Genomic DNA, 144,179 nt, shown 5'->3' with positions numbered 1-144,179 from the left:
GGCTATCTGTGATTTTGGACATGTGTGTGTATGGCCCTACAAATGTGTACGGTGAAACGGTACCATATAGTGGGGCAGCATGTAACATCTGATAGACGGGGAGGTAGGACAATGACATCTACCACAGTCTGTACACAGACTAAAGTACATATTAACAATACACACACTGACAACATTTACCATCATTACACAGACCTCAGTACTGCACAAACATCCACAGAATGTCCAGCTTATGTCATGAAATATAACCCCTACTGTACATGACATGTTTAGCACTCTGATATATCACTGGCTTGTTAGCAGATATGATGACACTATTTATGGCATGCAGTACATATGCACCACTTCATGCACGCCATATGTACAAACATTGACAGTGGTGTGGCTTACAGCACATACACAAGGCCAGTGTAGACATGTTGTTGTGATAACCTTGTATATTTTCCATTGTAACAGTGTTTGTTGCAACATATGTCCTATGAGAGATATGAAGTCAGTAACTGTCATGGCCTTCACCATCTACAGACTGCAATCCTTACACTACGTCTGCATTCCACAGAGGGATGCACTGTGGATAACACATGAAACCATAGGCACAACACTGTCCAGTCTGCAGATGTCCCTGCAGATGGGGATTCCTCATATACATGGAACTGATATGGCAGGTATTACTACATGTACGACAGGCATATCCAGACAAACACTATTAAACCAACATTACTCCAAATGCAGTATAGCAGCACTTACAGTCTGTAGTCAGGTCAGGCACATCCCCCTCCTGTTTGTTGGCCTGTTTCCACAGTGTATGTTGTTGGAGGTGAATCCACAATCCATCTGGTATGCCATCTGCCAAGCAACAGATCTAGTTCCTGCTCACAGTGACTGAAAAGGCCCAACACCACCATGAGGTTCCTCTGTATTGGAATGTGTTTCCATGCAATTGGCTATGGGATTGTTACCACAGCTGTTCCACATGCAGTCAGCTAGGGGAGGGCTGCAATTCATGCAGAGACCATCAGCTGATCATGAGCATCACATAAAATACAGATGCTGCTGCCTAAGCAAGGCAGGTGAGGGTCCCCAATTCCACCAGAGAGGGAGTGGGGGAGGCAGGGAGAGGCAAATACATGTCAGGGAGGGGTGGGAGTATAAAACTGAAGCAAGTTTGTGACACACACCTACCAGCACAGGGTATCAACCCCCCAACAACTATGTAGTGCTATCATAGTTCTATGCAGTTATTGGATACACCACATGGGTTACCTGATGTGGAGCACTCAGAACATATATCTGAGGGTGAATGACATCTGCAACAGGGATACATTAGCTATACGGTAGGTGTCGTACACGTGCCTGTCTGCATGTACAGGTGCCAGCGTCAACACAGGCACACTCTCACAGGGATGCACACACATTGACACACTTGGAAGGCCCAAGAGTGCAACATGTCACTAGTGGGATTGCCACAACACATCAATGTGCAGGTATCACATGCACCACACGGGTCATACAGAGGCCGTATGGGCAAAGGGTATGAGGAGATGTCACACATCTGACAGCATGCTTCAGTATGCCCTGGGAAGTTGTAGTGAGTGTGGATGTGGACATACGCACCATACAACACACACACACATGAACACACAGGGTGCCAGTTCTGACATGCATGGGTGCATGTCTACATGGGTGTGTGGTGGTCAACTGTGCCAGCAGGCTATACAAGGGTAGATGATGGGTATACTCTGGCATCAGGCCACATGACAATGGTCTGCATTGTGGCTCAGGCCTGTAGTTACTGCTTTTGCTCACACAGGTGGGTATTGCATCCCCATCCAGTCAGCTGGGTGAGTATTGTGTGTGGCCAATGCTGCACACCACATGCCATGTATGTGTTCCTTAGTCCATGACATGGATGGTGTCTGGGATGTGCACACCTCCCACATGCATGTACAGTGACATGTGGAACTGTACCTGGGGTGTCTGGCCTATGTTATAAACACAAATTATCACCAGATGTGCCAGTCTTGCCCACCTTTGGCAGGAACTGGTACTGTGCAGCAGGTTTACCCTTCACCTACATTGATGGCATGCCAACAGTGTGCCCTGATGTCAGTGTCATCTGTCCATACAGGACATGTTGTCAGGCATGGTATGTCCATTGTGAGTCACATGTGAAGGCACCACAGGTGGTGCAGGTGTCCATTGGGGAACATGGTAGAGGTGCACTGTCTGCATGTATTTGCATATTGGACAGATGGACAGGGTGGCATGCCCTCTGTAGCCCATTGCTATCACTGCATAGCTACTATCAGTGGCCAATATGCAGTGCACTACCCACGTATTGCATGCAGCCTATGCATGTGTGTTCATATGACAAATGGGTTGAGTGTGTGCTCTGGGTAATAGTGGGGATGCTAACTTGGATTGTCTGGCCTTAATGTAACATGTATGGGTATGGCTTTGCACCCCAGCCTCCCAGCTAATTTACATCTGTTATCCCTGTATGGTTGACATTGTGATATATAGTAGGGCCACCATAAAATAAATTAGCAAAATCCCCTCCACAATGCCCACAGTTCACACACACACACACACACACACACACACACACACACACACACACACACACACACACACACACACACACACACACACACACACACACACACACACTTGCCAAGTCTGGGGTTAGAATACCTAACTAACTATTTTATCACACTACGGCAGTACGTAGTTACAAGATGTGCTATGGAAATTACTGGGCTATGGTTTCTCCAGAGATGTATTTCTAGGTGCGTGACATCCGCAGCCCTGCCAGTGTTGTGTATATGAACTGTACTGAATGTGAGTAGCCTAGAAAGCATTTCTCTCTACACAGCCAGAGACCAAGACATGCACACATACACACAATCACACAGTTGCTAAGTCTGGGGTTAGGACTATTACCTAACTAGTTTATCAGTACAGCAGTACACAGTTATGGGACGAGCTATGGGGATTACTGGGATACAGCTCCACCAAAGGTGTATTTCACATTGGATGACCTCAGCAGGCTTGTCATGATACTGCTATGGGGAGGGCAGTGTGTCCATGGGCTGTAACACATTCATGTTGGGGTTGACATGCCACATGCGGGCACACACAAGGTCATATGCCACAGGTGCATGTATACAGCTACTAGGTGACATCTTCCTTGTACAGTCATGTTGCACAGCTGGCACGGGCAACATGCCGTCATGCTGACAGATACTGGTGGCTAGTATCTGCAGTGAGTGACACCTGCACCTCATGTGTTTGGGGCCCTTTGGCTGTGTGCTGGGTGGGACAGGCCCAGATGTCTCCTTGTCACCGTCACCCTCTTCAACACATTTATGTCCATCTACCTTTGGCTTATTATAGCGTGTTGTCCTTACATATATGTCTGTATTCCTATCCACTGTGTATGCAAGTCAGGAATCGTGCATACTGACATGGGTCAGCACTGAGAACTGCAACTGCCAGATATGCCTGGTCCACTGTTGTTTGCTGACATGGCCTTCTTGGGTTTAAGTGTGTGAGCATGCCCAGTATGGGCTTTCAGTATGTTGTTGACTGACATTGCCTTCATTCTTCTAAGTGTGTGAGCATGCTCAGTATGGCCATCTATATTGCATGTGTGGATCATATCCAGGTGGTTTGTACTTCGGTGCTGACCTTTGTGCTGTACAGTGACAGGTAGCATGCTGTGTCTGCAAGGTATACATCAGTCATTTGGCATTGACTGCTGCTACATTTCTGCTTAGCGGGGGGGTACACTAAACTGTTTCTACATTTCTACACAGGGGTGAGGGGGCACACCTGACTGTTACCATAAGTGTACATGGGATGGTGGGGCACACCTTACACTTTTACACAGTTGCTAGGACTGTACTGGTATGTCGAGTATACCATTTCAGTCTGTAGTCTTACCTATTGTGCTGGCTTGAAGCATACCAGTGTACTACAGATCGTAGCCTTCACTCCCTACATATTAGTTTCTGATTTCCTAGCCTTCACAACTGACATCCAACTGGCTGGCCTGCTGTAGTCTGTCTGTATAAGGCTGGGGTAGGGGTTAACCGTGGGGCTCATTCAGAAGCCATAGTACACCATTGGTTTGTGTTTGTCTACACCTATCCTGCTGGCTGTGACTGTTGTTGGATATGTGCACTCCCCGACTGGCATGTGTGAGTTACTTACCTTGTGGGTGTCTCAGTATTAAGGGTGGTGATGCAGGGCTGCCTATGTTGGATGCACATAGTACACTCCCTATACATGGTTGAGCACAGGTAGTGTCATGTTTGGCATCCCTTTTACTGTATCTGCGAGTTGGAGAGAGGTGTCATTCCCTGGGGCCCTACTGTGTCAGTACATGTGCTATGCATTGACTCTTGGCCAAGGCCAGGGCCTACTGCGCATGCCTCCTTCTGCCTACTGGAGCAGGGTCAGGTTGTTCCTCCTCCAAGTCACTCTGCGCCTGTGCAGGCCTTGGCACTGGTGGGGGGCTGTGTAGCCATGCCCTGTGCTGTTCCTGCTGCAGCTGTTTCTGCAGGATCATATTGTGTAGCATGGCACATACAAGGACAATTTGGGTACATGTAGTTGGTGAGTACTGCAAAGCTCCACCGGATGTGTCCAGGCACTGGAGCTGTGACTTGAGCATTCCAAACACACACTCTATTATGATTCATGTTTGTGCATCATTATGGAGTTCTTGTTCGGGTGTGTGCATTTCTGATGAGTGTCATCAGCCATGGCTCCAGTACGTATCCAGCATCCTTCACTAGGTGACCATGTGGGATGTCCCTATTGTCAAATCTCTGGTACAGCTGCGTCAGATGCCAGATGTGGGAATCATGGTAGCTTCCAGGGCAGTCAGCACACACATTCATTATTATGCCCTGGGCATCGCACATGACCTGGCAACTGATGGAGGGGAAGCCCTTGCGGTTGATGTAGACCATACCCTGCTCACCTGGTGGTGCTTTAATGCATATGTGCATGCAGTCTATTGCACCCACTACCTCAAGGTATTCTGCTATCTGGTGGAAGAGACACATATTGCTGGCCAACGCCTCACGGGTGATGGAGAAATATACATGCTCATGAACATAGGTTCATAGGTTCGTAGGTAGGTACTAGGCTATTGGCCCTAGGGCCTATATAAGCCTAGCCAAAAAATGTACCCTGGTTTTTGCCACACAAGAAAAGTATTTTCCTGTGCCCCTGTTGAGCAAAGCCACAGAAGTGATCCCTGGGGTGAATTTCCCATTTCCCATTCAATCCTCAAGATTTTTCATGAAGAGTGCTAATGAGGAGCTCTGTTTGACATAGATAGGTAGTCTGTTCCAGAGTATGGGAAGTCTCTGGGACAGGAATCTATCCCTCCAGCATGTTCTGTTTATTGTGGTGACAAGGTTTAGGTCCCTAGAGTGTGTAGCTCGGGGGATTGGGATTTCTTTAAGTGGAGCATGTCCAACAGCTCTGGGTTTGACATAGCTTTGTATGTTAGGCAGAGATCTCCCCTGAGTAGGCGATATGCGATGGAGTAAAGCTGTAGTTTTTTGAAACGGTCTGCATAGGGCATCTGTTTGAGGCCAGTAATCCTCTTTGTGAGGTATTTCTGTGGTCTTTCCAGTTGTTGTAGATGTCTTGTAAGGTATATACCAAAAGGGGCATTGTACTCTATAATGGGTCTAATGAGTGATGAGTAGAGGGAAACAATGACCTATTTTTTTCTGGATGAGAATCCTTTTGTGATGAGATGAGCCACGTAGATGGATTTCCTGACCACTGTGGCGATGTGATTATCAAAGGAGAGACTACTGTCCACCTTTGTCCCAAGGTCTCTTATCACATTTTCGGCATTAAGTAGACTACCAGCTAAGTGGTAGTTCATGGGTACAGAGTTTTTACCAAAGGGGATGACAATACACTTTTTGGCATTGAGCTTCAGGCCATGGCTTTGACACCAGGTATCTGTCTCAGTGAGGCCCTTTTGTAGTTTGTCCACATCATTAGGAGTTTTGATTATGGCTCCTAGTTTGCAGTCATCTGCAAACTTTGTTAGCCAAAGACCTTCTGTGTTAGCCTGCACTTCAGAGAAGTAGATACCAAACAGGAGAGAACCCAGGACTGAACCCTGTGGTACTACACTTGTCACTGGTCTGAAGTCAGATTTGGAATCCGCTATTTCACAGTGTGGGTTCTGTCCATGAGCCAGTTGGCAACCCATCTTGTGACATAGGGATTTATACCTAGTTTAGTGAGCTTATCTATAATTCCAGAGTGGGTGATGGTGTTGAAAGCCTTGGCAAGATCTAGATAAGCTGTGTGAACCATTTTACCCTCATCTATGGCTTTGGTGATTGCTTCAAATAAGTCAATCAGGTTTAGGAGACATGATCTGCCTTTTACAAATCCAAACTGGGTAGGGTCCAGAGTTTGGAGATTACCAATGTCTTTGTTTATGAGTTCCACGATGATATGTTCCATGGCCTTGCAGACCAGGCTCATCAGGCTAATGGGGCGGTAGTTCCCGGGGTCCATTGTGGCTCCCCCTTTGTGGAGTGGGATAACCGTTGTGGTGCGCCATTCAGTGGGTACAAAGCCTGAGGTGAGGCTATGACTGAACATGGTACTTAGGTAGGGTGCCAGTTAATTCTGTAGTTCATGTAGAATGCAGCCTGGGATATTGTCAGGTCCCATGGATGTTGTGTTCTTGGCTTTGGAGAGTGTGTTTTTTACCTGTGCCACCGTGATTATAGGAATTTTGCATTCATCCGGTATAGAGATGGGCCCTCTAGGGGGTGAGTGGGGGGTAAAGTTAGCACTGAACCTATCTGCTAGGATGTTGGCAATATCAGTTGGTTCTGTATGTTTTGCACCATTGTGCTGTAACTCAGAGCAGATCTGAGTGTTCCCACTGAGATTCTTGACATAGCTATAGAATGCTTTGTGGTTGTCTTTAGAGTCAGTGACAATTTTGTTTTCGTAACTAGCTTTGGAGGATTTTATGAGGGATCTCAGCTTCTTACTGAGGTTGACCAGGGAGTTCCTCCAGTCATGGGATTTTACTCTTTTTTGCAACAGTTTCTTTCTTCTGTTGTAGAGTTTGTTTATGGCAGAGGACCACTAGATTGGCTTCCTTTTTTGGAGGATAACATCTTGGTTCTATTAGGGATAGCATGATCAATGCACTCGTGTAAGTGCTTATAAAGTGCATTTGTGTAGGATTCAGCAGTCATACCTCTATTATCCATCTGCATGGGTGTCGTGAAGTTTGCCACTTTTGTCTTAATAAGTGTGAAGTTGGCTTTGGAGAAGTTTTTTCACGATGGTTTCCCTAATTGGGGGTGGGGTGGGATGTGGATGTCTAGGCTGATTAGCTTGTGGTCAGATCTGATCAATGAGGAATTGACTGCTGGTGTGGAACTCCGGTTTCCCATGTTGGTAATGACCAGGTCTAGGATATTGCTGCCCCTGGTGGGGGTGTGAATAAGTTGATCCACGGCATTGGAATTTATGAATTCTAGAAAACCTTAAGCAAAAGAGTTGGTACATGAGTAGTTTTCCCAGTTAATAGTGGAGTAGTTGAAATTGCCCATTATTAGGGTGATGGGTTGTACCCTAATATTTTCCAGTGTATCAAGAAATGAGGAGTGGGAATCCTGGGGCATGGTGGGGGTCTGTAACAAGCTACAATTTGGATTGCGGTCTTGCCCAGAGTTAGTTGCACTTGGATAATCTCGGATGCATTATGCTGTGCAACTAGCCTGGAGGTGTGGATATCCTTAATGAATATGGACACGCCTCCACCTTTAGTGCTTCATTTTGGGTTAGGTGGCCGAAAGGTGTGGCATGAATTGTAGCCTGGTAATGCAGGGGTGCTCTCTGGAGCTTTGAACCAGGTCTCTGTCACTGCACAGATGTCAATGTTCTCCATTTTAAGGAGTGCCTCGAGTGAGTGCATTTTGAGGTTTAGATTTCTAGCATTGAGTAGCATTAGCCTCAGATTTTGCTTGCTTGTACCTGTTATGGTAGTGACTTTGTCATTTGAACCTTGCCTAAAAAAGGCACTATAGGGGTGGCAAGAGCCTTAGCTAGTATCCAGAATCCTAAGGGCGACAGGTGCAGGCCATCTCTGGCAAAGCATCGTGGTCTGTTGATCATGTCATCCCAGGCAGACAAATACTGGATCCCCTTAGAATGACATGTGCTGACATGGCATCCAGGAACTGATGGAGCACCCTGGATGCTGATGCCTGTGAAATCCCCATCATATCCCCAGTTGGTCTTTGGAAGGTACCTGGAGCTAATATTCTTAGACCTACACATACTGTGGCATCCACTGGGATGGGTTCCCCTCTGTTAGTTCTGTGTGTGAGGCGTGGCCGGCACAGCTCAACAATTTGCTGTCGGAGGTCCCTGTTCACCCTATAGCATTCCACTATATCCAGCTCATGTAGCCCTTGGTAGGTTACCCTGGGTCTGTACACTCTTCTCTGTCTCCTCACTGTGGGTTGTTCAGCAGCATTCACATCCTCACCACCCTCAGCCTCTTGCACGTGCTGGTTTATGATAGCAAATGCAGCCCCAAACATTTTTTCTCTTGCTTTTGTTTTGTAAAATTTCCCCATCTGTATACATCAGTGGTGCAGGGTTTTTGGTAAAAACAAGAGGGGAAAGGTGTTTGCATAGTTTATAGTGGTGTGCTGGGCTGGGCTGGTCTGCTGCCTGTGTAATTGGCTGATTCTGATACATTTCACCTTTCAGATAAGCTAGTTCTCCTTGATTACATTCCTAGTGCTGTTTTCCCTTCCCATTGCCTCCATGTTTAAGCCCATGTGCACACCACGCAGAGTGCTCATATGTGCACAGAGCTGCTTTTTCCTGGTTTAACTTCTTTTTTCTTCCTGTAGGACCTGCTGAGTGGCGCACATACACACTTACTCTTTGTAGAGTGTGCTAGGCAGATTTAGACACACCCCTGGCTTAGCTGTGCTAACCTAGGAGCAATCTCAAGCCACAGGTCTCCAATTCGCACACCCCCATGATGTCACCTATATCATAGTCTTGTATCCAGCTATTTACACTCTTACACTCTTGGGACCTGCCTCACACCCTGGGAAAATCTGGGATTCACTAACCTTTCCCTCATTTGCATAGGATTGCCTAATATTGCATAGTTACATGTCCCACACTGAGCTTCCCCCCTTAGCAACCACTACTCACTGGCCAAGTTGTCTTTTGCCTGCCCTTGACTTGCATGGCAGAATACTGATTTTGGTTAGAATGGTCATTTTCAGTTTATTTTATTATTTTCCCCCCGATCCCGTTTGCACGCCGCTGCCCTATGCTTAAACAGCTGAGATCGGCAAAATGAAAATATAAGTTGTTTTATTACATTTTTAAACAGTTTGCAATGCCAATGGACTTTTACTTGGCCATTTGCATGCTTCCTCAATAATATGCAGCCTTTATTTGGAGCTGTCATAGCTCCGTTTTGGAATATGCAGAAATATACTCGGTTAGTAACCGAGTACATTTCTGCAGATTGCACTTGTCTTGCACGGACTATTGCAAGCTTCCTGGATTGCAATATCAGTTAATTTGCATAGATTTCTCCAGCAAATTAGGTGATTTTCATACCAGGGCTTAGTCCATGCAAGATTAGTGCTGGAGCTCTCATGCACACCCCTGCCGGCTGTTCCTGGATCGCATGGCAGACATATTGCCTGCGTGAGCTACTGCACTCATCTTGCACTTCATGCAGGCTTTTGAGAATCCAGGCGTCTATCTCAGAGACAAAAGCGCTGAATAAACACTTGTTGCAGAGTTCTGTTTTTGGCTTCTGTTTCTGAGTTACATCATGACAGTTCATATTCCTAGCATATATTTACTTGCAAACATCTGTATTTTTCTCCATATATCACATTTCCTTAACATGACATTGGAATAGTGCAGCAAGATGTCATTTTAAAAAAAATGCAGTGCCAACAGGACATAGTAAGCCAGCCTTATTCTGGTTAGGTATTCATACTTATTGCACTCTTTCATTGCATATTTATACCTATAACATTCATTTTATTGTACAGAGCAAGACAGATTAATGAGGATTTAAAAATTAAGACTAAAACACTGTGGAGATGTTCCTACATGTCCCACATAACATGTTGCTGCTATTCCAACATCATGGTCCAACATCTGCATCTGTCTCTAACTCTCTCTGTTCACCCCCTTCTTCTTCAATATGTTATCAGCGTGCTTCAGTAGTGTTATATTAATGCTGTGAAGTTGTTATTCCTTTGTGGCATTATGAGACAATGCTCAAATGAGTAGAAAGATTTGCAAATTATTTCAAGGGTTGTAATATAGCCATTAGCTAAATGTTACTGCGTGTTTTTGGTTCACTAATTCATGTGTCCCTGTTGGCTGCATATTGCTATGATCCACCATTTTCCTTTTTCAGTAATAATCTACTTTGTTCCTGCCTCCACCCTGCTGATATATCTTCCTCCTTTTGTATCAATATTATTTGACCAGTGCATTTGTACAGTGTGCGACACCAAGCAACATATGCAAAGAAGGCTGAATGGAAATACACAGCTTATGACAATATCTCTGAATTTGATTGCCTTCATCTGCATTACTGAGTCTCACTTTGCACCACTGTGCTAATCTATGTTTATTCAATTTACTGTAATTTTAAACAAGATGAAGAGTTGGATGTATGGATTGCAGTTGACAATAGGGTAATAAAGATGGTTACATATATTAACATTTCCTGAAATCGCCTGTTAAATATCAACTTTCACAAATATTAATTTATAATTGATGTATTAAGATAATACTCAGATCTAAATGTTTTTCTTGGCATGGTGAACATGTTCAAATGCTTATGGATGACATGTTTCATGATGGTTTGTCTGACTACTGTGTCTGTAAATGCTGGCTAAACCATTACTTAACACATTTTATCTTCCTGCTATACTACTCTACCTGCTACCACTTGTGAAAGCTGTCTTGTAAAGATCTTTGTGTAGAAGTTGGCACACAGCAACATAAGGTACTGATAATTACCATTGTAAGTTCAACACCTCAGGATATGATTCTGCATGTGGTTACATGTTGCCATCAGTAGCACTGAAAGACTACAATTTAAAAAAAGGGAAAAGCCAAGATTTATAGTTTTCTTTTGCATAACCTTTGCATGTCAGTATGACTGTTGTCAAAAGATAATCATTATTTATGAATGATGTTGACTCACTTAATTCAATTCTTTAAAGTAATGTCTGCTATACGGTATTTACACTTGCACTATGTTACCAACCTGGTTAACTTATTCTCACAAAATCCATCCCTGTCATTTTGCAGAGCACTGTTTATGTCTGAATTACATGTTTTTCTTGCCAATCCACATAGGGCAATTATGAGACAATACAAATGTGCAATCACACAAATATGGATTCACAGCAATATTTGATTAATAATCCACTGGTGTGCAACAGTCAATGTTTATGTCAGCCCATTTTGTGGAACATGTCAATGTCCCTCACAGCAACAAAATGTACAGTAAAGACAGTAACTATATTTCATTAAAAAAGCATGTAATTGCATGTGACAATCACAGTAATGTTACATTGTCCTGTGCACTGATATCCATTTGTTGCATGATCTGTGATGCACAGCACCATCTCTTCCATTCATGCTTCTTACAAATATTCCAGTATTCAATTTCATATACATATTGTCCATCGTCTACTGTGGCACTTGCTATTAGTACATTGCTCTCTACATTGTGTAACTTAGATAGGTAGGAGGTTCGATATCCAATATGAAAGACTTGTGTGTGGGTGTGTCTCTGTGTGTACAAGAGACTGTGTGCATCACTTGGTGGTGTAAACACTTCTTCTGAGAATAATACATTTAACTGTTCTCACAGCTCACGTATCCCAATTTTTACAGATACATCTTTCCTGAAACACACTAATGAGGTCATCTTGACAAAAAGAGCAATGTCTCCCCTTAAGCATCAGACTTCCCTTGCAACACATGTGACTGATGCAGTACTCTCTAGATTGCTTAACTTAGATAAGTAGGAGGTTCAATAATCAACAAGGAACATGTGTGCGTGTGTCTCTGTGTGTATGTGAGACTGTGTGTATCACTCGGTGGTATATTCACTTCTCCTGAGAATAATGCATTTAACTGTTCTCAAAGCTCCCTTATACTGAATTTTACACAATTGTAGAAGTGCAATCTCTTCACTCAAAAGCCAGACTCCTCTTGTGGCACTTGCAACTAGTACTGTGCTCTCTTGATTGTATAACTAGATAGGTAAGAGGTTCAATACCCCTTATGGTAGACTTGTTATTTGTGTGTAATGCATGTTGCTGTCTCCATTTCCTCTGAAGAGGATACATTTAAATGTGCATACAGCTTCATTATACCAACTTTTACACAAACATCCTGTATGAAACATACTGTTGAGGTCATCCTGACAAAGTGCAATCTCCTCCCTTAAGAGTCAAACTTCTCCTGTGGCACTTGCAACTAGTGCCATGCTCTCTATATTGTGTAACTAGATAAGTAGGAGGTTCGATTGCATAACTAGCTAGGTAGCAGGTTCAATACTCAATATGGTAGGCTTACATGTGTGTGTGTTGCCGTCTGCATTTACCCTGAAGATGATGCATATAAATGTGGCCACAGCTCCATTATAGCAATGTTTACAGAAACATCTTGCATGAAACATACTAATGAGATCATCCTCACAAAAGTGCACTCTCCTGTTACAAGTCAGACTTCTTCTGTGGCACTTGGTATTAATACAGTGTCCTATAGATTATGTAACTAGATAGGTAGGAGAAACAATACCTGCCATGGTGGACGTGTGTGTGTGTGTGTGTGTGTGTGTGTGTGTGTGTGTGTGTGTGTGTGTGTGTGTGTGTGTGTGTGTGTGTGTGTGTGTGTGTGTGTGTGTGTGTGTGTGTGTGTGTGTGTGTGTGTGTGTGTGTGTGTGTCCCCGCATGCATGTGTGTATAAAATGCATGTTACTGTCTTCATTCTCCCCTGAAGAGGATGTATTCAAATGTACATGAAGCTGCTTTATGCAAACATCCTGCATGAAAGACACTGTTAAGGGCATCTAGACAAAAGTACAATTTCTCCTCTTAAAAGTTAGACTTTTCCTGCAGAACTTGAAGCTAGCACAGTACTTTCTAGATTGTATAACTAGATAGAAAGGAGGTTTAATACCAAATTTCTTCTTATAGGTTCACTCATAGTAGACTTTTATGTTTGTGTGGGAGATTGTTTACAGTTAGGTGTGCATGTGCTCAGTCACCCTGTACTATGGATGAATGTTTTAAAATCATAGATGACTACACCATTCCTTAAGCCCATCTTTCACATCCACAACTTCATTGCTACAGAAGAGTATAGCTAGGCATATTGTTTTTAATGTAATGATTACTATTTTCATGTATTATGTAAATAAAACTTTGCTTTCTTAGGTAATACTATGTCCCAAATTTGTAAATTACTGCTTCAAATAACAGTGTCATGGGCTGAAATATATACATTTAATGTTTTTATAGGGAAAGTGATGCACACATTTCTTAAATGGAGTGGAGGAAGAATGTTTCCATTCTTCAAATGGCAGGGAGTTTTGTGTGGCATCAGTAAGAAGACATGATTACAACATGACATTGTCTGCCTACACCGCTTGTTCAGCACACTGATGAGGTCATTGCTTTGCAAGTGAATTGAAGTTATTTGCATGTCAGATTCTCCTGTGGCTTCTGCATGTCTTACACTGTTCTCTATACTGTGCAACTAGATAGGTAGGTTGATCGAATGCATTAGTGCTTAACATCTACAAGTGTGACTGCCAAAAGAGTCATGATTGTTTTACACACATTTGTAGTGGCAACTTTTACAAGCCCTGATTGGCTGTAAAAATAAAGTTATAGATATATCTCTTTGATAATACTCTGATGACATCATCCCTTTGTAGATGTTGTATGTCTCAATTGTGATTATTATTGCCCTGTGAAGCTGTCTGCTAATAACATGCTGTATAGATGTTGTATGTGGATAGATAGTTGTTTTGATTGCATCACTATTTCAATAGTGTGACAGTTATTATTGTCATATACCACTGGCCACCTCACAACTCCCTTTGTGTATTCTTCTAATTATGAGCTTGAATTACAGTAGCACTCTGTAACACTAGCAAATCCCAGCATCACTAGTGAAAAAAAAACTTTTTGTCCACACAGTGATTACATACAATTAACATACCTGTCAGTATGTCACATTTGGAGTGTGTTTTCTCCTGTGTTGCGTGACTTTGATAGCATGATTTGTACATTGTGTGACTACATGTGTAGGATGTTGGAGTCCAGCTATAAATGTGTCTTTTACCCTCGTACTGTATATACTATTCTGCAAAGACATACATGATGTGTAGCTGTACAGTGTTATTGTGTACATCAGACACTTTCTAGCATAAACACCCAGCTAATAAACAATGCTGACATCACCCCTTTAACTGTGCACTTTCTTAGTTTTACCACAACATGGCCATGTGGCATTTGTGATTCAGGCAATGATGTTTAGCCTGTGATCTTGGGTAGTTATTTGAAATCTATCCATTACTGTTTAGACTATACTGTGTCAGTGTTATTGTGACTGTACATGTCACTAACACTGTTGTCAAGCACATTGGCTTTGTGCACATATAGATGTTGATCCCTATTACTAAAACCTATGACAATTTGTCACACAACAATGATTCAATTCAGATTAATGATGACATTTGTTTCATGTTCCTTACATAACATGTGTAAGAAATATTATCCTGTGGTATAATGGAATGAGACAACATGCTGTCTGTTGTTGACATACTGCAGCAATTGTAGGCACACATATCTCTTCCAGAAATAACATGATGCAATGCCTTCACATAACCACATATCTCACAATTGTTCTGTCATTTGACCCATGGTGCATTCATGTTGTACAGTATCATGTATTGTCTGCTGTTAGATGCACATTCAGTGCCTATTAGCATTGTTGTGCCTTATACTGTAATGCATGAATGACATGTATCACAGTTATAACATGTCTTTTTTACATTGTGAAAATCTGCCACAGTCTATTTCATCTCAGAGATTGTGTACCGCAGATTCATATGATGTAATAAGTTAGGATGCATGAATTGTCATACTACTTGCAAGATTTCTGCCATGATGCTTGTGGTTCATCCAGATATCATTAGTTAGTAGAGTCACATGGCTTTCTGTTCAATTCCTGACAGGGGCAACATATGTGAATGTACTGATGTTACATAAACACCATTCTATCGAGTTGTTCATATCCATTTTTATGTAGTAATGATGTGACCCATATGATCATGAAAGGGTTCGCATCAAGATCTAAGGATGTAATGGTGCCCCTCTACTCTTCCCTCATCAGACCCATTATTGAGTACAATGCACCAATTGGAATGTACCTGGCTAGACATCTCCAGCAGCTGGAGAGACCACAGAGGTACCTAACCAAGAGGATTACTGGCCTCAAACAATTGCCCTATGCAGCACGATTGAAAAAGCTAAGACTGTTCTCTGTTGCATACCGCTTTCTCAGAGGTGATCTCTGTCTAACGTACAGAGCCATGTCCAACCCAGAATTGTTGAACATGCTCCATCTTAGCAAAACCAAATGTACTCGAGCTACATGCTCTAGGGATATAAACCTCAACACAACAATGAATAGAACATGCTGGAGGGATAGATTCCCTTCACAGAGACTTCTCTTACTATGGAACAGGGTCCTGATCTACATAACACAGAGCCCCTCACTATCACTCTTCAAGAGGAACCTTGATGAGTGGATGGGTAACAGAAAGTTCACACCGGGGATCACACCAACAGCACTACTAGATAGAGCCAAGGGTACTAGCTGCTAGTACAAGGGTCTAGGGAACTACTAAAGGGGCAGTGAATACCACACAACATGGCTGGGCTAATATATGCCTTCAGGCAGATAGCCCAGTACCAACCTATGAACCTATGAACCTATATATCATCACAGGTTGTGATTGCATGGCAATGAAATGTTTATTCGGGGCATGTCATGCTGTGAGTTGTCCTGTGATGCATGCATTGAGTATTGGCTTTTATAGTATGTTACACAGACTAGTGTTCACTTCTGAGACAGTATGTGTTCTTCATAACAGAAGCAGCTTCCTTGTCAAAGAACCTGTTATACTGTAACTCTCAGTGTTGTGTGGAGAGTAACATGTTCAGTTTTTTCCTGCATTCTGACTAAATCTGAGTGTTCATATTATATCCATACCTCCTGTGTTAACATGCACATTCAGTTCAATTATTTGTGACAACCGCATTGCTATCTGATGTGGCACATGTTGTCAGTGCAGGGGTCTGGAGAGATCCTTGTATAATAAACAGGGGGTTGATTCAAGTAACATCTGTCTATCAGACAAATGTGTAAGACAACAGTTGCTTACACACACATACTCTAACGACTAGCTTTTTTAGTCATTTTCATATTAGGTAGGTCATCAATACACCTTATTTGGTATGATAGTGCTGTATGCATGAGGGTGCTCTTCCTCATGTGACCTATATGCACACGTCTCTGGTGCCCCTTACTGTTATGCAGCTCTCTGAAATCTGTTCACGTGTGTGTTTTAAAAGGATATGATGTGAATGTTTCTTAGTTCATTCCTTGCTCATATGCATTACATTTTCATGAGATAATTATGCTCAGTATTGGATGTCTTAAGCATGTGCTTAATACTGCAATTGTTTCTATCACAATATACAGCTTAATGGCAGATGATTCTGAAGACAACCACAACGCATTTTATAGCTATGTCAAAAATTGCAATGGCAACACTCAGATCTGCTCTGAGTTACAGCACATTGGCACTAAATATACAGAACCAACTGATATTGCCAACATCCTGGTAGATAGGTTCAGTGCTAACTTTACCCCCTCTCATCCCCTAAAGGGCCCATCTCTATACTGGAAGAATGCAGAGTTCCTGTAATCATGGCTGCACAGGTAAAAACCATACTCTCCAAAGCCAAGAACACAGCATCCACTGTACCCTACAGCATCCCAGGCTGCATTCTACATGACTACAGAATGAACTGACACCCCACCTAAGCACCATGTTCAATCATAGGCTCACCTCAGGCTTTGTGACCACTGAATGTCACACAGTGATGGTTATCCCACTTCACAAAGGGGAGAGCCACCATGGACCCCAGGAACTACCGCCCCATTAGCCTAACGAGCCTGGTCTGCAAGGCCATGGAATGTATCATCATGGAACTTATAAACAAAGACATTGATAATCTCCAAACTCTGGACCCTACCCAGTTCGAGTTTTTAAAAGATCATGCCTCCTAAACTTGATAGAATTCTTTGAAGCAGTCACCAAAGCCATAGACGAGGGTAAGGTGGTTCACACAGCCTATCTAGATCTCACCAAGGCTTTTGACACAATCCCCCACTCTGGAATTATAGATAAACTCACTAAACTAGGTATAAATCCCTATGTCACAAGATGGGTTGCCAACTGGCTCATGGACAGAACCCACACTGTGAAAGTAGCAGACTCCAAATCCGACTTCAGACCAGTGACAAGTGGAGTACCACATGGTTCAGTCCTGGGTCATCTCCTGCTTGGTATCTACTTTTCTGAAGTACAGGCTAACACAGATGGTCTTTGGCTAATGAAGTTCAAAGATGACTACAAACTAGGAGCCATAATCAAAACTCCTAACAATGTGGACATCCTACAAATAGGCCTCACTGAGACAGGTGTCTGGTGTCAAAGCCATGGCCTCAAGCTCAATGCCAAAAAGTGCATTGTCATCCCCTTTGGTAAAAACTCTGTACCCATGAGCTACCACATAGGTGGTAGTCTACTTAACACTGAAAGTATGATAAGAGATCTTGGGACACAGATGGACAGTAATCTCTCCTTTGATAATTACATTGCCACAGTAGTCAGGAAATCCTTCTACATGGCACACCTCATCACAAAAGACTTCTCATCCAGGAAAAAAGAGGTAATTGTTCCCCTCTGCTCATCACTCATTAGACCCATTATAGAGTACAACGTCCCTTTTGGTATGTACCTCACAAGACATCTACAACAACTGGAAAGGCCACAGAAATACCTCACAAAGAGGATTACTGGCCTCAAACAGATGCCCTACACAGACCGTCTCAAAAAACTTCAGCTTTACTCCATTGCATATTGTCTACTCAGAGGCGATCTCTGCCTAACATACAAAGCTATGTCAAACCCAGAGCAGTTGGACTTGCTCCACTTAAAGAAATCCCAGCCCCTCCAAGCTATGCACTCTAGGGACCTAAACCTTTCACCACAATAAACAGAACATGCTGGAGGGATAGATTCCTGTCCCAGATACTTCTCATGCTTTGGAACAAACTACCAATCTATATCAAACAAAGCTCCTCATTAGCACTCTACAAGAAAAATCTTGATGATTGGATGGAAAATAGGAAATTCACCCCAGGGATCACCTCTGTGGCTCTGCTTGACAGGGGCATAGGAAAATAACTTTCTTGGGTGGCGAAAGCCAGGGTACCTTTTTGGCTAGGCTTATATATGCCCTAGGGCCAATAGCCTAGTGCATACCTATGAACCTATGAACCTATGCAATTCCATAAATGTTTCTTACTGAATGGCTTGCATTGAGACCATCAGGAAATGTGATTGGTCCTGTATTACAATACTTTATTTTGTGCTGCTGCAGTTGCTGTTCCTTTACTGTTCCCCGTAACTGTATGTGAACATGCCCAGTATTACTATGTCAGACATGTTTGCAAATCAGCAATAGCAAAACTGAACTGTCATCCTCTCATTCTTGTCACTCGTCATTTATGTGCGTTGTTTGTTATTAGATTGGTATGTAGCATTTGCATAACCATACTGCACTTGATTGCCTGTCACATGCTTGTAAGTGATAACTCCCTTTCATATTGGTGCTACTGTCATTTCTTTGCATAAACATGCCCATGTATGAATTATCTAACATTACAGATGTAAGGTTCTTTTGTTCTTGTGTATACATGGCTAGATGGATAATACAATGGTGCTGTCAGCTTGCATACATCAATTCCTTATATACAATAACTGCATTCTGTGCATTCATCCCATAAAGTATCTTCTGCCCTTGCTGTTATCTCAAGTTAGCATTTAATTAACATGTATATCATATTTTCACTCCCCTTTGTTACATTGCAGCTTTATGTCCCTATCATGTCCTTTATCAGCATGTCCAATATCATTTTTGTGCATATCTGTGGAATCGACATTCACAATAATTATCATTACATCGATACCACAGGTTGCCTCATTAGCATTTAGCATGGCCACACATGGTGCTGCACATCTCTATGATAGGGCTGTCTCTGAATCAAAAAGGGTTACTGTTAGGTATACACCTTGAGAACACCTTGTTGTAACCTTTCTGAACAGACCCATATATATTAACAGACAATCCCCCCACCCCTATTCCACAACCCACTGCAGGACCCATGTTACAGATTGTTTCTGAGTTTCACTAACAGGGGACTAATATTGTTTGTTGACTGGGTGTGAACTGATGCAGTGCACATATGTAGTACATATATGGTATTAGGAGATATTTTGAGTTCAATATTTAATGTTTCAGCATTTTGACCTTTTAGAATATTGCATGCAGTATTAAGACTTTCATTATACCCCTATTCATTAACTTGTCATATGTCAGATGCATGTAAATATATATATATATATATATATATATATATATATATATATATGTATAGTTTCACTTCAGAATCCTGAAATATCACAATCCTGAATTTCAGAAACTTCATAATCTGGCAGCCCAAAATCCTGAACATTCAAAATCCTGAAAACTCAAAATCCTGAATCCCAAAAGACTGAAAACACACAAGATACATATACTGAGTATAGAGAACACAAACCAGATTATATTCCATGAAATATAAGCAGGGGGGCAAGCCTGCTGCATCCCCACACCCCCTGCTACTTAAATATATCAATTCCAAGACTACACTTCACTACACTATCATGAGTTATCTTGTAGTATAACGAGTTAAAAGGGAATGTTACTAAGGTTACAACAGGCAGTCATGAACACATGTGATGGTATGTTTGCCATTTTTTTCTGCTGAGTGTAGTCTTGGAATGTATATATTTAATTAGCAGGGGGTGTGGGGGGGTGCAGTCCCCCACATGAGGGGGGGTGCAGATGGTTTCCCTCTGCTTATACTTGGTGAAAAGTGCTATCATTTGTCTTGCATGTGTCGCTCTGTGTCCTTGTACTGGAATATTGTCATTCTTTGTCCTGTATATTTTTCAGTATTTTGTGATTCAGGATTTTGAGTTTTCAGGATTTTGGGTTCCAGACTATGAAGTTCTGGATTGTGATATTTCAGGATTCTGAAGTAAAACTATATATATATATATATATATATATATATATATATATATATATATATATATATATATATATATATACACACACACACACACACACACACACACACACACACACACACACACACACACACACACACACACACATATTTTATTTATTTATTTACATTTGTTTAGCGAGAAAGTCCACCTGGACACATGTCCTTATTCAGTGGAGGCCCGGGGAGAAACACTGCACATTAGGACTACAAAGTTTACCGATGACAGCAATCACATAGTACAACAAGATTTTAGCATATCAATTATACACAGTGAGAAAAGAAACTTTCAACATTATATTTCACAGCATCTATCTCAATGGTGAGATATATATTTCAGTTATACATTTATACATATACATCATGCAATTACCTATACATTATATCTCAATGGTGTAGCTTTTTTATAGTAAGGCATTTACAACATGAGGTAGCTGAGTAACACCACAGTAGAAATATAGTGAGAAAAGTGAGAGTGTAAAATATTAGGGGGGAGTAGGACAGTTGCACAGCCTAGAGTTAGAAGGGATGATTTAAGTTGTTTTTTGAAGTGATGTTTATGAGTAATTTATTCATTTTATTTTTGTATTTTACATTTGTTAACTGGGGCGTGTCTGAGCCGAAAAGGCACTTTTTCAGCAGAGGCCCAGGGAGAAAAGCTTCACACAGAAAAATAATTACAGATACATTTAGATATTTAGACATGATCAGTATGCACACAAATTACAATACACATGTTTTTACAGTGGTATGCAGCACATCAGCAGTTACAGTGGAGAGAAGAAACAAAAGAACATTAATTTAAAAATAAAAAAGGTAATTAATAGATTTGTGGTGAACAGCTGAAATTTGGAACATAAGTAGAATGCATACATAGTATGTAGGTAGAGTACATACATTGTACATTAGCCAGTGTTTGTGAGTAAGATTAAAAACTATTATCAAGTACTCTAGGTTTAGTATGTGTTCCTTATCCGCTTTCACTAGCCAGGGGAGCAGTCATTGCACTGCCAACTTTGCTTGAGATGTTGCCTGATGAGGTTTTTAAAGGAGGCTTTGGACGATGTGTTTTGTATGGTAGTGGGGAGAGAGTTCCATTTTTTTAGTCACTGAACTACTATATAGTGTGTCTCCAAAGCTATTATAGCTGTTAGTGATTTCTAGTAGTAGTTTGCTTGATGATCTAAGAGGCCTTTTGGCTGAGTGCTATTGTGCTAGGTTTCTGAGGGAAGGACACTTATTGGGGAGGTAATAGATAGAGTGACAGAGGCAGAGCTGATTGTAGGTTAGGAGGTTGGGCAGTTCAAGCCAGTGGAGCTGTCTCAAAGCAGTACAGTGATGAGTTCTATATGAGCAATTTGCAGCAAAGCAGGCAATTCTATTATAACAGGCTTCCATTTTGCTTAGTTCAGTTTTGTTGAGATTAGTCAGAATGGGAGAAGCATAGAGTAGGGTGGATAGAAGCTGGGAGTGAGCAATGGCTGATCTTGTGTTGTTGGTAAGAAACGGTTTGATACAGTAGAGTGATCTCAGTTTGGCATGTACATTTTTAATAGTTAAGTTGAGATGACTATCATATTTTAGGTGGGATTCTATGGCTATTCCCAATAGCTTAGCCTGTACCACTGGAGCGATTGGAGTAGCATTTATGAAGTAGATAGTGAATTGACTGTTATCAGTGTTTTTGTTAGAACTGGTTATAATCTTAAGCTGAGTTTTCTTTGGATTAAGGATAAATTGAGCTTTGGTAAGGTAGTTTTCAATGTCAGAGAATGTTAGATGAGTTGTTTGCAGAATGGTGGGAATATTTTGCACAGCACAGATTAAGGTAGTTTTGTCTGCATACTGAATGATAGATGCATGCTGTGTGGAGGTATAGAGGTCATTTGTGAAGACTGTGAACAGTAGTGGTCCTAAGATAGAATAATGTGGGACACCTATAGTTGTGGGCAGCTAGGTTGATCGTATGTCAGGGTATGTATATATATATATATATATATATATATATATATATATATATATATATATTTCAGAAGCTCAACATTTCAAAACTTTGAACTTCAAACAGCTGAGACCATAAGTTCAAAGTTTTGAAACTTAGAAAACCTAATTAGAATTATTTTTGTTTACATTTTAGCATGGGGGCAAACCCTCCCCTGTGTCCCCAACCCCCCTGCTAAATAAATATACCAACTCCAAGATCATACTACAGTGAGGAAAATGGTAATTATACAACCCCCCCATTAATATTCCAAAACATGCACGCTGATTGGTCAGCATGCCCATTGTAAATCATACTTATACTAATGGAAAAAGGTCCGGTCGCCCGGACATTTTCCATTAGTATAAGTCTTTTTTTTTTTTGTTGTTGAACAGCAACGGAAAACAGAAGAGCTCTGTTGCTGTTATCTCGCTATGTTAAACAAGTTTAACATAGTGAGATATCTTAAAAAAAGCAATGGAGATCTTCCTTTCTCCATTGCTTCCACACACAGCTCTGATGTATTGCGTAACCATACGCATGTGCAGTACATCAGAACTGCCGCAGAATACTGGACAGCTGCAGAAGGGCAGCAAGGAGTCATTATACAATGCCATTATTTAAGAAAAAAAAGTATTTTTTTCTTAAATAATGTCATTGTATAATAGCAATAACCCGCTTCTGGGTGTGGGTAATGCTGGATTTACCCACAGTTGTCTTTGTTTGGCCACTCGGGTTTCATCTTCATGACCAAACCACACCAACTGTGGGTAAATCCAGCATTGCCCACACACCAGGCATGGGTTATTGCTTAAATATCCCATTCCACACTGTACAGTGATCTCCATTCAAAATGTTCAAGGGTTCAAAAGTTCGATCTTATCATCTCAGCCTTTTGAAGTTCGAAGTTTTAAAACTTCCAACTTCTGAAGGGAATTATATATATATATATATATATATATATATATATATATATATATATATATATATATATATATATATTTATTCAAGAAGGTAAAGGATTAAAGGATTTGAATGGAACATTTAATTAAAATGTGCAACCTGTATGCTTGGTTTACAAACTGTGCTGAGATTTTTTTTCTTTTTGTTGACATTTGGCTTCATAGTTTAAATTACATTGCATATAATTATAAGCACTACCTTGCTTCATAAGGTGCTGTATAATTGTCTTATTCCACTGTGCAGCATAGCTGAAAACATAGATCATCAGCAGAATGTCTTCTCTTTACAGTCAGTGGCTCTGAGGGGAATCTGCTTTTGAACCTCTAAATTTTATTTACTTATTTGCTACCCAAGTAATACAACTTACCCTTCTTATCCTTTTCTGGCATGGCTCGGGCACCATTAAGTAGGTTATCAGCCAGCATGTTTTTGGGAAGAAACTGTGAAAAAGCAGTTTTCAAGGACTGACCAGAGGCAATGCCAGACACTGGCAATGTGAAGTCAGATATTTTGATATTACTCAATTTAAATACCCCACAGTATTTTGAAGAGATTTGGGCATGGCTTTAAGTAACTAACAAGAAAAGACGGCCCCCACATCCAACAAGATGGTTGCAGTCCCCATGCACACCTGACACTGTAAATAAAAAAAATCAACACTGATTATCCAAATTTTAAAAGCCTTGTGTTCCTTTGGTGGGTAGGTGCAAGGTGGCACCATCCTCCCGATGGCTGCTATGATTTCTTCTCTCTCTTTACACAAAAGTATTAGAGATTGTGACAGACAAAAGTATGATTACTACTGCACATCCTTTGGGTGTTTAAAGTAAGTTTCACTGACATCTTAAGGAATGAGCCACCATGCTGCTTTTTGTCCTACTCTGTAACTTGAAAGCTGTTCCATCTGCCCTGTTGTCTAAAGTCATAAACATACCATATCAAACTGTAAAAACGTGCATCAGCTGCAGTTTGTCAATGGACAGAAATTCTGCATATTCCTACAAAACTAATGCAGCATTTACGTCCTGTTCCTCTAGTGATGATCATAAAATAATAGGTGGATAATGTACAGCAGCTCTGAAAAGTATAACTCATATTATAGCTATCAAGTCTGCTAATTATCTGTTGTGGCTATCAATGGACCAGATCATGTGTTACAGTTATCACAAGAGTAGGTCAGGTATTACGACAATCAAAGTTGCTGATCATGAATTACTACGTCTAAAACTGTGGCTTTTATCATGGCTTTTAAATTCTACTGAATGTGTACAATGTCCTTTACAGCTGTAACTCATGCAGTATAGCTATTAAAGCTGCTGCTGTCCATGTATGACAGTTGGCAAAGCTGCTGATCACACAACATGGCTATCAAAGGTGAGCAACTAATTGTTCTTACATATGTATCTGCTCATTTGATAGCAGTCCACAATCCCAAACATTGGATGTTCAGCAAATCTACAATCAGGACATTCATTGCCTATTGAAAGCTGCACAGCAGATTTAGATCCCCATTGTTAAAAATTTGGACATGACAAGTAGCAATAAGTCCCCAAACCTGATCCACTTATGAGAAAAAAACAGTAAGCTGTGTAATTAAAAAATGAATATGGTGTGAACAACAGAATGTTGTAGAACATCAGACAATCCTGTAAATCCATTTTGTATGTTATCTTTAATAGCATATTAAATGCTATGAAGCCCTTAGATTCATGGCACAACAAACAGTGACCAACATATATATGTTCACTCCCCCATCCAACACATATGCACACACACACACACACACACACACACACACACACACACACACACACACACACACACACACACACACACACACACACACACACACACACACACACACACGCACACACACACACACAATCAGCGGTGCCACCAACCACCACAGAATGATAGGATGATAGGATCATATGAGGTTACTAGGCTATCGACCCAGAGGTCATTTCAAGCCTAGCCATTTCATCCCAATGTAATACCATAGATACACCACAAACATAGTTGCAATAATGAGCATTGGATAGGCTATCTATAGAAGATCACAGTCACAAAGTGTGCTTGAAATGAAACAACATATCAACTTGTAATCAAAAGAAATGGAAGCTATGCCAATTTTATGTTCATTTTATGTTTGTTTTCAGCAATGAGCTGAACTATGGAATGTGACTTATACAGTGGTCTGTGAGGTTCTCATAGCTAAAACTTTTCTCTGTACTTCTTTCAGTGAGACAGACAGAGAGATCAGTAATTATATAATTTACATTCCAAGCTGCAGATGACTTCTTTTTGATGGCTACTTTTTACTTTTTTAAGATGAATCTGTGTCATATAATCAAATTTGAACCATTGCAGAATAGTCATTTGAGGCTTGATCCTCTATTCTTTCTTGTCAGGCTGCTGTCTACTAGACTGAACTCTTGGTTTTATGTATGCATGGCTGTCTGCTCAACTTATAGTAAACCTAAACATACAAAACACTCTCTTTCACATGGAATCACCAAAACTGAAGGCAGACACGGCTGATAAATGACTGGTCCACTGCACCTTTTTACTCCTTGACAGAAAATCAGGCACAGTCACTCCAAGCAAGGAACACTCTGTCAAAAATTGTTAACTACCTTATGAAGTTAAACAGTATGTCTACACCACATAATGCAATACATATTTGCAAAGGCATTTAACTTGATCTGTTCCCTTTGATGTGGTTTTCTGTTTTTAGATTCTTGCTGTGAGAAAATAATTTCATGGTGATCAGAGAAATTCTAAAGTATCACATTTGGTTTTCTATCATGCCTCCAGCTATGGCATAATAAATGACTTAAAGAACTTGCAAAGTAATGAGCTACGTATCACTTCTAGTACAGGAAGCTGAGTGAAGCAGATGTCAGGCTTCTGTTTCAGAATCAGGCTACACTTACAAAACAGGGAACTTCTTACAATGATAAAACCCTTCATATAGCTCCAAAATTTATTTCTTTAAGATTAAATGTGCTTATTCCTCATCTACTTGCCAAACTATGCAAGTTTCTTACTATTACCATCTTATCAGAATCATCAGTACTGTGTAGGAGGGGGAGGAGTTATAACAAAGACGTTACAACTAGATGAAAAACAGAATTGTATTAAAAATCATTATCATATACAGATAAAACTGATTTGATTATGCAGCTAAAAGTCGACTCTTCTACTGCTACCTTCTCCATAATTGTATTGGCTGTATGGGCTTTTACTTTCACGCCATGTCAAAAGATCTATAGACATAGCATCCCTGAAAAACATATTTTTGGGACACTTAAAGAGCATATCAAAATGCTAATCTTTTCACAGAAGCTAACAGGTAACATATAACCATTATATACAATTTATATTTGCAAATGTATAGATGATGACATTTAGAAAATGCTATTGCTTTGCATTTGCATTTATGGGAAAAGTGTTAAAACATCTTGGCCAGGAATGTGGCTGAAAATCATCCCTGTAGCATTCCAGTATTTTAAGTTAGCAATCCAAACAACTTGCTAACTAGCTAGCTAGTTAAATAAATAAATAATTAAATAAAATCGTATATTTAAGTAATTGTATATACGTCTTAAGGTTTCATGAATATAAGTCCTACTAATAAATGTAACTCAAGAATAAATAAATTTTTTGTCTAATTATGACCAACTGTGTAGTTCCAAAATATTTTTTACTATACTACTCTGTGTTTTGAAGATATTAAAGGGGTATACTGTATTTGATAAGGGTATTTGCAGCTATCACCATTACCCAAGTACCAAATTAGCTAATAGCTGCTGGAGGATTATTAAAAACAGTAACCCTGTGTAATATACATGTAGGTCGTAACATTAACAATATATATTTTTATCACTTGCATGATTGCAGTGTACACATACTACTTTAATTACTGTAAAATATGGAGTAGTGTAGTTTAACATGTTTTGGAATCTCACCACAAATATCTGGACAAGCATGGTTTCTACATCTGCAGGGAACATTTTCATAAATACTGCATCATATGTATTGCAGAAAGGATGGGGTGGATGGAGAAATGCACCATTGAGGTATGCATGACAAAAGCAAGTACTCTAAACATACATGGTTGCTTCCTCAAGTAACTGTCTTACATTGCCAAATGATTAGGCCTTTTGTCATCTTTATTTAATAACAGTAAAAGAACAAACACACTTAAATAATACTTGTAATAAATAAATGATTATTTATTTTACATTTGTTAACCAGGAAAGTCTGACTGGACACAAGTCCTTTTTCAGAGGAGGTTTGGGGAGAAAAGCTCCACATAAAAGTAAGCTAATACAACACAGATACAATTAAAATATAACAAACACAGTAGAACACACTTAAATATACAATGTGAGAAACATGGCATAATTAGGCATAGTACTAGATAACATTTGTGTTTATATGTTTAATTAGTAAGATTGAATCCAATATAATAACAGCATTAGGAACAAGTAGGTTAGTTAGGAGCCATACATGGACATATCCAGTTTTTGGACAGGTGAGTTTTTAGCAAAGGTTTAAATTGAGGTGAGGTTGTGGTGGATATTGTACTGGGAGGTAATGTATTCCAGATTTTAGCTATACAGTTGGAGAAGAGGGATTCCCCAGCCTGATTATTGGCAGTGGACTTTTATCAGGGATTTATTATTGGATCTCAATGTTCTGGTACTGGGGTATGGTTATAGTAGATTTTTCGGGGCAGGTGTGTTTTCTTTCTGATTGAATAATTTGTGGGCCACGGTTAGTTGGGTGTAAAGTAGGAGTTGAGGAAACTTAAGCCAGTTGAGCTGCCTAAGCCTAAGACTCTACAGTGATGAGACCTGGAGTTTGAGTTGGTTGCAAATCTAGCGATTTTATTATAACATGTTTCAAGTTTTGCAAAGTCAGATTTCCTAAGGTTGGTGAGAATAGGTGATGCGTACAATACGGTTGAGATCAAGTGTGTTTAAGCTATTGTGGCTTTTGTGTTGTTTGTGAGGTAAAGTTTATTCCTATACAAAGTAACTATTTTTTTGTGGACTTTTGCATGGTTTGAGATATGTGGAAATCAAATATCATGCTATTATATATTTCAACTCCTAACAGCTTAGTATGGACAGTGGGAGAGATTCTGGTTTTGTTGACAGATTCTATAGTGAATGAAGAGGGGGCTGTTGTGCATATTGCATTTGTTAGGCAACCTAGTGGAACTTCAAGACTCAGTACTGCAAGTTCTGAAACTGCAGAAAACTAATCTTGATCTTCCTAAAATAATAGCAAAGTACAAACTTACCCCCGGATTTACTAATCTTCTGTGCAGGACTAGCTTAGTCCTGCACAGAAGCATCTGTTTAGGAGCAGGACAGCAGCGCGCCATGCATATTAATGAGGCGTGCTGCCTGACCTCCTAATCTTACATGGAGAGTGTAAGAGTGCAGGGGGAGTGTCTGAGAGCAGAGCTCTCAAAATATACACGCCCCCTGCAATGCAGAACAACATAAAGGCCTAAGACATGAGTGAGACCACTCATAGGTGTCTGCATATCCCCACCAACATTCCCTCTCATGTGCAACAGCAAGTAAATACAAATAAAATGAACAAACCCTTTTTTTTTTATTAAAAATCCGATTAAAGCTAACCGTAGGTGCGCGGGTGTGCCCATCGCTTAGCTACGGTTAATGCAGCTAAAATGGTTGAAGAGGATAACAAGGAAGATATATGCAAATGAAGCAGTATAGCAATAGTGTAGTGGGCAAAGCATTAGCCTTACAAGCAGCCATTCCTGGTTCGAGACCCACTTCAGCACATTCCATTTTCCATGTGAAATCAGTTTATGAACATTTGTATGCTGTATAACCTACTAAATAACATTTAAATGTGAACTGGAGTACTGCATTAAATGCACATACGAGGTGTCAGTGTCATAATGTTGCAAAGTCCCCAGATAAGCACATGTGCCCCATACAGTATGTGTACACAGGAAGCATGGATACAAATGGAAGGTAAAATGTGTAATGAATGACAACACCATATAGCTTCCAATTCCCCCACCTTCCCAAGAACCATTACATATAATTATCTAAATCAGTGCAATTGTAAGTGGGAGTAAGCACCAGTAAGCAAGTGTAAGCACCAATAAGCAGTAGTAGGCAGATGTAAGCACTAGTAAGCAGGTTTAAGGCCGTTTGCGTGGGGGTAAGCAATGCGCACACAGGTTAAGCAATACTGTAGCTAACTCTCTGTAAGCATATTTAACCAGAGGTTAGCATAGCTTACCCTCATGCAAACCCATGCAAACCCGCTTACAACTGCTCAAAAGTGCCTTAATCACCCTGTATCCAATGGCCCTTGTTCTGCCCAGCAACAAAATAAGCAGCAGTGCAGTTCTTGAACCCAGGACTCTATACACTATAGTCACAGTAGTAAACCACCAAGCCATCACAACAGTACAGAAGAATGAGGTATCACCAAACAAGTTCTCACTATAGTAAAATCAAACTGAACCTGTGAAAGGAATCACTATACAGTCATATGTTCCATAACTGACTACATAACATAAATATGTGAACTGAAGTACAGCAGTAAGCCCAGAAGTGAGGTGTAATTGTAATAGAGTGTTGAAGTCCCCAATAAAACACAAGGACCCCATACAGTGTACGTATACATGCATCATGGATACCAGGCATACATATAAGATGTAATGAATAAGAATTCAATGCCAAAAAGAAAATATAATGCAAAGTCTAATGTAAGCAATGCTAAGCATTGCACAGGCCAGCTTAGGAGGTGTAAGCAATGTGTAGACCAGCTAACTCAGTGTGCCCAGAAGTATACCCCTTTAAACAATGCCAACCCTAGGTAAGCAGGTTTGCCCATAGCTTAGCCTTTTCAAAACTGGCCAATCACAGAAAAGTGCAGGAAATTGGCCCTACTTAAACCCAAGAGGCAGGAATACATCTCATAACTGGTTGTAGCTTCCCCTTGCAGGCACCCTATCAGGAAGGTGAGAAGGTGTGCGCTTTCGGGCACAGTGCTGGTGCATCCAGGAGCCCAGAGTCATGGCAGGAATCCTTGTCAAAGACCATGATCAGAGACTGCTGCAGGGCCAGTACCAGGGCTTCCAATATAAGGTGGAGGCCCTGGACCATCTCACGTGTGACCTCACCAGTGCCACTGGCATACCCCAAACTGGTGATCAGGTCAGGCATCACTATGCCGACCTGAAGCGGCGTAAGGGGGACCTCTTGGACCAGTGAATCCAAGAGGCTTGACTGTCAAGGGATGTCCCAGCTGTGTGTAAGTATCACCCCACTATGCGTGTAATAATTGCCAGCTCATGTATATCATGGATAGGTATCACTAAATATTCCTCTTATGTCCCCCACAGCTGCAATGGAGTAGGCCACAAACCAGGAGGCCCACGTCAGTCACCTGGTGAGGTTGCGATGCGAGGCAGGTCAGTAATACTCATGCATTTACTGTCATAAGAAATAAAACTAAAAGTATTAGTAAATCAATTGCCTGTATAAAACTTGTATTGTTCAAGGCAAGTACTGCATACACCAGAGAATATGGCAGTAAGAGTCTCATATAGTTTGTATGTAAATAAAGTGTAATAGCCTGACAATAAATTACTAACTGCTGGACTGCATGTGCATACTCTGGTATCATATGGTAATGTAGATTTGCAATCACGTAATAGTACTGTTGTATTAAGCACTTTTACCCACACTGTGCACCATAAATAGAATGTGTAGGAATGCCTGTATATGACTGGTGTAATCCCCAGAGGCCATTTAGAATAACTGAGAGACACATAGACAGGAAACAGGGAAAAGGCAGACAACAAAACCCGAATAACAAATGTAACTGAGATGTGAACTGCTATATATTTAGCACACACAGCCATGGTTCAAATCCTGGCAGTGGGAGTAGTCTGCATAAAGAATCATACCCCACAACTGTACTGATATCTCCAGAATTTACAGTAAATTAGCCCATATCTGGTGCCTATCTATGTGTCCCCTTGTTAAATCAGTGGGATGATCCCAAATGTATAGGCAGCAAACAGGAAATACAACTGATTGACACACATCTATGAGAACAAAGCTGGCACACTAGCAACTCCCCAAAACCTTATGAGAGTAAGAAGCCTCGTATGCCCCATTTACACCCCCATGTTGTCAAGCTGTGGCCAGAGTGTGTACAGTAACAAAGTGAGATGTATGTGCATAATAGTAATGTGTAATCCGGTACTGTGTGTGGCAACATTCAGATAGTGCTAACATACATTTCTCCCACAGGTCTTTCAGATACCAACACTGTGCCCAGAAATACAAGAATGTTACTCTGTACTTGTACTGTTTACATTGGTATTGTATGACATTGTGACTGATGCAGTTGCTCTGAATAATGAGGTAGCATTGTTGCCTCACAGCAAGAGGTTCTCCTGTTTGATTCTGGGCTGGAGTGCCTTCTGTGTGGAGTCGGCATGTCCTCCCCGAGGTCAAGTGGCCTCCGAAAGACATGCGTGAATGGGTGTGCCTTCACTGAAGGTTGGGCACTGGGCTGGCAACTCGGCACCATAAAAATCTACTGCCAATCATTAGCAGACCGGAGTTCTGCTGTGGTGACCCCCTAACCAGGAAAAGCCAAAAAGACAAACAAGTCATCACTGTTGCCCACGCTGTCCTACAAAATATAACTTTCTAGGAAATCTGTATAAGAGTGATGTAATACAAGGTCAGAATGCCAAAGCACAGGAGAATTATAAGACAGAAAGCAGATAGGAGATACACAGCAATATCTATATAGCACACACAACTTTGATGGACAGTCTTTAAGTTGTAGCAGACACAGCCATGGTCTGAATCCTGGGATTGGAAGTAGGCTGCATACAGAATCATACCCCACAACTGTACAGATAAGACCAGGATGTCCAGTATATGGGCCCATATCTGCTGCCTGTCCACCTGGGAAGTCTGTGGGATGATCCCAGATGTTTAGCCAGCAAACAGGGAATACAAGTGATTGTCAAACATCTATGAGAATAAACCTGTCACTGTAGCAACTCCTGAAACTGTAAGGAGAGTAATAAACCAAGCATGTCCAATCTACACCCCCATGTTGTCAAGCTGTGACCAGAGTATGTATAGTAACAGAGTGAGATGTATGTGCATAATACTAATGTGCAATCTGGAACCTTGTGTGGCAACAACCAGGTAGTGCTAAGAATCATTGATCCCACAGGTACGTCAGATAAGAACACTGTGCTGAGAAATAAAAACCTTTGTACCCTGTACTGGTACTGTTTACTCCGGTATTGTAGGGAATAGTGAGTGTTGCAGTTTCTCTGAATAATAATGTATCACTGATCACCATCACCCACACTGTGCTACATAATATAACTGTGTAGGAAAGCATGTATATGTGTGTGTCAAGGCAATAAAGGTTGAAGAGAGCAGTAGTCTAGATATGTCCCGGTACACCTGCATGTGGTCAAGACATGGCCAGAGTCTGTGCAGAAAGAAGTGGATAGCTATGCGCACAACGTCAACCTGGAAACTGGGAGTATGTGTAGAAACAGTTAGTGTTAACAAACATTTTCTCCACAGGTATACCAGGTAAGAAATATATACTGCAGGTAAAACCAGTTCATGTATAACAATGACAACAGCCATAGCACTGTCCAAACTAAGGCTATAGGGCAGTGTAGTAATACTTGTAAGGTACAGATAACAGCACTGACTAGGAATGTAATGTGGACTACAGGAATATACACTAGTTATTAATTGACATCCCCCCCACCATATCTCCAATAAACTACATACCTACCCCAACCGGCATGTAATGTCTCCAATGTTCTGATTATGCCATATTGGTTAATAAATGTTTATATTTGTTTCCATGTATGTGCTATATTGAATTATTCCAACGTTGGTGGCATGGTGCCATCAATGTACCTGCATGCTGTTGTTGTTACCACTGTGGTCCCATATATGCATGTGCTCTGTTTGCTATGCAACTGTCCCATATCTGGTGTCTGGGTAAATGAGAATATCTATGCATGCTGTTATACCTAACCTTGAAATGTGTTGACTATTACTAACCCACATATGAGGATAAAATCTAAACACTATAGCACGTTTGGGAAGGCCGGTCCCAGTGGACCCACCTGTTCCACCTCAGCTGCCTGTGGCACCTGGCACCAGCATGTCTGGGGGCCAACCTGGAACCACCTCATAGGATGGGGCTAGCCTCCTCGGGAGCAGGAGAGGACAGGTACCTGTCACCTGTCACCAGGTCTGAGTCGTGGTGCGTAGAGAGCACAACCAGCAGCTTGGTGATCTTTTATGCCAGCTTGAGGGCCGTGTGTTGCGACTAGAGCATCAGTCTGGCTCTGCAACACAGCCCCCAGCATAGCCACCATCAGGGCTGTGAAGGTGCAGTGGTGACTGCCCATGGGTGGGGACCTCAGTCCCACTGTTTCCACTAGGGGGCTCATGGGCTTCCGATTTTCCAACACCCCTCCCCATCAAGGTGTTTACCCCACATGTGTCATACACCGACCCTGTATGCATCTTGTTTGTCTTGTCTGTTAACCTACCCAACCTACCTCCCCAAATATACCTACCTCCCCTCCACATCACACTCTCACCTTAAAAAAAGGGCAATCTGTTCCCAAAAAAAAAAAATCACGCCCCATACATAGCTGTCCATTTCACACATGTGTCCACTGGATACATGTAATCAGGTCTAATTGGCATCACAACATATTATTGTTGTCCTCACCCCTCTCTCAGGGGTTTGAGTGTCCAAATCTACCTCCAAATTCAGTGTATATGCACAACTGTTGCTGTAGAAGAAATGGGCAGCTATGGACCTTCCCTACACCCTTCCTGCAAATCCCCTAGCTATTTTTCCTACTGTCTTTCCCTCTTTGTGCCCCTTTTTCACCACTTTCCTATCAACCCTTTTTTCTTTTCTTTTAAAGAAATTAGCTTGGGCGTAAGCGGAAGTAAGCACTTTTAAGTAGCAGTAAGCGGATTTAAGCCTGTTTGCATGGCGGTAAGCAATGCCCACACAGGATAAGCAATATGGAAGCTAACTGAGTATAAGAAACTGTAACTGGAAGTTAGCAGTGCTTATCTCCACGCAAACCCACACAAACCCACTTACAACTGCTCAAAAGTGCCTTAATCACTCTGTATCCAATGGCTCTTGTTCTGCCTAGCAACAAAATTAACTGCCTCTGCAAGGCTCAGACCCAGGACCCTGCACACCATAGCCAAAGTGATTTACCACTAAGCTATGTCAGATACACATACGCCTGATGTTTTCACATACATATCCAGCCCAGTCATTCAACAGTACAGGGAATGTATTCCAACATGTAGATGTATTGTGTGTTGTATTGTGTGTGTGTATATATATATATATATTAATATCTAAATAGATAAAACATATCTATACATGTAGATATAGATATAATATAGAAATATATATATATATATATATATATATATATATATATATATATATATATATATATATATAAAAAACTATAAACTTATATACATACAAATGCATACATCTATAGATATATATGTCTACATCTATATGTCTATATATATATATATATATATATATATATATATATATATATATATATATATATATATAGCAAGTTATATATACGTAAGCAAATATATGTCTATATAGTTATCTATGGACATACATCTGTAGATAACAATGGGAACATGACATAAACATATATGTCCACATGTACCGTTACTGGGGTTGAGAGGCCCCAAACAACATATGTCTTCTACGATTAGGTATCCCCCCCTCCCACAGTCAAACACTTCTGCCCTGCAATACACTACCAAATGTTGCAGCTCCAATACCCAGGACCTGACACGACATGGGCACAAGATGTTAACAGTACCCCATCCCACCTGTATGATGTCAGGCTGTTATCAGTAACATATCATGCAGTACAGTCTGGCTCCCATAGGGAATGTACAATGTGGAAGCAATCAACATCCCTAGGATACGTATATGCAGACACATATATACATATATATATATATATATATATATATATATATATATATATATATATATATATATATGTAACTACACACGCACATGCAGAGATATGTATAGTAAGATATATATGTAGAAGGTGCACACAATATGGAACAGCCACTATTCCTATGGTTACCACCTTACCAACTGGAGACTGTATGAGCCACCCATACAAATGATAATCATTGCCTGCAACATATACCCACAGAGAGGTCAAAAGATATAACACCGCACACAGGTTTGGGAAAGTTTTATTTGTGTACTATTACAGTTGTATATGCCATATCATATAGCTGTTTAGACATGGACATCCATAGAAACTGAGTAATGCAACTGTTAAACAGTCATACTAATACAGTAGTCTGGAAAGGTTTACAAATTTTGCTGTCCAGGCCAAGGGTATCGAGTAATGCAATAGTAAAGACAGACTGGACTACAGGATACCAAACAATCAAAAGTAAGTAAGGCATATGAATAGTTCAGCAGCCTCTATCTACACTCTGTAGACAATCCCTAGGCGGTAAAGACCTCAGCTGACACAATGGGATGCAACTGTTACATAACAAGGCATAACTGACACCATCACAAGCACACTGACAAACAGAACAGTCTGTATGGCAGGTGTCAGTAGGCCTGCATTTACCCAAGGTGGATTGTATGGTAATATGTATCCAGATACCTTAAGGCAGCTCACCACGATACCCCCACATGTTGAAACAGCCTAGGTTAGTTATGCTGCACCCCCCAAGACTCAATAATACAGGGCCATATGCCACTGTTACATACACTAGCCTCTGGAGTGCATAAAGACACACATGTATTGTGTAGGGGAAGCCCACACATATATGGCCCTAACCCCACCATATGTGTGGGGGGCACAACAGCAGTGGGCTGATGGCAGGAATGGTAGCATGACATACTCACAGCCCACTACAGAACAACCCTTGACATCATGTCATATGTGCAAAGCCTGGTATGTAGGTGGAGGACAGAGGCTGGAACACAGGCCCACATGTGGAAAACTGTTGTCATAAACTAAGCAAGTCGCTGGTGTTACAGGATAGTCTGCAACATACCTTTAGTCAGGAAGTTGAAGTTAGAAACAGAAATGGATGTAGCCATGTACTGATAGCACTCAACACACACACACACACACACACACACACACACACACACACACACACACACACACACACACACACACACACTGCCAGTGAAATATGTGACAAAAGACCTGTGTGGTGGACAGAAAAAACATAATAGGCACACCTCTGTCCATCAAGAGGATAGGCCCACAGTTGAGAGCTATGCAGACAGACTGCATTCCAAGGTAAAGTAGTATGTACACACACAAACCCTGTAACACCAGTACTATACAATGCATACAACAACTGTCTGTAGTTCTGGAACCCCCTACAAATATGTAGCTGGCCTGAGTGTGCAGGTTTTCCTGTAAGAGGTATTGCTATCTGCTGTCTGTAACACTGATGCCCACACACAAGAAGGATATCCATCACACAGGAAAGGTAAAAGGACCATGTCCACATTATGTAGAGATTTATAGTAGGTGGTTGCAATGACAGTCGTAATTGGAAGTACTATACAGCAAGCTGCATGCAGTTAGCAAGTGGAGGACACTGATTGGTGCAGAGGCCATCACCTGATCATGTGGATCACCTACAAAACCATGCTGCAATGTATTCAAAGCAGCTCAATCCATTTACCGGGGAGAGACCGAGAGAGAGAGAGAGAGAGAAAGAAAGAAAAAGAAAAAAAAAAAACAAGCCTAAGGCAAAGGCAAAGCAAAAGCCAAAGGAAAAGAGCTATAAGAACATCCAGCAAACTATCCAGAACAGACATCATTCCCACAACATGTATGTGAAGTATATATGCATGTAATTTAATGTAGTACCTGGTCCATAATAATGGGATAGATGAGATGGAATGATTTATATGTGCCATCAGGTGTTGTAATGAAGTTCAGCTGAACAACTGCTATAGACAATAGTGTTTGTCCCTGTGGGTAGTGGGCCATAGCCGTCAACTGTGCAGATCAGCACTGACTGACAAGATGTAAGCCATCATAGTGTGTGTTGTGTAATGGGAAGTATGTATATTATGTGCCAAATAGCTGGTGGTGGAAGTAATGCCATTATGATGGACATGTGGGACCTACAGCCCACCCCTTGCAGGATACTCAGGGTAATCTGTATTGTAGTATGCAAGAATGCCATAGGTGTGTAATAGGGTTACCTGCAATCAGGTCCTACATATACCCCCTAATGTCAGGCTGTATTCATATGTGGCACCTGTCTGTGTTGTAGCAAGGCCGAACAGTGCAGGAAGGTGTTGTGAGATTGTGGACCTGATGTCTTAATGTACCCCCACATATAGATATGCATATATATATAATATATATATATATATATATATATATATATATATATATATATATATATATATCAGCATGTATGTCCACAAATATACAGATACCCATGTGTAGACATATATATGAGCACATATATACATCACATGTATCTACACATATATATATATATATATATATATATATATATATATATATATATATATACCTATATGCACATGCCTACCTATATACCAACACAAACATATATGTATGTAAATACATGTCCCTATATTACTACCAAAGCGATGCATGCTATGTGTGAAGCAACAGCACACATAGCAATACATACAGATATCTACAGCTGGCAGTGTGTGCAACATGGACAGGTATGTCACATGTTACTCGCTTGTTGGGACCACATTGCCCTTGTTATGAAGTATGCAATGGAAATATGTGGAAGTATGGCAGGTATAGTTGTAGGGTTGTCAGGGTTGGTAAATATAAAGGACAGTCTACAGGGGTGGTATGTGACACATGTGGTAGGCAAACACCCTGGATGGTGTGTGTGGTCTGTGATGTGGACGCCCCCATGGGCTCCAATATGGGCAAAATGGGAACAAGCCTCCCACCCACTGCTACTCACAACAGCAGTCCATGTCCTGAAGGTGCCTGACCTGGAGGCTGAACAGGAGGAACATGTCGGCCCTGTGAATGTGTACTGGGTGCCTCAGAGTGATGTAGCTCATCCCATATGTGTCTGTGGAGCCCGGTATGGAACAGATCCTGGACCTGACCTCAGGGGACAGGAACATGTCAGTGTGTGCCCCCGGGGGGGACAACATCCTCTGGGTTGGTTCCACCTCATGATATTGCAGGACCAGTACATGAGGAGGCCCCAGGTTGGGACACACATGTGATGTGGCCAGGTAACATGGGCAGATTGGTTTGGAGAGGTGGTTCTGCTGGCCAATAGTACATATACATGTTATTGTGTCACTGTTACAGAACATATGTTGGTAGTAATAGTCGACACATTCCCGGAACATGTCCAACAGCATGCATCGATATCGCCAATAACACATAATGTCAGATGTGTAGCAATCACAAAGCAGCCATACCACAGGCATATATGGAACCATAGTGGCCCTGACAATGGCATGCAGGTGAATCGTTTGTAACAGGCCAGCAATGGTAGTGTCCACACAGGGAACATGGCTACAATCACATAGCAGAATGTGTGGTACAATAAAATATCTGTCCCACTGGTAGGTAAGCTGTAGCCATACCTAATGAGTTGTGTGTACAGTTCGTTGCAGCTGATATGGGGGGGTTGACAGAGATGTGTATTACAAACTGTGGTAACCTTGCTGTATGAGTTGCTCAGACCTGTTTCCGTCTTTATGTCTTACAGCCAAGATGTCACATGCACGCTTGCCTAACTATTCCAAGCTGAGAATGAAGTGCTTATCACACACCTGATCTAGCACTACCCAGTGCTGTTTGGCAGAGCTGCCCATGAACAGCAGGAGCAGACCTCCCTGTGGAATGACCTAGTCCACAGGGTCAATGATGTCGGACTGCACAACTGCAGTTATGAGCAGATCCGGCATCATTGTACTGACCTGCTTCGCAATGCCCATCAGCATGCTGCTGTTGTCCGGGGGGTCACCTCACCATGGGGGGGCCATGCCATCCATACCCCCTGACACATATGGAGGAGCTCCTGGCCAGCCTCATGGCACCTGCCCATCTGGCCAGCCATCAACCACTGGACACCTTTTTGGAGGTGGGTGGCACCCACACACTGGCCAAGGAGCTTGCAGGTAAGGACACTGGGCACATCAGTAGACCACTGTTGCGTATGCATCTGCGTTGGTACAGGTAGATCATGCATATCTGACATGTCATAGATATATTGTATTGCTGCATATTAGTGATAAGCAGATATCCAACTATGGTAGTATTGTGGAAATGTACCGTTGATGTATTGTAATACTGCACCCACCCTGTAGCACTGCCACAGGTGTAGTCACTGGTATTGCATCTGTCACACTCTTATGTAGGTCCCTCGGGGATACCACCAAGGCAGCAGCCTGTAGCTGGTGAGTATGATTTATGTAGATGCTTGCCAACAAACCGGGCATGTAATGGCAATGGTATATTGCATGGACACATGTAACACACATACCCTGAATGCATGCTGTACATGTGCACGTATTGTTGCTGTGAAATGCACGGCATCACAGGGGTGACTATGTTGGGGTATTGGAAGGGTATGTCAGACACCTGCATGATAACTTACACCCTGTCATTGCGGAATGTGCCCACAGGGAGTAACATAATGGTGGAAGACATGGCCTTCAGTAGGAACATGTTCAGAACAACACCCATATACAGTGCAACACCAGTGTATATACCTGCAGGACAATGGCAACTGCTGCAGAGATACACTTTGGCATAAGGCATTACAGTAGTCCACATGATCAGTTGGGACTAGGCTGTAACATGTGGTGTTCAGTGTATGGGACACTGCAAGGTGACACACATGTGTAGGGCTTACTTGTCATGCATCTGCAAAAAGGCTGAAGGGGGTGTCCAGTGCATTGCAGCAGGGATCCTAAGGATGCTAGGAATGGCTCTATCTGCACAGATTCAGGTTCAGGACCTGTGGCAGCCGTAACCCTACCCCCGCAACAATAGTGATGGCAGTGTGTGAACACCATGGGATGTGCACGAGTAGACCTTGCGATCATGCAGAATAAGGGGACATGTGTAAGGCAAACTGAACATACACTGGCAAATGCAAATGCTCCATGCTGGTATTCCCCTGTCAGGAGTAGTGACTGCTGTAGTACACACAACAAGATGTGCGATAAACCATCATGATAAGGGTGTGCACACATATGCCCACACTGTGTGTATGCATCATGGTCAGCAGCCGCACACCTAACACAATCCGTAGACACTGCATGTGAAAGTACAGGACATATGTCACATATCAGGCTCATGTACTGCTAAGATATGTAGTGATGTGGTCCCATGGCAGATCAAGGATGGGTGCGTCAAATCAAGAAAGGTATGTACACCCCCCCCCCATAGCCACGATATGCTCTGATGATTGTCAGTGTATGAGTTTTGGAATGGTCAGACATCGTCCGCTGATGTTGAGAGCTGTGCATCAGACATCAGGCATTCACAAATTACATCTGTCCACATATCATACCAGGTATGTGTTGCTGGAAAACATAGGGGCTGTGAGCATAAAGCTGACATAACCGCCACAGTAGTATACATTCAGCAATGGGCCATACACCTGTGAGGTGTGATGCACAGTACATGGCAGGGTGCAGAACAGGTGCACAGAAATACCATTTTCATGGGTGCAGTGGTATCCAGGGGAAAGGGGCTTCACCTAATGACACAGCACATGCATCATGCAGATGTATACTGTTGCCTGCATGGATTTACTATAGCTGCAATGCATACTGTCGGGTACCATATGTTATGCATGTTGACTGGTCTGCAAGGCTATGGAACGTATCATCATGGAACTTATAAACAATGACATTGGTAATCTCCAAACTCAGGACCACACCCAGTTCGAGTTTGTAAAAGGCAGATCATGTCTCCTAAACCTGATAGACTTCTTTAAAGCAGTCACCAAAGCTGTAAATGAGGGTAAGGTGGTTCACACACCCTATCTAGATCTCCCCAAGGCTTTCAACATCATCCCCCACTCTGGAATTATAGATAAACTCACTAAACTAGGTATAAATCCCTATGTCACATGATGGGTTGCCAACTGGCTCACTGACAGAACCCACACTGAAAGTAGCAGACTCCAAATCCAACTTCAGACCAGTAACAAGTGGAGTACCACAGGGTTCAGTCCTGGGTCCTCTGGTATCTACTTCTCTGAAGTACACGCTAACACAGAAGGTCTTTGGCTAACAAAGTTCGCAGATGACTGCAAACTAGGAGCCATAATCAAAACTCCAAAAGATATGGACATTCTACAAAAGGGCCTCACTGAGACAGATGCCCGGTGTCAAAGCCATGGCCTCAAGCTCAGTGCCAAAAAGTGCATTGTCATCCCTTTTGGTAAAAACTCTGTACCCATGAACTACCACATAGGCGGTAGTCTGCTTAACACCGAAAGTGTGATAAGAGACCTTGGGACACAGGTGGACAGTAGCCTCTCCCTTGATAATCACATCGCCACAGTAGTCAGGAAATCCTTCTACGTGGCACACCTCATCACAAAAGGTCATTGTTACCCTCTACTCGTCACTCATTAGACCCATTATACAGTACAATGCCCCTTTTGGTATGTACCTCACAAGGCATCTACAACAACTGTAAAGGCCACAGAAATACCTCACAAAGAGGATTACTGGCCTCAAACAGATGCCCTATGCAGACCGTCTCAAAAAACTGCAACTTTACTCCGTCGCATATCGCCTACTCAGAGGCAATCTCTGCCTAACACACAAAGCTATGTTAACAGAGCTTTTAGATATGCTCCACTTAAAGAAATCCCAATCCCTACAAGCTACACGCTCTAGGGACCTAAACCTTGTCACCACAATAAACAAAACATGCTGGCAGGATAGATTCCTGTCCCAGAGACTTCCCGTACTCTGGAACAAACTACCTATCTATATCAAACAAAGCTCCTCATTAGCACTCTTCAAGAAAAATCTTGATGATTGGATGGGAGATAGGAAATTCACCCTGGGGATCACTTCTGTGGCTCTGCTCAACATTGGCACAGGAAAATCATTTTCTTGAGTGGTGAAAGCCAGGGTACCTTTTGGCTAGGCTTATATAGGCCCTAGGGCCAATAGCCTAGTACCTACCTATGAACCTATGAACATAGGGCTAATAGGATGACTGTGTGTACTTTCATTGTGCAACCTCACCTGTATGTGTGTGGGCCCTGGTGGATAGTCTGTTTTCTGTAGGGTCACTCTGGTAAAGTGGAGGGAGGTTGATGCATGTAGGATGCTTGTGTGCATGTGTGTGTGTGTTTGTGTGGCTGGCCATGTACGCACATGTGTGATGGTGGGGTGTTCATACAGCAGTACCTCCCTCTGGGATCAGTTCATGTACATGGACTGCCACAGTACCCACCAGGAATACCTGTTATGTGTGTAATCACAGGACACCTGATAGTATAATATGGTCTGAAGCATGAAACAGGCATCCAGAAGAAAGGTAGACACCAGGTACACCCTTAATATCACATTCAGCAGAGAGATCATCCACAACCCACATATGCAGCACTGCAGATGCATTGGGAAAGTACTAGTCAACACCAGGGAGTGTATGCAAATATTACAGCTGTCACATGATAGGCTGAAGGAGCAGCATATCTGGCATGTACTGAGCATTACATGCACATGACACACCAGTGCATGATATTATGGATAGAACATAGTAGCCCACACATATAGGGGCCATGCTCATGATGCCCAGACATACAGAGGGTGCATACCGAATGACAGCAGTGAGGCCATGTAAAACCACTACACACAGGTCAGGCAGGTAAAGTAGCAACAGGCCTTATGTTGTGACCAACGTTGTAGGCATTTAGAGGACTTATATGTTACTGAGTGGTATCAATGTGTGTATGTTAACATGTGTGATGCAGGATGGGGTACCACATGCACATATACGTGGGACTGTTTGTAAAGCCATGAACAGGTAGGTATTATGGAGGTGCGTGCGTGTGTGTGTGTGTGTGTGCGTGTGTGTGTGTGTGTGTGTGTGTGTGTGTGTGTACTCTTAAGCAATGCTGTGCAGGTTTTAAAGTGCATTTATCATTTGAAGTGAGTCAGGGTCCCTCCTGAATGCAATCTGATGTTGGTGTCCATACAGACACCAAAGATGATGATAGTACTGTTAAGGCACAGGTGGGGCTGTCAGAGCCCAACACTGCACCAACATTTGACATCCCACTTTTAGCCACCCCAACCCCGCACACAGTTTTAGTGCCTATACACACCTCATCACCAATGGCCATAGTGGAGGAACAGCTGGTGTTCGGTGGCTGTGCACAGGAAAGTGTGGTAACCATGCCTACTGTGTCTGGTCGCAGCAGGCATAGCCAGATGTCTGGCAGGGCACTACACAACCAGATGTCCCAGGGTGCTCATGGTAGGGCCGCTGGACATCATGCCCCTGGCAGAGGTGACATAGCTGGCACCAGCAGATGCATGATTCAGGCTGTCATGGCAGTGCAGGCACATATAGAAAGTTACCACAGACAGGGCCTGAGGCTGCAGAGGGCTGCTCTCACATCTGCAAATGACAACGCCCGTGAAGTGGCTGGTGCCATCCGTGGATTAACTGAGTTCATGGATAGACTGTCTGGTGAGAGGATGGCCCTCATCGACCGTGGTCAGTCCACGCTTGAACGTGTGATGGGAGTGTGGTGATGGCCATGAGGACTTAAGCCAGCAATGCCAACAGCTGGTAGTCAATGTAGATGTGCTAGGACACCAAGGGGCTTGCATAGTGGCAGTACCAGCCCCAGCACTGCGGGGACCACTGTCCACACCACACCACAGCAGGCCACAAGCATGTGGTCTTGGCCAGTCCCAGGAGGGACCTGGTACCAGCGGACATTTGTCATCATCAGGTGAGAGTGACACATTGAGGCCTGTACCTGAACATGCCCATGGAATCCCTGGCAGGCACATTCCATGTGTAAGTGGCCAGAGGCAGGGAACTGCACACCCTGCCAGGTATGGTCTGCAGCTGTCCATAAACACCTGTGTATTCCAGCCACATGGCAGAACTGTGTGCATGCATACCCACACACTATGCAAACACACCTAGGGCAACCCCATACTTACACACACCACACCACCATGTCCAGCTCACCACAGTACACCCCTCACCCACACACATGCTGTCAAATGTATGGCCCACCCTCAGCATCTGGCAAACCAACATCACACCCTGTGCATATGATGATACCTGTGCCACATCCTTGTCATCCATGCCATCAATGCAGGGACAGGCTGATATGGTTCTGATGCACACAGTGACTATACTACAGTCTACCACAGTACTGCAGTGTAATATGTTGTAGGGAGTAGAGTGTAATGCATATATGGCAGGTAGTGTAGTCATCCAGCAATGATGCCTTATAGCTGTTAGTAACACTGGTTGGTTGTGGTCTCTAAAATGTTATCCAATTGTGTTGTAGGTGTACATGTGTCAGCACAAGGATGCCCTGTGCATATGATGATACCTGTGCCACATCCCTGTCATCCATACAATCAATGCAGGGACAGGCTGATATGGTTCTGGTGCACATGGTGACTGTACTACAGTGTACCACAGTACTGCAGTGTAACATGTTGTAAGGAGTAAAGTGTAATGCATAAATAGCAGGTAGTGTAATTATCCAGCAATGATGCATTATAGCTGTTAGGAACATTGGTTGATTGCAGTCCCTATAATGTTATCCATGTGTGTTGTAGGTGTACATGTGTCGGCACGAGGATGGTCTGCAGTCATATTCCACAATGGGGTATGTCACTGCGGTGACACCATGGCTGTGACATATCTGGGGTACAGTTGAACACATGTCACAGGTTACTAAAATGGGTATTGCCTTTGCCACATGGACAGGTGACCCACTGAGGCATGTATACACTGCAACCTGATGTAGACCCATCCACATACATGCACACTGTTACTTGGCAACACTGGGACTAGACCCCTACCTAGCTATGTAGTGATACTGAAGTGTCTACAGTTACATTCCACATGATGGATCATTACCCAGTAAGAGGTATATACTGTGACACAGCTCAAACACCAGGGATAGAACAGGGAGGCCTCAATGTCCAGCTATACCCGCATGTGTGCCTGTTGTCAGTACTACATTTAGCACTCTGCTCTTGCCTGGGTGAGCACTGTCGACAATAGTACTGCCAAGATACACTACATGCCAGTGTGACAGCACATACCCTGGGCTACTACACCTGTATGTAACACATTCACATGGATAACAGTGCTGTACAGGCTTCATATATGTTTGTGTCCCACACATGACACTCACTTCCCTTGCTACTGTAATGACAGCACATAGGTGCATGTATTGTACATGGCATTACATACACCTATTACAGATGTCATTTCCGTGCTTTGTTATCAGACTGGGTGGTGTGACCTGGTTACCAGGGCTAAGCCCTGCTTAGCATGTATTAACATTGCTGCAATATAACAGCTGAGCTGATTTGCGCACTAGTAAGAGAAGCCTACACTGTGTAAGCACCCTTACGTTTACCCATAGCTTAGCACTGCTTAGCTTCGAGCAAACCCACACAAATGTGCTTAAAGCTGCTCAAAACTGCCTTAACCACTCTGTATCTGACAGCCCTTGTTCTGCCCAGCAACAAAATGAACAACTCTTGAACCCAGGACCCTGTACACTGAAGTCACAGCACTTAACCACTACACCATGACCACTGTTAAGACAGCTGTTGTTTTACCAATATTTGTCAGTAATATGACTGCTGCATCACGTATGTTGTTTTATCATAATGTACACATAGCAGATAAATACGGTGAGATACATCTGGAAGGGTATACACAACCTTGAGGTTTACTCATGACAGGAATTTGATTATATATATATATCTAGATAAATATATATATATATATATATATATATATATATATAGGTCTATATATGTCTACATGTACATACGCATGTATATTTTATTTTATTTTACATTTGTTTACCGGGTTAGTCTAACTAGATACATATCCATTTACAGCAGAGACCCGGGGAGAAAAGCTCCACAAAGAAAACAATACAAAGTTATTACATCAAGGTAAATTCTTAATAACAAAAGATAGAGAGACACAAAATTTGCATACTAATACATTTGTCAGTTCCATGGTATATAAGTAACAGAAATATTTAAGAGGCTTTTTGGATTAGTCAGGGTTTGAACAAGGACATAGCCAATGAGCCTTGAAGAAAAGCTTGAGATTAGTTTTGAAATGACTAGGAGAGGTAATAAGTCTTAGGTTGTTAGGAAGGGAATTCCATAACTTTCCTATGGAGTTGGCATAAAGAGCATCCCCTCCCGAATTGTTAGATTTCGTGGTTTGTACCAGGACACTATTTGAAGATTGAAGGCAGTTGAGATTGGAGTAGGGTGAGAAGAGTTTATTCAGTGAAGGGGTTTTGTCCGGTTCTTTAATTATCTTAAATGCTTCAGTAAGTTGGGTGAGTTTGAGAAGATTAGGCAATTCTAACCAGTCAAGTTTTTTTAGGTTAAGGCAGTGATGAGTACGATAAGGTACTCCTGTTACAAACTTGGCAATATGGTTATAGGCAACAGAGAGTTTCTTTAGCTCAGTTTTATTAAGGAAGGATAGTACCGAGAGGCATACAGTAAAGTGGAGAGAAGGTGTGTTCGTGCAATGGTTAGTTTGGTGTTGGGAGTGAGAAAGTTCTTAATTCTGTACATGGAACCCAATTTCTTGTTTACTGACTTAATGGTTTGACAAATGTGTATATCAAATTTGAGCTTGTGATCAATAGTAACACCTAGAAGTTTGGTGTGAGAGACAGGCTCTATGATGGTGCCATTAGTGGATTGAACGTGAAAGGTCCTATTATTGGAATGTAGAGGGTGTTGCCCTAAGGGAGTAGATAAGGAGGGAAAATTAGTAGTAATTTAGTTTTGTTGGATTTAGGATGAGCTTCCATTCAGAGAACCATTTTTCAACTGCAGCAAAGCAGTTTTGGGTGACTAATTGGAGATTATGGAGAGAGACATCGGAACAAATCAGGGTAGAGTCATCTGCATATTGAATGCAGATGGCTTTGGGGATGACTGAATGGAGATCATTTATGAATACGGAGAAAGAGGGGACCAAGAATTGAGCCTTGTGGGACTCCAATAGTGTTTGGTAGCAAGTGAGATAGCTTGTTTTGCCACTGGACTGCTTGTTGTCTCCCAGAAAGGTAAGCTTTAAACCAGTTTAAGGCTGAGTTATCAAGGCGGTTGCTTTCGAGGGTGTCGAGCAATAGTTGGTGATTGACCATGTCAAAGGCTTTGACAAGTCAAGAAAGAGCTGAAGTAATTAATTTGTTGTTGCGGTTGCTGTTAACAGAGTTAACAAAGGAGAGTAGGGCAGTGGTTGTACTATGATGGGGGCGAAAACCATATTGAGTTTCGGACAAGAGATTGTTTAGGGTGAGATATTGAAGGAGTTGCTTGTGTACACACCTCTCCATGATTTTAGCTATTGGAAAGCTATTGGAGACAATATTGCTATAGGTCTATAGTTCGATGTTTCCGTGGAAGAGCCTCCCTTATGAAGTGGGATGACGTATGATATTTTCCAAATAGAAGGGATAGTTGCCTCTGTTAAAGTTCTGTTAATCAAGATTGAGACCGGATAGGCAATAACATCTGATGCTATTTGTAGATATTCTGCTGGGAGATGATCAGCCAATAGGGTGGATGGTTTAAGTTTCTTCAATAGGGTTCTAATATAGGAGGTAGATATTGGTTGGAGGGTAAAGGTGGGTAGAGATTTACCAGTGGCATTGGTACAGGAGGATGAAGAAGTAGGTAGCTGACTGGCTAGGGACTGAATGGTCTCGGTGAAAAAAGTGTTGAACGTATTAGCTACTTCTTCAGGACTTTTACCAATGAGTTTCTCAGGGGTGGGGGTAGTTGATTTCCCAGGATGAAGGAGGTTATTAAAACCTGCCCAAAACTTCTTTGGGTTATGCTGGTGTTTATCCTGGAGGTGACAGAAATAGTTCTTTTTATCACGGGTAATATCTGTTTTTGTGGAGTTTCTAAGCTGCTGAAATCGGATACGATCTAGAGGTGCTTTAGTGGTTCGCCACTTTTCCCAGGCCTGGTCTCTAAGTTTGATTTTTGATTTGGTTTCTTTGGTAAGCCAAGGTGCTATCCGGACTTTGGATCTAATAAGGCGGTAAGGAGCATGAAAGTCCAGTATTTTTATGAATGTGTCATTAAAGTATGTCACACTATCTTCTAGGGGAAGTGTTTTTAGGATGGACCAGTTACAGGATTTGAGTTCTGCTAGGAATTGTCCTGGGACAAATTTCTTCTTATTTCTAATAAGTCTGTATATGGGAAGGTTTGTACATGTAGATTTATGTTTTATTATATAAGTGACAAGGTGGTCACTGAGATCATTAGGCAGAGTCCCAGTGGTATAATTAAATCTGTCTTTGTTGGTAAGAATCCAGTCGATGGTGCTTTCTTGGTGTGTATTTCCAATTCTTGTTGGGGATATAATGTTTTGGGAGAAGCCATGTAGATTAATGGGCAGGGGATTCATTTGGTCAGAGCACTGGGACCAGTCAATGTTAAAGTCGCCTAGTACAATAGTTTCTTGAGGGTAGTAAGTGGCTAACCAACTTAGAGTTAATTCCAATGTTTCTAAGTTCTTCCCAGGTGGAATATATACTACAATAAGATTTATACTTTTTTGGTTGTTTAGGCATATTTTTAGGGCAATGAGTTCCATGTTGGATACAGGAGTAGGAGGGGTGTGGCGGGCACTCATACATTTGTCTGTATACGCATCTGTATAGTGCTACATATATATATATGGCCATGTGTACATCTTACATCTCTTCATATGTATACACACACACACACACACACACACACACACACACACACACACACACACATATATATATATATATATATATATATATATATATATATATATATATATATATATATATATATATATCTATGTGTATATAGAAGAACTATAGATTCCTGACAACCCAACATCCTAAAGACCAAACTCTTGAAAACCCAAACTCCTGATCACTCTGAATCTTGGAAACCCAAAACCCTGTAAACACACAGGATACCAACACTTACTATATTCTAGCGCAAGTACATAAAGAAACATATTACCCTTCAACTATATGCAGGGGGCAAGCCCCCTGTGCACCCCCATGTGGGGAGCTGTGCCCGCCACACCCCTCCTACTTAAATATTACAACGCCAAGACTGCACTTTAGTACACTAAGTGCAATCTCGGAGTTGATATACTTACATAGTAGGGGGTGGGTGGTGGAGCCCCCCACTTGAGGGTGCAGGGGTGCATGCCCCCTGGTTATCCTTGGAGAAGAGTAATATGGATTGTGTTTTATTTGTTTCTGTATGTACTTGTGCTGGAATATAATACGTGTTGGTATCCTGTGTGTTTTCAGGATGTTGAGTTTTCAGGAGTTTGAGTTGTAAGGACTTTGAACTTTCAGGAGTTTGGTCTCCGGAGTTTGGTCTTCAGGATATTGGGCTTTCAGGAATCTGTAGCGCTCCCATATACATATATGTCTATATAGATATATGTATATATAGATATACGTATATGTATATATGGATATATGTATATATGGATATATGTATATATAGCTATATATGTATGCACATCCTATGTGTACAGATATGCCTAGTTATGTTGGTATACATGTAGATATTAATAACTATATGTGCATACATATCTATCCTGATATACCTACTACTGTCAATATATATGTAGATATCCATACGTATATGTGCATTTGTATGTCTATCTGTATATGTGTAGACATATATTGCTCCATATATGTATATATCTGGGTGTTTATATATATATATATATATATATATATATATATATATATATATATATATATATATATATATATATATATGCACATATACATATCCATCTATGTATGTTGATATGTCTATGTGTATGTATCTATATAGATATCTGGATAATTATATGTGCATATATCCTCACCATATGTCCTGAACACAGAGTGTAGCCCGACCTCAGCTACTATAGTCCCAACTTCGTAGTGCAAGGGGATGTCAGGTATGTTTAGCAGGTATATTTGTAGACTATTGCTACTGTAATAGGGATTGTCTTTACAGGCATGGTGTGTGTGGGAGGTCACATCTGCTTTTAATATGTGCCATTGGCTACTGACAGACATCCTAAGGACATCATAGTACAGTACCACTGCTAGCACATAATACTCCTATGGACTACAGCAGAGATAATGGCCAATATATGTGGACAGTCTGACACACTATGGACAGTCCAGAGGTATGCACATAACCCCTTAATGCAAGACATGTGGACCAAACATGACAGTGTGGATGTTAACAGCCATGTAGATGGGTATAACACATAACTACTGGTATACTTGTGTCCACAGAGGTTATGCATTCACACACCCCTGTCTGTCCTGCCACATAATAACCGCTGGTACAGAGGTGCCATGGCCACATACTAGCCACTAGATATTGACATACATCTGTACAGCATCCCACTGCTCTGTCTGACATACATGACTGTTATGGTGACCTGGCAGCAGTACATCTGGCAAGTATCTGGACATTACATTTCACTGGGTAAGTACACTAAGCTGCTAGGCATGTAACAAAACACTGTGCAGGCTACAGGGAGACGGGTTCAACACTGGCCTACATTTCCTATGGGGGAATGCACATGTACCTGCATATATAGCAGGCTCTACAGGCATGTCATAGCACAGAGTAACATATACATGTGTGAAAGTGCATAACCACAACCAATGTGAACACAGCTACAACCACATATGGTATGCTAGCATAATATTACAGTATATGGACTATCTGTTCAACACCAACTGCATATGTGCCACTCACACACTAACCCTACATATACTGGGCTGCTACACAGTGTGGTCAAATGCCTGTCTGTGGTATGGGACATGTGCATGTATGGCCCTACAAACATGGAAGCCGATAGGGTAACATACAGTGGAGCAGCATGTAACATCAGATAGAACAGGACCAAGAACAATGACATCTGCCACAGTCTGTAAACAGGCCAAGGTACATATTAACAATACACAGTGCCGACAATCACCATAAGTACACAGACCTCAGTACTGTACACACAACCACAGAATGTCCAGGTTATGTCATCAAATATAACCCCTACTATACATAACATATGTATTAGTCTGATATCTCATTGGCTTGTTATCAGATATGATGTCACTAATTATGGTGTACAGCACATATGCATCCCTTACTGCATGACATATGTACAAAGGTTGACAGGGTTGTGGCTGGAGGCACATACACAGGGCCAATATTGACATGTTGCTGTGATAACCTTATACAGTTACTGTTGTAACAGGGATTGTTACAACATATGTCCTATGAGGGATATGAAGTCAGTAACTCTCACGGCTGTCACCATCTACAGACTGCAATCCTCACACTACCTTCTGCATTTCACAGATAGGTGCTCTGTGGGTAACACATGAAACAAAGGGCACCACACACTGCCCAGTCTGCAGATGACCCTACAGATTGGGGTTTCCTCATAAACATAGCACTGACATGGCAGGTATTAAAACATGTAGGACAGCCATATCCACACACACTCTGTTAAACCAACATTACTCCAAATGCAGTATAGCAGCACTTACAGTCTGTTGTCAGTTCAAGCACATCCCCCTCCTGTGTGTTGGCCTGTTTCCAAATTGTATGTTGTTAGAGGTAAATCCCCAATCCATCTGAGATACTGTTTGCCAAACAACAGATCAAATTCCTGCTCACAGTGAATCAAAGGCCCAACACCAACATGATGTTCCTAGATATTGGAGTGTGTTTCCATGCAATTGGCTATGTGAATGTTACCACAGCTGTTCCACATGCAATCAGCTAGAGGAGGGCTGCAATTCATGCAGAGGCCATCAGCTGATCATGAGCATGAACATCACTTAAAATACACATGCTGCTGCCTAAGCAAAGCAGGTGTAAGTCTCCACATCCACCAAAAGAGAGAGTGAGAGAGGCAGACAGAGGCAAAGAAAAGTCAATGGGGGGGTGAGTAAAACTTAAGCATGTTTGTGTCACACACCTACCAGTACAGGGTATCAAACTCCTGATGATTATGTAGTGCTATCACATGTCCATGCAGTTATTGGATGCGCCACGTAGGTTACATGTTGAGGAGCCCTCAGAACATTTATGTGATGATGATTGACATCTGCAACAGGGATATGGGAGCTTAGCAGTAGGTGTACTGCACCCGCCTGTCCACATGAACAGGTGTCAGTGTCAACACAGCCACACTCTCACAGGGATGCACACACATTGAAACACTTGGCAGGGCCAGGAATACACTAGTGAGATTGCCACAACACAGTACTGTGCAGGTATCACATGCACCACAGGGGTCATACAGAGGTTATATGGGCAAAGGGTATGTGGAGGTGTCTGACATCAGACAGCATGCTTCAGTATGCCAATGGGGGTTGTAGTGAGTGTGAATGTGGTCATACGCATCATACAGCACACACACAGACATGGGTGCCAGTACTGACATGCATGGGTGCATTGGTTCACGGGTGTGTTGTGGTCGACAGTGCCAGGCAGCTATACAAGGTTAGGTGATGGGTATACCTTGGCATTAGGCCATGTGACAATTGTCTGTATTGTGGCTCAGGAGTGTAGTGTCTGGATTTGCCCACACAGGTGGGTATTGTATTCACCACCCAGTCACTTGGGTGACTATTGCGTGTCGCCAATGCTGTGCATTGCTTGCCATGCATGTGTTCCTTAGTCCATGACATGGACAGTGTCTGGGATGTGCACACCTCCCACATGCATGTACAGTGACATGTGGAACTGTATCTTTGGTGTCTGGCCCATGTTGTGTACACAGATTGTTATCATCAGATGTGCCAGTCCTGGCCTCGTGGCGGGAACTGTTAATGGACAGCAGATTTATCCTGCACCTACATTGACAGCATGATACCAGTATTCTGGTATTCCCTGGTGTTAGTGGCATCTGTCCATACAGGACTTGTGTATCAGGCATGGTATGTCCTTTGTGGGTCACATTTGATGGCACCACAGGTGTAGCAAGTGGCCAGTGGGGAACATGGGGGAGGTGCACTGTCAGCATGTACATGCCTATTGGACTGATGGACAGGGTGCCATGCCCTCTGTAGTCCACTGCAATCACACTATGGTTACTATCAGTGGGCAATATGCAGGGTACTATTAACTTAGAGGCTGTTGCCTAGGCAAGTGTGTGTGTATGAGACATGGGTTGAGAGTGTTCCTTGGGTAATACAAGGGTTGCTAACATTGTTCAGCTGGCATTGATATCACATGTAGGGGTATGGATTTGCACTCCAGCCTCCTGGCTATTTTACATCTGTTATTCTTGTACAGTGGACATTGTAATACATGCATTGGCAAACACCTGTGGGGCATTACATGTTGCTGCATGCCAGATGTGGCAGGCCATTGCATTCTGTCAGTCCTACAGTCCTAGACCACTATACAGTATATTCTCCTGGGGTGACAGGGTAGGTGGGATAGGTGTTCATGCCAATACCTTCTAACAGTCTTGCTCAGGTGGTGTGGATGCCAGCAGGGTGCTACCTACAGCTAGGGATACACCTGCATGGGACACTTGCACTGCATGCTGCAGTCTTCTGCTATTGCCCTATACAGGTGGGGTCTTACTGTACCCATTCCCTACAGCAGGGATATGACCAGAGAGGTGCCTGTTGATGGTGTTTGCATGAGCTGGGTGCATGTGTGCTATAGACACTACTTGCATCTGACACACAGATATGCTTTGGGCATTCCAGTTATGCTTGCATGTGCAGGTACATCAGCTGTTTCCCAATACATCAGTCCTACCTCCTTTGTTATCTGTGAGTGTTTGGGCACACAACACTGGTATCCCCTACTACAGGACCAGATAATGTGATGCATACCTGTATGTACTATTCCAAGTGTGTGTCCATTTCACAGTGACACAATATATACTGTATGTCTGAGGTATTTTCCCCTGTGTACTGCTTGTATATCTAGCCCACCAGCCATGCTATGTCAGTCTTTCAGATGGTGACACATATCACCACCATACATTTGCAATGGCTTACTGCTAGCTTGTGTTATACTGATGGGTATTGTGTATGGCACTGCAGTTGTGAGGACTTGTCTCTGTCATCAGCGATAGTGGGCAATGGGCACCAGGTCTTACGTCAACATACACACATACCGACCACTCTCACACAATATGAGACACACCAACCTAACACACACACATACCTGCATATTGTGCAGATGCTACAGCCTATTCTGCCACCTTGGCCACCTCTGTGCATCTGTGCTCCACTGGTATTATACCCACACATACATGTTACTACATTTCTACATAGGGTTGTGGGGGGGCACACATTACTGTTACGACTTGTGTACATCAGATTGGGGAGGTACACCAGACCTGTACTACATTAATAAGTAGGGATGGGGGAGCACAACTGTCTGTTTCTACATTCCTGCACAGGATTGGGGGGGGCACACCTGACTATTTCTACATGTCTACACAGGGTTGGGGGGCACACTTGCCTATTTCTACATTTCTACACAGGGTTGGTGGGGCACACCTGACTGTTACTACATTTCTACACAGGATTGGGGGGGACACACTTGACTATTTTGACATTTCTACACAGGTTTGGGGGGGCACACCTGACTGTTATTACACTTCTATGTAGGATGGGGGGGCACACCTGATAGTTGTACACATTTGCTATGACTGTACTGGTATGTCAGGTACTCCATTTCATTCTGTATTCTAACCTAGCATGCTGACTAGAGGCATATCAGTGTACTACAGGTCTTAGCATTGATTGACCTACATATTAGGTTTCTGACTTCCTACCCTTCTGAACTAATGTCCCACTGCCTGACCTGCTGTAGTCTGTCTGTGTTGGCCTGGGGGAAAGGTTACCCATGGGCATCATTCAGAGGCCATAGCACATAGCTGGCTGTGACTGTTGTTAAGTATGTGAACCCCCCTGACTGGCATGTGTGAGTCACTTACCTTGTGGGTGACCCAGTATTGAGGGTGGTGCTGCAGGACTGCCTATGTCAGATGCACATAGTACACTCCCTACACATGGTTGAGTATAGGTAGTGTCATGTTTGGCATCCCTTTTATTGTATGTGAGAGTCAGAGAGAGGTGTTATTCCCTGGGTCCTTCCTGTGTCAGTGTACGTGCTATGTGTTGCCTCTTTGCCAAGGCCAAGGCATACTGGGCATGCCTCCTTCTGCCTACTGGGGCAGGCTCAGGTTGTTCCTCCTCTGAGTCACTCTGTGCCTGTGCAGGCCTTGGCAATGGGGGGGGGGGCTGTGTGGCCCTGCCCTGTGCTGTTCCTGCTGCAGCTATTTCTGCAGGATCATATTGTGTAGCATGTCACATATGATGACTATTTGGGTACATGTAGCTGGTGAGTACTGCAAGTCTCCACCAGATGTGTCCAGGTACCGGAACCATGACTTGAGCAGCCCAAATACATGCTCTACTATAATTCTGGTCTGTACGTGTGCCTCACTATAGAGTTTTTGTTTGAGTGTGCGTGCATTTCTGATAGGTGTCATCAGCCACTGCTCCAATGCGTATCCAGCGTCCCCCACTAGGTGACTTTGAGGGATGTCCCCATTGGGAAATCTCTGCTACAGCTGTGTCAGATACCAGATGTGGGACTCGTGATAGCTTCCAGGGCAGCCAGTGCACACAGTCATTATTATGCCCTGGGCATCACACACGACCTGGCAGTTGATGGAAGGTAAGCCCTTGTGGTTGATGTAGACCCTACCCAACTCACCAGGTGGTGCTTTGATGCATATGTGCGTGCAGTCTATAGCACCCACTACCTCAGGGTATTCTGCTATTTGGTGGAACAGTTGCATATTGCTGGCCAACACATCATGGGTGTTGGGGTAATATACGTGCTCACCGGCATATGCTGACATGGCATCCCAGAACTGGTGGAGTACCCTGGATTCTGATTCCTGTCAGATCCCCATCAAATCCCCAGTTGGTCTTTGGAAGGTACCTGTAGCTAGTATTCTTAGGCCTACACATACCTTGGTATCTGCTGGGATGGGTTCCCCTCTGGTAGTTCTGTGTGTCAGGCGTGGCCAGCACAGCTCAACAATTTGCTGTAGGAGGTCCCTGTCAACCCTATAGCGCTCCACTATCTCCAGCTCATGCAGCCCCTGATAGGTTACCCTGGGTCTGTACACTCTTCTCCGTCTCCTCACTGTGGGTTGGTCGACAGCATTCACATCCTCACCACCCTCAGCCTCTTCCACAAGTTGTTGTATGATAGCTATTGCAGCCCCTATCATTTTGTTGTTTTGTTTGTTAAAAGTTCCCTGTTTGTTTACACCGGTGGTGTAGAGTGTGGGAAAAACCAGAGGGGAAGATGTTTGCATAGTTTATAGTAGTGTTCTGGGCTGGGCTGGTCTGCTGCCTATGTAATTGGCTGATTCTGATACATTTCACCTGCCAGCTATGCTAGTTCTCCTAGATTGCCTTCTTACTGCTGTTTTCCCTTCCCATTGCCTTCCTGTTTAAGTCCGAGGGTGCACTGTGCAAACAGAGTGCCCAAATGTGCCCAGAGCTGCTAATTCCTGGTTTAACTTTTATTTTCTTTAAAACCCGGTGCGCGGTGTGCACACCCGCTTAGGCAATGTAAAGAGTGCTAAGCAGTCTCAGACACACACTCTTGCTTAGCTCTGCTAAGCAAAGGGCAATTCCAAGCCACAGGGCTCCAATCCGCTTACAGTATGCCTGACACATCCCCCTATGATGTCAGCTAACTCCTAGGCTTGCACCAAGCTATTCCTGCTCTTACACTGTTGGGAGCTGACTAGCATGCTGGGGAAATCTGGGATTCACTATCATTCCCCTCATTTGCATAGGATTGCCTGCTAATGCTTAGTTACATGTCTTACACTGAGCCTCCCCCCTTAGCAACCACTACTCACTGGCCATGTTGTCTTATGCCTCCCATTGAATATTATGGAAGAATAGTGATTTTAGTTAGAATGCTTATTTTAGGTTTATTTTCTTATTTCCCTGATCCTGTTTGTGCGCCGCTGCCCTACGTTTAAACAGCCGAGATTGGCTAAAAAAATAAAAGTTGATTTTTTTATTTTTTTCACTGTTTTCAATGCCAATGGCCTTATACTTGGCCATTGTCATGCTTCCTGAATGATATGCACCCTTTATTTGGAGCTGTCACGGCTCCATTTTGGAATTTGCAGAAATATACTTGGTTAGTAACCGAGTACATTTCTGCAGATTACACTAGTCCTGCATGGCCGGATTCCAGCTTCCTGGATCGCAAATTCACCTCATTTGCATGGATTTCTCCTGCAAATAGGGTAATTTGCATACAGGGGCTGAGTCTGTGCAGGACTAGTGCAGGAGCGCTTGTGCATGCCCCTGCAGGCTATTCCTGGATCGCAAGGCAGGCATATTGCTGCTAGAGCTCCTGCACTGATCCTGCACACCGTGCAAGGCTTGTAGAATTCGGGGGTTACTATTACACAATAAAATAATTTTTAGTGAGGCAAGTACCTCTGCATTCCTGAGATAGATTGCTGCAGCCTCCACAGTCCAGCTGCATATGCACTGGTGTACCTCAAATGAGCAGAAGTACTCTGAAATACAGACTTTTCAAACATAGCATATATTTCTCCCTAGCCATGTTTAAATTTTCACAGCTCTGAGGATTACACATACTGGTGTTGTATATACAATGTGAACCTGATCTACTTTTGTATGTGTATTACATGGAAAATTCACCACATTTCAGACCTCTTATTACCAAGCCTAGTGAACCAAACACAAATATTATTTAAAAAAAAATCACAATAAAATAAGCATTTCAATATAAGAAATGTTGTTCTTTCTAAGGACATTGTAGGCAATAATGTGTCCTTATTTGTTTGATTAAATAATGGGATAAAGGCAAATAATTCAAGGATTTTAAATATTGCACTACCCTGGGAATAATTGGGAGTCTTTAAAAACTTTTCTGGTCAATGGAGATCCCATCCCATACCTTAACTTCCAGAGGAATTCTTAGGTTACCAATGGGTGTCTAAGGTTATTAGCAATCAGCAATTGCTTTTTTTTTTTTTTTGCATTTGTTAACTTGGGTAAATCCTGATTCATGAAAACCTTTTTCAGGCCTAGCCTGGGCAGAGTCAAGCAGTAGCTAAGAAGAGGCTATGGGAATCAAACTCTGGACTGCAAAGGCAGCTCATTATCATCTAGCAACCTTAATCCTTTGCTCAAACTGCCATATTGATGGCACAGTCAGCCAAAGTTAGACCTTAAAACAATCATTACAGTCTTGCTTGGCTTAATCCTGGTGAGTCTGCTGAAGTAAAATCTAAAAATGATCAATGCAGTTTTGCCTGCTTAATCCTGATGCACACCATGAAGGAAGATTTGACTGGAAGAATTGGTCTGTGGGAGCAAGTGGTTCTAAGTCTTTATCTATCTATCTATCTATCTATCTGTCTGTCTGTCTGTCTGTCTGTCTATCTATCTATCTATCTATCTATCTATCTATCTATCTATCTATCTATCTATCTATCTTCCTTCTTAACCAGGCAAATAAACTTGTCATAAAACTGCAAACAAACCTCACTTTTGATGCAGGAACCAACTGTTAAAAAATGAAATATCCAAAAAAAGCAGCACAGGTTCCAGGCACTGATTGACGCAAAAATATTTAATGAGTACAAAAACAAGGGTAAGTGCTTTCACGGATCAAAACTCCACTTCATCAGACCATGATAATACAAAACAACTGTTACTCAATATTTAAATATAATACATCCAATAGAATTCAAGCTTGGAAATTATGCAATAATTTAAGTTAATAAATACATACATTAACAGAATTATCTGAACTGTTAAAAATGTAGCCATTCATAATAAATGACTGTTATATAGAATAAAACTATAACTAATAATGTAAAACATATATTTATAACATAACAAACAAGGAGACTTAGTTCAGTTAAAATAATGATAATCAATTATGAGTCCCACCTACAAGCTATCTACACTAGGCTGGTTAAAATTCATTAATGCTTCAGAGATCTAGCTCTTAAGAATGTTTTTTTTTACTCACTTTTGAGCATGGCTGAAGGAAACAATCTCACGGCTGAGGATTCAATGAATGTTGTGAGGAATAGACCTACTCATCATCAACTTAGTGCTTTTTTGGAGGCTCGTAGTAATCCTCTGTTGAATGGAACTGTTAATTTAGAAATGATCTATCCTATACCTGATGTTAATATTGTTGAAGCCTTTTATACTGATTATCACTTGTTGGAGAATGCACTATATAAATACAAATGCCTGCAGTGGCAAAGATGTCATTTAGAGGCTTCTTTGAATTTACAGATTGTACCTAGAGGGCTGAGAGTCCTGACAATGCCTTCATATGGCTCTGCATATCCAGAGCTGCATAACTATATAAATACACATTAATAAAGATACATACATAGTTATTAGCTCAATATTTATTTTACCATAAATAAGCATAAATTACCTAATAAATGTGAACATTAAAAATACATCACTGAGAAAAAAGATCAAAACAAAACACAGGAATGATGATAATGAGGGAGAGGTGGAGGAGGAGGATAACGACAATTATTCCCCAAAATATGCAAGGTGAGGTTTTAGTAGTTTGTAAAATACTGGAAGTCTGCCTTACTGACCTTCAGGATCATCCTGAAGAAGCAAACATCCCTTATTATTGTTGATAGATGGGGGCACAGTTAATGAGCAGAAATGGTGGACAGCCAGTAGGAGACATTGAATTAAAAGATGCAGTGTTCCTATAAATACCTCTCTACACCTGGAGCTAATGAAGACTCAAAGCACTTACCATACCCTTAGAAGGAATATAGCTAAACTAATTTTATCCATACCATTTGTAGGTAGTGTCAGTATACCAAATTAAGTATGCTTAGATAAAGGGCAGAATGTACATGATACCCTATTGAAGAAGAATGATCTCCAAGAGGGTATTAATGTACAAGAAAAGCATAATAAAAACAAGTCTGCTACATTACAGAGATATAACAAAGTGAAACACCAAAAACGGGGAACAGCAAACAGCGTATCAACAAAATCACTCAAAATAACTTCGCTGAACAGCCTTTATTTACCAGAAATCACAGTTCGCTCTATAACAAAGTGTGGTGATGCAAAAATAAATAAATAAATAAGCAACCACCATCTTCCTTACACTTGCTAAATATGTCTGAAATGCTGTGATTAGTGAGTGAGAAAAATAATAATAAAGCTGCTGCAATAACAAAGATCTGCAATTTCCCTTCCTAGCACTAAACTCTGGTCTTATAAAAACATGCTGAGCAAACATGGGAAGAAATAAGAACAATGAAAATAACCATAGTAGCAGTTACAGTTATGTGTGTGTGTGTGTGTGTGTGGGGGGGTGGTAGATGTAATATTTTACATTGTGTTCTGTCGTTTATGCATTTCTTCATTAATTTCATTGCAATATATCTGAGGTGTTACACAGTCAAGAAAGTGACATTGTTGGGAACATTTGTGTGGCTGTGTGTGGGCACATTTGTGTATGCAAACATAAATACCCATCTGTTTTGTATATAAAATACTTCCTCAAACAAGAAATACATATGCTACAGCAACTTTGAAATATGAGGAACTATCATACATCAAAAATATACAAATGTACATAACAAACAAAAAAAAACGCAAAACAATTTTACAACTATTCCACTATCTAACCACAATAATTTCACCCAGGATAGGATTTAAAGGGAGAAAAGGATCTTCCAAGGGTGGTGAAGCTATCTCCCTATGGCATCAGGCCTCACAACACCTGTGAGTAGGTAGTTATTTCTTAGTAACATCCACTCTGTTAGGTATTATTAGTTAATCAGCATACAGCCATGGTGATCATGACTGCCCTTAACAAAAGCAGCAAAAATGTGTGGGTGAATCTGGGTCAAAATAGCATTTTATTGCCATATATTTACCATCCCACACGATTTTCTACATGGAAAGACCATCCCTGCTAGAATACGGCCAGGCAGCTGTCTGTAAGGATCGCCACCAGTTGTACAATTACTGTGCATAGTGTACAGTTTCAGCGGCTATGCTGTTCAGCCATATTGCTCTATGGCAAATTGCTGCTGCAACCAATTGGTTTCGGCGATGTAGCTCATAGGGAAATGTCTTGCGAGCTACACGCCGGAACCCCCATCACATAGATGCCACGATTCAGCAACACTTCACTCTGCTATGGAGGTGAATTTCTTGGCTTCCATGATTCAAACACATAATAAGTTGTTTTTGCTCCAACACTGACTCATAATATTTCTTATTTACATGTATATATACATAGATGTAATGCTCCTCCATATGGATTATGGTTCCCTGGAAGGAAAATGAGATATACAAAAACAGCACGCAATAGAAAAATATCGCTATTAAACAGGAGTAAAAGAAGAGAAAATTATGAAAAAAAACTTACTATATAAGAAAAGAATCAAAGGTGTACACAAATAAAACTTTATTGTCAATGTTTTCAATATCTTATCAAATAATAGAAAGAAATAATTGCTTTTGTTTATGTTTTTTATAAATGTTAAGAAAGTGGAAATGACACTTGATATGGAAATAACAGTATTTATTATATCTGAATGTTCCATTTTATATTCTTATGCCTTTCAGTATACAGGGCCTCTGACATTAGTGTACCACACCCAGCAAAAAGATGTGTGACTGTTTCCAGTTTTTTTTTTTTTTGTTACACAACTTGCATTTGTCTGTTAAATTCACCTCTCCTTAACTATGTCTACATCAAATCCTGACTGACATGAGGTTGTTCCAGGAGTTTTGTATACTTGCGGCTATATTAATGCCCTTTCCACATTTCTCGTCTTCTCATCTGATCCTTCTCCTTATACTCTTTCTTTTGCTTTTTTGGCACAGTCAGTTGCCACCTGTTTTTTGTCTACATCTGGCTTGGTTTCTATTCTTGCTTGACACCAATATGCTTCTGCTAAACTAGGTAGGGAAGTCATCTTAGATTTATTCTCTTCATGTTTTCAAACTTTTACAATGTTTGGATCCTGGTGAGAGCAACATATATGTATGCAGTCTCACGACTGCAGATCTATACATGTTATCAATTTTGAGGAGGCCTATAAGTCCTTCAGAATGAGGAATATATAATCTTGGTATACCTTGATTTATATACATCATTTGATAAGCCTGAGGCATTTTTGTTTTCTTGTCCAACTGATCCAATACCTTTTGGGGCCAGTCAATCACCTCAAAACTGTAAGTAAGAACAGGAAGAGCAAACTGGTTTATAGTTTAGACTATGTTCCTAGATGTTAGGACTGCTTACAGGATTAATTTTAGTCTTCTAGAATATTCCTTACTGAGTTTTGTTCACCTTTGTTCATGTTTTATTGTCAATCCTTCATTAATTCCCAAATATTTATAAACTCTCTCCTGCTCAAGTTCCTTTATATCACATTCCTGTCACAGACTAGCATTTTCTTGGTGCTGTAGATTTATTACTATAAATGTTGCTTTTGCACAATTACCAAGACCAAAAGGCATTCTTCTATCATCAAGACAGTTTTGACCACTTTCAGTTGTGCTTTCAATTCACCTTTATCTTTTATCCACCACCTTTATCCAGCCGGTGGATACATTGTTATAAGATAAGCGCAGTCCAGGTCTGAACTGTCTGCAAACACAAACAGCTAAAGTTAACTTTGAACCTAACACCACTCTAAGTATTCAGCTGCAGTACCACCTTTATCTTTTATCCAACCGGTGGATACATTGTTATAAGATAAGCGCAGTCCCAGTCTGAACTGTCTGCAAACACAAACAGCTAAAGTTAACTTTGAACCTAACACCACTCTAAGTATTCAGCTGTGGTACTACCTTTATCTTTTATTCAACCGGTGGATACATTGTTATAAGATAAGTGCAGTCCGGGTCTGAACTGTCTGCAAACACAAACAGCTAAAGTTAACTTTGAGTATGTGTCTACCTGTTTGAGCTAATATTCATTATCCCCTGGAGAGCACTCTGCTTTGGCTTGTAAGCAACTCTCCCCCTCCCACACACACACACTCATCTTCCATTTCTCTTTTATTCCCTTATGTTAGCAAATAGTATTCTTAACTGATCAAGTACTGTGTGTTTGTTAATTTAAATTGAGACCACAGTAGCCTATTGATATAAGGTTATCCTGTTTTTCCACCTGAGGAATGGTTAAGAAATGACTTACAGCTTCAGAGCAGTCCTTAATCAATTCTGATTGTTTCTTAAACACAAACTTGTCTTTGCTTAATCTTGGCTCATTAGCAGCAGAAAGACCTGCCTGCTCACACCCTTGTTCTCCGACCTCCCCCTTCCCTGTTTATTACCTTAAGCCAATCCCAACGTTAATAAATATTACATGTGGCAGGCACCATTTTTAAAACTACCATCCACTCTGCTACAGGCCCCATGAGAAGCCCAGTGTCTCTCCAGTAAGTGTTTTACAACTGTATATGCTTATTTATGTTGAATTGTGTTAGACATCCAATATGATTTATGCTTTATTACTGGAAGTTACTATGGCATGCTAGCATTGTGTTTGTCTTCATCAAGTTGTTGTTAGTATAATAGTATGGTCTATTTGCATAGCTGCACCTTGTTAACTAATGTTATTCATGTATATCTGTTGTGTGTAGACAGCTCATACTGGTGTCTAATTATTTCTATATAATTGTGATGTTATTGGTGGATAGAATCACATTAGAGAACCAAGACAGAGTGCTGCTTGCTATATTTTTATCTGTGACTGCATAACTGTCAGCTGAGGTCCCTTCTCACTGATGTGTTTTTCCAATTGGCTCAGTATCTGCATATACTAGTAGTTGATTCAATACATATTTTCCTGTATGCAATAGCTATTTGCTCAGTTTGTTTTGTAATCTTTATAATATATCTTTGCTATCTCAAAAGTGCTTATTCCTCTGTGTGCTCTTCTTTTCTAGACATAACACCACTCTAAGTATTCAGCTGCGGTACCACCTTTATCTTTTATCCAACCGGTGGATACATTGTTATAAGATAAGCGCAGTCCAGGTCTGAACTGTCTGCAAACACAAACAGCTAAAGTTAACTTTGTGTATGTGTCTACCTGTTTGTATCCACTATCCCCTGGAGAGCACTCTGCTTTGGCTTGTAAGCAGCCCCCGCCCACACACATACACTCATCTTCCATTTTCTCTTTTATTCCCTTCTGTTAACAATCAGTATCCATAACTGGTCAAATACTGTGTTTGTTAATTTAAATTGAGACCACAGTAGCCTATTGATATAAGGTTATCCTGTTTTTCCACCTGAGGAATAGTTAAAAAATGACTTACAGCTTCAGAGCAGGTCTTGCTCAGTTCTGATTGTTACCTTAAGTCAATCCCAAAGTAAATAAATATTACCTGTGGCAGGTACTATTTTTAATCTACAACCATCCTTCCAGCACTTTCTGCTCAGTCCTGCCATAAAACTTACTAAAACTGCCTGAACTGGGGCACAGCTAACTGATAGTTCATGGAAATACAGGGTACCAACCTGAGTCTCCACATTCACTATCATATGTTCTTTCATCAGTTACTCTGTTACCTGATTGTTTCCAGCCCCCTCATAAGAGCAACTAACAGGGTCTCTGCCCGCTTCGCTCCCCACCCTGTCCCCAATTTCCTCCTGCCCCCAGTGGTCCTACCTTTATTACACACGCAAACCCTTCCCATCTTTCCAACAGCCAACCACGACACTAAACCCAACATTACCTTCTCCATCTTCCCACTACTATCATTCCTCCTCAGCTAACATGTATAAGCATACCATACCTATGCTCACTGCATGCACTCTCTTTGCATATCTTACATCCTACCAATACTACATCATTCCCCCACTCAACCACTACCACTGTACTACTACTCACACCACCACTCATCCCCTCCCACCAACTCAAGAACCATCCCTATGCACCCCCACATATTCTGTCAACTATATTACTCAAACAAAAAGCATCCCTACAACTTAACATAGTAACCCTCCCACCATACCTATTACCCACAGAGCACAATCATAAAGTTTCCCTAATAAACAAACACATTCAAAATCTGAGAAAAGTAATAACCTCATGCATATCAAAACTAGCCCTAAGTGGAGACATCCACCCCAACCCTGGCCCCACCATCTCCAACCCCACTCCTCATAATCAGACTAGAAACCACAACTTCTCCCAAATCACAGCCAATAGAAAGCCAAGTGACTTCCTTCTACTAAGCCTAAATATTAGAAGTATATCCAACAAGGTCCATGAACTCCATGCCACCATAGACTTGTACTTCCCAGATATAGTCATCCTGACAGAAACACGGCTAAAACCTCACATTACCAGTGAGCAAATCCTCCCTACCAGTTGCAGCATACTAAGAGTAGACCGGCTAAATAAGAAAGGAGGCAATGTAGCTATATTTAAACAACATCTAAACATCCAGATCTTAAAATCATCAGCTCCACAAATAGGCAATGAAGAAATAATATATACCAACCTCAAAATAAACCAAAATAAAACCATCAACATAATTGGATGCTACTTCCCACCTGACCAAAACATCCCTCCACTAGAAAACCTCCTCAGCTGGTCTACCCACCATCTCCCCCAAGAAACTATAATTTTAGGTGATTTCAATATTGACTGGCAATCCTGTTCTGGCAGCCATCCAACCCAACATCTAAACCTTCATGGCTTCACCCAACTAGTCCAGTCACCAACCAGGATAAATAAAAACTCAAGAAGCACACTACCCTGAATTGGATACTAGTCAGTAATAGCCCCCAGTCATATATAGCAGGCTGCTTATCAGATAGCCTCAGTGATCACTCCCCAACATTCCTACAAAAAAAAAACACCTAGACCAAGCTAAACCTGTCATCTACTGTCAAATACATAAAAAACTAAACTTTAACCCACTCACATTCATCTCATCCCTCAAAGAATGTAACTGGCATCCTCTAAAGTACCTCAGTCTTGATGACGCAGTTGAATTTTTTAATACTACCTTCCTGAGCATCCTTAATTACCACACCCCCATAAGACTTTTCAGAACCAAAGCACAACCCTCCCCATAGCTACAGAAAACCACTAAATCAGAAATGAAAAACAGGGATAAAACCGCCTCAACTAGACAGAAATTCCTAGAACTATTCAATAAAGTCAAAAAGCTAATAAAACAGGACAAATTCCAATACTACCAGTCTGCCCTAGAGTCCTCCCAACACAACCCCAAACAATTCTGGTCCTCCATAAACTCCATCCTCCACCCAGGTAAAGTCAGTACCCCTCCTCCTAACATCCCTCACTCCTCTGAAAATATTGCTACCTCATTCAACACACACTTCACACAAACCATACTATCACTAGCTAGACAACACAATCCCCCCTCCTCTCCAACCCACACCTTCAACTAGTAATCTTCCCACTGTCTTCTCTTTTTCTCCTGTTCCTACCTCCAACATAAAAAAACTCTTTACTAAACTTAAGCCCACCAAATTAGCAGCAGACAACCTCCCAAGTGAAAACCTACAAATCGCAGCTAATGCTCTAGCCTACCCAGTATCCATCCTGATTAACCGATCTCTGTCAGAAAGTTACATTCCCATACTATGGAAAGTATCACATATAATTCCCCTCCACAAAGGCGGCCTCTCCACAGAACTAACCAATTACTGCCCATAGCTATTCTCTCTCCACTCTCCAAAATACTAGAGAGATGCATTCACTCTCAGGTCTCAGACTACCTCCTTACTAACAACCTCCTTTCCAATACTCAGCATGCTTTCTGACCAAACCATAGCACCACCACTACCTTAATCTCCTTTATTAACACTATCCTTCACCATAAAAACAATGGCTATCTCTCCTCTGCTACTTTCCTAGACCTATCTAAAGCATTTGACATGGTCCCACACAAACAACTCATCTCTGTCCTCAATAACCTATCCTTCTCTCAATCAGTCACCAACTGGTTTCCAAGTTACCTATCTGACCACCAACAATCCATTGTATGGCAGAATGACATATCTCCCCAACTACCTGTCTCTATAGGGGTTCCCCAAGGATCCATCCTTGGACCCCTACTCTTCTCTGTTTTCACCATTAATCTAGCCTCTGCCACCAAACATGGCACACTCATACAATACGCAGATGACTCAACCATAATCTGCTCAGCCCAGTCCCTACCCAAACTGCAAAAAGACACACATGAAGTATTTTCTTCTGTTGAAACTTGGTTATCCGATGCCCAGTTAATACACAACCCAAATAAAACTAAACTGCTCATCTTCCAACCCACCAAACATACTCATAACAGCTCTCCCTTTAACATCACAGCAAAAGACAACACCACTATACACCCAACAGAACACACCAAATTGCTAGGAGTGGAAATAGACAATAAAACTAAAATTTGACATTCACATATCCATGACCATAAAAAAAGTCCACAAACAACTAGGAGCGTTATACAGAAATAAGCAACTTCTCACCAAAGCAGCAAAGATTTCAGTAGCAAATTCCCACCTTATCTCCACCCTACTTTATGCCTCTCCAATATATACCAACCTAAGGCAGTGCGATCTAAACAAGCTAGAGACCTGCTACAACAAAATCGCCAAATTCGCCACAGGGGCATTCTACCATAGTCACCACTGTCTCTCACTTGCTGAACTGGGCTGGCTTGAACTCCTTCACCTCCTTCAATGGTATCAACTCACTCTCGCCCACAAACTGGTAAACCATTGACTAAAAGTCCCATCCCTCCAGAATCTACTCCAACTCTATCGCACCACCAGACCACTAAGATCCAGCAACAAAAATCACTTACAGGTCACTAAAGCCAATAACTCTGCCGGAGAAGCACTATTCTCCTGCACCATAGCCAAATTATGGACCTCCCTCCCACCCACAATTACCCCCATGGCACCTACTTCAAAACTTTACTAAAAGCACACATAAAAACATGCTGGCTATGTCCTTGCAACCGCCCCCTCTAATATCACCCACCCCATCCACCCACTTCCTTTCTTTCCACCCCACTAACTACCTTCATTATAGCAAACTCGGATGCTCATAAGCCTAACTACTTATTATACAGCAGGAACTTCTTATTGTAACAATTGTAAATGTCTGTTATATACTTCACAGATGATAAAGATTATAGTTGTCAACTGATGTACTATGTTCTTCATCTGTAACTATGTTTGTAATTGTTAATTGCTATGTTGATCAAATTGTTAATTGCTATGTAAATCCAATGTAACTACTGTATGTATATTTTAACTGTGGAGCTTTTTTCCCCGGGCCTCCGCTGAAAATGAGCCTATGTCCAGTCGGACACTCCCGGTCAACAAATGTAAATAAATAAATAAATAAATAAATAAATAAATAAATAATTCCTCATCTGATGAACAAAACAGTTTTAAATAATCCATAAAAAGAAGATGAAAAGTCTTTACACTTTCTTGTTTTCTTGGGGGAAAATTGTAACCATGACCTAATCTGTTAAGTAGACAGCTTAATGGGTTAAGGGCAAGACAAAAGAGCAGTGGTGACAAAAAGTCACCTTGAAACATTCCCCTTTGAATTTTCATCCCTGGGATAATAATTTGTCCTTTATCATGGCTTAGCTGCAAAGTGGTTTGCCACTGTTTCATGGTCACTGTAAAGTAATTGATCAATGTAGGGTGTATCTTTAACATCTGTAAGTACCCTTTTTTCCATGAATGTGGGAATGCTGTTGAATGCTTTCTTATAATCTGTGCATGCCATACTTAGATTCTTCCCCTTTGTACAATTTTCCATTATGACTTTATTTAAAAACAAATGATCCTTTTTTCTGTATGACTTTCTTTTGTTGCCCTTTTGTTCTACTGCCATGACTGAGTTTTCTTCTAAATGTATATAAACTGTGTCAGCATCAACTACAGTATATAGTTTATGCATCATTAAAAGGCAGGTTATTGGTCTAGACTTTTTAGGATAGTTTGCAGGTCCTCTCTAAAGAAGGAGTATCATTTTCCCGGTTGTTAACCAGGTTAGTATCTGTTTGGGGTGCGCATATAAGTAGTTCTTTGGGCAGCCACGGTGGTGCAGTGGTTAGCATTGTCGCCTCACAGCAAGAGGTTCTCTGGTTTGATCCTTGGCTGGGGTGCCTTCTGTGCAGAGTCTGCATGTCCTCCCTGTGGTCGCATGGGTTTCCTCCGGGTGCTCTGGTTTCCTCCCACATCCCAAAGACATGCTGCAGGTGGATTGGACACTCTAAATTGGTCCTAGGTGTGAGTGCGTGTGTATGTGTGCCTTCTGTGGAAGGTTGGGCACCGGGCTGGCAACTCAACACTGTAAAACTCCACTGCCAATCATGAGCGGACAGGTGATCTGCTGTGGCGACCCCTAACCGGGAAAAGAAGATATAAGTAGTTCTTTCTTAGGGCTAAATCTTTCTGTAAAGATATTAATACTTTTGGCCAGAAGTTAGGCACTGCATCTGGCCTGGGGTTTTCCAAGTACTTTTTTCTCAGAGCTAAATCTTTGGGTAAAGATGTTAATACTTTCAGCCAGAAGTTAGACACTGCATGTGAGCCTGGGGTTTTCTATTTAGGAGCTTTTCTTAATTTTATTTCAATTTTTCTGGCTATTACTTCATCCCATTTTATATCCTGTACATTTGAGCTTCTTACTACTTTTTTTCCCTATCCATTCAGCATTTTTGTTACTTTCCACAGGGGTCATCGGTAAATTGTTTTGTATTTATTCTTTATATTTATCTGCATATCTTCTAAGTTTTTCTGCTTGTGCAGATATCTTTAGTTTATTGTTTGTGACAGTGTATGATAGATACTGCCCTGTTCTAATATGGTACATTGCTTTTATCACATCTATCTAAATATTTTTGTTGATCTGTTCCCTCTTCTATACTTTTCTAACACTGACATATAATTTTCCTGATACTTATTTATTTTATTTATTTATTTGACATTTGTTGACCAGGTTGGTCTGACTGGGCAAAAGTCCATTTTCATCAGAGAACCAAAGAGAAAAGTTCCATATGCACAAGTAGTTCATAAAAGTATAACACAATACAGATTAAGATAAAAAACACAGTGTTACTATATATATTGTTACTCTACAAATGTTACAAATTGCAAAAATAACAGTCAAATGCTAGTAATAAAAAGTTCAAGTGAAGGCTTCCATGATGACATTTAATTTCTTCTTTCCTTTCCCTTATTGCTCTGTATTTTTTGATAAGACTGTATATGTTATTAATTTAGCTGCACAGTGGTATATCCTGTTTACTTCCATAATATCATGTGAATTTCTGTTAATAGTCTTGATTACATGTTCATTTGTTTTATCAGACTTCTAACATTTTGGGTCTTATTGACTTTCTGTAATCTATGTCTTTCATCTATCTTAATATGTCTATCCATCTCTATTAAATCAATCAACTCTTCCTTTAGACCATTTTATTCTAAATTGGGGGCACCTTATTTATACTCAATTTCCTGCAGGCATTCTATAGAAAGTTCCAGAACATCTTCCTACGACACAGCTGCATCCTGCATTATCTGTTGCTCTTTTATATGGGAACTCAATGGCCTATCACTCCACAGCATTGACTGGGTCAGAGTTGCCACTGTTTCCTGTCCCTTCTCTTGTTATGCAGCATTTTTTACTGGTTTTCTACTAATGGATCCAGAGTATTTTCATGTGGCAAGTGATCAGATGCTTCCCATTCCACCTGTTTCTCCTTAATTTGAGAACTTATGGTTCCACCATGCTGTTTGCTGTGACATTACCAGAATTGGATTTTCTGTACTAAATCCTTCACTTCACAAGTAATCCAGTGCTTCAATTTCTATTTCTTTAATTTCTCCATTTCTAATCATCTTATTTACTTCCCCCTCTGTTTTCTTGTTTTTTTTTTTTTTTTTTGTATTGTGAAATTTTCCATATCTGGGTGCCTTTCCTTTCACATTTTTTGGAACTGTGTTTTTATATTTAGTTTGGCTTTCTCCTTTTGCCTAAATATTGCACCATATCAGATCTCTCTTTCTTTTCTGTGCCCATGTTTCTTTTAAAACCTTTCAAAAATCTCTAGGTTTTGTTTTTTTATATTTTTGCACTTCCTCAGTGACTTCTTTTTCCAAATGGTCCTAGGTTTCTTGGTCTATAAAGTATTTTTCATGAATCTGTTGCTTTAATGAACACAAATTTCCATTTGAAGCTTTTGACAGTCATTTTTGTGCAAGTGTTTTTTTTTCCTCTAATTTCTCTCTTAATCTTTTTGAATATCTTCTATCTGGAAATTCTGAGCTTCTTGCATAAGTTTTTGTGTGAAGCGATGCTGTTAAGTGATGCACAGACGATTCTTATTTCAGCAACTTTGGATTGAAATATACTTTATTACAATGCTTTCTTATCCCACTTTTTTGTTAGGGTTGAGGTTTTGGGAGTTTCATCACAGAAGCAGCAATACAAACAAATGTGTGTGGGGGGGCATGGCTCTCAACTGTCCAGATTTTCCCAGAATAGTCATATTTTTGCCTCAAATCTTTGGTGTGTTCTTCATAAAATTTGTGGTTTTCTGGTAAACTACTGAAGACTGAAGTCACTAAATAATGACATACATTTGAGTTTCAGACTCTTGTATCCTTCAAAAAATGCATGTTGACACAAATCCTGTTATTCTAGCAAATGTTTAAGTTTATAACAGCAACATTTAAAATCTGTCCCTAATTTTGGGCCTTTGCCCCCCCCACCCCATTACTTTTGGCTTTGTCTACACTTCATGCACTAAGACATTGGGAGGTATGGTGGGGAGTGAGGGATATGAGGCAACTATACTTTCTCTCTGTATTTCAGTTTGCATCTTAGTGGATACATTATGTCTCCTACTTGGAAACAAATAATGCTGGAATGTTATTTTGAGCCCAGATGAAGAACACTCTTACACATTTACTAGGTTACAATGGACATCAAGAACCTAGTGAACCTGAATTACTCTTCTCATGCCAGTTGCACCTGTTATTTATACATGCATGAGATGGTCCCTACTCCAGGTCAGTAATCAAGGAGCCTCAATCCTCACCATTGACACTGATGAGGGATGGCCACTAATAAAAAAAAAATGGATACACATGGTATTTCCGGATGCAGCTCTCTACACCAAGCACAGTTTCCATTAAGAGCACACAGGCAGCACACTCCAGACATGGAGGTGGACTGTCTCTGTCACTCCTTCTCTCTCTGTCTTCAGGCCCCAAACAAGACTCCAAACTGACCACTTTGGAGCACTGTGTCCCTGTTCCAAGTAGCTGACACACGCACTTGGATATTTGATTTTCATATACACCTATACACACCTGGGAATGGCTGGCACAGATTTACCAGCTGTGCCCCCTCTACCCAGACTATAAGGTAATTACACTGCCACCAGTTAGATAATCTAAGGTTCTTACAAGGGTACCCAATTATACTAAGTAAAATTAATACTAATACAAATGGTAGCATTTGAACAAAGCAGCAAAGCTTTCAGGACTGGCCACAGTGTCACTAAAATAAGCATAAGTACTCTTAAGATGTTAAAAGTATTCTCTAAATGTCCAGTCACAATGAAAGGTATATAAATATTTAATAACAAATAATAAAATAGAAAACATGAGAATACTGAATATCTAGTTACAATAAACACCAGAGTTTCAGAACTGGAGATATAAAAATAACAGTCAGATAGATTCACACAGATGCAGAACAACAGTACTTAACTAATATCACTATATATTCCTGACTGACTAAAGAATTACTGTTCCCTAGTTAAGTTACTTACTACAGCAAGGCAAGATGACTGTTGACTTGCTTACTACAGCAAGGCAACATGAGTGTGTGGTTGTGTCAGATATCTGTGAGAGATCTTTCCTGTCGGGTTCCAAAGAACAAAGTGCTGCTATGAGAGTTCATCATATCTCTCACTAATATCTAAAGCATCATTCCAGTGCTAGTTATAGAATGACATCACATGTGGTCACCTGCCTCTGGTACAATACACACCTAAAGTTTTGCTAAGATCTGTTGCAGGATTTGAAAGCTATAATACAATTTCAAAACTTCCACCCTTCCAGTGTAGCAATTAGTTCACCCCTAAGGACAATACAGTAAGATTTGTAGTCCTGGTTTCCTCTGATATTTTTTGTCTCTGGCTGCTATCAGACCTGTAAGATAAAACTTTATGGCCTAAACCAACCCATTTAATTTTCAACCTATGTTTTAAAATTAGCTGGACTGGGCTTAACCTTTCCTTCCATAATTATCTGTTAAAACATATACATTTAAACAGTTATAATAATACTGTCTGACATACATACATGTATAGCTATTTCTGTCCAGCAGGACCCACTGTAGATGCATGTTTAACACAAGCAACTTTACAAACACATTTTTAACACAAGCATCTGTACAATTCAGTGTGATAGTCAAATTACATAATTTTTTTTACAAAACTCCAGCTGGCATATGTTACACATACACTGCCCTACTTTTTCTGGCATAGATGGCACTATCACATGTCATCACAGTGCATCTGACCTTTTCACAGAGTCACATATTTATGCTTATAGAGTAATTCATCATTCACATGTCCTTTCATGAAAATATAAGCTATTGCTCTCAAAGGAACATGAGTAGTTATTTGGCCAAGTTTTTACAGGAATAATCACCATTCCACACAGAAAATTAGATTTTAATAATGTTTGATAGAACTGATAGTTCAAAAACAGATAAAATATTGCAGGACTGCTAACTTTAATGAGTGGGTTATCTTGCAACATACTCATACCTCTCAAGAGTAATGATTTAGGCATAGGATTGTGATTTTGGACCCCAGATTTATCTTTGCTCCTCCCAGATTTAGTGATGCTCATCACAATGTTAGATCTGCTTATGGATACACGCCTTATTAAATAAATAAAATAAATATATATTATATATATATATATATATATATATATATATATATATATATATATATATATATCCATCTATTAGGAAAAAATAAAAAAGTGCACCTCTTCCTGAACTTCTGCTATGACTTTTAAAGGCCAATGCTATGAGTTTTAATGCTCAGAAGTTGAGAGGTATGAATATACTCAGCTTAGGGTATGGGAGGATGAGACAGTGTAGTCCATGGATACTTTGGATGTAATAAAGGAAGTTGCATGCTGCAGGATAAGAAGGTATATTAAAAACAAAAGGTATAGACGAGATGCAAAGCTTAAGGAGGTGGAGGATAGTTTACAGTCCCTGTTGCCGGACCTCAAAAATGGGAGGCAAAATGGAGTTTTGAGTGTATCAAAAATAAATCTCAAGTATATAGCATTCTGGAGGTCTAGACTTAGAAAATAATGAATGCTCTGAAGTTTAAATATTTCACATTTTACTTTCCTCACAAAAAGCAATGAAAGTTTGGTTAATTCTACAAACAGCACTGAGACAAGTAGTTGTGATACAACACCCAAGAACTAACTGAATCAAGAGAAAGTAAGGCAAGATTCAAAAAGCCTTTGGTCATTATTATGGTAGACCATACGGTGCAGAACAGTGTGCTCAGGAAAGGTGAGAATGGATGGCTTCCTTTCTTTGAGGAATTAACTTGAAGCAAATTATTGGAGTCTCATAAAAGCTTCTGATGGGTTCGTTAACAAAGACAGAACTGGTGAGTGCATTGAAGTTAATGAAAGGGTAAATTTTCTGGCAGTGATGCCTTGCTTTGGGAGTTAGTGAAGGTTGTAGGGGAGGCTTTTGTTGATAATTTCTCACTCTAGCAAATATATATTCTGAAAGGGGTTACTCCCCATCTACGCAGTGGGAGGGAAGTGCTAATTTTTGTTATGCCCAAGGTGGGTTAGTAGCTAGCTTCATACATGACAATCTCAGTCTTATAATAGGATTATAGACTTTTCATGTTGTTGTTTCTGCAGAGGATATCAAATGGGAAAATTGCATTTCTCTATGAGGACAAAACAGGGCTTGTCTAGGGTAGACAGATTTTTAACTATGTTATTAAAACATTGCCGCTATTAGGTGATGCTGAAAGATGAAAAAGAACTGCATGTAAAAAAGAGGAGCAGCAGTAACAGCATGGACAGTGCTCTGCTACAGTAATATCACAGGCAGTGCCCTGCTGCAGTAACAGCATGGACAGTGCTCTGCTACAGTAATATCACAGGCAGTGCTCTGCAGTAAGAGCATGGACAGTGCTCTGCTACAGTAATATCACAGACAGTGTTCTGCTGCAGTAACAGCACAGAAAATGCTCTGCTGCAGTAATATCACAAGTAGTGCTCTGCTACAGTAATATCACAGACAGTGTTCTGCTGCAGTAACAGCATGGGCAGTGATCTCCTGGAGTAATATCACAGACAGTGCTCTGCTGCAGTAACAGCATGGACAGTGCTCTGCTACAGTAATATCACAGACAGTCTTCTGCTGCAGTAACAGCACAGAAAGTGTTCTGCTGCAGTAACATCACAGGCAGTGCTGTGCTGCAGTAACAGCATGTACAGTGCTCTGCTACAGTAATATCACAGACAGTGTTCTGCTGCAGTAACAGCATGGGCAGTGCTCTGCTGCAGTAATATCACAGACAGTGCTCTGCTGCAGTAACAGCATGGACAATGCTCTGCTAAAGTAATATCACAGACAGTACTCTGCTGCAGTAACAGCACATAAAGTGCACTACTGCAGTAATGTCAGAGACACTGCTGTGCTGCAGTAACAGCATGGACAGTGCTCTGCTACAGTAATATCACAGACAGTGTTCTGCTGCAGTAACAGCACAGAAAGTGCTCTGCTGCAGTAATATCATAGGCAGTGCTCTGCTGCTGTAACAGCATGGGCAGTGCTCTTCTACAGTAATATCACAGACAGTGTTCTGCTGCAGTAACAGCACAGAAAGTGCTCTGCTGCAGTAATATCACAGGCAGTGCCCTGCTGCAGTAACAACATGGACAGTGTTCTGCTACAGTAATATCACAGACAGTATTCTGCTGCAGTAACAGCACATAAAGTGCTCTACTGCAGTAATGTCACAGACACTGCTGTGCTGCAGTAACAGCATGGACAGTGCTCTGCCACAGTAATATCACAGACAGTGCTCTGCTGCAGTAACAACACAGAAAGTGCTCTGCTGCAGTAATATCACAGGCAGTGCTCTGCTGCAGTAACAGCATGGGCAGTGCTCTTGTACAGTAATATCACAGACAGTGTTCTGTTGCAGTAAGAGCACAGAAACTGCCCTGCTGCAGTAATATCACAGGCAGTGCCCTGCTGCTGTAACAGCATGGACAGTGCTCTGCTACAGTAATATCACAGACAGTACTCTGCTGCAGCAACAGCACATAAAGTGCTCTACTGTAGTAATGTCACAGACAGTGCTGTGCTGCAGTAACAGCATGGATATTGCTCTGCTACAGTAATATCACAGACAGTGTTCTGCTGCAGTAATATCACAGACAGTGCTCTGCTGCACTAACAGCATGGACAGTTCTCTGCTACAGTAATATCACAGATAGTACTCTGCTGCAGTAACAGCACATAAAGTGCTCTACTGCAGTAATGACACAGACAGTGCTGTGCTGCAGTAACAGCATGGACAGTGTTCTGCTACTGTAATATCACAGACAGAGTTCTGCTGCAGTAATAGCACAGAAGTGCTCTGCTGCAGTAATATCACAGGCAGTGCTCTGCTGCAGTAACAGTATGGACAGTGCTCTGCTGCAGTAAATCTCAGATAGTGTTCTGCTGCCGTAACAGCATGGACAGTGCTCTGCTACAGTAATATCACAGACAGTGCTCTGCTGCAGTAACAGCATGGACAGTGCTCTGCTACAGTAATATCACAGGCAGTGCTCTGCTGCAGTAAGAGCATGGACAGTGCTCTGCTACAGTAATATCACAGATAGTGTTCTGTTGCAGTAACAGCACAGAAAGTGCTCTTCTGCAGTAATATCACAGGCAGTGCCCTGCTGCAGTAACAGTATGGACAGTGCTCTGCTGCAGTAAATCACAGATAGTGTTCTGCTGCAGTAACAACACAGACAGTGCTCTTCTGCAGTTATATCACAGACAGTGTTCTGCTGCAGTAACAGCACAGAAAGTGCTCTTCTGCAGTAATATCACAGGCAGTGCCATGCTGCAGTAACAGTATGGACAGTGCTCTGCTGCAGTAAATCACAGATAGTTTTCTGCTGCAGTAACAGCATGGACAGTGCTCTGCTACAGTAATATCACAGACAGTGCTCTGCTGCAGTAACAGCATGGGCAGTGCTCTGCTACAGTAATATCATAGGCAGTGCTCTGCTGCAGTAACAGCATGGACAGTGCTCTGCTACAGTAATATCACAGGCAGTGCTCTGCTGCAGTAACAGCATGGACAGTGCTCTGCTACAGTAATATCACAGGCAGTGCTCTGCTGCAGTAACAGCACAGAAAGTGCTCTTCTGCAGTAATATCACAGACAGTGCTCTGCTGCAGTAACAGCATGGACAGTGCTCTGCTACAGTAATATCACAGGCAGTGCTCTGCTGCAGTAACAGCATGGACAGTGCTCTGCTACAGTAATATCACAGGCAGTGCTCTGCTGCAGTAACAGCATGGACAGTGCTCTGCTACAGTAATATCACAGGCAGTGCTCTGCTGCAGTAAGAGCATGGACAGTGCTCTGCTACAGTAATATCACAGACAGTGTTCTGCTGCAGTAACAGCACAGAAAATGCTCTGCTGCAGTAATATCACAAGTAGTGCTCTGCTACAGTAATATCACAGACAGTGTTCTGCTGCAGTAACAGCATGGGCAGTGATCTGCTGCAGTAATATCACAGACAGTGCTCTGCTGCAGTAACAGCATGGACAGTGCTCTGCTACAGTAATATCACAGACAGTCTTCTGCTGCAGTAACAGCACAGAAAGTGTTCTGCTACAGTAACATCACAGGCAGTGCTGTGCTGCAGTAACAGCATGTACAGTGCTCTGCTACAGTAATATCACAGACAGTGTTCTGCTGCAGTAACAGCATGGGCAGTGCTCTGCTGCAGTAATATCACAGACAGTGCTCTGCTGCAGTAACAGCATGCACAATGCTTTGCTAAAGTAATATCACAGACAGTACTCTGCTGCAGTAACAGCACATAAAGTGCACTACAGCAGTAATGTCAGAGGCACTGCTGTGCTGCAGTAACAGCATATACAGTGCTCTGCTACAGTAATATCACATACAGTGTTCTGCGGCAGTAATAGCACAGAAAGTGCTCTGCTGCAGTAATATCATAGGCAGTGCTCTGCTGCTGTAACAGCATGGGCAGTGCTCTTCTACAGTAATATCACAGACAGTGTTCTGTTCGAGTAACAGCACAGAAAGTGCTCTGCTGCAGTAATATCACAGGCAGTGCCCTGCTGTTGTAACAGCATGGACAGTGCTGTGCTACAGTAATTTCACAGACAGTACTCTGCTGCAGCAACAGCACATAAAGTGCTCTACTGTAGTAATGTCAAAGACAGTGCTGTGCTGCAGTAACAGCATGGATATTGCTCTGCTACAGTAATATCACAGAAAGTGTTCTGTTGCAGTAATATCACAGACAGTGCTCTGCTGCACTAACAGCATGGACAGTTCTCTGCTACAGTAATATAACAGATAGTACTCTGCTGCAGTAACAGCACATAAAGTGCTCTACTGCAGTAATGTCACAGACAGTGTTGTGCTGCAGTAACAGCATGGACAGTGTTCTGCTACTGTAATATCACAGACAGTGTTCTGCTGCAGTAATAGCACAGAAGTGCTCTGCTGCAGTAATATCACAGGCAGTGCTCTGCTGCAGTAACAGTATGGACAGTGCTCTGCTGCAGTAAATCACAGATAGTGTTCTGCTGCAGTAAGAGCATGGACAGGACTCTGCTACAGTAATATCACAGACAGTGTTCTGTTGCAGTAACAGCACAGAAAGTGCTCTTCTGCAGTAATATCACAGGCAGTGCCCTGCGGCAGTAACAGTATGGACCGTGCTCTGCTGCAGTAAATCACAGATAGTGTTCTGCTGCAGTAACAGCACAGAAAGTGCTCTTCTGCAGTAATATCACAGACAGTGTTTTGCTGCAGTAACAGCACAGAAAGTGCTCTTCTGCAGTAATATCACAGGCAGTGCCCTGCTGCAGTAACAGTATGGACAGTGCTCTTCTGCAGTAAATCACAGATAGTCTTCTGCTGCAGTAACAGCATGGACAGTGCTCTGCTACAGTAATATCACAGACAGTGCTCTGCTGCAGTAACAGCATGGACAGTGCTCTGCTACAGTAATATCATAGGCAGTGCTCTGCTGCAGTAACAGCATGGACAGTGCTCTGCTACAGTAATATCACAGGCAGTGCTCTGCTGCAGTAACAGCATGGACAGTGCTCTGCTACAGTAATATCACAGGCAGTGCTCTGCTGCAGTAACAGCACAGAAAGTGCTCTTCTGCAGTAATATCACAGACAGTGCTCTGCTGCAGTAACAGCATGGACAGTGCTCTGCTACAGTAATATCACAGGCAGTGCTCTGCTGCAGTAACAGCATGGACAGTGCTCTGCTACAGTAATATCACAGGCAGTGCTCTGCTGCAGTAACAGCATGGACAGTGCTCTGCTACAGTAATATCACAGGCAGTGCTCTGCTGCAGTAAGAGCATGGACAGTGCTCTGCTACAGTAATATCACAGACAGTGTTCTGCTGCAGTAACAGCACAGAAAATGCACTGCTGCAGTAATATCACAAGTAGTGCTCTGCTACAGTAATATCACAGACAGTGTTCTGCTGCAATAACAGCATGGGCAGTGATCTGCTGCAGTAATATCACAGACAGTCTCTGCTGCAGTAAAAGCATGGACAGTGTTCTGCTACAGTAATATCACAGACAGTCTTCTGCTGCAGTAACAGCACAGAAAGTGTTCTGCTGCAGTAACATCACAGGCAGTGCTCTGCTGCAGTAACAGCATGTACAGTGCTCTGCTACAGTAATATCACAGACAGTGTTCTGCTGCAGTAACAGCATGGGCAGTGCTCTGCTGCAGTAATATCACAGACAGTGCTCTGCTGCAGTAACAGCATGGACAATGCTCTGCTAAAGTAATATCACAGACAGTACTCTGCTGCAGTAACAGCACATAAAGTGCACTACTGCAGTAATGTCAGAGACACTGCTGTGCTGCAGTAACAGCATGGACAGTGCTCTGCTACAGTAATATCACAGACAGTGTTCTGCTGCAGTAACGGCACAGAAAGTGCTCTGCTGCAGTAATATCATAGGCAGTGCTCTGCTGCTGTAACAGCATGGGCAGTGCTCTTCTACAGTAATATCACAGACAGTGTTCTGCTGCAGTAACAGCACAGAAAGTGCTCTGCTGCAGTAATATCACAGGCAGTGCCCTGCTGCAGTAACAGCATGGACAGTGCTCTGCTACAGTATTATCACAGACAGTACTCTGCTGCAGTAACAGCACATAAAGTGCTCTAATGCAGTAATGTCACAGACACTGCTGTGCTGCAGTAACAGCATGGACAGTGCTCTGCCACAGTAATATCACAGACAGTGCTCTGCTGCAGTAACAACACAGAAAGTGCTCTGCTGCAGTAATATCACAGGCAGTGCTCTGCTACAGTAACAGCATGGGCAGTGCTCTTCTACAGTAATATCACAGACAGTGTTCTGCTGCAGTAACAGCACAGAAAGTGCTCTGCTGCAGTAATATCACAGGCAGTGCCCTGCTGCAGTAACAGCATGGACAGTGCTCTGCTACAGTAATATCACAGACAGTACTCTGCTGCAGCAACAGCACATAAAGTGCTCTACTGTAGTAATGTCACAGACAGTGCTGTGCTGGAGTAACAGCATGGATATTGCTCTGCTACAGTAATATCACATACAGTGTTCTGCTGCAGTAATATCACAGACAGTGCTCTGCTGCACTAACAGCATGGACAGTTCTCTGCTACAGTAATATCACAGATAGTACTCTGCTGCAGTAACAGCACATAAAGTGCTCTACTGCAGTAATGTCACAGACAGTGCTGTGCTGCAGTAACAGCATGGACAGTGTTCTGCTACTGTAATATCACAGACAGTGCTCTGCTGCAGTAACAACATGGACAGTGCTCTGCTACAGTAATATCACAGTGTTCTGTTGCAGTAACAGCACAGAAAGTGCTCTTCTGCAGTAATATCACAGGCAGTGCCCTGTTGCAGTAACAGTATGGACAGTGCTCTGCTGCAGTAAATCACAGATAGTGTTCTGCTGCAGTAACAGCACAGAAAGTGCTCTTCTGCAGTAATATCACAGGCAGTGCCCTGCTGCAGTAACAGTATGGACAGTGCTCTGCTGCAGAAAATCACAGATAGTTTTCTGCTGCAGTAACAGCATGGACAGTGCTCTGCTACAGTAATATCACAGACAGTGCTCTGCTGCAGTAACAGCATGGACAGTGCTCTGCTACAGTAATATCATAGGCAGTGCTCTGCTGCAGTAACAGCATGGACAGTGCTCTGCTACAGTAATATCACAGGCAGTGCTCTGCTGCAGTAACAGCACAGAAAGTGCTCTTCTGCAGTAATATCACAGACAGTACTCTGCTGCATTAAGAGCATGGACAGTGCTCTGCTACAGTAATATCACAGGCAGTGCTCTGCTGCAGTAACAGCATGGACAGTGCTCTGCTACAATAATATCACAGACAGTACTCTGCTGCATTAACAGCATGGACAGTGTTCTGCTGCAGTAATATCACAGACAGTGTCCTGCTGCAGTAACAGCACAGAAAGTGCTCTGCTGCAGTAATATCACAGACAGTGTCCTGCTGCAATATGACAAGAGCAGTACTTGACAACTACAAGTAGCTGGTGGAACTCATGTTACAGCTAAGGCAAGCTAGTTTGGCCTAGTCAATGCATGCTCAAATACTCAGTCACTAGTTGACAAACCAAAGTTCAGCATATAAAATGGGAAGAAATGGGATAGGTGAGAATGTAGGAAAGAGAAGAAATGGAAGTAGATGTAAATTCAGAAGGATAAGCAGAAAGTATTGAAGACTAGAGAAAAAAAGTTAAAATGTTGTGGGGAAGGAGACACTTTTTCATGTTATACAAAAGAAGAGTAGGTGTCAACTGGTGTGGTTGTTTGGTTTAGAATGAAAAAGATAGTACCAGAGACAGACATACATACATAGAACACATAGACACAAAAGATGGGGAGGACAGAGTATGTATGCATACATACAGACAGAGCACATGTTGTGATGGGGAGGGCTGGACCATAAACATGGAATAGGCAATGACATATAACAGATGAAGCTTACCAGGATGGAAATAGGGTGGGGTCCTTTCATAGCTGACTGTCAGGCCAGCCTAGATGTCAGAAAATCCAGGTATCCATCACTTGGATGGCTGACAGTGTGCGCTAGCTGCTATCCTGGAGACTGGATGGCTGGGTTCACAAGATTCAGCCAGTCATATCAGAAGTGAGTAATTATTCCTACACAGGTATCTAGATGCAGCTACAAATTTACTACTGCAACAACTAGCCTCTACACTTTATGTTGGGAGACCTCTCCCAGTCTACCTTTAGTAGAGAAATCTTCACTGTCATTCTGAGAAGACAAACCAGAGGGCAACAGTGACAGCTGAAGGTCAGCTCCAGCAGAAGAGATGTTATCTTCCTGATGACATGCAGACCAGTGGTCAGTGGCAACCTAGCACCAGATGCAGAGGCTCAAAGAGGCTGCTGCTGCTGCCCTCTCGCACGTGGACTTGCAGAAGGATGACAGAATGGGAAAATATCATCAGAGTAACATATGAGAATAATTTCGGTGTAGATATGAACTGGACTGTCATGCAGCCCATATATACCCCACTGCCTCAAGAGGAAATCCATTCTTCTGCAGAAGCCAGTATGTTCACCTGCTGCTGGAAAACAAATTGCATACTGAAAACTACATATGTACAACAGTCAAGATTGTAGAGGGCAATGGCACTGAGAAAATGCTTGTAGTACACTTTTTTTTTGCTTTCCATCCTAATCCTTTTCTTCCCACAGTAGTCCTTATTCAGGTTTCTGTAACAATACCAGCATTCATCACTTGAATGAATGATGCAAGTGGCATTGGTTAAGCATGCTTGCCAATTTATGCTAAGCATCTACTTTCTGCTACAGTTCATCATAATGGTCCAGCAGATGCTATCCGAAGTTCCTGTGCAGGAAGATTAGAAAAATCCTGCTCACTCTCTAGCATACAAATATTTTGACCTGCATTTCCTACTACATGAAGGAATATTGGCAGCTCAGTTGTAGCATGCTTGTGAGAGTGTATAATGCAATATAGTACTGCACTGCAATGGCTTGCACAGACATGTATGATTAGTGTTGTGCATGCTGGCAATAAATCACAGATAGTGCTGTTAACTAGCTTCATTGGCATAATCACTGTACTAACTATGTCTTGTTTACATGACAGAAAGCATCAGTGACATTTTATGCAACATTCCTGACAACCATACACCTTCAAAATAGAGGAATTTCAGTACAGCTTCTGAGGCACAGAGCATCTTGGAGTCAGAAAGGAGTTTTGCCAGGTAAAGTACCTCAATAACATCAACTCAAACTGTAAAGGATGTCAGAATGAGGAAGATGGTGTGGTGAATGTGTAACTGAAAACCCATGACACTGGTATGGCACTGTACTGTCTGGAGTCTATATCGCATTGTCGCAGTTTTACAACTTCAAACGCTATATGGTCGAACCCATATGTTTGAAGTTGTAAAACTTTGAAAACTTAAAATAAATAAATAAATAAATTACCTGGTGGTTGTAAGCAGGGGGCAAGCCCCCTGCAGCCCCCATGTGGGGAGCTGCACCCCAACACCCACCACCCTTTAAATATACCAACTCCAAGACCGCACTACAATGCAGTGCAGTGTGTAAAGGGAAGATTTGCCTTTACTACACTATAGAGTGATCTCAGAGTTAATATATTTAAAGACGGGGGTTGGGGGTACAGCACCCCATGTAGGGGGTGCAGGGGGGCTTGCCCCCTACTTACAACTGTCAGGTATGTTTTTATTATTTTTATTTTTTTAATAAGTTTCAAAGTTTTACAACTTTGAACATATGGTTTCGACCATATAGCATCTGAAGTTGAAAACATCGGCAATGTGAAATAGACCCTACTGTCTTCCTGTGTCTGGGGTGATGCAAACCAAGAAAACAGGAAATCATGTGAAAAACATGCTGAAGGGAGTGTAGGATTCTAGTGCCAAATGTTGAGGCATTCTAATAATATGCAAATGGGAGGGAGTCTGTGCATAACACTAAATGTAGCCATTAACCATGTGCATAAAAGCAGTTGAGATGCTGTAACCAAAATGATATGCATCCCATTGAGTACCATAAACATCCAACAGCAGCCATATTTCCCCACAGGTTCACAGATATTAACATGGCCACCCAAGGACAGTATTTCTTTGAAACGTTTACTGGCTAGGCAAATAAAGCATAGTCAGTGTCGGTGGCTCAACAAACAACTCATTTCCCTTTGTTGTTGGAGGATCTGAAGACTGTAAGTTCAAGTCTTAGACCCAATATGTAGATTAATTTTCCAACACTGACACTGCAGTACAGTATAAAGGGGGAGGGGTGTATTCCAGACTGTGCTCTCCTTCAGATAAGATATTAAACTGTGCTTCCATCTGCCTGAGTTGGTGGTTACTCAGGTGGATGTTCAAGATTCCATGGCACTTATCAAAAAAGAGTGGGCACTTTATTAAAAAAATAGCATCACTCAGTATATACACAACAAAATAAAACAAATAAACCAACAGAATTCATTAAAAAGAAGAAAAAATAAAAACTTAATTGTATAATACTGAGTATTCTACAATATAACTCTTTCTTAAATATTTTTATTTCAACCCCACCACTTTATTCTACAGTCTTTCCACAACTAAGTGGACATACCATATTGTGTTATACAATAACTCTTCATATCTGATATACAATATAACCCATAGTATTCTTAATAATGACCTGCCTATAATATCATTAATCTATACTTTAATTTTTCTTATGATTTGATAAGTGATCATATCAATGCTTACATTCTTTAAAGATCATGTCTAAAGCAGTGAAATGACCTTTGTTTTTTTGCATACATCTCTATGGAATAATTTTTGATTTCTGGTATTAACCTAAATGTTAAAAAATGATACTTTGCAGTTTAGAAGAAGAAGATGTTAAAACATATATGCAAGGTTCGGGACAAAATGCTGATAATACTGTAAAAGTTAGAGATGAGAGAAACTTCCAGAATGGAGTAGAGGTTGGTAGCTATTTGGAAATGTGAAAAAAATACATGGTGAAACACTTGCCAAGTGTTATTTTTGTGACTGATTATAGAAGGGCATTAACATATGCTGGATAGTCTCAATCATGATTTTTGAGGAACTTTTCTCATTTAATTAATGAACATGCCAAGGTATAATATAATCAGTGTGGGGAGAAAGGACATACAGCAAGAAGGTGTGTGCCTGAATGCAGGGTGTATAAAAAAGAGACACTTTTGATGTATTGTCAAGAGTAAGCAGTAAATAATGAAAAAGAAGGGGAAATGAAAGAAAACATGCATGAGGAAAGACAATAAGAGACTGGGGGAGTTAGTGATCTAGGTGAAGAAGAAACTGTAGAAGAATAAAATTATATGGAGAGGGAAATGAAATGAAAAGAAATAATGCATGCAGAAAAAGAGGTCAGAAAAAGAGATTGATAATTTTTTTTTGAAGTTCAGCCAGTGAAAATCTGATTTGGAGGATCAGCGATTACTTCTACAGATACACAGAAAATATTCAGTTGGGGAAAGAGTAAAAATAAGAAAAATGAACATTTACAAATATTTCCCCTAAACTTAAAAAAAAAGGCAAGGCAACAATTTTAGAGTACTTTTAGTAAATGTGGACAATATTATTAACACTGTAAGAAGGATGGGGATACTGGAATGCTGTGCTAAATGTGATGTAGATGTTATTCTATTAGAAATGTTTAAAAAATACAGAATGGCTATGTTTTCAGATATAACCCAATCCAATAAATTTTCTCAGCACGGGTGTTCAAATGACAACTGACAAAAGAACAAACTGGCAGCTTTATAAAAATCAAAAATACCTGCTGAAACCAATATTAACACATAACAAAATTTGTACAAGTACAAACACCAAGCTATTGAACCAAAGGTTAAGTGGTTTTATCCCCAATATTACCTGGAACTTCTTTAGAACCTAGAACACTAGTGCACTAATTCACAGTTTAAAACACCTAACTCATCACTGAATACGTGTGCAACAATTTCATTGGATAACATGATAATTGTTTCAATTTGTGATGCAGCCTTAAATAAAATCAACAAACACAATTCAGTTAAATTAAAAAGGCTTGAAAAAGAAGAAATTATTTGGCAGGTGAAAATTAATGCTACAAATTCACTATATTTAAATGCTTGTAGTTCCATAGTGAGCTTGCTTCAAATGAGAGCCTCCAACCTTTAAAATATGTGGGTATTTTATAAGTGTAGGTAGATGGTTTTGTGCAAACAAAAGTGTAGTCCAAAATGTACCAACATTTGTCTTTTTAACTTGACTGGGTGTTGTTTGTTGATTTTATTGAAGGGTGTATCACAAATAGAAACAATTATCTTATTATCCAATGAAATTGTTACACACTTATTCAGTGATGAGTTAGGTATTTTAAATTGGGAAATATTGCACTAGTGTTCTAGGATCTGAAGACATCCCAGGTACTATCAGGGATGAAACCACTTAAACTTTGGTGCACTAGCTTTGTGTTTGTACATGTGCATTTTTTATCTGCTAACATTGGTTTCAGCAGGTGTTTTTGATTTTTAATAAAACTGCCAGTTCATTCTTTTGTCAATTGTTGTTGAGTGCTTTGAACACCTGTGCTGAGAGAATTTATTGCTGTTAGAAGATATTAGATTCATGACAAGTGAAGAAAGACTACAAACAGAAAAAAATGTGACATAGAAACATAAAATGGAACTTAAGAAGTGAATGGTTCTAAACAGTTGCTGTGCTGTAGAGAAAAAAACTGTGAAAATACTAGATGTAAAATTGGCAAGAATGGGAAGGTTAACTTGTGGATATGAGGTGGAGAGAACATGTTATATAGAATTATAGCATTATAAGCATATGTAAATAGCAAGGAAAGAGAAATCTGTTTCAAGTATTAGACTATGTGATAGATAATGTGAAAATTATAATTGCAGGGGATTTTAATTGTTATTTAAGGCCAAAATGTAAAAATAAAAGAAAAGATGGAAAAATACAAGAAGTGATAACATGTAGTAGATTACCTGTGCGGAATAAAAAATAATGGACTTATAGAAGGGGACACTTGGATCTGAAATTTTGTATATCAGAAGGCTTGTGGGTAGCAGATGGTGATACAGTTGTGACAGATTTTTCAGACCATTTTGCAACATGGATGGAGGTGTTGAGAGAAAGAGAGTATATTAAAATAGGAAAGGGAATAAAAAGAATAAATGAGAAATTATGGAATGAAATTAGAGAGTGGGAAGTACTGTAGCTGGGGATGGATCATAAAATGATGGAGGACTTCTATAAAACATGGTCTGAATGGTGGAGTGCATTTAAAAAGAAGCATAAAATGTTTTTTCCCAAAGGCAGGATTATGTAAGAAAGGAAGAGAAAGTGAAGTACTGTAAAATGTATAGAACTGTATTAGAGAATTTAGAGAATAATACAAAAGAGTATTATGATATGAAAAAAAAAAAGATATATATATATATATATATATATATATATATATATATATATATGTAAGAAACTGAGAAAAAAATAAGGTATTGTTTAGGCAGATATATTATTTACAAGGGAGAAGAATGTATCTGCATATCTGGATAAAATAGTAAAGGACGGTATTACTATAATGATAGAAATGAAAAATGTAAAAGGAGAAGTAAAAAGAACACAAGACCAAATTATGGGTACTGTAGTTTAGCATTTAGAAAATATGTATACAAATAAAAAGAAGGAAAATGCAAGACAAAGGGAATTAAAAAAAATCCACAGTGAATTAAGGAAGTCTTTGAAAAATTAATTACTATTAATGAATTAGATAAAGTACTTAGGAAAGAAAATATTGATTCAGTATCAGGCCCAGATTGTATAGGGTATGGAATGTACAAAATTAATGGATTGGCAAAGATAGTCCCCCAGAAGGTACTGTGGCCGAGTACGCGGTTCCCCCTTGGTAGTGTGCCATGCATGTTAATGAAGGCATGTTACTGAGGGAGAACCATGTAACAAAGTTACTGAATCAGTGTAGGGAGTGTGTTACTGCGTACAGAGATGACTAACACACCTCCTGCACTGTCAAAGTGCAGTAAATCAATGTATGGATATGTATTGCATTTATTTATTTTTTTTTGTGTGGCATGGTGCACCGCACAGCAATGGACATGTGTCAGACATCTAAAAATAGAAACTGGATACATTTAATTATGAATCCAAAGGTCAAGTTTAAGCATAGCTGATTGGGCTTCTGCTGCATGGAGTGGTGCTCAGCAGTGCTTAAACATAGGTGAGAAATATATGTAAAAGTATAGCAGCATTCTACACATCCACATAGCCAAATGGTTAGAATTACAGCCTTATGTGCAGTAGGTGCAGGGTTTGAGTACACAGAAGGGTTATTAAGCATTCATTTTCCAATTAAAAATGATGCCAATAATTTTTAAATCCTGATGTGCTGCACTCAGCTAAGCTCTGCTAAGCTGTGGTAAGCCATGCCAAGCACTGCTTAAACAAGATTTGTTTTAGCACCACTTGGACCTGCGGAGCTCCACTTAGCTGGTTTCCGCATTGCTAAGCATTGCCAGTTTAAGCACTGGTGAGCTCAGCTCAGCTGGTTTGCATGGCTCTAAACATTACTAAGCATTCACAGTTAAAGCACTGCTCAGCTCAGCTAAGCTGGGTTGCATGGTGCCAAACACTGCTCCACATTTTTAAAAATGGCCGAATGGTGTGTAAGTGTGGGAAAACAGGCTATATTAAGTGCAACAGGAGGGAATATAGCATAATCAGTTGGAGTTTGAACTGTGCAGGAATTATGGCAAGCATAGGAGAGGGTATGCACTTCTGAGCTCAGCAGTGGAGCATTCTGGAGTCCAGGGCCATGGTTGGACTCCTAGTGAAAGACCATGAACACCGGCTGCTGCAGGGCCAGTTCCAGGGATCAGAGTACAAGGCAGAGGCCTGGGACCAGCTGGCATGTGATCTCACCAGTACTATAGGTATCCTCCACACAGATGAGCAAGTCAGTCATTACTATGATGATCTGAAGTGTCAGAAGGGGGGACTTCTGGACAGCTGGGTCCAGGATGCTCGGGATGGGAATGCCCCACAAGTTTGTAAGTACTGTTACCATTGTTTTTACCAATACCTACTCTGAATGTGTGATAGACAGGTATGGATAATGGTGTGCTTCTCTATAGGTGCCGAAGAGTGAGCTCGCAACCTAGAGGTCCATGCAGGGCACCTGGCCAGGTTGCACCATGAGTGTGGTGAGTACAGATTAATTTGCAATCTATAGTCAAATACACAAGATTGAAGTAATTCATTCACTACCAATAGGTACATACAGTACAGATTTGTGTATTGCAATGAATGTGGATGTAGGTCTGTACTGCAATAACTAACTACTGGCAACTACAGTGCAATAAATATTAAAGCATTAAACCTGATAATGTTAATGCAATAAAGTTTCTACTGCAATAATTGTGGAATTACGGCTGCATTGCAACACCTGTATTATATCAACTGATGTGCAATAAAGACTCGAAAATATTGCAATAACTGTGTTGTGCCATATGTGTGTAAGTAGGGCTGTTGTTCATGAAATCGAGTATGACATCTGCTGTGAAATAAAAACACAAAGAATACCACTAACTGACTCAAGATTTACCTAAGAAAGAATTTTATGCTAAACTGTAGATGTACAGCTGTACTACAAGATATATGCATCGTGATATTTGTTCTGCACTAACAACTGAAGCAATGCCAGGAACACCCAAGTTATATTGTGGATGTTAAGATTGTCTTGTGTTAACCATTGCATTTCATGTATATGCATTCCTGCTCCGAGATACAGTGCTGCAGGCATGTATGAAACTGTAATAGCTGTAGACTGCAAATATACTATCAGCAACTGTATATGAGTCAGGTAGCCAACCTAATACTCTTATATGGTTTGTACACATCACAGATATTTCCACCCACTAAAAGTTTATGGTGTACACCTGCATTCTATGTATTAATGTACCGTTTATCTAGTATCTCTGTCATGCATGAATCTCATGCATGTGTGTTCAACTGTCACTGCAGTATTGTATACAACTGTACTACTATTACCAGGTCATATTTTGTTTCCAGGTGAGCTCTAGGCAAATATCAGTGTGTTCAGATGTAACAGACTGTTAACAGCATTGATCAGGAATGTGATAAGACATCATAAAATAAAGGCAACAAGTTCAATAGTAATAAAAGATAATACAATAAATATAATGTATAATCTTGGTATGGTGTGTCCCTGAACATTTGCTGATGGTCTAACCCCATTCCTTCCAAGGATGTCATAATAGATGTTTCCTCTCTGTACTGTACATGATACATGCCTCTCATGTGTCACATTGTCACGGACTGTAATCACAGTTGTCTAATCCCTCTGTCACAGATCTATCATCAACATGATTATGTCAATACACAGTTACACTACATCAGTCCACAGTACACCTTGGTAGTTATATAGGTGCACCTGACATGTAATATTCCTCTGTAGTTGTGTTCCTGTAGGTGTTGCTGCTTGGCCCATGCTGTCACATGCGGATAGCTTGAGAGGTATGTACATGCTATAGCAGCTAGTGGTTACTGTTATACATAATAGAAGGATAGACCTCTAGAGTATATAACAGTACTGTTGCAAACTGTATAGCCTATACTGGTATTAATGGACTGTATTTTTCTCTCCCCACCCCTTATCTTCATCATAATTTATTATTGTTATACATTGGTTATAGTTTATTATTAACATATGTTGTTCTCGAAACATTATGTTGGGCCTTGTGTTTTATTATTGTTATGTATTACAGTGGTTACATTCTAACATATGTTGTTGAATTACCTATGTTGTTAGCCTTATGCCATAACTATTACTGGCATGCTGTTACTATACTGACTGTTATCTTACTTATTGTTGTGTTCCATATACTATGAATTATGTCACTGGGTTATTTGCAATGTCCTCGCATGCTGTTATAACTAACTAAATGTTTCATTCATTACTAACCTATACACATTGAAATACCTCAACATCATAGGTCAACTGGGTAGGCCATTTCCTGGTGATCTGCCTACCCTTCCTCAGCCAGCCATGGTACTGGGTCCCATCACATCTGGGACCCAAGCCAGTTGTGCCTCCTCTGCTGGCTCTGCACCACCTACAGTTGTTGGAACCACCTCAGGGGATGGGGCCCTTCCCCCCGAGATTGGGGGTGGAGGAGGGTTGTAACCCAGGACCAGTTATTGGTGATGGTATGCAAGATAGGTCATTTTGGGTATGACCAACCGCTGCACCAGATTGAGGGTAGACTCACCAACCTGGAGGGGCCTGGTGGCTCCAGTGCCCAGCTTCCAGCACTGCCACCTTCAGGGCAGTGAAGGAGCAGTGTTGACTCCCCATAGGTGGGGAGCTCAGTCACACTGCTGCCATGTTGGGGGAACATGGATCTCTGATTCCATAGTACCCTCCCTGTCCATGGTGTTTACCACCTCATGTGTCACACATCACCCCTGTATGATGTCTTGTCTGTCTTGTTTGTCTGTAAATGCAACCTCTCCTACCCAACCTTCCTCCCCAGATCAGTGAGTGTAGACACTAGCCATAGCCAGAGAGCTGGTGAGGTCCCACAAAGGCAGATTGAGAGGGGTGCTCAAAGGAGGACTGCTGCCCATCCACCACCTGTCACAGGTGTCACATCATAGGTCACTCAAAGCATGTTTCAATCTATCATGAAGCCACAGGCACATTCCAAATGCAACACCAGATGGATACTCAGGATCATGGATGCACCACAGTCTGACATCTGTGATTCCCTCCACCACATTGGTGACACCATGGATCATTTCACTGATGTAGTGGACAGATGTTTGGGTGAGACATTATCAGTCCCTGACTGCACATTTCTGTGCTGGAACATCTGGTGGGAGGAGGGTATGGGGCATGTGGACATAGGTCAGCAACACCATCTGCTGAGAGTCCACATGGCTGTGTACATGCACACTCTCATAGTGACAGTAGCTCCAACACTACAGAAGGGAGCATGCTGTCCACACCATAATGTGGCAGGCCATGGGCACATGGTCCTGGCTGGTCCTGTGTGAGACACAGGCCCAGCAGACACCAGTCACCATCAGCTACTAGCACCACATCTGACCCTGGGTATGGTGGTGCCAGTGCTACATCTGGCAGAGCCAGTTCTTATGTTCATGGCCAGACATGGTGAACTCTCCACTCTGCCATATAGAGTCCACAGATGAACAACATGCACATGTGTAGAGCTAGCACTTGGCTTGACTGTGTACATGCACACACTCAAACATCACTGTCGCATGCAGGTCACCAACAGACACAAACATCACCTCTCCATGGCTCAGCTAAGCAGCACCCCTTCCTGATGCACACATATGCTGTCAACTATTTGGCATAGCTTAGGTCTCTGGCACCCCCACACAACACCCTGTGCATGTGATGATACATGTGCTACATCCCTGCCATCCATACCATTGATGAAGGGACATGCAAATATGTGTCTGATGCACAGGGTGACTATATTACATTACATTACATGTAGTTTTGTAGTGAGATAGTGTTATGCCATGACAGGTGCTGTATGCTGGCATGTGTCATGAGTACTCATCAAAGTTTGTATACCTTTGTTGCATGATGTTAGATTGGCGGTAGTATTGCAGAATGACAGATGTCTCACAGAACTGTGTATGTTTCTGTTCCAGGGTTCAGAGTGGCTAAGTTATGGAGACTTGGTGGCAATACAGCAGCACAGGACAGCATGGCAGTACAGCAGAAATATGACATCAGCAAGGTACGACTGTATATGTGCATGGTTACCTAGGTGTATATGTGTAGAACAGTGTGTAGGGGAAAATGGGGGCAGTCAGCATAATCTTGCATGCATACCCTGTGACAAGGCCTGCTACCCTTGATACTTGTTAGCGGGGTGTTCTGTACATAAAAATGTAGGTGGTGGTGGGTAGCATTTATGCCTCGCTAGATCTGAGCTATTTAGGGCCAACAGCTAGTGACAGGGCAGTAAAAGCATGAGAATTGCACACTCATATAGCCATATGTGCACTGCTGCATGAAAATATATGTGTAAACTCACACAAACACAGAATTGCCTTTAGTGATATTAGAACCCTTACCTATCAATTAGTATACACTATAGGACTAAGTGCTTATCGCATGCACCATGGAGCTTATTTATTTTGAGATTGTCAGCCAGTGCTGTTAAGGTGGATGACATCAGCTGACCTTGAAAAGCAGGCCAATGGGGAGGCTGGCAGGTAGTCATAAAGCCTTAAAATGTATAACCATTGCACAGAGATAGGCATACTGCTGCAAGAGGATATATTTACACACACACACACACACACACACACACACACACACACACACACACACACACACACACACACACACACACACACACACACACACACACACACACACACACACACACACACACACACACACACACGCACACATTGATTAGAACCCCTACATAGCTTCTATTAGTATGCACTATAGCACTAAGTACTTATCGCATGCACCACAGAGCTTATCTGTGTTGAGATTGTCAGCTAATGCTGTTAAGGTGGATGACATCAGCAGGCCTTGTAAAGGAGGTCAATGGGGAGGCTGGCCGGTAGTCACAGGGCCTTAAAATATATAACCACTGCACAGTCATAGGCACACTGCTGCAAGGGGATATATTTACACACACACACACACACACACACACACACACACACACACACACACACACACACACACACACACACACACACACACACACACACACACACACACACACACACACACACACACACACACACACACACACATGCACACAAGGTGGCTGATGTGAGATTAGAACCCCTACCTACCTACTATTACACACTACAGTGCACAGTACTAATTGCATGCACCACCGGTTACATATGGTTGCAGCCACAGTACTTGTGGCATATGCAAATGACCTTGTCTTACACAGCCTATGTGGCCTGCAGAGTGAACCTGTTTTATGCTGTTATTATATCTAGTGTCATAACAATGGGGTAACTATTAACACCCCTGCTATGTGTGTACAGTTACCAGTATCACCATTTCTGGCCAGTTGCACTTTGCTAGGTGGACAATTGTCCAGTGACACTATGGCCTGTCCAAGTCCTGCATTGAAGCCATTGCACATTACAACACCTGCTCACCATTGCCTGTCTACAGGGTGACATTCCACAAGCACAGGGTTCAGTGGTTGGGTGGATTATGTCATTATGTGGCCTTGGTCTTTTACCATCAGACCCCAGCATATAAACATGTATATATATATATATATATATATATATATATATATATATATATATATATATATATATGTATATATATATATATATATATAATATATAGGTTCATAGGTTGATAGTAGGCTATCTGCCCTAGGGCATTTATAAGCCTAGCCAGTGTGTTTGGCTTTCGCCACCATTTTAGATTAGTTGACTCTGCCTCTGTATATTAGGTCACAGAAGATAGCCCTTTTGAGGTTAGTTTACTGTGCCTCTGTCTAGTAGGGACACAGAAGAGATCCCAGGGGTAAACCTATGATCTCCCATCCACTCGTCAAGATTTCTCTTGAAGAGGGTCATTGAGGGACTCTGCCTAACATGGATTGGGATTTTGTTCCAGAGTGAGGGGGGCCTCTGGAATATGAATCTGTCCCTCCAGCATGTCCTATTTATTTCTGTGCTGAGGTTTAAGTCCCTGGAGCGTGTAGCTCTAACAGATTTGGAATTCTTGAGGTGGAGCATGTCCATTAATTCTGGATTGGACATGGCTTTATACATCAGGCACAGATCGCCTCTGAGTAGGTGGTAAGAAACTGAGTAGAGCTGGAGTTTCTTTAGCCTAACTATGTAGGACATCTGTTTGAGTCCCTTGATCCTCTTGGTGAGGTACTTTTGGGGTCTTTCCAGTTGCTGCAGGTGTTGGGTAAGGTACATCCCAAATGGGACATTGTATTAAATTGTGGGCCTGATGAGTGATGAGTAGAGGGGCACAATGACCTCTCTTGATCTAGATGTGAACCCTTTCATGATAAGGTGGGCTATATAGAAGGTCTTTCTAACCACTTTGACAATGTGATTGTCAAAGGAGAGATTGCTATCTACTTGGGCCCCCAAATCCCTAATTACTTTTTCCGTACTTAATGGATTACCACCTATGTGGTAATTTGTGGGCACTTTGTTTTTCCCAAAGGGGATGACTATGCACTTTTTGGCATTTAGCTTTAGGCCATGGCTCTGGCACCAGTTATCCGTCTCTGTGAGACCCTTTTGGAGGATGCTTGTGTCAGTCAGCGAGTTGATTATGGCACCCAGTTTGCAGTCATCTGCGAACTTGGTCAGCCATAGTCCTCCCATGTTAGCCTGTACCTCAGAGAAATATATACCGAACAAGAGAGGTCCCAGGACTGAGCCTTGTGGGATGCCACTTGTAACTGGTTTAGAGTCTGACATGGCACCTGCAATTCTGACCATGTGGGTTCTACCCTGAACCAGTTTGCAACCCATTTTGTGACATAGGGGTTGATATTTAAGCTGGTGAGCTTATTTATGATGCCCGAGTGGGGTATTGTGTCGAAGGCTTTTGCGAGGTCCAGGTAGGCTGTGTGGACTACCTTCCCTTCATTTATGGCTTGGTGACTGTTTCAAAGAAGTCAACCAGGTTCAAGAGGCAAGATCTGCCCTTAACAAAGCCAAATTGGGTAGGATCCAGTGTTTGGAGGTTCCCAATGTCTTTGTTTATGAGTTTCATGATGATACGCTCCATAGCTTTGCAGACTAGGCTAGTCAGGCTTATAGGGTGATAGTTTCTGGGGTCCGTTGTAGCACCACCTTTGTGGAATGGGACCACTGTTGCTGCATGCCATTCCTAGGGTACATATCCTGTAGTAAGGCTGAGACTGAACAGTGACTTTATGTGAGGGTTCAGTTCTTCTTGGAGTTCATGTAAGACGCAGCCCGAGACACCGTCCGGTCCCATTGATGCCATGTTTTTTGCTTTGGAGAGGGCAGCTCTCACCTGTGCATCTGTGATGTCAGGGAGGCTACACTCTGTTGGGATAGACAGTTGCACTTTTGGGGGGGAAGGGAGGGAGAAGTTTGCACTGAACCTGTCTGCCAGGATGTTGGCAATGTCTGTGGGTTCAGTGTATTTTTTGTCATTTTGAACTAACTCAGAGCATATCTGGGAGTTGCCACCCAGGTTCCTGACATAATTAAAGAAGGCCTTTTGATTATCTTTAGCATCTTGTGCAATTTTTCTTTCGAAGCTGGCCTTAGATGATTTTATGAGGGCTCGTAGTTTCTTGCTAGTACTGATCAGAGATGCCTTCCCTTTTTGGGATTTTGCTCTACCATGTAGTAGCTTCTTCCTTCTGTTGTATAGCTTATTTATGGCTGGAGTCCACCAGACAGGTCTCATGCCTTTGGAGGAATAAGTCTTGGTTTTATTTGGGATAACATGATCCATGCATTCCTGTAGGTGTCCATAGAAAGCATTTGTAAAGGATTCTGCAGTTTGGGCCATATTTTCCACTGCCCCGGGGGCTTTGAAGGATTCCTCCTCAGTTTTGAGAAGTGTGAAGTTTGCTTTTGAGAAGTTCTTCACCGTGGTTTCCTTGGCTGGGGGTGGGGACAGGATATGGATGTCCAGTGAGATTAATTTATGGTCAGATCTTACCAATGAGGGGTATACCTCTGGTATGGAACCTAGAGTCCCCATGTTGGTGATGATCAGGTCCAATATGTTTTCCCCTCTTGTGGGAGTGGTGACCAGTTGTTCCATAGCATTTGAGTTTATAAATTCTAGGAACCATTGGGCGAGGGTGTTGGGGTTTGAGTAATGCTATGTTTGAGTAGTTGAAGTCACCCAATATAATGGTGTTTGGAGAGACCTTCATATTCTCCAGTGTTCTCAGGAAAGCCGAGTGGGCTTCCTGAGTTTGGGAGGGTGGTCTGTATCAGGCTACAAACTGAAAGGCAGTTTTGCCCACTGTTAGTTGCACATGCATGGTCTCCGATGCTTCGTGCAGTGCCACTAACCTAGAGGTGTGGGTATCTTTGATGAATATGGATACTCCCCCTCCTTTTGTGGTTCGGTCCGAGTCTTGGGGCTGAAAAGCATGGTATGAGGTATAACCTGGTAGTGCTGGGGTGCTCTCGGGAGCCTTGAACCAGGTTTCTGTTACTACACATATATCGATATTCTCCATACTTAGGAGAGCCTTGAGTGCATGCATCTTGAGGTTTAGACTTCTGGTGCTGAGCAGCATTACCCTTAGTTTCTTTTTCTTTGTGTTGTCTATGGAGGTGGGTTTGTCTTTTGAGCCTTGCCTAAAAAAGGCACTATGGGGGTGGCAAGAGCCTTAGCCAGTATTTGAAAGCCCAGGGGTGACAGGTGCAAGCCATCCCTAGCAAAGCAAAGTGGCTTGTCGAGCATGTCATCCCAGGCTGACAGACACTGGATCCCCTTTGAATGACACCAGTACTTTAGCCAATTGTTAAAATTGATCATTTTGTCTTTATACTGTGGCATCATTCTTGGTGAGGGTAAGATGCTACTCAAGGTCAGGGTCATACCAGCCTGGGCTACATGATCAGAGAGTTCCTCTATGTCTCTTTTCATGTAGTCCAGGGAGGTACGTCTCAGGTCATTCACACCAGCATGGACAATGACGGAGTCATATTTGTACTTTCTTTGGAGTGACCTGAGTGTTTGTGTTATGTGGCGGATCCTGGCACCCAACAGGCAGCTTACAGTGACCTTCTCTTTGTTCAGCCTGGTGAGTGGGACATCAGTGTGTCTGACAATAGAGTCACCTATTACAAGTGTATTAGGTGTGTTGTTTAGCCTTAAGGGCTGTGACTGTGTGGCACACTGACTTTGTGAACTATGTGATACGTGGGTATTGTTGTGGGGTAGCGGTTGCTTGGATGTCTGCTTTGGAGGTCTCTGCTGCTTGGGCAGATTTTTATTTAGAGCCTCTGAGTATGTTTTTGTATATAAATATATATATATATATATATATATATATATATATATATATATATATATATGTGCATGCGTGTGTGTGTGTGTGTGTGTGTGTGTGTGTGTGTGTGTGTGTGTGTGTGTGTGTGTGAAACAGGGATATCAGCTAAGGTGTAGCTGTGTGTGAGTTATGTAACAGTGTTATATATATATATGTGTCACATACTGATAGATAGGGTGATCATGTGTGAGGGATATAGGGAGAGACAGATGTGTATACATAGCTATCTGTATGCACAGACACATTTTCACATATCAGTTTTTTAGGCAGATGAGGCATCAGACATGGGCTCAAGTTAGCTAAGTGTAGGAGCATGCCCCATGTGACTGTCAGTACTGACAAGCTGAGTCCAGACCTACCTGTAGTCCAGTCTGGGATTTTGTGTGCTGCTGCCAACTGGCTGCTGCACCTGATTCAACAGTCCAGCACGTCTGTCTTATAACCCCACTATTTGGCAATTCCCTTACATACTGCAGTGGGTTTTGCTGCCTTTTGGCCTGCTGCATATTATGGGGCAGTCACTACTGGAAGGAGTACCTGTTGTCCCACACAGCTGTTTGTTCTCTACAGTTACCCACTCTATTCCCTTGCATTATTGCAGTAGGTCCATACATATATTACCATAATCTAGTACCCCATACATTTTTTGTAAAGGAGGGTGACTTACCTTGTGCACACAGCAGTTGAGATACCTGTGTTTCAGGGCTGACTTTGTTTGATGCATGCAGTACACAGCCACAGTGTGGTGTGGCTGGCATCCTTTTTACTATGTATGTGAGTCAGAGTAAGGTGTCAGTCCCTAGGACCCTAAGTAGTCAGTACATGTGCTATGCGTTGCCTCTTTGCCAAGACAGGGGCATACTGGGCATGCCTACATCTGCCTACAGGACAGCCTCAGGGGGTTTCTCCTCTTAGTTGCCCTGTGGGTGTGGCTGTGGGGACCTAGGCACTGGTGAGAGGCTGTGTGTCTCTTCCCTGTGATGATCCTGCCACAACTGTTTGCACAAGATCATATTGTGTAACATGGCATATACTGTGAACATTTGTGCACACATGTGGCTGGAGAGTACTATATATATCAAGGCACCAGAACTGTGACTTGAGCAGCCCAAACACATGCTCTATGATGTTTGTAGTTTGAGCGTGTGCCTCATTATGGCATTCTTCAGTAGGCGTGTGTGCATTTCTGATGGGTGCCATCATCCATGGTTCCAGTGCGCAGCCAATTTCCCCCACTAGATGACTGTATGGGATGTTCCCCCTGGCAAACATTTGGTACAGCTGTGATGCATGCCAGATATTGGAGTTGTGATTACTGCCAGGGCTGCCAGCACACGACCTGGCAGTTGATGGAGTGATACCCCTTGTGGTTGACGTAGACTCTATCCTCCACACTGGGCGATGCTTTGATGTGTACATGAGTGCAGTCTATGGCACCCAGTACCTCAGGGTAGTGTTCTACATGGTAGAAGAGATGCATACTGCTGGCCCTATCCACAGGGGTGCAGGGTAAATAAATGTGCTCATGGGCATGTGTTTGCATGGCAGCCATGAACTGGTGGAGTACCCTGGATGATGATGCCTGCAATACCTCTATCATATCCCCAGTTGGTCTTTAAAAAGTACCTGCAGCTAGTATTCTAAGGGCTACACATACCTTTGTTTCCACTAGGATGGTTTCCCCTCTGTTGGATCTGGGTCTGAGTTGAGGGCAGCAGAGCTTGGTGAGTTCTTGTAGTATGTCCCTGTCCACCCAGTAGTGCTCTACAATCTCCAGCTCATGTAGCTCCTGGAAGGTTACCCTGGGCCTGAACACTCTTCTCCTTTTTAGTCTAGGCCTATTGTCAGCAGCAGCATAAGCACTGAGCTCAGCATCTAACACATACAGATGTAGCAGAGCAGCAGCAGCCTCTGGCATTCTGTCAGTTAAAATTGGCAATTGTGTACGCCAGTGGTGCAGAGTATGGGCTAAAAATCATATTGTAAGGTGTATGCATATTTGATAGTGCTCTGTTGCAGATGCTACTGGTATGATTGGCCACCTATGATGCATTCCACCTGCCAGGTATATCTTTGAGGGGTTTGAATGGTTGAGTGTAAGTGTTAGTGGAGTTACCACTTATTTATACATGATTGTTTTTCACAGGTAATTACCTTTTTTATTTAATTTCCTTCCCTGCTAAGCACAGCAGCATTGCGCAGAAACCCATGCCACTGGTATAAACACTGGTATAAACACTGCTCAGCAGTCAGTAGACACACCCCCATTCACGAGTGGCACGATGTGCTAACAGCTCAAACAAGTTAAAACACACATGCTCAAACAAGCTAAAACACATACCTCAAAGCTGAGCAAAGCTTAGCAGCACTGGACACACCACTCTGCTTAGCTGAGAGATGCACTGCACCAAAGGGTACTGCTGAGCTCCAATGTGCTTAAACATATAGTGGCACACCCCCTTTTGTCTCTTGTGGACATCAACATGGTTCTGAGGCTGCACAGATTTTATCTGTTGGCATGGCAACCCATTTTTCCTATTCAGTAGCCCCAGTTCATTTGCATACAGATCTGTGCACACATCATGGATACTTCACTATTCCAAGGCCTGCCTCCTTAACAACCACAGATATCTACCATTGTACATACTCCATGCAAGGCCCTATAATGCATTACTTTCACATATTTATTATTTTCCGTTTTTACACTTTTTAATTTTTTTTTTTTTTTTGCATAACAACATGTTTGCGCACTGTTGCTGGCTATTAAAAAAAGTTATATTATATTATTTTGAATTACATTTTGGACATACAGGGGATTGCTGTGCACATATCTGTTCCTACTATGCAATTTCTGACCTTCTAAATGGACTTTTATAGCCCGTTTGATTTTTTATTTCTTTGTATGTGAAATATTTCCATGTGCACTTCTGACACCAACATGAGGTCTGCAGGATGGCCTATCTGCTTGCTGGATTGCTCCAGCATCTTCATTTGCATCCAGTTCACCTGCTTATTAGGTGATTTGCATGCCATGGACACTTCTGTGTTCTCATGCTCGTGCACGTCCCTCTGCTCTGTTTACTGGATTGCACAGCTGCTTACTTCCATGTAAGCTCCAAGGCACTATGCCTACATGGAAAATCAATCCATACAGGCTTTATTGGATTCCTTCTTGTGTGTTTTAAATGTAATGAATGAAGAGGTGAAGGAAAGGTTTGTTTATAAAGACTTGTGTAGTGGAATATTAAAATTTATATGGAAGAAAGATGAGAACAATGAAACAAAAATGTGGAGACCCATCACACTAAATAACACAGATTATAATTTTTTTCGTGAAAATAATAGCGAGAATAATGGAAGGGAGGATGGGGGATACTATGGAAGAAATTATATATCGTAAGGGATTTCAAGTATTGTTACTGGTTGTCAAAGAAATTGTGGAAGATATTATATATTAGAAGGAGGATGAGAAACTTATGGTGAGTGATATTAGCAAGGCACTTGATACAGTAGTGCATGATGCTTTGTGGGATGTTATGCAAAAATATGAAATAGGTAATAAAATTAGGAGAGTGCATGTCAGCATATCAAAATAATAGAGTGTGAGTGTTAGTGAATGAGTGTCAAAGTAAAGGAATATGTGTGAAGTGTGGTATAAGACAAGGATGTCCCACGAGTGAAGTCTGCATTGGTAATGAATGCAATAGTGAATGAAGTAGCTTATCCAATGAAAGATGCTATATATGTTAAACAAAAAGAGATGGTGATTACAGTAGTTCTGATATATGCAGATGATATAGTTGTAGTTACTAAGATCAAAATATGGATGAAGGAAGTGTTGATTTGTCTGAATGGATGTTTAAAGAAAATTAGAATGATCTTGAATAAAGATGAAAGTAAGGGTTTAGAGGATGTGGTCAAAAGTAGGGGAGGGTATATTTTTAATGAATGAAATGTCTTTGCTAGAGATAATATTTGGGGAAATTATGTCTCATGTATTCAAATGAGACACTGAGGCACAGGATGGGTTCAAGTTGTTTATTGCACATAAACACATCAGCAGCTGTAACTGAAATATATAGTTTGAACTTCGTATGTTTACTGACTCACTCATTACTTAGGTTCATAGGTTCATAGGTTCATAGGTTTATACTAGGCTATCTGCCCTAAGGCATTTATAAGCCTAGCCCAAAGTTTTGTGGCTTATGCCACCCCTTATGTTAAAAAATATTGTGCCCATTAGTTTGTTTTGCCTCTGTCCAGCAGTGACACAGAGATGATTCCCAGGGTAAACCTACGATCTCCCATCCACCGGTCAAGATTTCTCTTGAACAGAGCCAGCGAGGTGCTCTGCCTCACATGGACTGGGATTTTATTCCACAGCATAGGGAGTCTCTGAGTGACAAATCTATCCCTCCAGCATGTCTTATTTATATCCGTGCTAAGGTTTAAGTCGCTTGCTCTAGTGGATCTGGTAGATTTGGATTTTTTGAGGTGGAGCATGTCCATTAATTCCGGGTTGGACATGGCCTTGTATGTCAGGCACAGGTCACCTCTGAGCAGACGGTATGCGACTGAATAGAGCTGGAGTTTCTTCAGTCTGGCAGCATATGACAGATTTTGGAATCCCTTTATCCTTTTGGTGAGGAACTTTTGGGGTCCCTCCAATTGCTGCAGGTGTCGGGTGAGATACATCCCGAATGGGGCATTGTACTCGATCATTGGTCTGATAAGTGAAGAGTACAGGGGAACAATGACCTCACTTGATCTGGATGTGAATCCCTTCATGATCAGGTGGGCAATGTAGAAGGTCTTTCTAACCACTTTAGCAATGTGAGTGTCAAAAGAAAGGCCACTGTCAACCTGGGTCCCCAGGTCCCTGATAACCTCTTCTGTGCTTAGTGGATTGCCACCTATATGGTAGCTTGGGGTTACCTTGTTTTTCCCGAAGGGTATGACTATACATTTTTTGGCATTTAACTTCAGGCCATGGCTCTGGCACCAGCTATCAGTTTCCGTGAGACCCCTCTGAAGGATATCTGTGTCCGATGTACTTTCCACTATGGCGCCCAGTTTGCGGTCATCTGCAAACTTTGTCAGCCATAGTCCTCCTATGTTTGCCTGTACTTCTGAGAAGTAGATGCCGAACAACAGGGCGCCAAGGACTGAGCCCTGTGGGACACCACTTGTGACCGGCTTGGAGTCTGACATGGTGCCAGCAACTCTGACCCTGTGGGTTCTGTCCTTTAGCCAGTTTGCAACCCATCTTGTGACATATGGGTTTACATTTAAGCTGGTAAGTTTCTCTATAATACCTGAGTGGGGTATTGTGTCGAAAGCTTTTGCAAGGTCAAGGTAGGCTGTATGGACTGCCTTTCCTCATCAATGGCCTTGGTGACTGTTTCAAGAAGTCGACCAAGTTCAAAAGGCATGATCTGCCCTTGACAAAGCCAAACTGGGTCGGGTCCAATGTCTGCAAGTCCCCTATGTCTTTGTTTATGAGTTCCATTATGATCCTCTCCATAGCTTTGCAGACCAGGCTTGTTAAGCTTATGGGGCGGTAATTACCAGGGTCCGTAGAGGCACCGCCTTTGTGGAGTGGGACCACAGTTGCCGTACGCCACTCCTTGGGCACGTATCCTGTGGTAAGGCTAAGATTAAACAGCTGCCTTATGTGCGGGTTTAGTTCCTCATTGAGTTCATGTAGCACACAGCCAGGGATACCATCCGGTCCCATTGATGCTGTGTTTTTAGCTTTAGAGAGAGCAGCTTTTACCTGCGCATTTGAGATGTCTGGGAGGCTACACTCCACTGGGATAGTTATCTCTCCTTTTGGGGGGGAGAGGGGGGTGAAGTTTGCACTGAACCTGTCCGCCAGTATGTTGGCAATGTCTGTGGGTTCAGTGATTTTTGTATCATTTTGGACTAATTCTGAGCATATCTGGGAGATTCCACCCAGGTTTCTAACATAGCTGAAGAAGGCCTTATGATTGTCTTTTGAATCTATGGCAATTTTTCTCTCAAAGTTGGCCTTGGATGATTTTATGAGTGCTCGTATTTTTTACTAATAATGATCAAGGGTGTCTTCTCTTTTATGGATTTTGCTCTATCATGTAACAGCTTTCTCCTCTTATTGTAAAGTTTGTTTATGGCTGGGGTCCACCAGACTGGACGTTTGCCCTTGGTGGAAAGAGTCTTGGTTTTATTAGGGATTGCCTGATCCATGCAGTCCTGGAGGTGTTCGTAGAAGGCATTTGTAAGGGCTTCCGCAGCTTGGGTTGTGGTTTCCACTGGCTCGGGGGGCCTTGAAGGATACCACACCAGTCTTGAGTAGTGTGAAGTTTGCTTTAGAGAAGTTCTTCACTGTGGTCTTTTTTGTTTGGGGTGGGGGCGGGATGTGAATTTCCAGTGAGATTAGTTTATGATCTGATCTCACCAATGAGGGATATACTTCGGTGTGGAGCATTTTGTCCCCATGTTTGTGATGATGAGATCTAGTATATTTTCTCCTCTTGTGGGAACGGTGACTAGTTGTTCCATGGCATTTGTATTTATGAACTCCAGGAACCTTTGGGCTAAAAAGTTGGGGCTTGAGTAATGTTCCCAGTCTATATTCGGGTAGTTGAAGTCACCCAATATAATGGTGTTTGGAGATACATTTATACCCTCCAGTGTCTTCAGGAAGGCTGTGTGGGGTTCCTGAGTTTGAGAGGGTGGCCTGTAGCATGCTACAATTTGTAGAGCAGTTTTGCCTATGGTTAATTGCACCTGGATGGTTTCCGATGCTTCGTGCATTGCCACCAACCTGGAGGTGTGGGTATCCTTGATGAATATGGATACACCCCCTCCTTTTGTGGTGTGGTCCAGGTTTTGGGGCCGGAACGCATGATATGAGGTAAAACCTGATAGTGCTGGGGTGCTCTCAGGAGCCTTGAACCAGGTTTCAGTTACAGCACAGACATCGATGTTCTCCATACTGAGAAGGGCCTCGAGTGCGTGCATTTTGAGATTTAGACTTCTGGCATTGAGCAGCATTACCCTTAGTTTCTTCCCATTTTTGTTTTCTAAGGTGGTAGGTTTAGAATTTGAGCCTTGCCTAAAAAAGGCACTATGGGGGTGGCAAGAGCCTTAGCCGATATCCGGAATCCCAGGGGTGACAGGTGCAAGCCGTCTCTTGCGAAGCAGCGTGGCTTGTCAAGCATGTCATCCCAGGCAGACAGACACTGGATCCCCTTTGAATGACACCAGAAATTAAGCCAATTGTTAAAGCTGATCATCTTGTCTCTATGTTGTGGCATCATTCTTGGTGAAGGAAGGATACTGCTCAGGGTCAGGGTCATACCTGCCTGGGCTACATAATCAGAGAGCTCCTCTATGTCTCTTTTCATGTAGTCCAGGGAGGTACGTCTCAGGTCGTTCACACCAGCATGGACAATGACTGTGTCATATTTGTACTTGCTGTGGAGTGACCCGAGTGCTTGTGTTATGCACTCACCTGTGCATCTCCATTCAAGCTTGTACTCACTCTGAATGAGTATACAAAATGACACTGATCTTGCACATGCTCAGTAACTTATACACACGTGCTCTCTGACTACAGTGGCTAATTAGGTACAATATACACACTGATCTACATCCTCCCTCTTCAATTTTGTTTGACATGCAAATAGGAGAACAAAGACATTTTGAGAGCTAAACAATATAGCAACACCTTAATAAACAAAACTGAGTTCAAGTCCAAGTCACTGTATAATTTTTATTTGGTCTGGAAATTCTACCCAATCTGGTAACATTGAAATTCTGACTGGGTTTAACAACAGGCACAATATCTGGGGATTTTGTTACAACTGGAATATCAGGGATTACATCAAATTTATTTGAAGAAAGCATACTATCCTTTTGAATTTGAACAGGTGCAAAGTCACTTTGTGAATTAGAGTCATTAGCACAGACAATCTGCTGCATCACTGGTTCAGATACAGGTAACACGACTTCAATTCCTTAATATCTTAATATGCTATGTGACATTTGCCATTGCACATCAGTGTCACTCATTAGTACCCCATAGGGAATGATAGCCCCTGACCTATAACAAAATCTCAAAGTGAATATTATGCATATGCAAAGACTTAGCCATTTGTCTTGTGAACAAGAATGCCATCAGTGTCCATGTCACTTAGCATTGTGGACATTAACAAAGTCAGAAAAGTACATTTCCTGAATTTCATTAATGGCTCAACATGTTAATGCTGTCTATTTGCAATTATAGTACAATTAATGTAGGGTTTGAATCCACATAAGCAGTAGTACTGCTCTAGACTATTTGGTTGTATCATGTATGTGATCATTTTAGTTTTATATTATGATGTACCCACCTGGTAAGTAAATGCTTCCACAAAAAATAAGTGTTTAACTATTGTAATAACTTGCATGGCTCATTGTTAAAAATGTTATAAGTATGAATCGCATGAATACAGTATTACTTTGTGCAGATGTGCTATGCCATTATTACACACCCAACCTGTCATCAGTTCGCATATCTGCTTCTACACAGCCATGATATAGTTGAGTCACTGGCATTACAAGTACATATACCACTCAAGATGCTGATTGTGGTTTTCTTGCATTACACTTTGAACTGCACTATGGAATCCATTACTAGTAAACATTTTGCTTATACACAGTGATTGCTGTTTGAACACTTCATTGTGCACACTTTGGAATGCAGTGACATGTAACAACAATAAAGGCAAGTGTGTTCAGAAGAAATATTTGTTGCATATCAACAAAGGGATTTTATTTGGCAATGTGTGTTTCTAACTTTATAATGTTACAGCTTCTACTCCCATATTTGATTATTATGATGATATTGAGATATAATGCAGCAGCAGCAGAGTCACTCAGCACTTCTGACTCACTACCTTCCAGCATTACCTTCACACCTCTTGCACTACCTGTCCCACCTGTTTTAGGCAACTGTGCCCCAGGGGCATGTGCAATGGTAACCACTAGAAGTAGTACCATAGCTCTCAACCTCTTTGAGCAAGAAATCTGAACAAAGCCATACATAAGTGGAGACAAAGGCCCAAAATAGGGACAGATTTCAAATATTGCTTTTATAAACTTAGAAAGTTGATAGAATAGCAGATTTTGCATTAGCATGAATTTACAGAAGGGTATGACGTCTGAAACTTAACTGTCTGCCATTATTTCCTGACTTCAGTCCTCAATGATTTGCCAGAAAACCAAACGTTTTATGAGAAACAGACTAAAAGTATGAAGAAAAATCTGGACATTCTGCAAAAATCTGGACAGTTGAGATGTATGAGTAGTACCAGTGGATGTTGTGATTATGTTATCCTGACTGAAGCTGACATAGCCAGTGAAGGAGAATATGAAGAAGGACCTTGGTGCCCGCATCAGCCATAAGGAGACAATCCTGTAGCAGATTGCAAAATCCACATCTCATCTAGCACTGCCTTAGGTTTCTACTAAAGAAGACAGAGGTGATAGTTCTGATGATGAGGCCAAAATTCCCATGTGTTCATGCTGGATTGGGATGCACATACAAAAGCCAATACCTAACCCCTCATATGGTGTTCCATGACCATCTCTGTCACTGATATATGTCCTATATCTCTGCCAGTGCTACCTAACCTACCCTACATACCTACTCCTGATATTCCTACCTTTCTTCCCCAGTGTTCCTCTCTCCTTAATAAAGGCTCCTGTCCCACACAAAATAAATAAATAACATACCATACATAACTGACCACTTCATTTATGCATGTTTATTATATACCTGATTAAGTCAGATTGGTCACACAACATTATTAAATTGTTCTGGCACATCATTTAAGATTTAAATATTTCCCTAACTTCTTTGTACTTATACATTTTTATGTTATGAAGAAATGGATGGATATGGTTCTGTCCCTACACCACCCTGCTCATTCCTGGATGACTTACCTATTGTTCTATCCTTTGCTTGCCCTCCATTTTCATCTCTGTCCTATCATCCCATTTCACATCAGTAATCAGGTCAAAAAATAGATGCACACATCACATGTATGGCCTGAAATGGCTTATAAACAGAAATCCCTCTTTCTTTACTCAGCATTTGCACAATGATTGGCATTGAGTAACAAAACATACTGCTAGCTCTTGTCCCTTTGATAAAACCTTAAAAAATAATTACTCATGTGCTAATACTTTACCATCAGTCACAAAAATTGGGCAACGATAAGCAATTATGACAGACTGAAATTAATGTTAGTGGCCTCTGTTACTTGTATGTGCTTCATTAGCTTATTGTATACCTCACATGAGGACTCTATTCCAATGCACTCAGTGCACTGTTGTATGCAACTAAGTGTGGGATTGTCTCACGTTTTCCTTCACATTGTCATAGATTGTGCCATTGAACATTTATAGTTACAGGTTCACTTGCACACTCTGAACTTGTACAATTACAAACATATTTGCAGACTGAGTGCAATATTGATATCAATTGCATGGATGCCATGTTATTTTCCTGCAAATTGTATACACGTAAGAGTGAATTGTCATGGATGCACAAATAAATACAGGACATAATGACAACAGTGCATAATGCAGTGATCTGGAAGATAACACTCAGGAATGCATTAGCTGCACTCCACTATGTTACAGCTGTCACTATCACTCAACATCATCTTGTTGAATCCCTCTGCCATTGTCTTTGTGATTTGTACACATAAATATCATTCCATACCATGACAATTCATGCACTGCGGTGGTGGTGCTGCGGTAGTGACGTCGCCTCACAGTAAGACGTTGTCCTGTTCGATTCTCAGTTAAAGCGTCTTCTGTGTGGAGACATGCGTGAATGGTCGTATCTTCAATGAAAGTTGTGCATCAGGGCTGGCAACTCGGCACGTAAAAATCTACTGCCAATCATTAGCGGACCGGAGTTCCGCTGTGGTGACCCTTAACCGGGAAAAGCCGAAAGACTCAACAACAACAACCATGACAATTCATGTGAAGTAATATATATATCACTTCACATACAGATTATTCTTTCTGCTCCTACCATCACATGACACTTGTCCTCTAACATCACCACCACACATACTTGGGTAACAGCAACTGATAATTCATGTCCTTTGGAAAAACTGCACCTCATGCTAAAATGCTTAGCCTCTATGTGTTACAGAAAGTAACAGTGATATCAGTATGAAGACACAGTATTAAAATATAACAAGCTCAATGTCAATACAGTATGTTGCAAAGTCTGGTCCAAAATTGGTTTTAAAAATGTGACTTAGATGAGCAGGTGTTTGAATCCAGCCATGCGTAGATTCTATGAATGTGTAAAAAAATGTTGGACTGGCTTACTGAACAGATGTGGTGTGTACATTTCTTTATAATGGTAGCATTCATCCAGGGAAATGTTTTTTTTTTAACCCTGAGGTAAAACCCTTTTAAGAGAGGTCATATGTATTGAAACACAGTTGCTCATCTTGTACATTCAACTCTGTGTTTTCTGACAAGTATACTATGACTTTTCTGTGCCATCATCAGCAAGTGCACAGGTCTAGATAATGCAAGTTAGACAGAAAGGTGTTCATATCTGGCAGAGTGCATCACTGGAGTGTGTAATAAATACATTAGTGACAGGCAGGAGTGGCTTACTCAACAGATGTGATGTGAGATAGTTTATTATTTTTTTGATGGGTGTTGGATTTTGATCCGCTGTGTACTGTTCTGCTCTGTAAGCATGCCCAGTGTAACAATATACATTTTGTGTTTGTTAGCATAAAGCAGTATCAATATTTAACACTGGGAAATAGTAATTCTCATTTCTAGTTGTACGGCAAAAACAGCTAAGAATTTGCATTTGACTACATGCCTATGCTGACTGTTACACAATGAAGCTTAGATTTGAAGCTCTATTGTAGCACACTTAGATGCTATCAGCACTAGCTGTTCCTATGCTGTAACAATACCAGTACTTATTAGTTATGACTACCATCACCCCCCGGGTATGACTGTAGGGCAATTTCCTGTGCTTTCTCATGCTAGCCTGGTGCACTTGGGCATTCTGAGACATTGTAGCAGCTGTCTCATGTACACAGACAACCCTCTCCTCTTAACTCTCAACACTCATACATGTGAGAGATGTACTTATATCACTAAACTGGAAGAAGTGCACTCTCCAGCCAAGACAGGACTAGCTGGGCAAGAAGAGAAGGTCAACTCTTGCAACTCACTACATGGAACACACAGCCCTCCAAAACAACAACCATCACAACTCGCACACAGAAACACAAACCATACATGCACCTTTGCGGCTCTCACTAAAATTTACCCAAACAACAGAACCCCCTCCCCATACAGAAACGCACTTGACCACCACAACACAACACTAACCTCAGAACAATCCCAATCCCAAACAAAACTAAGACTCTTTGTACCAAAGGCAAGCGTCCAGTCTGGTGGACCCCAGCCATAAACAAGCTCTACAACAAAAGGAGGAAGCTACTACAAGACAGAGCAAAATCCTTGAAAGGTAAGACACCTTTGACCATTATAAGTAAAAAACTAAGAGCTCTCATAAAATCATCCAAGGCAAATTTTGAGAGAAAAAATCGCCAAGGATTCAAAAGACAATCATAAGGCCTTCTTTAGCTATGCTAGAAACCTAGGAGGAAACTCCCAGATATGCTCAGAATTAGTTCAAAATGATGTGAAGATTACTGAACCTACACACATTGCCAACATACTGGCTGACAGGTTCAGTGCAAACTTCCTTCCCCTCCCCAAAGGAGAGATATCTATACCAGAGGATTGTAGCGCCCCAAACATCTCCAACACCCAGGTGAGAACTGCTCTCTCCAAAGCAAAAAACACAGCATCCATGGGACCGGATGGTGTCCCCGGCTGTGTGCTCCATGAACTCAATGAGGAATTAAACCTGCAGTTAGGACAGCTGTTTAATCTTAGCCTCACCTCAGGATACGTACCCAAGGAGTGGCGCACGGCGACTGTGGTCCCACTTCACAAGGGCGGTGCCTCCACCGACCCTGGAAATTACCGTCCCATTAGCTTGACAAGCCTTATCTGCAAAGCCATGGAGAGGATCATAATGGAACTCATAAATAAAGACATAGGGAACTTGCAGACTTTGGATCCAACCCAGTTTGGCTTTGTCAAAGGCAGATCATGCCTTTAAACTTGGTTGACTTTTTCGAGACAGTCACCAAGGCCATTGATGAGGAAAGGCAGTCCATACAGCCTACCTTGACCTGGCAAAGGCCTTCGACACAATACCCCACTCAGGTATCATCAAAACACTCATCAGCTTGAATGTAAACCCATACATCACAAGATGGGTTGCAAACTGGCTAAGTGACAGAACCCACAGGGTCAGAGTTGCTGGAGCCATGTCAGACTCAAAGCCTGTCACAAGTGGTGTCCCACAGGGCTCAGTCCTGGGTCCACTCTTGTTCGGCATCTACTTTTCTGAAGTACAAGCAAACACAGGAGGGTTATGGCTGACAAAGTTTGCAGATGACTGCAAACTGGCGCCATAGTCGAAAACACATCTGACACAGATATCCTTCAGAAGGGCCTCACAGAAACGGATAACTGGTGCCAGAGCCATGGCCTAAAGTTAAATGCCAAGAAATGCATAGTCATACCATTCGGGAAAAACAAGGTTACCCCTAGCTACCATATAGGTGGCAATCCACTGAGCACAGAAGAAGTCATCAGGGATCTGGGGACCCAGGTTGACAGTAGCCTTTCGTTTGACACTCATGTTGCTAAAGTAGTTAGGAAAACCTTCTACATTGCCCACCTGATCATGAAGGGATTCACATCTAGATCAAGGGAGGTCATCGCCCCTGTACTCATCACTCATTAGACCTATGATTGAGTACAATGCCCCATTCGGAATGTATCTGACCAGACACCTGCAGCAGCTGGAAAGGCCCCAAAAGTTCCTCACCAAAAGGATAAAGGGTCTCAAAAATATGTCTTATGCTGCCCGACTGAAAGAACTCCAGCTCTATTCAGTCTCATACCGCTTGCTCAGAGGTGACCTGTGCCTGACATATAAGGCCATGTCAAACCCTGATTTGATGAATATGCTTCACCTCAAAAAAATCTAGATCCCTCAGAACCACAAGGGCGGGAGACTTAAACCTTGACACGGTTATTAATAGAACATGCTGGAGGGACAGATTCATCACCCAGAGACTCCCTATGCTGTGGAACAAAATCCCGGTACATGTGAGGCAGAGCACCTCGCTGGCCTTGTTCAAGAGGAATCTTGACCAATGGATGGGGGATCGCAGATATACCCCAGGGATTACTTCAGTGTCACTGCTTGACAGAGGCACAGCAAAATAATAGGCATAGTTTTATTCAAACTAAAAAGGTGGCGAAAGCCAAATAACTATGGGCTAGGCTTATAAATGCCCTTGGGCAGATAGCCTAGTATGAACCTATGAACCTATGAACCTATGAACACATAGCTTACCACCACAGTGTGCCCCTCAACCTAAGCGCTTAAGGCAAAACACTTTGCCCAATGTACTAATCATAGGAGACTCAATTGAGATGTTCCACTCACTAGGTTGACCAAGGAAAAGGTGACAGTCACTTGTCTATCAGGTGCCAGGATCCGCCACATAACACATGCACTCAAGTCACTCCACAACAAGTACAAATATGACTCAGTCATTGTCCATGGGAGTGTGAATGACCTGAGACATATCTCCCTGGACTACATGAAAAGAGATGTGATGGAACTCTCAGATTATTTGGCCTAGGCAAGTATGACCCTAGCCATGAGCAGTATTCTACCTTCACCCAGAATGATACCACAGCATGAGCAGAAGATGACTAACTTCAACAAATGGCTAAATTTATGGTGTCATTCTAAGGGGATCCAGTATCTGTCTGCCTGGGACGATATGATCAACAGACCTCCATGCTTTGCCAGAGATGGCCTGCATCTGTCACCCCTGGGATTCCAGCTACTGGCTAAGGCTCTTGCCACCCCTATAGTGCCTTTTTTAGGCAGTATTCCAAAGGCCAAAATTCTACTGTAACTGCTACAAACAAATGCAATCTGAGGGTCATGCTGCTCAATGCTAGAAGTCTAAATCTCAAGCTGCACTTGTTCAAAGCTCTCCTCAAAATGGAGAATGTTGACATCTCTGCTGTAATGGAGACCTGGTTCAAAGAGGCAGAAAGCACCCCTGCACTCCCAAGCTACAACTCATTCCAAACCATTCAGCCCTAGGATACAGCTGGAACCTCCAAAGTTGGTGATGTCTCCATATTCATAATGGATACACACACCTCCAGACTGGTAGCCCAGCATAATGCATCTGAGATACATTAGGTACAATTAACACTGGGTAAGATGGCGATACAAGTCATAGCCTGCTACAGAACCCCAACCTTGTCCCTTGGCTCTCGCTCCAACTTCCTCAGCACCCTGGAATCTATTATGGTCCAGTCCAATGCTCTCATACTGGTTGTCTTTAACTACCCTTCCATCAAATGGAAAAACTATTCTAGCACCAATGTACAGGCCCAGCACTTGCTGGAATTTATCATTTCCAATGCCCTGAACCAGCTAATTCTGACCCCCACTAGAGGAAGCAACATCCTCTACCTGGTTATCACCAACATGAGAAACTGTTGCTCCACACCTATAGTCAACACCACCCTGGATAAATCTGACCACAAACTGATCACCATGGAAATCTCCATCTCACTGACACCCTGTACTAAGGTGACCAGCCTGAAAAACTAACCCAAAGCTGACTTTGTACTCCTAAAAACTGAGGTGGCTAACTTCTCGGCACCCATGCCAATGGAAAATAGCTGCATGACTGCCAAATCATACACCAATGCACTGTACAAGCACATACACAAATGCATGGATCTCGCCATACCAAATAGAACCAAGACACTCTCCTCCAAAAAAAGAAAGCCAATCTGGTGGTCCCCAGCCATCAATAAACATTACAACAGAAGAAATAAACTGTTGCAGAAAAAAATGAAGTCACAAGACTGGAAAAACTCCCTTACCAGACTCAACAAAAATTTGAGATCCCTTATCAAATCCTCTAAAGTCAACTATGAAGACAGAATTGTGGCTGACACCAAAAACAACCACTAAGCATTCTATAGCCATATCAAGAACCTCCAAGGCAATACCTAGATTTGCTCAGACTTAGTGCACAATGGTACCTCCTATAATGAGCCAACAGATATAACCAACATGCTGGCCAACAGATTCAGTGCCAACATTACCCCTCTCCCCCCAAAGGCTCTATCACAATACCAGAAGAAAGCCTGGTACCCACCATTTCTGTGGCACAGTTAAAAGCTGCATTGTCCAGAGCCAAGAATACAGTGTCCATGGGACCCAAAAATATTCCTGGCTCTGTTGTGCATGAACTACAAAATGAACTGATACCACACCTGTGTGCCCTGTTCAATCACAGCCTTACCTCAGGCTTTGTCCCTAAGGAATGGTACACTGCTACAGTCATCCTTCTCCACTAAGGGGGAGCAACTACAGACCTGGGGAACTACCACCCCATTAGCCTGATGAGTCTGGTATGCAAAGCTATGCAGCGCATCATCATGGGCCTGCTCAACAAAGATATAGGCAGTCTCCAAACTCTTGACCCCACATGGTTTGGCTTCATCAAGGGGAGATCCTGACTGCTGAACCTGATTGACTTCTTCAAGGCAGTTACCAAGGCTGTGGATGAGGGTGAGGCAGTGCATACCATCTACCTTGACTTGGCCAAGGCCTTGGATACCATTCCCCACTCGGGTATCATTGATAAACTTACCAAACTAAGCATTACTCCATATTTCACTAGGTGGGTTGCAAATTAGCTCACAGACAGGACCCACAGAGTGCAAGTTGTGGCTTCCAAGTCAGACTGTTAACCACTTATGAGTGGAGTTCCACAGGGCTTGGCCCTGGGCCCTCTCCTGTTTGGTATCTACTTCTCAGAAGTCCAGGCCAGTACAGAGGGAATCTGGCTGACCAAGTTCGTTGATGACTGCAAGTTAGGAGTCATTATCAACTCCACAAGAGATGCAGTCATCCTACAAAAGGGCCTCTCTGAGACCAATAACTGGTGTCAAAACCATGGCCTTAAGCTTATTGCCAAAAAATGCTTTATCATTCTCTTTGGAAAAAACTCAGCTCCCACGAATTACCACATTGATGGGAGCCCACTAAACACTGAAGGGGCCATAAGAGATCTGAGCACCTAGGTCCACAGCCACTGCACCTTCGACCACCATTTTGCCACTGTGATCAGAAAGTCCTTCTACAAGGCACATCTTATAACAAAAGGGTTCACATTCAGAAAGAAAGAGGTCATCATCCCTCTCTACTCATCCCTCATTAGACCAATCATCGAATATAACACCCCATTTGGCATGTACCTGACCAGACACCTACAACAGCTGGAGAGGCCACAAAAGTACCTCACACAAGTATACCCCAGGGATTACTTCAGTGTCACTGCTTGACAGAGGCACAGCAAAATAATAGGCATAGTTTTATTCAAACTAAAGGGGTGGCGAAAGTAACATAACTATGAGCTAGGCTTATAAATGCCCTTGGGCAGATAGCCTAGTATGAACCTATGAACCTATGAACCTATGATCCTAAGCCTTAAACACATGTCCTACATGGACAGGCTCAAGAAACTTAGCTGCTCTCCTTCTCTTATTGTCTACTCAGAGGTGATCTCTGCTTGACTTACAAAGCTATGTACAACCCAGCCCAACTTGAAATGCTACACCTAAAGAAATCCCAATCCCCCCATGCCACGTGCTGCAGAGACCACAGTCTTACTACCACAATCAATATAACATGCTTGAGGGACAGATTCATCTCTCAAAGACTGCCCATACTCTGGAATAAGCCTCCCATTCATGTCAAGCAGAGCACCTTGCTGGCCCTCTTCAAGATAAAGCTCAATGAAGTGGATGGGTAACACAAAGTTCACCCCAGGAACAACTCCAGTTGCCCTACTGGATAGAGGCACTGTGAACTAACATCAAGTGGCACTGTGTCAGGGAAAATTTTTTGGGCTAGGCTTGTAAAAGCCCCAGGGCTGTGAGCCTAGTACACACCTATGAACCTATAGTAATATAGTCATGTGTAGACAATTATCATGTCAACTATTACAGCTTCCACAGTTATTTGTAACCTCATAATGATGTTGAAATACTCTGTAAGGTAGGTCGAGGCTTCAGATCCACCAATTACTATTGTCGGTTACTCAAGGCTCATGTCGGTCATCATTGTCTTTAAAGTTTTTAGTTTAACACCGCACTTGTACAAGTAGTTCTGTGGCATCAGTAGGTAAAACATATCATATAACTGTGCATTAGGTAGGCGAGGGTTTGACTTCTGTCTGGCATACATTGCAGCACCATATTAGGGGTTCACATAATGGTTAAGGTATTTATCTTACAGAGACAAGGTGCCAGGTTTGATTCTTAAATGGGATAATTGGTTAGACTTAAAATAGCTCACAAGGGCAGCTAATCTAACACTAACCTATTAACTTATAAAGTAAATATTGATAGTGAATAATGATGTACCTTAAATTCTGGTTGCATATAACACTTTCACAGGGAGTGACCACTTTTAGCTATGGTCATATTCATTCTCACACAAAATGTTGATAACTTTCCTCCATATGTGTAACTACTGCCCTGATTCTTATAAACCTACAGCATTTTCACAATGATATAAATCTGAAATATAGTCATTTGAAGTATAAAATTTGCATTTCTTTCGTAATTGTTGCAAGATCTATTAATTGCTACTGTGCAGTTTTTGTTACATATTGTTACTTTCTGTTCTATTGTTGATTTGTACAGCTTACTGCCTCTTAGTTCTCTTTTTTTCTTCTTTGTGAATTATTTCCCCCAGACAATATCTGCAAATGCTCATTTGTGATCAGTGTACCACCCTGGTAAATAAAATAAAATAACATTTCTGACAAGAGTTGTTTTACTTGTTTTGTGGTGTCATTAGCTAGTGCACAATTCAAGGTGGCATGAGTTTGGCAGGCAGGGTTTGAGCCTATGCTAATCTCATTTGCAGAAGACTGACATTTCTCATTATCATATGGTAACAATACCATGTAAGCATAAAACCACGGTAGTGTGGTATATCCATCTGACAGATTCCATGCCTCACTGACATCATGCATTGATTCATATGTTGACTGTTGGCTTTCATGCCACATATGGTATGCTCATTTTCCCTGTGTACCTTACATTTTGCAACACTATATCTATGTGTACATGTCTATGTATAGACACACCTCCCCTGAACATCTTCTGTTTTGTCATATTATAATTGTGTCCATGAACATCCATTATCAATGTCAAATGTAATTATTTACATCCAGGTATTTGCATTTTATTTCCCTGATATCAGGCTGTTTGTTCCCCTGGAATGTAAATTGCAGCTACCTCTCTCGTGTAGTCTTTTAGCATACCTTGATAATAACCTAGTATTAGTAATTTATTATTTAACAGAATCAGATGTTCAAACACAGGTATGTGCATTTTGTTTGCCTAATATCACCTAGCCTGCTCCCTTGAAGTCCATATAGCAGCTGCCTCTCCTGAGTACTCTGTACTAATACCCCATGAGGTAATTGCATCCTTTCAGACAGTCAGGAGTTCAACCTAGAGATGAGTATTTTGTTTAGCCGATATCAGGATGGCTATTCCCCTGAAATGTATACTGCAACTGCCTCTCTTTCTTTAGACAGGGATTCAATGTAATCAGTAACTGTGTCTGTTTTAGTGCTTTCATGTTTTACATTTCCCACAATGTGAGCTATTATGTTATAACTATGTCCAATATCTGGGTTACACTGGCATTGTCTTATAATACTTTATTTATCTGGTTTCTTATGCCACTGTGTTTATGGGCATTTGGGGTATCTGTGTTATTAAAGGTAACATAAGTGATCTGCATATATCTGCAAGGACATATAATGTGCTGTGGAGGATTTGCATCATGATTGCTTCACAGGCTACCTTTGTTAAGTCATTTGTATGATATGCTTGTCGTGCTAGTTCTGCATTTACTTCCTGTGATGTATGTGCCTTGCTCTGTTTAATTAAGAATCCCTGCCAATGTCAGCAACATGTATCAGACTAATGAAGTAGCAGGGCATTCTCCAGAAGAATTTTGAGCTGGAGTGAGTTGAATAACATGTCTAGGGTACAGACTTTTTTCTAGCAGACAAACCAAATGCACATACTTGTGTTTGAACCCCTGACTCTGCTAAAGAATATAGTTGCAAAAACAGGTTATCAGCAAGGTATGCTAACATCATCTTTAGGCTTTTCCTGTTAGGGGTCGCCACAGTGGATCATCTCTTTCCATTTCTTCCTATCCTCTGCATCTTGCTCTGTCACACCAACCACCTGCATGTCCTCTCTCACCACATCCATAAACCTTATCTTAGGCCTTCCTCTTTTCCTCTTACCTGGCAGCTCCATCCTTAGGCATCTTTTTTCCAATATACCCATCATCCCTCCTCAGCACATGTCCAAACCAATGCAATCTCGTCTCTCTTGCTTTGTCTCCAAACTGTCCAACATGAGCTGACCCTCTGATATACTGATTCCTAATCCTATCCATCCTAGTCACACTGAGTGCAAATCTTAACATCTTTAACTCTGCCACATCCAGCTCTGACTCCTGCCTTTTTGTCAGTGCCACTGTCTCCAACCCATATAACATAGCTGGTCTCACTACCTTCTTGTAGACCTTCCCTTTCACTCTTACTGGTACCCGTCTGTCACAAATCACTCCTGACATTCTTCTCCACCTATTCCACCCTGCCTGTACTCTCTTCCTCAACTCTCTTCCACATTCACCATTACTCTGAACTGTTGATCCCAAGTACTTAAACTCGTCCACCTTTACCAACTCTACTCCCTGCATCCTCACCATTCCTCTACCCTCCTTCTCATTTACACACATATATTCTGTCTTAGCCATGCTGACCTTCATTCCTCTGCTCTCTAGAGCATATATCCACCTCTTCAGAGTCTCCTCAACCTGATTCCTACTCTCACTACAGATCACAATGTCATCTGCAAACATCATAGTCCACGGGGCCTCCTGTCTGATCTCATCTGTCAACCTGTACATCACAACTGCAAATAACAAAGGACTCACAGCTGATCCTTGATGTAATCCTACCTGCACCTTAAATGGATCTGTCACTCCCACTGCAGTCCTCACTACTGTCACACTACCATCGTACATATCCTGTACCATTCTTACATACTTCTCTGCCACTCCCGACTTCCTCATACAATACCACAACTCTTCTCTAGGCACCCTGTCATATGATTTCTCCAAGTCTGCAAAGACACAATGCAACTCCTTCTGACCTTCTCTGTATTTCTCCAATAACACTCTCAGAGCAAACATTGCATCTGTAGTGCTCTTGCCTGGCATGAAACCATATTGCTGATCACTAATCATCACCTCCCTTCTTAACCTAGCTTCTACTACTCTTTCCCATAACTTCAAGCTGTGACTGATCAATGTTATCCCTCTGTAGTTACTGCAGCTCTGCACACCACCCTTATTCTTAAAGATAGGTGCCAAAACACTTTTTCTCCACTCCTCAGGCATCCCCTGACTTTCCAAAATTTCATTAAGCAATCTAGTTAAAAATTCTACTGCCATTTCTCCTAAGCACCTCCATGCTTCCATCGGGATGTCATCTGGGCCAACAGCCTTTCCATTCTTTATCCTCTTCATAGTACTCAAATGTAGACCAATGAAAAAGTGAGACTTCCTGGAGCTTGTCACAGTCAAAACAGACCAAAAGGGAATAAGCCTGTAGTGCTGCACCAACATTATAAAAGCTGGTGTTAAGCAGTGCCAAAGACATCTTCATGTTTAGTGTGGATCTCAAAAGTGTGTGTGTGTGTGTGTGTGTGTGTGTGTGTGTGTGTGCGTGCGTGCGTGCGTGCGTGTGTGTGTGTGTGTGTGTGTGTGTGTGTGTGTGTGTGCATCTGTGCCTGCTGCAAAACCTGTCATTCTATTAACTTTTTTAAGTGACTTAGAGTTGCCTGTTTCCATCTCATTTGTCTCCAGTTTTACTGAACATTTCAGATACTGATTCACGTTTTTACTGTTTCTTGCGTGTGTGTGTGTGTGTGTGTGTGTGTGTGTGTGTGTGTGTGTGTGTGCATCTGTGCCTGCTGCAAAACCTGTCATTCTATTAACTTTTTTAAGTGACTTGGAGTTGCCTGTTTCCATCTCATTTGTCTCCAGTTTTACTGAACATTTCAGATACTGATTCACGTTTTTACTGTTTCTTGTAAAACTTTTGATTTTCTATGGTAAATAATTTAGGATTAAATTCAGTTAATAATGCCAATCAGTATTGTTCCATACTTGTTATTGTTCAGAAAGTGTACACTTGTGCAATATCTGTTCAGTTAACTTTTAAACTGAATTAGAATTGTCTGGTAATTAAGGCTCTGAGTTATTATTGAACTGCTTCCTGTGGTCACAAGTACAGGGTTTGATTCCTTACACATTCATTTGCCTACTGTGTGACTTTTAGCAAGTCACTTAACCAGACAGTGCTCCTGGGTCACTGCTGGAAAGGGACACTTTGTCCAGTGAGTGTACCTGGTTAACAGATAGATAAAATAAAAAACAATAGTTAAAGTCTGTCATTTTTGGGCCTTTGTTCCCCCATTATCTTTGACTTTGTCCAAAATTCTTTAGCAAATAAGTTTAAAGATCTGTTCCAAGTACATTTTGTGGTATTCTGGCTAATTGCTGTGGAACAGTCACTAAATAATGACAGGTATGTGAATTTCAAAATTTGTATCCCCCAGGATATGCTTGCTAATGCAAACATTGTTATTCTACAACTTTCTAATTATATAAAAGGAAATAGTTAAAATCTCTTCCTGATTTTCTGTCTTTGTCTCTGATTCTTGAGCTAAGAAGTTGAGAAGACAGATAAGAGTTGCAGTAGGTTGCACTGTATAGTTCTGGCAACAGCAAGCTAAGAAACAGTTTTGGACCATTCCCTTAGATCTCTGGCTGATAACTGAGGTACACAGTCCATCTTTGTGTGTATATGAGCATGTGTGTGTGTGTGTGTGTGTGTGTGTGTGTGTGTGTGTGTGTGTGTGTGTGTGTGTGTGTGTGTGTGCATGTGTGTATACATGTGTGTATGTGTGTGTATGCGTGTGCATGTTCATGTTTGAATGGGCACATGCAAAGGGCATACTTCTCATGTGCTCCTAGTTTTCCTCATATTTTTGGGCTAGTAAAGTGTGGTGGACTGCAGTCACTAAATAATGACAAGCATACATTTCACCATTCATATCCTTTAGAAAATCTTGCTAATGCAAAACCTGTACTAGCAAGTTTTTAGGGACAAAAGAGCTATAGTTAAGGTATCTTCCTAATTTGGGGTCTTTTTCTGATTCTTTAACTTTGAAGGCAAGAGGGATGCAATGTGTTGCATGGCTACACAATAAGGCTTTAATAGCAGTGAGGTTAAATACATTTCTAAGTCATTGTTTATGCATTTGTTCATTTGATCACAAGCAAATATCTAAGGAGACACAGTCACACAAAGGGTTGCAATTGATGGTCACATCTGTGCATGTATATGTACAGTAAATACTCTGTTCCTGCATCCCTATGTGGTTATTGATGTAAAAGGAGGAACTGATTGTAGTAAACAGAAGCATTATCATATCAGCAATGTTCTTTGGGAAGATTCCTAGGTTTCCTTGTTTTTTTTTGACTGTTAACAGTATAGTTCTTTTTAATTTATACTGAATAAAATTACAATGATTGGTTTTGGATTATAACAAAATGTGCTTGTGAATAAAATTCTTACAGTTGGCTTAATGGATTAAGGAGCTGTTAACAAGTTATTTTTTATGGTCCAGTGGTGCAAGGTTTGACTCCCTCAGCTTCTGTTGCCTAACTGTGTGATTCTGAGCAAGTCATTTAACCAGACACTGCCTCCAGGCTGAATCTGAATAAAGGTCCATGGAGATAACTGCTCTACTCTGGAAAATAAATAAAAATGTACTGAGTGCAGTTTACTCATTTAATGGATTATTTTTAATTTAGCTTGTTGCTTGCAGGCACATGGGTATGAAATGCAATGTGTTCATCTGCAACAGAGTTTTTCTGGCAATTAGCTTATTACAGCTGAGTGCGCCTCCAGGCATTTCTGCAGTTACCTCCCACTGTGCCTCTAGGAGTCAAATATTGCGTGTTCATATTTGCCTTATTAATTCCAAAACCATGTTACATACAATAAGAATATTTACCTTGAAGCATATATGATGACAAACACAACTGTATTGATATTTGACCTCTGTCAATAGTACTTGTTAGAACTGTAAGGTAATAATTTCATTTTTAAAGGCTCAAGCCACACCCACTGGGCATTAAAGGTACACACTCAAAAGACCTGTACTGGAGGAATAGTGTAGCTGGGGAAGGCTGTGGGCTGTTAAATGAGGTGTTTCCTATAGTGCAGGGTTTGAAGCCCTCAGCCTTCATTTATTCACTGTATGACTGATCAAGTCACTTCACTAGACAGTGCTCTTGGGCTACCCCTGAAAAGGAACACTTGGCAATGTTTTCATGTTGTATTTTCAATCCCTACATCATTCACTAATTAAGGCACTCTCATCAACCTAAACAAACAACTCAGAGGAAAAATAAAGTCTACCAAAGCCAAATGTGAGGTAAATTTTACCTCTCAGCCCAAGGACAGCCACAATGCATTCTTTAGCTATGTAAGTAAGCCAGAAGATATAGCAAACTTGCAGGCCAACAAATTCAGCTCCAACTTTGCCCCTATCTCCCCTCAACCATCCCTCAGCAAATATCATCTAACATAATTCCCCCTGTTATCACCAGGGAACAGGTCCTTAATGTCCTTTCTATGGCCAAGAACATTGCATCAATAGGCCCAGACAATATCCCAGGATGCATTTTAAATAGCATGAAGCATGACCTATCAGGCCTTCTGGAATTGCTATTTAACTCTAGCATCCAAACAGGCTTCCTGCCTCATGAACAGAGTCCAGCAACAGTCATCCCTCTGCACAATGGTGGTCCATCTACAGACCCTGGAAACTACAGACCCATAACTCTCGCTGGTCTTATATGGAAAGCCATGGAAAGAATTATCATGAAAATGAACAGTTAATGCTATAGTAAACCTCCAGACACTGGATCTAACCCAGTTTGGTTTCATCAAGGACAGTTCATGCTTACGCAACCTGGTGAACTTCTTTGAGAAGGTCACCAAAGCAATGGATGAGGGCAAAATTGTTCACACTGCCTACCTTGACCTGGCCAAGGCATTTGACACAATACACCACTCGGGCATTGTTGACAAACTCAGGAGATTAAGTAAAAATCAGTATGTCACCCAGTGGACAGTCAAATGTCTCACAGACAGGACCCAGGAAGTTAGAACACAAAGAGGCCAGTCACAAGTGGAGTCCCTCAGGGGTCAGTTCTTGGACTGCTCGTTTTTTTGGCATTTACTTCTCTGAAGTAAAGGCCAATGTGAATGGTCTCTGGATGACTAAATTTGCAGATGATTGCAAATTAGGATCTGCCATTGAATCCCACACTAACACAAATGTTCTCCAGGAAAAGTTGACACAGACAAACAATTGGTATCAGAGCCATGGACTGAAACTAAATGCCAAGACATGTATAATAGTATCATTCAGGACGTCATTCACCCTAGTAACTATCACATTGACAACACATCCCTTAGAGATGACCCAGTAGTCAGGGACTCCTGGTCACACATAGACAATAATCTAGCTTTTGGCCATCATGTGTCTACAGTAGTGAGCAAATCATTCTATGTTGTGCAACCTATAAATAAAGGTATGGCATCTACATTCAAGGAAGTTATTGTTCCACTATATTCAGCATTCATCAGACCTATCATTGTGTACAATACCCTCTTTGGTATGTACCTAACCAGGCATATCCAACAACTGGAATGTCCACAGAAGTTCATCACTAAAAGAATACAGGGTGTAAGTAAAATGTCCTATGCAGACTACTTCAAGCCCCTATCCCTGTATTCTGTCTTCTATAGGCTGTTGAGGGGACATCTATACCTGGCATACAGGTCACTGTCAAACCCTAGTCTGATGGACCTCCTAAATATCTACAAAACAAACAACATCATAATTACCCATTCTACAGACTTAAACCTTGCCTGTGATATAAATAGGACCTGCTGGAGAGACAGGTAAGTATCCCAGACACTACCACTTCTCTGGAACAAGCTCCCCATCCATGTGAATCAGAGTTCCTCCCTAACCCAGTTCAAGTGAAACTTGTGCAATTGGATGGGGAACAGGAAATTCATCCCTGGCCTGGCACCCATGTCTCTAATGGACACAGGCAACCTGTAAATGGTTCCTCTTACAGGCCCCTGCTTGTGAACTTTTCATCTCCCAAGCCCCTGTTTACAATTAATAAGGGTACTAGAACTTATCAGGGATTTGGGATGCATGGCTAGGCTTTAAAAGGCCCTTGTGATTGTTAGCCTAATAAACACCTGAGAAGCTATGAACCTATTAACATTTTGCTATGTGCTATTTGACAATAAATCCTAGCATGTCTCTTGTAGTCTAATGGCTAACCAGATGTTCATTCCATAAATGTGAGTTTCATTGGAAGATACATTTACTGTTGCTCATGCAAGTCTGTTTTCAGTGCAAAAGTTTTTTTTTGCTTTGTTTACCAAATGGCTGTCAGCATTATTGCTGTATAATCTGAGCTAAATGTTTTAAATTAAATGCAAATATATGCAGTCATTGTAAAAGTAAAGAAGAAAATAGTATGCACACATAACTGAATAGTAAGTGATGGTATATTAATACGACTAAAGAGGCATTAGTCCATTAAACTTCCTAAAGACACATTCAACCATGATCCAGCTCTGCTCACAGTTATGGTGTTCCATGAAAAATATGAGAAAAATGTCATGAATTTATTATTCCCTCTTCCCTGTATATGTTAAAGGTTGAGGATATGAATCACCATGTTATGTGCAGTTAATCAGCATCTACAAAGATAAACAGCTGCTGGACTCCTGTCACTGAGTATAACATAAAAATCACTTCTTGGAATACTGTACATATATACAGTATTCCAAGAAATGGAATATTGTATGCACGTATAGTATTCTAAGAAATTATTGGAAAACTGTGAATACTGTGCATGTATCGATATGTACATATCACATGCATGTCTTGCAGGAGTATTGGCATGTACATGATTTGTGGGCATTTTCCCATTAGCTTCAATCCCAAGAGAGATGTGAAAAAGTTCAGACTACTTGCAGTTGAACCAGAGTGCCACAATCCTCCCGAAGGGTTCCAGGTGAAAATATATGTCACCAGTGGTCTGTTTTAGAAACGATATGCTGGAGATGCAAGAATCATTAAACTCTCTCATGTGAAATATCAATCAAATAAACAATGGTGAAATTCCATGGGTGACTTAAAGGTTTCAGCAATACAAGCTCACTATGCCACATAGGTTTGTCATCAATATGTGGGTGACTGCAGATGGCCTCCCTGATTATGCTAGTGAGATTCAAGCATTCGCCAAAAGGAGGACTACCACAGCCAAGGTCACACTTGCTTAACATATGGCAAAAGATCTCCTAAGGAACCCACAAAGCAAATGAAGGCACATGTACTGTGATAACAGTTTTTCTTTCTTGAAGCCTAGTAAAAGTTTTATTACAAATGGACTACCCTGTTGTCTTAGTGTTCAGTCATATTCTACTGACCATGAAGACAACCACAAGACAATTGATAAGGTTCTATGCCAATATATGGTTAAGCTTCCAAGATTCCAGTCGGTTGCAACGGGTCTATATTATAACATCTAATTTTATAAAGTTTGAATGTTATAATATTGAAACAGTTTTGTTGAATTCTGAAAACAGCTAAGGTGCAAGACACTGAATTCTTTCCCAGGGAAAGAATTTGGTGGGCCGTTGCTATGGCTTCACTGTTTTCAGCATTCGATATGTTGGAATGTTATGGGTCGGGTTCAGTTAAGTGCGCGATTGTGTGTAGGTTAGGGTTAAGGGGCGGGTTAGGTAAGTTAGGGTTAGAGAGTGGGTCAGCTAAGTGTGCGGTTGTGTGGACGTTAGGGTTAGGGTGTGGGTCAGGTAAGTGTGCGAATGTGTGTAGGTTAGGGTTAGTGGGCAGGTTAGGTGAGTTAGGGTTGGGGCGCGGGTCAGGTAAGTGTGCGGTTGTGTGTAGGTTAGTGTTAGGGGCGGGTTAGGTGAGTTAGGGTTAGGGCGCGGGTGAGGTGAGTGTGCGATAGTGATGGACCTTAGGGTTAGGGTTGGGTTAAGGTAAGTGGATAGCTAGTAGTGTATGCAAAGTTTAGTTTAGGTTTAGGTGTAGGATTTTAAGTGTATGTGTGTGGATTTCTGTTTTTTGTGTGTGTGTTTGTGTTGTGTGTATGTTTCTTGGAATAGCGATTTTTTTCCCTGGGAAAAAAATCGCTATTCTGACTGTTCGATATTTGCGTATTTCAGTGTTTAGGGTTTGATATTATAACAGTCGATCTTTGTAGATTTCAATGTTATAATATAGACCTGGCTGCAACAGCCTAAAATGGTAACTGTAAACTATCTATGCTGCCCACTAACCATATTCACATTGGAATGCCATAAACGGTGAACAGAAAGACGTTAGATAGCTGCAGTCTAAATTTTTTGTGTTCATCTGCATTGCCATGAATTTATCAGTGGACAAATGCATTTGATACATGTGCTGAACTGTACACACAGCAATTTAGTGGAGAAGAAGATGGAGTAGTAGAGCTAACTGAAGTGGTTTCTGTGGGATTTAGTAGTCATAAATGCTTTCCTACCATTTCATGGCAGTGTGAACCAGCAGGGTCTTTCTAGATTTTGTATGGCTGATCATGGTCTTACTGCGCTTATAACTGCATGGCTATAGTTCATTCATGCTCTATCAGCACATATTGGGCTTTTGATTGAGTTAATTAATTGCACAAGTTTGATGATTATGAATCTGCCATTGCACAGGTAACCAAATTGCTGCATGAAAAGTGTGAATTTAATGACATTTTAGTTCCCACAGTCATCGCACTGATGCATGACCTGCAGTACTAACCTGTGCATGGACTGTTTTAAGCAGTTGTATGCTTTTCAAACATTTGTTGAATCTCCTCATGAGTCAGCACTGCATTAATGCCCGCACAATCATGATATGGCAGGCATGAGAATATTCAGGAGACTGAGAGAATCAATCCAGGGCTGCAAGATGAAGTCCGTTATCAACCTATATCTTTAACAGTGTGTGCTATATTACTATCAAAAGCCACTGTGTGTTTGTTGATCAGGGTTCAGATGCAGAGTACAGCAGTGACAGCAGTTTGTCCTAACCACTATGTTGCATTTCACTGAGGGGATGGGTGACGAGATTGTCCTTTTTAGAAGACACAAACTAAGGATACCTCAGTGGCAGTGACAAATTGTATACTTTGGTCCCTGGATTGTTTTCAAATCATGTTTTCCCTCACACACATTTCCTTTAATACCACATATAAATGCAAGTTCTTTTGGATTCTCCTTCCTGGTCATTTTAATGTATATTATCTACCCAATTATTTTATATTATATTTATTACTTAATAAATCAAAAATTCTTACAGGGTGTTTCAATGTGTAGTCTTGAACATTTCTGCAGCAGGAAGTGAAACAAAATTTATTAACCCAAAATTACTCATTTCAAAACACTTAAATTTCTGTTATTATAATCTACTAATGTCTGTACTCATCACTTACAGCCATGGTATTTAGTTTGTCCACCATGTCCAGCTGTGATAAAAATGTCCAAAGTAAAGTATTCCAATTTGTTTTATATGAGTGCATATTAGTCCTGCAAAAACAGACTAATGACTGTTTAAATTTAGCAACTCATCCAAGTCATAAAGGCCAATTATTTTTGTCCACAAACAACCCCTGTAATCGCCAATTATAGTTATATTGCTGCTTATCTACAGCTCAGATTTATGAATGTGGTAACAAAAATTAATAACAATAATAATAGCTAAAGTAATATATTTCAGGTTTGTTTCACAAAAACGCACAGTACGTAAATTACCTCAAACAAATGCTCATCATTCCAGCAAAATTAGACTAAAGCATGTTTAAAATGAGCAGATGGCAAAAGTGCAAGGTAAACAACAGTTAAAATCACTTTGCAGACTGTGTACACATCTTTTTTATTATGAGGAAATAAAGCTTTGGATGAACTACAGGAAACTGTGTAAACATTATTAGCATCACATCATAAGGCTAAACCATGTGCAGCATAATTTCAGTAGAAGAGCACACATGATGAGGACATGAGAAGTGTTAACTACCTGACAACATATGCTAAATCAATATGGTCCATTGCAGCAAAGGAAAATTCATCTGAATACCTACACATTAAAATGAACTGTTACCAATGCAGATGTTGCTGTTGGCAACAACTTATCATTCCATGGCTTCATCCACAAATGCAATGCCTGCTGCATTGGAAGAATAAAAGACTTGCATTGGTTTAAAAAAAAACTGAGGTAATGATGATGTTGCCTTAACATTTCCAAAATTAGATAAGCTATGCATCATTTACAGTTGCTGGAGGCTGTAAAGAAGGTATTTCAGATAAGAAAGTTCTGAGAGGGGTGTGGTCAAGATGCCATTCTGATAGCAGCAGAAATCCATAGCTCTGCTTACTTAGATTTTAATATCCTGACAGGAAACATACTTTAATTTTTAGAAAAATCTAACTAAAAGTATACTAAAAGTTAGATTAACGTATACTCTTTATTATTTTCTAAAATAATAATACATAGTCAAGAGAGTTTTAAATTATTCCTGTCAAGAAGTTTTCTACTGGAGATCTCGAGATGAGCAACTCAAAGAACCCACACCAGAAAAGTGCAGTGAAGAAAGAACTTCATCTTATTTATATATTTCTTATAATAACCAACATCCAAGAACTGACACTAAAAATGGACAAATTCAAAAACAAAATTGATATTATCAAACAAGAATGCAGTAAACAACTGGAACTTCTAAATGGAATAGTAAAAAAATAATCTGAACAGATTCTTGCCTTAGAGGAAACAGTAACTGACCTAGATACTAGAGTGACAGAAAATGAACATCACAATGAATTTCTTCTGAAACAAAACACCAGGCTGATTGAGAAATTGGAAGACCTTGAAAGTAGATCAAGGAGGAATAACATAAGAATATATGGAATTCCTGAGAAAGAAGAGGGTGCTAACATGATTCAGTTCCTCAATAAGTGGTATCCGTCAGTACTAAACATGCCTGAATCCCTCTCTTTTGGAATTGAGAGGGCTCATCAGTCCCTTGCAAATCCAGCTTCATCTCTGAGTTCATCTAACCCCAGGTCTATAATAGTTAGATTTCTTTCCAAACAAGACAAGGACTTAGAGCTGAAACAGCTTGGACTAATTCCTCTATCAAGATGGGTGAAAAGTTATTAGTTTTGACAAGGACTCATAATATGAATCATAATATATTTGATTCTGGAAAATCTCTATGCTGTAAGGTAATGTGAATCATTTTTATTATTAATTTTCTCTTTTCCTTTCTATATCTACATCTTCTAATTACATATAATATTAAGTTTTAAATAACATTTTTTCTCTCTCTCTCTCTCTCTCTCTTCTTTCTTCCCATTCCCTTTTGTTACCAATGTTCATTTTCTCTCTTTCCCCCATTATAAGTACTTTATATACTTTTCCCTTTTAAATAATTGCAAATGATGTATGTCTTCTAATTCTTCAGTAATAGTATAATTTGACTTAATATCCATGGTGGTGGTGCTGCGGTAGCATTGTCGCCTCACAGTAAGACGCTGTCCGGTTTGATTCTCAGCTAGAGCGTTTTCTGCGTGGAGACATGCTTGAATGGGCGTACCTTCGTTGAAGGTTGTGCATCAGGCCTGGCAAGCTGGTACATAAAAATCAACTGCCAATCATTAGAGGACTGGAGTTCTGCTGTAGCGACCCCTAACCGGGAAAAGCTGAAAGACACAAACAAACCTAAGTGTATTTTTTCTAGTGGTCAGTGATGGGGTAACATTGTGTTTCTGATTAGTGTTTCTAACTAGATGTTTTAGACTATTTGTTTAGATACATTTAAACATTAATACAGTACATTAATGGTGTTTTATAGATAGTTAAATATAAGTTTTATATATATATATATATATATATATATATATATATATATATATATATATGGGTCTACCTGATAACGCCAAAAGTCCACAACGCCAACGATGAGAACACCAACACCGGAAGATTGACAACGGAGATAATCGGCAGTTGAAAATCCCGACACTGAGAACACCGACATGATAAGGTAAGGGTGCGATAGTGATGGACTGTAGGGTTAGGGGTGGATTAAGTGAGTTAGGGTTAGAGTGCAGGTAAGGTGAGTGTGCGATAGTGACAGACTGAAGGGTTAGGGAGCGGGTTAGCTGAGTGTGCGATAATGGCATACCTTAGGGTTAGGGTTTGGGTTAAGGTTAGTGCAAAGATACTTGTGTATGTAAGGTTTAGTGTAGGTTTGTAAAGTTTTTGGTGTGCTTGTGTTGTGTGTGTGCTTTTTGGACAGGGGATTTGTTTTGTTTGTTGATTGCCGGGATTGTGGTTTGTCGGGCATGCGAAGTTTCGTGTTTTTGAAGTTTCGGTTTTGTGGTGTCAGTGATTTCATTGTTGGTGTTTTAGTATGTCGGTGTTATCAGGTAGACCCATGTGTGTATATATATATATATATATATATATATATATATATATATATATAATTTATATGTATATATATATATATATATATATATATATATATATATATATATATACATATATATATATATATATATATATATATATATATACATAAATACACACTAGGTTCCTTTTTTGCCCTCTGTCTGGTTAACTGGTGTGTAAATGACTGAAATGTTATAATATGATTTCTGATATGAGGCAGCTGCTGTTACTTCTAAATAGCTGTTTTTATATGAAAGGGTTAATTTTTTCATGATGTTGATGTTTTGTGAGGAAACTGGTGGTCTGTGTGACAGTTTTCTTTGTGTAGATTCGTGACATGCACTGACAAGGCAGCTTGAATGTTTATTTTTTCTTTCTGTAAACTCTAAAAACTTCAGGATCTGAATTTCCCACCGGAAATGCTTTTTTCTTCACTAGAGACAACTTCTGTTGTGCATGAGCCTATTTAGATACTTGTTAACAAGTTTATGAAGCTGCAGCTTGAGAAAACAACAGTGATGACATCATCTGACCATTTGAACTTGTTAAATGGTTGTACTTAGAATTCTTTTCTCTTGAAATTTTGTTATCCTTTACTAGATACTTTTAATGGTAAATAATTAGTTCTGATAAAAGTGTTTAACTCCTTTGAAAATGCCTATTTTCTCTTATAGATGCATACAATCTGCAGATTCAATGACACTATTAGTAAATAAATGACATCAAGTGAACTAGGAGCTGCATTAGAAAACTCATTATGCATATTAACATCAGACTTATATTATTTAACTAAACCTTTAGTAACTAAACAGAGGGTTATGAGGCCCTTTTTTTTCTCTCTCCCCCTGATGAAAAATATCAACATAGATATTGTTAATACATATGAGTAATATGTGTATAATTGCAAAATATAATAGTTATGTTGCAATAAGTGTTATATATATATTCAACAGATCCTTACATGAAAAATCTTAGATAGATGACTGACAAAATGGTTAAATTATCTGATGTTTCTTGAACAGTCTTGGAAATAATGACAATCTTCTTAACCTTCAGCTTCTAATCTTTATACATACTTTGATCTGATGTGTATTTCTGAAATATCAATGTATTATAGGTGCTATTACCATATGTGACATATTCATATAGCTTCAGATATATTGGACACTCTCATTCTAATGTATATTTCATGGATTCAGATTTCTTTAGTTGCTTTCATAATGCTTTTCTTTTTTGTTTGTATACTATATTCTAAGCAGAGATGGATAATTTGTGTCATTTGGTATTGGAGAGGTGGTGGATGGATGATTTAGTTGAGTTTTTAACTAAACCAGAAACTTTATGTTTCATGTATGTGAATGCAAATAGTTTTTGGTTTTTGAAAGTAGTGCTTAATACACATTACACATCCATGATAAGTAAGTTTTCAGTAGATTTCAAGTCAACACTGAAGAAAGGTCTTTCAGTTAGTAATAACATACACATTAAAGTCAATGGCTTATAAATGTTTATCATTAAATATTAATGGTTTGAACAAAAATGTTGAAAGAGCTGGTTTGCTTAAATATATTAAAATGCATAAAGCCCAGATCATCTTTTTACAAGAAACCCATCTATTGAAAAAAGATCTACAAAAATACTCATTCCATGGCTATACCAGTCTGGCTGATTCATGTTTTAATAAGAGAAGGGTCTCTCTTATTCTATGGAAAAATACATATACTATACTAAGAATTATAGATACAATTTCAGATAATGATGGGATGCTAAGCATGGTTATTTTGGAACTCAATAGGGAGTATTATACTTTGATTAATACATACTGGATACCAGGACTGAGTACTAAATATATTGACAAATATATAGACCTGATTACTTTAAATGCAAAAGGGGAAATTATAGCAACAGATGATTTTAATTGCCTATTATCAGGCAATGATACTTCTAAAAATGGTAAAATGAAACTAACATCTCAAGCCAAGAAGTTAAATGACACTACAAACCACATGGACCTTAAAGATATACATGGTCTAAGAGAACATTCTTCCTTATTCTATACTCACTATTCATATCAGTTTGGTACACAAACAAACATTGATAAGGTCTTTGTGTCAAATAATATATACTCAAAAATAAGTGACGTATCTATAATGACTTGTCCACTTTTGGACCGTAATGTATAAACTTTACATTAACTACACATACAGATGATTTAAGATTTCTACAGAGAATTCCTGATTACATAACTAATTAAATGGCTTTAGGGAATGGATAATGAAAGAAATATACATGTTTATGGGAAAAAATGATAATGGTGAAGTGACTGATACTATAGTATGGGACACCTTTAAAGTTTATATATATGGTAGAATAAAATCTTGGTACCTTAACAAAAAAGAGAGAGTGAGACAAAGAACTTTTAGTCTTACAAAAAAAACATAGACAAGGTAAAAATGGATGCATAACCAAATAACAAAGCAGCACATAACGAAATTACTAAGTTAAATCAAAAATACTTAGAAGTTCTGAATCATAAGGTAGCCATAAATCTGGGAATATCCAAATTACAATTTTATGCTGTAAATCCCAAATATCTACATAAAACAGTGGTAAGAGCCAAAAAAATAAACAATCAAAATCGTATTAATGAGATTAAATATAAAAGTGATGGTTCATTAAGAGTACATCTAACTTAATGGGTATATTAGAAGTGTTCAAAAACTACTTTAAATATATAAATAATAATGCACCACTTTTGGAGACAGATAATGTAATAAATACTTTTATTAAAGAAATTATAACTAATAAGGTGTCAATGCAACAAAATAACTTATTAAATAAACAAATAACACTAACAGAAGTGAAAGAGCAAATAAAAAATGTTAAAGATAATAAAGTTCCAGGACTGGATGGAATAATTCCTGAACTATATAAGATTTTTTCCTGAATATATAAAAAGAAAATGATGAGTGCCTTTGCAATGGTTAAGCAAAAATGTATAACACTCCCATCGTGGAAATACTTAATTATCTTCCCCATATTAAAACAAGGTAAGGACCCCAAATCTTGTGATTCATATACGCCAATTTCATTTCTAAATACTGATTATAACATTTTCATGACAATATTAGCTAATAGAATAAAGAAAATATTACTTTATCTAATACATAATGATCAGGCAGGGTTCATTCTTCATAGAAAAGTGCAAGATAACATTATTAAATCACTATCATTAATAGACATAGCATACAAATGCAAAAAACAACTAACTATTATCAGCCTAGATGTAGAAAAGGCTTTTGATTCTATTAGTTGATCTTATCTACAAAGAATTCTGATTGGTTTTGAATTCTCCTCAGATTTTGTCACTTTATTAATGGAAATGTATAGTAGGGCACAAGCTTATGCTAAAATTGGATCATGTCTATCCTCACCACTAGAAGTCCTGAAGGGAACTAGACAAGGTTGTCCTTTGTCACCATTATTGCTTGCTCTTTCAATGGAACCGTTTGCTGCATATATCAGAAACAAGCAAAAAATAAAAGGCTTTCAAATTAAAAAGGACTATTGTCTTAAGATACAATTATTTGCTGATGATATGTTGTTAACTTCGGGTGATACTGATGGTTCTTTGCATGATGTTATAAATGCCTTAAGCAAGTTTGAAAGAATTTCAGGGCTTAAATTTAAACATAATACATCCAAAACATTACAAATTAACAAAAATGTGAACAAAAACCTAACAGAGAATAGTCTGTTTAACTGGGAGAATGATGTATTAGAATATTTTGGTGTCAGTATAAAGAGTACATGGAAAGAGTCTGTTAAACTAAACTGCAATAATTTAATAACCATATTAGTGAACTAATCAAAAGATGGAATAAAATGTTCTTCACAATGGAAGATAGGCTGTCTTTAATTAAAATGATAATTTTACCTAAAATGTTGTTTTATATACAGTCATTGATACTACCCCCGCCCAAAAACTTATTCAAAAAATTAGATTCCATGCTACTTACATTTTTATGGTTCCCTTTAAAACCTAAGATTGCATATAAATGGCACAGCTTGTAACAGTAATGGGATAGCATTCCCTAGCTCAGATCTTTATTCCAAATCAGTTATAATTAATGTAATATTGCACTGGATCACACCTACCTATATATCTGGCTGGAAAACAATACATGGGAATCACATAACTGATGTCAGAACTATAGAAAATCATTTTAAGGAACAATATGGAATAAGTACAGTTCATTGGCTTTTACGTGAATTGTGTTCATTTAATAAGAAGTTTGATCATTTTTCTTATTGCATTAATCAAATATTTAATAACTTTAAAAATATAACCGATTGTAATTACAACATTAAACAATTTCTATTTCTTATATTCCCTATAGCATACTCCCCTGATTGCCTAGATTCTTTCAACATCAATGCAATGCAAAAAGTAAAGGAAAATAACTTGATATTCTGGCATCAGTTTATTGAAAATAAGAGTATTAAACCACTAAACTCTCTTTTAAGTAGTTTTGATAATAGTCAAGACAGTTGATTGTTTATGCACTCATTATTGCAGTTTATAGAAAACAAAATGAGAATATCAATCAACCTAGAGACTGAATCTGTACCTAGTTTGATTCAACTTTTTATTAGGTGTCTTGAAAAGACAGATAATCAAAAATTAAGTATCTCACCTATCTATAAGATACTAGGAGAAGACACTCTAAAGTTTGACTCAGATTTTAGGAATTACAGTGTAAAGATTAATGGAGAACAAATATCGGATGAATCCAAAAAAAGTGTTATTGAATTCTACATATGGTACCTCCTGTTCATTATATTGGAGTTTGTATACGTGGAAATTTATGAATAGGAGTTTCTATACTCCACATAAAATAAATCTTATACTCAAAAACAGTGAAAGTAAATGTTGGAAATGTGATGAACTACTAGAGGCCAGCTGGGTTCACATGTTCATTGAATGTAGAAATGTTGTTCAATACTGGAAAGAATTCAGATATTTTGTAAATGCTTTATGGTCTGATAAGTGTCATATTTCTAACTTACTAATCTTATTCAATGCTCCTATACCTAATGTAATACCTAAATCTCAGATTCAGTTATCTGGTTAATTCTTGCAATTGCCAGAAAAGTTATTACTTTGAACTGGAAAAGTAAACAAGATTTGATGTTTAAAGATTCTATTAATTTAGCAAAAGTTATTTGTAAAAAAGAACTGCAAACCATTTGTTATAGAACTCATAACATTACTCATAACAAAATAGCATGGCAAAAGCTGAAAACCTTTTGAACAAATACTGATAACTTCTCATGGATAAAATGATTGCTTATCATGGGTGAATGTAAATATTGTAAATAGTTTTGTTATTGTTCTATTGTATTTGTTATATGTACATTTGCGTATGTTTATAATGAAAACAAAATAAAAATGTTTTTGAAAAAAAAGAAGGTATTTCAAATATATATCACTAAATGCAACACATGTAGGATATATTACACAATCCAGGCCTATCCTATCAGTGACTTCATCTGTTCTTCATTGCAATAAATACAGCCAAATAATAAAACAGTGTAGATGCTGATGCAGCAACTTTTGTCCCCCAACCAATAAATCATGCAAGAATCAGAGGGATTACTGCATAAGTGAGACATCTATTTAAATAATAATAAAACAGTAGCCAAAATAATCTGACTTGCTTCACAAAAATCACTTTCATCTTACAAAGCCATAGTAAAGATCAAATTATGTATTTTTAATTTATTGACAGTGCCTGTACCCAGCAATTACAGTTACTTTGTTGTCCATGCACATCTCAACTAACTGACTGTAAAAATATCTGGTTGGCTACGAGGAATGATTTGTGCAATCAAATGCCTGACTGTAATAAAAGAAAAGTAAATGAATACAATAGTGGGCACCCAATCAATTGCAAACACTGTTTTACAAAAACACAGTTCACTGTTTGACACAGCATATTTCTGGTTGTCAGCCAGAAATCATTAAAAAACAAAAAGTTTACCTCACATATATTTCACCACCACTGCTGCTCTTTAGCACTGTGACTTTTTCCTAAGATTTTGTGCACATACTGCTCCTTGCTAATGCCGTCTCATGATTTGTGGGGAGGTATAGAGAGATAAAATCTGTGAAATGACTGGTCAGGGCACCACCCTCACCATATGGTGTTAACAGTCTTATTTATTTGTTTATGTATTTATTTATGTATGAATGCATTTATTTATTATGCAAGTTACTGTGATGTTTTTGGATGAAACAGATAAGCAGCCTACAATGCCAGTAGTGGCATCCTATTCTTGATTTTCTCCATTTGCTGTCATGACAGCTATCTTATATGTACTCAGTTTCATCCCATTTGCCTTCAGGTTTACATTCCATTCCCCAACATTTGCTGAAGTTATTGTTCAGAGTCTGCTTGTAATACTACATCATCTGCACAGAGCAGCTTTGGTGATCTGTCCCCTCTGACCTGTTTGCTTGTGTAGTCCATCATCATTATGAAAAGCAGTGTTCTCAGAGCTGAACCATGATACACAGCCACTCCTACTGGGAACCCCTCAATGAGTCCAAAATAGTGTTCTCGCTTTTGGCATTGGGTTCTAGAACATAGCCTGCAATAATTTTACCAGTGTTTATAGGACTTTGAACTAGAACTGAACTGTCCAATTCAGCTTTTTTGAGACCTTATCATAATCTTCCTCCAAATCTAGGAAAAGCCCAGTTGGATTCTTTGCACATCTCTAAATTTTTCTCAGTTGTCTCACTGAAACATAAGGTTGGTTATACTGAATCCTGCTCTGAATTCAAACTACTCATCCTCCATCATATTTTCTACTGCTCTGTGTATTATTTTATCAGTCATCCTCTCCAGCACTTTCATGCAGTGTGACAGGAGTCTGATGCCTCTATACTGCCCACAGTTGTAAATGTCCCCTTTGTTCTTGTACATTGGTACTGGTATGCTTATTCTCCAGTCATATGAGATGCATCTTTCTCACCATAATTCTATGAGTACCCTCAGAAGACATTTCTCCCCAATCTCACCCAACATCTTGATCATGTCTGTATGACCTCTGAGCCTGCTGTTTTCCCTGACTTCATTTCCCTTAGTGCTGTTCTTACATCTTCTATGGTGGGCTCCTTTTCTTCTTTCATTGTAGTCTGTGTCTGGGCAGCACAGCTTCTGTTGAGTTTTCTTCATTCCGAAACTGCTGAAAGTTCTCCTTCCATCTGTTTTTGATGTCCTCCATACGAAGGGGGTCTAATAACTATCTTATTTTTTTGTCTTTGCCTTCCAATCTGATAAAGTTTCATTGTGCCATCTTTTGAGTCACTTTTCAGAAGTTAATAGAGTACCTCTGATGCCTTGTTCTTTGCTATTGTGACAGCCCCCTTAGACTTTTTTTCTAGCCAGCCAGTATTCCTTGTTAGTCTGATCAGTCTCTGCCTCCCACTTTTTCCTAGAATCTTTCTTTTTTTGATAACTTCCTGGACTTCTGCATTACACCAACAGCTTTTCTTATGTACCTTATTTCCATACTTGACTCAGTCACATACCTTTTCCATGGTCATCACACATTCTGACATGAGACATTGCCTTTCTTCTTCGGCTCCACCTATTTTTTTCTTCTTTCTCAGGTGCTAGATCTCTTAATATTCCCTTGAACTCTTAAGCTTTTGATCCAGTCAACCTCCAGGTCTTCAGCCTAGCCTCCATTGACCTTAACAGACATATTTCTCAAAAACCTAGCAAGCACAAGGAAGAACAATTTTGATACATTTTGGCGGCTTTGCACAAAGTGACACCTATAATAGGTATGCTGGGTTACTTAATCTATGGTATAATGCATATTTGTTGTTGCGACAACACAGACCTTATTTAGATGGCAGTCAGGTGTGAGTGTACTCATGTACAATTAAGCAGTCAGGACAAGTTTTAATTTTTAAGGCATTTTCATTGTGAGTATATAGAGATTTATGACCATTCCCAAGACTACAGTAAACTTTGTTTATTTTTTTCATATAATGTTGGCATTGCAGTTGATTGTTTCTACAGTTTACAGTTTATAGTTTATAAATTCACAATTTGTAGTTAATAGTGTGGATCTTGAATTTAGCCATTTTAATTCACACAGACACACACACACACACGTGCACGCGTGTGTGTGTTATTATTGTTATTATTATTATTATTATTTATTTTACATTTCATGACTGGAGAAGTCCAAATGGGCACAAAGGCCCCTTTTCAGTGGAGGCATGTAGAGAAAATCTCCAGTACATGCAGTACAAACAAAATCTTTAAGTTATACAATATAAACAATATCAGACAGAATGCAATTATAATACATTTTACAATCTCAAAATAGATAAGATAGAAATTATACATAAAGTAGTAAGGCTTCTTATACAAATTATATTTTGTACAGATATAGTTAAATAACTATGCAGCAGGATGATTATTAGCAGAAACATACCTTTACTCCTTAGAATTTCATAACTAATTAGCAGTAGGTAGCTATGTTAAATCTTGGTTCAAGGTTATATCTTTAACTCAACTGAATGTTTTTTTCTTCCTGATTACTGTTATTTTTGATGTTATGTTATTCACTGGGCTTAAATCTCTGAGCAATAAAAAATAAATATTGAACCATTGGCTCAAAAGCTTCAGTTGTCCCCTTGTTCAAGGGAGCTAGCAAAATCACTTGAGGTAATTACAAGCTCGTTGGTCTGATGTCAATTTGAAGAAAGGTGATAAAGAGGATCCTGAGAGTCAGACATGAGGTATTCCTAAAGAGCAACCAATGACAGATGTGAAATAAACATGACATCATTGCCAAGAACTGCTATACTGGCCAGTTGTAGCTCAATGAATGGTTAACATGAAAAATGGATAAGAAAATGATGTACTCTGGTTGGACTTTATTAGGCTTTTGAGCAAGTACCACATTGAAGACTCCTCATTCTGGTGAAAGGAAGAGAAGTACAGCAGGAATCTAAGAAACAGGTGGTGACATAGCTATGAGTAAGAACCCTGAGCATTATAGTTGGGGGTGATGTTAAGAGACAAATTGTCTAGTTAAATGTTGCAAGGGTGAGTGCTGGGGTCCTCATCATTCAAAGTTTTGATTTAGAATATATTAGACAAAAGAGACTAACAGTCTGTATTTGTCCATGACAAAACATTTAAGAGTCACAGTCAGGGGTTATTGTTAAAGTCTAAAAGGGATCTGGAAGTCCTGTAAAAGTAGAAAGAGATATGGCAGCAAAAGGGTCAGTGAAGAAAATGTAAGGCTTGGCATTTTGAACACAAAGACCTTATAATAGTCTGCAAGTTAATTAATGTTAAACTTGAAGAGACAGAGACTGAACTTGACCCAGGAATAATTTTAATACTGCCCTTGGACCATTAGGTGCAGTCGGAGAGGGTAATAGAAACAGCCAATCAAGTATTTGGCTATATTCTGTACATTGCAGAGTCTAATGATAGGAATACTATACTACTGATCCTATATTTATTGGTGAGTACTTCTGTAATAATCTATGTGTACTCAACAAGGAAAACAACTAGAAAGAACCTAGAGTAAAAAATGGGTCATCAAGAAGATGGGTAGAAATAATTACTGTCATCTTCTAAAATTTGTGAAGTGATGTATAGAGAGAGACTGAGAGATAGCTAGAGAATGAGAGAATGAGAGAGTGAGAGAGTGAGAGAGCAAGGCACAGTATGATATGAGTATACATGGTGTTATATTGGGGGGGGTGAAACTGAGGGTGAAGGACAGAAATGTTAGTGAGGGCCATCAGATCCATTCAAAGGGTATTTACTTTAAACTGGACCTGAGAAAGTATTGTTCAGTTTTCCTTATATGTTGACCCTTGCAGCGAGCTGATTGTGTATAGGTGGGCTGTAAATCCTCAAAGACCTTCAAGAGTGAATGGGCAAGCTTGTAGGGGCTGGACAACCCCAAGATGAGAAGAGGCAACATCTATGTATGTACCCAAACAATAAGAGAAGATAGAAGTGTGCCCTCCTGCTGTCACATTTTGCAAATATCATATGGATTTCTGTGTGTTTGTGTGTTATCAAAATAGCTGACTTAGTCTGGTAAAAATACTGGACCATTTTCAGTCATGACCAGGGCCAAATGGCAACAACAAACAAACAGCAGTACATACATGAACAAAAATAGATTATTTCAATAAACAGAAGTGAACTAGAAAAATACATATTTATTAGAGCAACATTTCATTCATCCTGAACAAGTATAAATTGCTTAATCAAGTTGAACAATAAGTGCTACATTCTCTGAGAAATAGAGCCAAAGGAAAAGTAATCATGAAGGTGATGAGGAAGGAAAAGATGATGATGATGATGACAATAATTCCCTAGCATATCACCAAATAAATAAATGTTTGCAGATTTTTTAAAATTGTATCAGTGGTTATGGAATGAGTTCTGTCACAAACACACAGCAAAACTACTATTAGTGCTGTAAGGGTATATACTTTTACAGTGGAATAGTTACAAGAGTGACTTAACTGGGATCCCTCAGATAGCTGCACTTGTTCTGGCAAGGGGGAAAACTGAACTGTTAATTACTTTCTACATTTTGTGACTAAGCACTTCATATGCTAGGAGCTTTGCTTTCTCTGTGACAGCCATGGTAAATATGAGTTTTTTTGTAATTGTCTGTCAGTCTGTCTGTCTATCCATGTAATGTGAATGTGTGCATGTGTAAGAGATAGGAGTATGTATATAGACCCACACACACACGCGTGCACACACACAAATTCTACACTTAAGTTACATGTATCTGTGTATGCATGTGCATGTGTGTATGTATATATACACATATATTGAGAATGAGAGAGATTGTCTTAATATTGTTCAAATTTATGAATGTTTCAGACTGTAAAAAATGAAAAAGAAAATAGCTTTGGGAATGTTCTAAATCCAAACTCATACACATTTCAAATGCATGAAGTCATTCTATCCTTTATTAAAGACCAAGCTTTTCAATTTAATTACTGCAGGCAGAGTGAAGATAAATTAACTCTTAAAAAGATTAAACTATCTTAAGAAAACAGTGTGGTCAACTGTTGAAAATGTAGGCCTTGGGCCAGAGCACAGTGCGTTTAATCTCAAGTGGGTCTCCTAATTTTGTGTATCACTGAGTTAGTCAAATCATTGCTGAGCTCCAAGTTATACAAAGATGTTAAATCTAAGGCCGGATCATAGCTGAAAACAACGCACACATCTCACTTTAATTGCTGTGGTTTAGTAAATGTCAAGGAACCTTTAAATGTCTGATGGGCTTAACAGTCATCTACAGATTAAGACAGTTTTATTGCTTCTCACTTTTTTGAATTAAGCACTTAAATCTACATGTGTACCTCTCACTGTACAGCATAGATCATTCTAGTAGTAAGGAAATTATATAATCAGGTGAATATTGTAGGTTATAACCTGGATTAAATAATTTAAAAACTGGGATGTATCAGCACTAAAAATGTCTAAACTTATATGACCTTGTGAGAATGAT

This window comes from Protopterus annectens, chromosome 2.part2 (assembly GCF_019279795.1).
Source record: "Protopterus annectens isolate FY-2018-M chromosome 2.part2, PAN1.0, whole genome shotgun sequence".
Lineage (NCBI taxonomy): Eukaryota > Metazoa > Chordata > Ceratodontiformes > Protopteridae > Protopterus > Protopterus annectens.
This window is presented reverse-complemented; position numbering follows the sequence as displayed.